Consider the following 144,179-nt stretch of genomic DNA (forward strand, 5'->3'; position numbering starts at 1 on the left):
TCCCAGTTGCATTTTAAGCTGTCTGTATCCATATAATCCATAATATTTGCATCACCTGTGGAAGTGATGAAATGTTAGTTAAGATGATTTCAACTTCAGGTAACAGCCTTAGTTAGCTGTAATAATAATTATATCATATTACATATACATACTTATATACATACATAAACACATATCTCATATAATAACAGGTCCTGAAGTGAGTTTCCAAGGTTGTTTAATTCTGCAGCTGAGCAATATCAGTGAAGAACCAGATTATCCCCTTTCTCTTTACTTTGTTGTCCTCAGCCTGTTGACATTTGTTTTCAGGACTTTCCCTTTCTAGTCATGAGGAACCCACACAGCATGCGTGGGGTCAGATAATGATCTCAGACAATTGAAAGGTAGGTGGTGAATTCATTTTTTGTGTATGTTTCTTGGAGTAAAAAAACCTGCCAAGAAACACTACCTCCACTCCAACAAAATCTCTGTCATTTCTCATCAGTCAGAATTGTGTCACATCCATTTCTATACTAATCGCCAGTAAGATAAATGGATTGACTTAGACTAAGTATGATTTACTCCTAGACTTGCTATCAGCTGGGTAGGGATGCAGCCTTTACTGAGAGGCAGGATAATCTGATACAGGAACAAACTCAACATCCTTTTGGGCAAATGACTATTAATTAGGCAACCAAGACTGTCTACTACAAAAATGGAAAAGGCTTCTAGAACTTTCTGTACAGTGCCTTTACCTACATCTTAATGAGACTCAAATCTGCTTATTTGATTATTATATCTATTCTTAATCATCCACAGGAGAAAAGTCATTATAATTTTTGGGACAATATGTCCTAAATTTCTAAACCCTTCAGTATAATAATTTTTTTTCTATTATCTCCTATTTAGGTTTAAGCAGAAGAATATTTTAGACTGTGGGTTATTTATAAAAGATCAAAACAAAAGCAATGAAACCTATATCTGGACACTTTGTGGTATATCTCAGAGAAGATATTTAAACTTCTGATTGGAAAACATGGGACAGAGGAAACAATCACAGTTTTAAAAAGATTCAGCATTTAATGTGAGTAGGATCCCATGGGAAGTCCAGGAAGAGAGACTGAACAGAAATTTAACTTTTATCTATTCATTATTCTTACCTCATTATGCTCTTAAATGGAAATATATACTATAATGCAACTGTGGGAGTTGAAGGTAGAGGAAATATGTGACAAAGAACTTGCTAAGTTTCTAGAAATAGATTTTCTATGCTTGCATGCATTTTTTGGGGAACTTATTAAGTCCCTAAGTAGCTCATAATGTTTATAGAGTGATGGAGTTTGGATGTATTGTCCCCTACAAAACTCACATGGAAATTTGATCTCTAATGTGGCAGTGTTGCAAACTGATTGAGTCATGGGGGCAGATCCCTCAGGAATGCATTAGTGCTCTCCCTAGGTGGGGAGAGTAATGAGTGAGTTCTTGCTCTATTAGTTCCCGCTAGAGCTGGTTGTTTATAGGTCCCTGGCACCATCTCTCTCTCTCTCTTGCTTCCTATCTCTTGCCTCCTCTTGCCATGTGATCTGCTCATACCCACCAGCTGCCTGCTGCTTTCCACCATGAGTAGAAGCAGCCTGAGGCCCGTGCCAGATGCAGCTATCCCAGAATCATAAGCCAAATAAACCCCTGTTCTTTGTAAATTACCCAGTCTCAGGTAATTCTGTTATAGCAACACAAAATGGACTAAGATGGAAAATTGGTACCAAGGAGCAGGGTGCTGCTATACAGATACCTGAAAATGTGGATGCAGCTTTGGAACTGGTTAATGGGCAAAGGTTAGAGGAGTTTGGAGGACTTAGAAGAAGTCAAAAAGATGAGAGAATGTTTGGAACATTTTAGAGATTGGTTAAATGGTTGTGAACAGAATGTTGATAGAAACTTGGACAGTAAAGACCATGTGGATGATGAGGTCTCAGATAGAAATGAGGAGATTATTGGGAATCGGACAAAAAATCACCCTTTCTACACCATAGCAAGGAACTTGGCTGCATTGTGTCCATGCCCTTGGACTTTGTGGAAGGTGGGATTTAAGAGTTGTGAACTGCAATGTTTGGCAGAAGAAATTTCCAAGTAGCAAAGCATTAAGGAAGCTGCATAGTTACTTTTAACAGCCTACTCTGAGTTATGGCAGCAAAGGCATGAAGTAAAGCCAAAATTTAAAACGGAAGCAAAGCATAAAGATTTGGAAAATTTGCAGCCTGGCCATGTGGTAGAGAAGCAGAGAGTAGGAGAAAAACACAAGGGTGAAGTGGATAACTGGTTACTAAAGACATTATCTTGATCTTTTCCAATCTGGATGCCCTTTATTTCCTTCTCTTCTCTGATTGCTCTGGCTAGTACTTCCAACACTATGTTGAATAGGAGTGGTGAGAGTGGGCATCCTTGTCTAGTGCCTGTTCTTAAAGGAAAAGCTTTCAGCTTTTCCCCATTCAGGATGATATTGGCAGTGGGTTTGGCATATATGGCTTTAATTATGTTGAGATACTTTCCCTCTATACCTAACTTATAGAGGGTCTTTGTCATGAATGAGTGCTGAACTTTATCAAATGCTTTTTCAGCATCTATAGAGATGATCATATGGTCCTTGTGTTTGAGTTTATTAATATGGTGTATCACATTTATTGATTTGCGTATGTTGAATCAACCTTGCATCACTGGGGTGAATCCCACTTGATCGTGATGAATAATTTTTCGTATGTGTTGCTGTATTCTGTTTGCTAGTATTTTAGTGAGGATTTTTGCATCTATATTCATCAAGGATATCGGCCTGTAGTTTTCTTTTTTGGTTATATCTTTACCTGGTTTTGGTATCAGGATGATGTTTGCTTCATAGAATGAGTTTGGGAGATTTGCGTCCGTTTCAATCTTTTGGAATAGTTTGTAAAGAATCGGTGTCAATTCCTCTTTGAATGTTTGGTAAAATTCTGCTGTGAATCCATCTGGTCCTGGGCTTTTCTTTGTTGGGAGCCTTCTGATAACAGCTTCAATCTCCTTTATTGTTATTGGTCTGTTCAAATTTTCTACGTCTTCACGGTTCAGTTTTGGGAGCTTGTGTGTGTCCAGAAATTTATCCATTTCCTCCAGATTTTCAAATTTGTTGGTGTATAGTTGTTTATAGTAGTCTCGAATGATTCCTTGTATCTCAGATGAATCAGTTGTAATATCGCCTTTTTCATTTCTAATTTTTGTTATTTGAGTCTTCTCTCTTCTTTTTTTTGTTAGCCATGCTAATGGTTTGTCAATTTTATTTATCTTTTCAAAAAACCAACTTTTTGATTCGTTGATCTTTTGAATTGTTTTTTGGTTTTCAATTTCATTCAGTTCTGCTCTGATCTTAATGATTTCTTTCCGTCTGCTAACTTTAGGATTGGATTGTTCTTGTTTTTCTAGTTCTTTAAGGTGAAGTGTTAGGTTGTTCACTTGCCATCATTCCATTCTTCTGAAGTGAGCATTTAATGCAATAAATTTTCCCCTCAATACTACTTTTGCAGTATCCCACAGGTTTTGGTATGATGTATCATTGTTTTCATTAGTTACAATAAACTTTTTGATTTCCTGCTTGATTTCTTCTTGGACCCATATGTCATTAAGTAGAATGCTGTTTAATTTCCATGTGTTTGTATAGTTTCCAGAGTTTTGTTTGTTATTAATTTCTAGTTTTAATCCATTGTGGTCTGAGAAGATACATGGGATAATTCCAATTTTTTTGAATTTATTGAGACTTGATTTGTGACCTAATATCAAACTGTCCCTGTTTGCAGATGACATGATCCTATATATCGAACAGCCTAAAACCTCTACAAAAAAACTGTTGGAATTGATAAATGATTTCAGCACAGTAGCAGGATACAAAATCAACACACAAAAATCAGTAGCATTTCTTTTCTCCAATAGTGAACATGCAGAAGGAAAAATCACGAAAGCCTGCCCATTTACAATAGCCACCAAAAAAATAAAATACTTAGGAATAGAGTTAACCAAAGAGGTGAAAAATCTCTATAATGAGAACTACAAACCACTGCTGAGAGAAATTAGAGAGGATACAAGAAGATGGAAAGATATTCCATGCTCTTGGATTGGAAAAATCAACATAGTGAAAATGTCCATACTACCCAAAGTGATATACAAATTCAATGCAATCCCCATCAAAATTCCAAAGACATTTTTCTCAGAAATGGAAAAAACTATTCAGACATTTATATGGAACAATAAAAGACCACGCATAGCCAAAGCAATGCTGAGCAAAAAAAATAAAGCTGGAGGCATAACACTACCTGACTTTAAGCTATACTACAAAGCTATAATAACCAAAACAGTATGGTACTGGCATAAAAAGAGACACACTGACCAATGGAATAGAATAGAGAATCCAGAAATCAACCCACACACTTACTGCCATCTGATCTTTGACAAAGGCACCAAGCCTATTCACTGGGGAAGGGACTGCCTCTTCAGCGAGTGGTGCTGGGATAACTGGATATCCATATGCAGGAGAATGAAACTAGATCCATACCTCTCACCGTATACTAAAATCAACTCAAAATGGATTAAGGATTTAAATATACACCCTGAGACAATAAAACTTCTTAAAGAAAACATAGGAGAAACACTTCAGGAAATAGGACTGGGCACAGACTTCATGAATATGACCCCAAAAGCACGGGCAACCAAAGGAAAAATAAACAAATGGGATTATATCAAACTAAAAAGCTTCTGCACAGCAAAAGAAACAATTAAAAGAGTTAAAAGACAACCAACAGAGTGGGAGAAAATATTTGCAAAATATACATCTGACAAAGGATTAATATCCAGAATATATAAGGAACTCAAACAACTTTACAAGAAGAAAACAAGCAACCCAATTAAAAAATGGGCAAAAGAGCTAAGTAGGCATTTCTCTAAGGAAGATATACAAATGGCCAACAGACATATGAAAAAATGCTCAACATCACTCACCATCCGGGAAATGCAAATCAAAACCACATTGAGATACCATCTAACCCCAGTTAGGATGGCTAAAATCCAAAAGACTATGAACGATAAATGCTGGCGAGGCTGCGGAGAAAAAGGAACTCTCATACATTGTTGGTGGGACTGCAAAATGGTGCAGCCTCTATGGAAAATGGTATGGAGGTTCCTTAAACAATTGCAAATAGATCTACCATACTACCCAGCCATCCCACTGTTGGGAATATACCCAGAGGAATGGAAATCATCAAGTCGAAGGTATACCTGTTCTCCAATGTTCATCGCAGCACTCTTTACAATAGCCAAGAGTTGGAACCAGCCCAAATGCCCATCATCAGATGAGTGGATACGGAAAATGTGGTACATCTACACAATGGAATACTACTCAGCTATAAAAACGAATGAAATACTGCCATTTGCAACAACATGGATGGACCTTGAGAGAATTATATTAAGTGAAACAAGTCAGGCACAGAAAGAGAAATACCACGTGTTCTCACTTATTGGAGGGAGCTAAAAATTAATATATAAATTCACACACACACACACACACACACACACACACAAACCGGGGGGGGGGGGGAAGAAGATATAACAACCACAATTATTTGAAGTTGATACGACAAGCAAACAGAAAGGACATTGTTGGGGGGGAGTGGGCGAGGGAGAAGGGAGGAAGGTTTTGGTGATGGGGAGTAATAATCAGCTACAATGTATATCGACATAATAAAATTAAAAAAAAAAAAAAAAAAGAAGAAAGAGTAAAAAACAAACAAACAACAACAACAAAAAAAATAAAGACATTATCTTGGCAGTGAGGCAGCCAGATGCCATGAGCCAGGACAACGGGAAAAAAGTCCTAAAGGCATTTGAGAAGTTTGGAAGTGTGCCCCACCCATCACAGGCCCTGAGGCCTAGAAGGACGGAATTGTCCCAGAGGACAGACCTGGGGTGCAGCTGCCCTTGGGAGCCTGCTCCCTGCATTCCAGCTGCTCTGGCTGGAGCAGCCCCAACTGTGGTTCATGCAGTAGCTCTGGAGAGTAGAAGCCTGAAACCTCGGTGGCGTCCACATTGTGTTAAGTCTGTAGGCCAGCAGGATGTGAGAGCAGTAGAAGTGTGGCAGCCTCCACCTAGATTTCAGAGGATGTATGGAAAAGCCTGGGGGACCAAGCAGAGACCTGCTGCAGGGGTGGAGCCACTGCAGAGGCCATCTACTAGAGCAATGCTGAGCAGGAAAGTGGGGTTGGAGCCCTCACAGAGAGCCCACACGAGGGAAATGTCTAGCAGAGCCAAGGCAGTGGGGCTGCCACCAGGTCCCCAGATCTGTAAGGCCACTGGCAATGTGCAAGAGCAGCCTGGGAAAGCCACAGGAACCAGCACAGCCCACTGGGCTGCACCTGGCAGAGCTGTGGGAATGAGGCTGCCTGAAGCTTTGGGGGTCCAGATGCCCACTTGTGCCCAGGATGTAGGACTTGGAGTCAAAGAAGATTATTTTGGAGCTTTAAGGCTTACTGTCTGCCCCGCAGGGTTTCAGACTTGTTTGGGACCTGCTATACACCTCTCTTTTGGCCTATTTCTCCCTTTTGGAATGGGAATGTGTACCCAATGTCTGTTCCACCATTGTATCTTGGAAGTAGATAAATTTGTTTTTGACTTTTACCGGTTCTCAGCTGGAAGAACTTTTGCTTTTGGTCTCAGATGAGACTTTGGACTTTGGGCTTTTAAGTTGGTGCAAGAACAAGCTAAGACTTTGGGGACTGTTGGGACGGAATAGTTGTATTTTGTATGTGAGAGGGACATGAGTTTTGGAGGACCAGGGGTGGAATGATGGAGTTTGGATGTGTTGTCCCCTCAAAACTCACATGGAAATATCATCCCCAATGTGGCAGTGTTGGAAACTGACTGAGTCATGGGGTCAGATCCCTCATGAATGGATTAATGCTCTCCCTATGTGGGGAGAGTAATGAGTGAGTTCTCACTCTATTAATTCCTGCTAGAGCTTGTTGTTTATAGGACCCTGGCACCTTCTCTCTCTCTCTCGCTTCCTGTCACCATGTGATCTGTTTGTACCTGCCGGCTGCCTGCCGCTTTCTGCCATGAGTAGAGGCAGCCTGAGGCCCATGCCAGATGAAGCTGTCCCAGAATCATAAGCCAAATAAGCCCCTGTTCTTTATAAATTACCCAGTTTTAGGTATTTCTGTTATAGCAACACAAAACGGACAAAGACATAGAGTAAGAGAAATATAGTGAAAGCAAACCAACATTTATGGAGTACCCAGTGCACATTGTGTACAGGACTAAGAATTTTTACGTACTTTTTAAGTGCACTCAGAATAACAGACTGGAAAAATACACATGAGTGTTGTCATGTTTTAGATGGAGAAATTATTAGTCACAGAAATTATGTTAATCAGAGAAATCTATTAATCACAGAAATTATGTGACTTGCCCTATTGTGATAGAATTGAGAATCGGTGTCTCTCTAACCACCCAAGCCACGCCAGTCCCAGGATATACAGGGTCCCGGCCATCTGTCTTAACCTACCACTTTATCCAGAATGACCAGGGGAAAATGAGATGAAACAAGTAAAAACACATAGAAATACTGTATTTTGGGTATGCAAAAACTGGTTAAGTCTATGAATTAAGAAATGGAAATGACAACGAAGTGGAAATTTGTAAAGTGTTTTTTACAAATTTCCTACATGTTTTTTACAAAGAGGCCTTTATGTAGAGACCTTGCAAAGAAATTTCTATTCTCCCTAATTGCTGTAAACAAACAGTGTGAAAGCCAGAAGCAAATATATTTCTTTAATAGCAAAAATTAGATGTAGAAATTTCCTATTTTTTAGAGCATATTCTTTCTTATATGTCTACAGTTATAAAATGTATATTAAAATAGAACATGAATTTTTGCCCCATATTTCAAATTAGAAAAGGGAAAATGTAGGAAGGTATACATTGTAAGATAGACTGTCGGGGAGAGTGATAAGTAGGCTGTCAAGGGAGGGAAGCAATAGTAGTGAGGGAAAAACACCTTGAAGGTGGCTGCATCAGGCACTATTCCCACATGTCTCACATCGCAACTCAATGTGTGAGTGCCGGGCTGTGCACACTGCACCACACAGTGGGAAGTATGAATCTGAGCACCTCTAAAAGGGGGCTTTTTCCCAGTGATGCACAATTACCAAAACACCTGCACAGCAAAATTCCCCTTATTCAAAAAAACAGTATCTGAATGTGCTCTTAATTCACAGGTTCTCAGACTTTTTGCAGCTCAATGTATAGTGCACTGTAAAAATCATACATAAATAATTTAAATATTTTTTTAAATGTAAAAGTTTATAATATAGATTATTGGAGGGTTTGGAGGGCAAAACAAATATATGAGTTAGGGTTCATTCATCTTATTACATGACTTTCTTCATTTGCTGATTCCATCAGACATAGAATATATAACCTAAAACTGATATTGGAAACTATTACATGTATGCAAAACAAGTTTCAATGAATAGAATTATAGTCAGGAATACAATATAAGTTAACCTGGAAAAAGAACATATATTTTTAACAAGAGCATGTAAAAAGTAGCACTAAAATATCAGTCATTTAGAGTTTTCCTCCACAAGTTTTAAGTTCTAATAGACTAATGTAGACAATCAAGTTCGTTTTTTTCTGCACATAATTAAACTGGCCAAAATGAAAACTTTCTTGTTTAGGAACTCGTTGCCACCATGGAAGAGATTAGGGACTGTCCTACATGTCCAAGGAGAACACAACATTAGGAGTGCAGTTGTCCTATTTCAATTCTCTTTGTGGTTCTTCACTTCAAGCTTATCACATGTACGGAAAGTGTTATAGGAAGAATAGGGTAGCAACCAACATATGGACATAAATTGAGATTGCTAGATTTGTTAATGGGAAGATGATTAAATTATCTTCTAATTGCTTCTGTCCTCCCTCCCACCCCCCTCATCCCCCACCAAGGGAAGCAAAATCAAGGTCATTAGATGAGAATAAGGAAATGATTTGGAAGATAATGGGTTTGGTAATCAGTTGGAGATAATAGCTTTACATTTTCTATTGAAGTTTACAACTGGTCAAAATTATTGTTAGAAATATACTTGGATAAGATACCAAGATCAGAGTTATGAATATTACGGAAACAGGACAAATTAAAAGACCATAATATAGTGTAGTTAACATTAAGGTCTTATGATTACCATGCTCCTTACTCTTTTCTTTATGTTTCCCCATATCTCTATTTTTTTTTTTCTTTGAATCATCATCTCTGGCACAGCATTAGCAGAAAAATATGAGAGACCATAAAGGTTAAATCATTTCATTTTCATGAGAAATTTCTGCACAAATGTTTGTCTGGACATATGACTCCCAGAGAATATTATACTCTAGACTTATTTGTGGATACAATTTTTCATGCTAACTTTTTCTCCTTTAAAAAATAGGTAATCAAAAGTTATTTGTATTCCTTTTTCATGGTAGATTTTCAATAAAGAAAACAGTAGTCAACACTCCCCTGTGATTAAATCACCTCATTGTGAAAAGTCTGGGTATACTTTATTGTAAGCACACAATATCTGTTTGATTAACTCCCTTGGGAAATTGTAGCTTTGGCAGTTGCTTATGCAGATTCTGTAGATTTGTATGATAACAATTTGGTTCTTCACATGCTTTACCTTTGAAAATGTGGCATTTAGCTCAATGCAAGAAAAAGTTAAATCTAAGACTTCTGATGACTAGGTGGAAGATAGCAGAATCCCCAGTCTTGGTACAACACAAGCTAATTCCTGCTCAGTTTTCCAAGACATGTTGGCATGCCCTGAAAAGTGTCTTGCAAAGGCAGATAATAAATTTTTTGGCATATAATTCTTACATTCTAATGGAGAGGTATACGCTAATATATTTCTAAGGTTTTTCAATGGATACAAATTTGATGAAAAGGAATTTATTCCTGTCATTTAGTTTGATACCAGTAGGTACATCAAAGCTAATGAGTATTCAGATCCTCACTACAGAGCAAGAAAAAGAGTACTTGCCTCTCTGCTGAAAGGCTTTTCGATGAGGGGGCATAACTATGAATTAACTGCTCCATAGAAGGTGTCTCCAATTTCTAATTCATACTTGAATGAACATTATGCCTGTAGCATAGTACATTCTAAGTAAAATTTTGACAAGTGAAGCATAAATGGCTATTTCCTTGTCAGACATCAGATTTCTTTACATATTTTTTCCCTCTATGATTCTCCAACAGTTTGGTGGTATTTTGTCTTTAAGAGTATCTTCTGCTGAGGAATTAGAATTGTGTTTGAATCTATTAATTTATTTCTGGCTATACAGAGAAACCCTCAGTGCACCCAGATTTGAGCACCCAAGAAAAAGGAGATGTTCATTTCATATCCAGGCTTCTTGTCAGAAGGTTTTCTCCTTGTTGGAAGATTTTTAGAACACATAGAGAGAGGTAAAACTAGAGGTTTCTGAGTTTTTGTCAATTTTATTCAAAGAAAATAAGATAGTAGTATGAGAAGGTAAGGTTTTTGAAGTTTGGTAATAATGATAATATCTCTAATTCTATACACTTCTCTCACACCAGTTCTTCTGTTAGTCTTCTATTTGCAGGATTCCTCTAAAGTTCATTTAAAGTAATGATGATGGTGCAGAAGCCAAATTGCAGAATGTTAGGGAATGAATAGAATGTGGAAAAGTGGAGGCAGAGAGTATACACAAGAGGACTATGAAGCTTAGGGGTAAATGAGGCATGTTTGAGGTTCGCATGATTCAGCGACCAGAGTCCTTCTATCAGTGACTCCACAATCTTTATTCCATGGCTGAATTTTTTTCTAATACCTTAAGAGAAGTTAAGCCACCCCCGTTTTTTTAATATGAAGGAGATTTGACCACATTAATCTAGGAAGACAACACATAAGAAGAAGGTGATGATAATATAGGACAAAGAGAAAATAGTAGCATGAAATACTTCCAGAGGCAAAAAATGACGGATTTAGGGATGAGGCAGGGAGAAAGAGTTCTTTTTTTATTGTAACAAGAAGGAAAATGGGGGCGGAGGAGTACTAGATTCTTTAAATTTGTAAGTTTTTAAAATTTGTAAATTTTTAAAAGAAAGTTAAGAATATCCCACCTGGTACATCTTGGTTTTCTCTGCTGAGTAGTGAGCAAGATAATTCTCCTGATAGTGGGGTAAGGAGGTGTGGTCTTCAGAGATCTGAGACTACTGCAGAAGGTTTAAAATAGTTGTTTTGGACATAAAAAAGTGTGCTGATAAGAAAACAAAGATGATCATAAATGTTTGAGGTGATGCACATTTTGTAGAAAATAATGAGGTATTCAGCTACCAGAATAGGAGGCTCAATAGTGCAACACTTGAAATTTAATCTTTTAGAGACAGAACACTTCTAACAATGAAAAGATCCAGAATACGGCCCTAGCACAGGGTTATTGAAATGTAAGGAAAGTCATTATGGATAAGGAGATAAAGGAACTGATAGTTTTTTGGATGGATTATTCACACTGACTTTGGAATTACCATTGGCATAGCTTTTGCAGAGTGTCCACCCACATGTATGATTTGCTGGTGTGGTAACAAACATCGAAGATGGATGTGGTGATTCTCATTTTTGAGATTCTTCTGGTATTCCTTTGTATGGTCCTCTCCCACAGTGAATAGAGTGGATCTTTGTAATCACTGCCATATTATGGAAATGAGGCAAGTAAGTCATACACAAATCTTTCAAGGAGATTATCATGAAGAGGACCAAAAACTTAGATAAAAAGTGAAGAGAGCTTGAGGTCCAAGAGATTTTGGGAATGTGACTTCTGAGGCTAGACCATAAAGACACTATGGCTCTCACCTTTTTTTCTTTGATCACTTGTGCCAAAAGAAGCTACTGTATTGTGAGGACACTCAGACAGCCCTGTAAAGATATCCACATGGCAAGGAACTGAGGCCTCCTGATAAAACTAGCACTAACTGTTCAACTATGAGATCAAGCCAACATTATTGGATTATCCAGCTGTATTAGTCTGTCTCTGTTGCTTATAACAAAGTACACAAAACTGGGTGATTTATAAAGAAATGAAATTTATTGCTTACAGTTTCTGAGGCTGGAAAGTCCAAAGTCCATCTGGTGGTGGTGACAGTGACTCAGGGGTCTCACATTGCAAGATGGTGGAAGCAGAGAGAGCAGAGAGAGAGAAAGACAGATTCTCCTCTTCTTTTATAGACGTCAGAACCATGTCCTCGACCACCATTTTTAATCCATTCACTACTGCATGGTCCTACAATCCAATCACCTCTTCCAGGACCCACATTTCAATTACCATAATAGGATTTCCTACCCTTCTAACAGTTGCAGTGGGAACTAATTTTCTAATACATAAAACTTGGGAACACAATTCAAGCTTCAATGAGTTTTGGGGGGACATGATTCAATCCACTACACCAGCACTAGCCAAACCTCCAAGTGACTGCAGTCCTGGCCTACATTTTGACTGCAACCTCACCAGAGATCCTGAGCCGGAACCACCCATCCAAGCTACTGCTGGGCTCCTGACCCACAGAAACTGTGATATAATGCATGTTTATTATTATTTTAAGCCAGTAAGCTTTGAAGAAAATTTTAATGCAGTGATAGATAACTATAATTTTTTGTTTGTTTGTTTTGTTTAGTAGATGAGAAAGAATAGAATGGATCAAGGGGATTTAAAATTCATAGAAAATTATCACTTTCTAGAATCTATGAAAATTCTGTCTTAAATGTCTAGATGAAGAGGGTTCTTGTGTCAGGAAGAGTCAGTGTTTTATAATTCTACCAACCTGGTACAATGACAAAGGAAGGCATTTAGTTACAACTACTTGAAATTTTTTACAGGTTGAAATGATTATGTGGTTATGATCTGTGATGCAGAATAGAGACCTAAGATCATCCTTTCCTATATGTGCTAGAGTTGAAAAAATTCATTTCTTCAGAGGAAGAACTTAGTTTACTGAATGGGGCACAGCGGATTGACCTTTATTGGGAATTGGAATAATTTTCTGTTTATTTATGTATCCTTGTGGGACAACATAAACTTACTAAAATAGTTAGTCAAGTTTTATATCTTGATTACTTAAATATTAAAGAACATGTCTCTGCACTCAGCGTAACAGCAAGAAAAAAATAAGAGTGTCCAAGATACTTTTCAAAGATTTTAACTTTGAGGTAACTACTAATCAGTTTTTATTAAAAAGTTTAGATTAGCATTTCCTTGATGGTTTGGAAGTCAGAAATACCTTTGAAACCTAAAAAGTATTATGCTGTTTCTCAAGAAATTATACAGATACTCATATAAAATTTTAATAGCAAATTCAGATGTCATAAACACTAAGTGATCTACTGAAACTCGATTTAAAATTTCTGCTTTTGATGGTCTAAATCTAACCTTTTATTGAGCCAGTGTTTTTCAAACATGCCAAGGGTGTTTGTTGAGAATTCAGCTTCCCATCCCTACCTCTATCACGGTAAATCAAGATCTTCAAAGAGATTCCTAGAAATTTGTGTATGTTTCTCTACCTTCTGTGATTCTTCTTATTAAGAAAGTTTTGGAAACACTAGGTCAACCAGACTGTCAAAGAACTTGGTACTTAGACCAAGACAATTCAACCTTTGATATTAATTATGTAGGCATCATGCTATCAGCCTATATCAATAGATATTATAATATAAAATTTTAAGAAAAGTTTTTTTTGTGTGTGTATATTATTGAATATAATTTTTGAGTTGTCATACCAGTTATGTTACATAAAAAAACTCAAAACTTAATGTATAAGGCAATGATCATTTCATTAGGTTTCTGATTCTGTGAGTCAGAAATCTGGATATGGCATAGTAGGGGGGCTTATCTCTACTTTTTAATATCTGATATTCTATCTGCGAAGACCTAAATAATTGAGGTGACTCAAAAAGCTGATAGCTAGAAAGATCTGGAGGCTTCTTTTCTCATATCTGTGATGCCTGCTTTCATGTGGTTCAAAGGATGATATCAGCCTGAACTTTTGACCAGAGTACCCACATGAAATATTGCCTTGTGATGTTCCTAAAAGCATGGTGGTCTCAGGGTAGTCATGCCTCATGTGATGGCTCAGGACTCCAAGAGTGAGTATACCAGGGAACAAAGCAGAAATTGCATGGCCTCTTCTGACATAGCCTTGAAAATCATGCATTATTATCTCTGCCATATGCTATTAGCTATAAGTAATTTCTAAGGCCAGTTCACATTCAATGTTAGGAGAATTAGAACTGACCTCTTACTGGGAGGAGCGTTAACAAATTTGTGGCCATCTTTAAGACTAACAGTGGTATGGTGTCTTATTTATAGAGAGCCACAGGAGACACTTTCCTATCAGGAGAAATGTTTTTTATTCTCTCAAGCAACTCAATTTTTACTTGTGAATCATGTAAGTATTAAATCTTTGCAAAGGCTAAGGAATTCATAGAGTACATCAAAGACATAGGAATTCATAAAGTACATCTTGCACAAAATTTTAGAACACGGAAGGTATGAAAAAGTGTATGAATAAATAAATAGATTTGCACATGAATAAAGGAGGCATAGGGGGTTTGGTAAAAAGACAATAAATTGGAGTTGAGCTACCAGGCAAGATGTCATATGAAACTGCTCAAGAGAGAGGTCTAATCTGGACAAACAGTGTCGAAACTCATGAGAAATTGAACACATAGGAGTAAGTTAAGGTACTCAGTGAAAAAGTTGGAGTCAAAGAATCCTTATTTGGGGGGGTGGGTGTGGAGAGGAGGGAGGATGTGTGCCATTATATAAAGATAGGCAGATGAAGAAATTCCTTTAAGGATTATTAAAGCCAGAAAACCATTAAGGTAGAAAGAGCAAAGTTAATCGAAAGAGCATAGATCCTAAACGATAAAGAAGTTTCAAGAATAAATTATTAGTTTTGTCAAATGTTGAAGTGAGATTAGGGTGAGGCTTCAAAATAATCCATTTTATTTTTTAATGAAGTAGGAGAATTTCTTCTTGTGACCAAGGTAGAGTAACAAAGATGAGATTTGCCCTTCTAACTGAAAAAAAAAAGAAAAGAAATTGGATAAAATTATATGAAACAATGGTTTTGAAGACATTGGACATCAGGCAATGAAGGGCAGTGAGCAATGAGACAGGAAACAAACATGGTGAGCTCAACGGTTGCCCCAGATTACTACTCTGAGGGGGTTTTCAGACTGTGGCACAGGGAGGAAGGAACAAGACGAGACTAGTGAACTCCTTGAGCTGAGGAGATGGAGTTAGCGTCCTGAGAGAGTACAGTGACTACAGTTTACAGGAGAGAATACAAGAGGGGAAAGTGTTGCACAGAGAGATAATTCTGGAGATCTACATCATCCTAAAGTAGTCAGTGGAGTATTTATCAGAACATGGGGAAACTATGTGAAGCAGGTAGTTAATTCTAGAAGAATTAGATGGAAAAAACCTCAGTGACCAGAGGTTTGGGAAGAGGGCCTGTTCTCACCAGCCAGTTTGGAAAATGCCATAATTTATGGGGCATTGGTATGTGGTCTTACCACATACCAATGCAGCAGGGATGAATTAGCCCTAGAGTAAACAATGCTTATGTTGGGCCTGACAAATCTAAAAACAGAAGATCAAAAGGGGTCAAACCATTTTCAAGCAACTAAACTGTTTCCCAGAACAAGGCTCAAACATATCTAGCACCCAACAAAGGAGAATTTACAATGGCTTGTATCCAATAAAAATTACCAGGTATGCAAAGAAACAGGAAAACACAAGCCAAAGTGAAGATAAAAATTGCTCATTCAAAACTAACCCAGAAATAATTCATATGTTTGAATTAGCAGACAAGGACATTAAACATTTATTATGATTAGATTCCATTTATTTAAAAAGTTTATAGAGATATGTAAGATACAAAGCAGTAAAGACTGCAATTGGATTATATAAGTATGAAAACTACAATATTGGAGATGAAACATACACCAAATGGGACTAACAGCTGGTTGGACATTGTAGAAGAAAAGATTAGTGAGCTTGAAGGTATATAGTAATAGTAACTGTCCATAATGAAAAACAGAGAAAATAAAGGGAAAATGATGAATTAAGGATGTATACTATAATCACAAAAGGAATCACTAAAATAAAAAGCAGAGAGATTGTTAATAAACCAACAATGGAGATAAGAGATAAATTGGAATTATACGCACACTCACACTCACTCACACACACACACGCACACACACACACACACACACACACACACACACTCACAAACTGAATCCAAATGAATGCAGGAAAAGAGGAAAAAAGAACAGATGCAAACAATTTTAAAATAACAGGAATACTAACAACCTAATAATATCAACAATCATATTAAATCTGATTTATATGCACAATGGAATACTACTCAGCCATAAAAAAGAATGAAATTCTGTCATTTGCAGCAGCATGGATGAGCTTGGAGACAATAATATTAAGTGGAATGAGCAAGGTACAGAAAGAGAAATACTGCACGTCCTCACTCATAAGTGGGAGCTAGAAAAATAAATAAATAAATAAATAAATAAGAAAGTAAAAAAGAGAGAGAAGGAACAATAACAATAATATGTTGAACTTTCTGAAGTAGAGAATAGAACTCTGGTTACTAGAGGTGGGAAAGGCAGAGGGGGAGAGGGAGTTAGTGAGAAATTGGTTAACAGACACAAAGTATGATTACATTTTGTATTGGTGAATATGCTAGTTACCCTGATTTGATCATCACACATTGTACACAGGTATTAATAATCAACTCTGTACCCCACAAATATGTATAATCAATTATGTTTCAATAAAAGAGAATAATTTATAAAAACTTAAATTGTCTAAACATTCCAGTTAAAATATAGAAATTGTTAGCTGGATTTAAAAGCAATATCCAAATATATGATGCTTATGAGAAACTTACTTTAAATATAAAGACATAAAACATAAATAAGTTAAAAGTGAAAGGATGGAAAAAGTTGTACCATGGTAACATTAATCTAAAGAAAAATAGAGTGGCTATATTAGTATAGGCCAAAGTATACAGAATGTCATTTCATAATTATAAAAGAGCCAGATCATCGAGATGGCATAACAATTCTAAATGTTTATGTATATAAATAAGAGAGTTTCAAAATGCATGAAAAGAAAATTAATAAAACTGAAAGGATAAATAGGTTAATTCCATGATTAAAACTGGAGTTTCAATACTCTTCTCTCAGTAATTGATATAGCACAGTAGAAAGAAAATCAGCAAGGATAAAGAAGACATGATTAATGCTATCAATAAAATTGCCCAATTGAAAATTTTAGAATATTCTATCAAAAAAATGACAGAATGAATTTCTGTAAAAATGCACATGGAATGTTTACTAACATTGACCATAAAACAAGTCCCAATAAACATAAAAAAAAATAAATAACACAGAATATATTTTCTCACCACAGTAGACTAAGTTAAAAATTAATAACAGGAAGATATCTGGAAAATTCCCACATATGTGGAAACTAAACAACATATGTCTAAATAACCTGAACTAAAGAATAAATCAAAAGGGAAATTCAAAAGATTTTGAATTGAGTGAAAATGAAGTCAGAACATATCAGAATTTGTTGGATGCCACCAAAGCAGAACATAGGGCGAAATTTATAGCACTAAATACTATGTTAGAAAACAAGAAAATCTCAAATAACATTCATTTCTGAGATAAGAGGTGCTCAGTTTCCAGGAGTTCAGATTTTAGGACACACCTCTGAGTTTCAAGCCACTCCCCGAGGTCTCAGGCCCTTCCTCTAGGCCCTCCCTTAGAGGAAAGTTACTGTTGCTTACTGGATTTGTTTTTGGCACTAACTTGGGGACATTGAGACTTCCAGGGCTGACTTATGGAAATCCAGTTGCTGGGCATGCTCAGCAGAAAGGAATTATAGAACCCTAGTAGCTGACCATGCTTGGTAAAGTGGAATTTATCCTTTGAATGACCTTCCAATAGAGCTGCTAAAGAGTGCAGAATATTCTTTAACAAGTTCAGTGCATGTGTATTTGACCAATGAACATGCTCTGAAAGGAGACCAACTGAGCATGTGCAAGACTAGATTACATAACTGGGAACCACCCCTTTAGTTGAATATTCATTGCATAGTATGAATATATACTAGATAGACAAGCTATAAAAATGGAATTCCAGTAGAAGGCGGGGTTGTTGCCCATATTTCGTGGGGCCAACCCGCACCTTGCTGGCAAGGTGTGTATGCTTTACTGCTGTGTTAAACTTATATCTAATGGGTAACTGGTCATTCTCTTGAGCCAGCCTACACTTTGTACTAAACTTAGTGTGCATTCCTTACTTTTGTATTAAACTCAGTGCAGGCCCTTCTCAGTCTCTGGAGCTGGGTTGTACTTTTCTCTGTGAAGTCTATGTTCCTTACTTTGCTACATTAAACCTACTTTAACTTTCTACTGTGACTCTGCTCTTGACTCTGTTCTTTTCTATGGCAAAGTCAAGAACCTGCTAGAGGATGTGGTGGATTGAGGCTAGCTAGCTGTTGGGCCTCCCCAGACCCTCTCCTTCAGTATCACTTCTATCTTAAGAAACTAGGGGAAAAAAGGCAAATTATATCCAATGTAGACAAAGGAAATAATAAAGATCAGCATGAAAATCAGTGAATGAGAAAACAACAGCACCCCCCACCAAAACAATCAATAAAAACAAAAGCCGGATCTTTGAGAAAGTCAATAAAATTGCTAACAGCTATCCAGACTGATCAGGAAATAAAGGAAGCAGCTGCACATTACCAAAGAAATAAGAAAGATAATATCATGACAATATATAGATATTGAAAGGATAAGAAAGGAATATTATGAACAATTTATACCAATAATTTAAACAACTTAGATGAAATGGAAAAATTCCTTGAAAAAATACTAACAAAGATTTCTTAGCAAGAAATAGATAACCTCAAAAGTTCTATCATCTAGTAAAGACATTGAATTTAAAGTTAAAAACCTTTCCATAAAGAAAACTTCAGACACATATGGCTGCATTGGTGTGTTCTACCCAACATTTAAGGAAGAAATAATATCGATGCTGTACAAACTCTTATAGATATTAAAAAAAAATCATTTGTCAATAGGGAAGTAACCAATTATGACCAAAATGAGATACCACTACATATAAAATAGAATGTTTAAAATCAGAAATACTGACCATACCAAGTGTTGGCAAAAATGTAGAGAAAGTGAAACTTTTATACTCTTTTGATTGATATGTAAAATGGCAGAGCAACTTTGGAAAACAGTTTGGCAGAGTTTCTCAAAATATTACAAATTTTATATGATTCAGATGCTCCATTCCTTGGTATTTTACCTAAGAAAAATGAAAGCGTATGTTCACAAAGACTTATACACAAATGTACAAAGCAACTATAAATAGTTATAAATTTTAATTTATTTTTTTCATTGTACATGTTTATGAGGTACAGCTTATTGTTCCAATACATGCAATGACCTAGTTAGAATAGTTAGCATATCTGTCACCTAAACTTTTATCATTTCTTTGCAGTTATAACATTCAGAATCCTCCTCTCTGGCTATCTTGAAATATACAACACAATATTATTAGCTATTGTCATCCTAGGGCAGCAGAACTTATTCTTCCTAACTGTAACTGTATAACTTTTTATCATTCTACCAACATGTCCCTGGTCCATCCCAACCCCCCAGCCCCAAAGCAGCTGTATTTGTTATAACCAAAAACTGGGAAACAATAAAATGTCCCTAAACAAGTGAATGTACAAAGAAACTGTGGTATATCCATACAGAAGACAACTCAACAATATAAATGAATGATCTATCAATACACACAACATAATCATACTGAGTTAAAGAAGACAGAAAAAGATATATATTGTATGATTCCATTTATATAAAATTTTATAAAATGAAAAGTAATCAATGGTATCAGAAAGCAGATCAGTGTTTGTCTGCAGATGGAGTACAGCAATGAGAGGCATGACTGAGGGATTAGGAAGGGACTTGAAGAAACTTCTAGGTGTTGGATATGTTCATGATTTTGGTTGTTATGAAGGCTTAACATGAATATATGCTGGTTGCTGTTCTCTTCGTGTACAGGGTCAACAATTTGTTCAAAGCTACCACATCCTGTGGAGGGTCATGGATGACCTCTTTTTCTCATCTGAAATGACAAAGCAATGATAGTTAAATTTCTCTAATTGGAAATGAATTAGCAGTGAATGTTGTTATCCATTCTCACTAATAAAAATTTTTAAAAATCAGATTTTGAATGCTATTTTGAATAGTGATTTTTTTTTCACATTTAAGAAAATTACTGTATTATAAGTCATGGATTTATATGCATATGAAGCAGCTTGAATATCTTTGGAATGGCTTAAAGCTGTTCAATAAGTAAGTCTGAACTCTGAGTTGCCCAGTGAGAAGGATTCTTTAATAGCTATTCAGTGATAATCATGTTTAAAATAATACATTAATAGACTAGTAAGTCTTATGATAATAATTTAGTGTTCATTATAAATTAAAAATTAGAAGAATCATTTGATACTTAGAAATGTATAATAATTCAGTGATAATAGCATACTGACTTTCTATAAATATAACATATCACAAAGTGCCAATAGAATTATTTGTTAACAGGCAAAAACTGATAAAAGGTAATTAGAAATGCTTTCAATTAAAAATATACAATGAGTTTTATCCATCTTGTGAATGTTTTTGTAGTTTTATTTTTTAGGTACTATAAAAAAGCATTTAGTTGATTATTTTAATTCATTTACATCTCAAGAAAAGAATATTATATAACTGCTTTCAAAATAATGTTTAACACTAACCTAATGCATTATATTCTCAAGGATGATTCAGCTGACAAGATACTTAAAGAATTAAAAATAATATACATGATCCAAGGGTAAAAACATCTAATCTTTCTTTGACTAAAAATGGAAGAAAACATGATAATTTTTGAAGAATGTTAAAATATGATTCATTATCATATATAGAAATATATTTGTGGTAATTAATAGAAAATATATGTGGTACATTCTATGAAAAAAAATTAAGATTCTATATAAGGAAATATTTCTTGGTAAAAGTCCTTCTTGTCCTGGAATTGATTACTAAGATGTTTTCTGATAAACTCAGAGCTATTGTGACAATTGATTGTCCCCTGTTTATTCTTAAAAATCTGCATTTTTATAACCAAACTCATAATTTTTAAACCATTTCCACAGTATCTCCTCATTTGAATTCATCTATTTCTGTTAATAATATTAACTTTCTTCTAGAAATCCAGTCTCAAAATACAGAGTTCTCGTTTTTGCTCATTTTGTCTTTTGTTAGTGGCACCATCACTGATTTTGCTGTTTAACTAACTTCTGGGTCACCCACATTCAGTCAGTTGTATCAGTCATACTGCAGCAGGCCACTGCTGAGCATGTGACTTCCCAGCTTTCAACCATTTAAATGAATTCCAGTATCTATGAGATATTGTCCAAAATTCTTCCTGGGATTAGGACTTTACAAGATCTTTTCTCCGGAAATCATCAAGACCCTCAAAGGGTTCAGAACCCTGGCTAATGGCAGAAAAATCCCACATTGACATCATTCTCTGTGTCTCTGGTTGTTTTTCCATTAGCTTTCAGGAGATCTGGCTTGAAGTGGAGAGTGTCTTTCCTCTTGGCAATTTTGTGAGGCCGCAAGACACCAGTGCACTGAATATCCTGATTTTTTGCTAACATGGCTCTAATCTCAGTGAATACATGACTTGAATTCCAAAAGACAGTTAGCAGAAGACTGTTTTGCTGCCACCTAACCCGGATGGCCAATATCCTAGATTTAGGGGAGTATTCTCACAGCTCCCCTCCCCAGTTCAACTCAGCTAGTTCCATATGTCAAATCATTCCTAATAATATTATCTATAAAATAAGGTCCATCATAAATATTTATTAGAGCTTACTAAATGTCAGGCAATGTCCTTAGTAATTACATAAATTACTTTATTTAATACTCTTAGTCTTCTAGTGGGTTTCAATTGTTGTCTTTAAAGAAATTGTGGTTCAAAAAGTTTAAGTAATATGTCAAAGATCACAAACCTAGGTAGTGCTGGAGCCAAGACAGGAATCTAAGTGTGTCAATCTCCAAACATCCTTCTCCACATTACTCTATATACATATTTCTTTCTTATCATTCAATTTATTCCAAATGCATCAGGTTTTATGCTGGAAAACATGTAGCAACATGGCTGCTACTATAACAATGCAAGCAATACAAAGTCTGGCTAATGGTTTGGTACCATTTGTTCTTCCAGAAAAGTTAACTCAAGAATTGCATTTTGTTTAACCACATATGATGACTAGAATATGAATATGAATAAAGAATATGAATGTTCTAATTATAATAGTTTCTCACTTTCTCTTATTCTTTCACACTCTCTCTGCTTGTATGAGCATTGGTGTGGTTGTGTATTTTCCCACTAGATATGCCTCTAGCCATGAGTCAACTGAATGCTCACACATAGATTTGGAACTAAGATTGTTTTCCCTTCATTATTGCAAAAGAAGCTTCTTTAGCTGTGAAATGGATATATAAATTCTCCTCAAGCACCAATCAGGAAAAATATAGTGCAAATCTTTCTCAAGTGAGGGATAATTGTGCTGCTTTTCTTCTTCATATTTCTTAAATCCATTTCCCTTTTTCCTTTTCCATGACCCCCACTACCAGTTTTAATTTTTGTTGTCTATTATCTAAAATATTTCACTACCTCTTAATTGGCTTTCCATCTCTAGGCTTCCTTCAGTATTTCTTATGCGTGACACCAGCCAGAACTTTTTAAAGTTTCTTGTAATACCATCCTCTCTCCCCAAACTTGGATCTTCTTCTTATCTTTTCTGGGAGGGTAAAAAGGCACTTAACATTTATTTTTCTATCCAGATTGACAAGAAACACAGGAATATTCCCAAGCTTGTTCTTGTTTACATACTTTTAAAATTAAATGATAAATAAATGAATGAGTGAAAAAACTGTCCTATATAGTAGAAATGTCATCTATCAAGTGTATGTGGTATTTAATTGCCTTTTGTGTTTTTCAGATACTTTTATGATTAATTTGAGGGAAAATACAAAATCTCTCTAGTAGATGAAATTTAAATTTGTTATGTATTTTCATGTCATGAGGACATTGTCTTAATCTGCAATTGTGAGGTCACATTCACATACATGAGCACATGTGGAAATTTTAAATTATGTCCACAAATTTTTGATAATAATCCCTTCAAAAGGTGGAGCATAATTTGCCTCCTCTTAAAGGTGGGTTGGACTTAGTGACTTGATTTTATTCTAGTGAACAGAATATGATGAAAGTGACAGTGGCGACTTCTAAGACTAGGTCATAAAAAGCATTATGGTTTCTTCTTTCCTCTCTTGGTTCACTCACCTTGGGGAAAGCCAGCTGCCATGTCAGTTAGGCAGCCCTATGGAGAGGACTTGGGGGTAAGAAACTGAGACCTTCGGGCAATGGCCTGTGAGGAACTGAGGCCATCTAACATTCTTGTGAGTGAGCTTGGAAGAAGGTTTTCCAGACTCAGTCAAGTCTTCAAATGACTGCAGTCCCAGCCAACACTTTCAATTGCAACTTCATGAGTGACCCTGAACCCAGAGCCAGCTAGATAAGCTCTTCTGCTATTCTCAACACATGGAAATGCTGAGAAAATAAATGTTCATTGTTTTAAGCCATTGCATTTTGGAGTAATTGGTCATGTAACAATAGATAACTAATACAACTCTGTGGGCAGACTTTATTTTGAAATGAATGCACAGGAGGATGTAAGGAATATAGTCAGAAATAATTGATCTTCTATCCTCTCAATTTTTTTTTACATGTGAAAATTAATAACCATTATATCAAAAATATAGCAGCACTTTCCATGGTGTATCTGGGTTGCAAAATAGAAAATACAGCTCAGACTTCATCATGGTCATTGCCATTCCTATCAAACAATATTAAAAATAAACTATTTTCAAATAATAATCTTGTAAGAACTTTATAAAGCCATTGAATAACATATCCCAACCTCTTAGAAACTCAGAAAATATAGGATTTTCTATGCCACAAGTATTCTTTCTGCATGCAACCTTTCCTTCTTTCTTTTCTTTATTTTTGTAAAATAAGCTCTATATTTGAAATATTTATTCATAGTGAATTATATTTTCACAAAGGAGCTATATATTTTGGTAGTGCATGTGAACTTGTTTAGAATGGCTGTGTGATTAACATTACAATGGGTTTGTAAAGTGTGTATTCAAGCTGAAATGCCATCCTTTTTCTCCTTTCATGTCTTTTTTAAAATTGAGCTTAAATTAGATATTATATTTTATTTCATATTATACCAAGTAATGACAAAACAATTTCTTATAATATGGAAATATTTTTTATAATGAGGACAATAACTTTGTAAAGAGTGAGTTAAACCATAAAATAAGATGGACTCTTTAGTCAACCCGCTGTTTTATGTATTTATTTATAGAAATAGATATCAATAGTGTTTTCATATTTCAAATACTTTTTGCCAGAATAATAAAACAAAATAAGTAAGCTTTTTTTAAAAAAAGAAAGGATGCAAGGAGTTTTAGTATCCCTTTTCAAATCTTATTAAATAAAGCACTGATTTTTTTATTCTAATTTTAGGCAACTGCATTTGTTTATCCTCCTCTTACAGAAGTGTGAGTCTAACCAATAATATTAAAAGAAATAAAGAAAAGGCTAATCAGCCTTACGGAGAGAGACAGATTCCATATCTACATTAATCTGGTTTTAATTTGGTAGGGTGGTTCTATTTATCCAGGAACTGAGGCTTGCTTTTTTTTTTTTTTTTTTTTTTTTACTTCTGAGGGAATTGTAAATATGATCGCATGGCAAATAATGAAGTTGGCAGTTGTATACAGCATGAAAACTCTCAACTATGGGAAACTCCGTCCAGTGTGCTGTAGGGTGACTATATACATGTTTGTTTTATTGTTTTTAATTTGCATATCTTCAGTCTGTCCTTAAATTAGATGTAGAATCTTAATAATTTCACTTGAAACTCAAAGCCCGGATTTTGCTGTGTGAGGAAGTTTCTGAATAAGACATCAAGTTTCTAGCCATCAGAGGATAATTTATTGATACTTGTCAAAAGGAAGTATCAGTCTAACAGAAATCAAGACAAAAGGAATGCCTGATGAATTTTCTTTGAAGTGCCTTTTATAAAAGTCCTTGGTAATACATATTGATGAACTCCAAATTGTCTTGCCTGAAGGGAAAAGAAAGTAGACTGCTTTACACTGTCTTATAAATATTCATCAAAAGAACAAGACTTATGTTTCTAGGCGTGAGGTGAATGATTACGGTTGTATGATTGCCTTGGAATCTGGATAATTAGTAAAGCAGCCTTTGACAGTAAGAGAATTTTAAACTTGGTATCTTGCTTTCAATTCATTTGGAGGAAGAGACAAAAGGAAAAGGGATACTAAAGGGAAGCTGTTTTAGGGAGTGATAGATGATTGATACGATCAAGTTCTAGCCATCAGTTGCTTCCATTGTTGGTTTATTTATTTGTTTAGCTCAAAGTTAAAACAAAAATAATTGGTTTTATTTTATTTCATTTTTGTTTTACTTATTTATTACTTGGTAATTCATTCTGGTCTATTAAAACAGTACCACTCTTACTGAAGATGATTTGCTAAGATCTGGGTCTTAATCAAGACTCAAAGACTGTAAAGTAAGAGAATGACTTTATCTAAATGGTCAGAGAGAGTAGTTTTGTTTGATTATCTTTTGTGAGGTGTTGTTGTCATTTTGATTATTTATTTTGGACGGGGCAATTATCTGGAAATTTCTTTTCCTTATCGAATCCATACAATTAAATATCTAAATTGATTAAATGGACATGGAATTTTTGATGTTTAGAAGATACATATGGTTCATATCCATAATCAGAAACTATCATTGTCAAACTGGCTCCACATTTCTCCTGACCTTTGTTTCATAAGCCACCCTCTAACCAATTAGGTGGAAAATAATCCATTCTCAGGAAACTTTATCTTTTAGTGTTTAGCACTTAAATGCAATTAAGCAAATATAATATCCTCTTTGAAGCAAAATAGTTACTCAGCTTAAGTAACTGAAACTAATTAACTCTGTTAAATAAAAGACATATTTGGCAAATGTTTAAAGAATGCTTTCTTCATGTTGAGTAGAAATTAGTACCTATCTTGCCATTATAGCCAGAGGAACACTCTACATTTTACATCTATCAGTTGATACCCAAATGTGTACCCAAAGGTAAGAAAATAGAACTTGATATGTATCAGAGAGTAAAATACGATAGAATGGAAAATAAACGAATTAAAAGAATAAGTAAAAAAACATGCTGAGTAAATTATTCTCCTAGAAAATATTTATGTGTTATCTAGAAAATCCCCTTTTTATAAAAAAGATTTTATTGCTTCAACGATCTTGGCAAGAAACATACAGAATTTTGAATTACCCAGCAGCATTGAGTTGTGATGAATGTGGGGCATGACAATGATAGGAGGAGGGTATTGGTGATCTTGAAAAAGTAATTGGATAGTTTGGTAAGTAAAGTTAAACTTTTCTGAAAGCAAAGGAATCATCTTGCACTTTTTTTTTTTCGATCTTATACTTTATTTAATGTGCTGTATAATTCATCTCATTCAGAATCTACACAAAAAATAGTTTGGAAAAAAGACCCTCATAAGGCATATGGTGTCAGCAGTCTGGAACACTTAAATCGATCATACAGAACATCTAGGTAAATTCAATACGGAATCGAAATAAACCAAGAACAGCCTGTGAACTGAAGTGTCAGTGTCTCTGAGGAAATCTAGTATTTCTCTTTTATTTCTGAGAAACCATCACTGAGAAACTTACCAAGTATCTATGATGTTTTTAGATCATTTTTCAAGTCTCCAGGGAACAAATCTCCACTTAAAATACAAATAGAGGACTGCAGGAAAATGAGCAGGGCAGAAAAAGAGAACTGACAGTAAAATATTTAAAACTTTGCTTTATTTGCCACATTAACCTGAAACTATGTAATGTCAAACACTGCCTCACCGTATGCAAGCAGTGGTGCATAAAAATATTATGGTTGAAATATTTCAGATGTCTAGATGCAGAGAACCATAAGAAAAAGGCTGCTATCAAAAATAATAGCTACAATTAATATTTGGAAAATATGGGGGTAACATAACACTCACTAAACCACAGCCCTGGTTGGATTTCTATTAGGATGCTGTGTTTTCCTGAGGACAGTGTCTTAAAAGTAAGACAGAATTTACAATTGTCACTGGAAGGACATATAAGGAAAGTGACTGGGGTTATTTAACTCACAAAATTTTCCCTGGTGATGGCTGAGATTACCCTTGTTATGCTGAGTTCTTCATTGAAGAAAATAATGAGCTTTAAATAGATTCAGTGAGGAGGGTAGGGAAGGGAGAGTACATATGAGGACTGCATTCACAAAAGGAAAAGTATAGATGGGCATAAAGCATGAAAAAAAGTTCACAATCCCCTCACCCAGTTCAAATTAATTTTAATAAATACAAATGTAAATGCAGTAAGGTGTCATTTGTTTATCAGGGAAGAAAGGAATAATAAAAACTTTAAGCTGCATGTCTGTAGTAAACAGGCACTTGCATTTCATTCTTGTCAGAGTGAAAATTGATGCAAATTTTGCAGTAAGCATAAAAATCCCTCATGGGAAAAAGAATGCATACTCTTTAACCAATAGAGTCCATTACTAGACGTTTATCAAAAGAAAACGAATAGGAAATTGTGTCAGGGCATATATGTAAGAAAAAATACTAGAAACTACTCAAATAATTAATAGTGGGACACTGGTTAAATACATCATGCTAAATCTTTCCAATTTTATAATTCTTAACCTTTAAAATATTTCATAGATTTTTATTTATATTTATATGAAAAAATCATATATTAAATGAGAAGAGGGATATATATGTGTGTGTGTGCATAGCTCTATCTACCATCTATCTATCAATCATCTATCATCTATCTACTGTATTATATAGATGGTGTTATGAGTTGAAATGTTTCCCCCCAAAATTTATATATTGAATTCCTAATCCTCAGTACCTCAGACTGTGTTTAGAGACCTATCTTTAAAGAGGTCTTTAAAAGGTCTTTAAAGGTTTTTTTAAAAAGAGGTCTTTAAAAAGGTAATTAAGGTAAATGACATTTAATGCACATGACTGGTATCTTTATAAGAAGAAGAGATTAGGACCCACACAAGTACTGAGGGAAGACCATATGAAGACATAGGGAAAAGACAGCCATCTGCAAACCAAGGAGAGAGGCTTCAGAAGAAACCAATCCTGTTAAGACTTCAAGCCTTTAGAACTGTGAGAAAGTAAGTTTCTGTTGTTTATGTCAGTCTGTGGTACTCCGTCTTGGCAGCCCTAGAAAACTGATATAGGTAGTTATCTCCTGATACATTTTTTTTCTCTTGGTAATCTGTATTTTCTATATTTTCTAACATAAACATTATCATTTATGTAATTTAAAAATATATACGATATAAAAAAAGAAAAAAATGCTAAAATATGTTAGTTGTAACACACTGAATACTTAAGAATCACTTTCTCTAGGAATTCTATTTTTTTAAAAATTAAGGATAAAACACTAAATTTATCCAATTGTTCACATGCAATGTTGCCCAGAAGTAAGTTTTTTGCTGTCATTTCCTACTTCAAATGGAAATAAATAACATCTGAATTCAAATAGTTTCAATCACAGTAACCACACCAGCAGTGACTAGCTGAAAATAAGTGGGGCAACATTTTTCTTGCAAAGATCCTAAGTTTCTGGTCAGTGGAGCTTCTGCGTTCTGGAACTTCCGAGTCTCTATAGCACCTAGCAGAATTCTAGACATGAAATAATCTTTCATAAATACTCTTACTGACATTTAAAAAATGAGAGTGAAGAACTTCTTTAAATAATTTACTTTGCTTCATTAACTTATTAATTGATGTACATGTCCATTGTGGTGAGATGTAACTAGAAATCTTTAGGCTGTGGATTGTAAGAAGCTACTCATCAACACAGAATCAAGGTTATATCAGTTTTTCCCTTAAAAAATGAATAAAACCCACAAAATATTGAGTCAAAGGATTTACCCTGGAAATGTCAATATCAGGAGTGTGATAAAGAAGAGGACATGGAAGTGACAGTCAAACTGTATTCGGTAAGGTCATTTATCAAAAGTTTAGATGATCTTGTGCACAGTATATCTTTGATTCTATAGAAGAATTTTAAGTAATCTCTCCTGAACCCAACACATTCTCCAAAATCTCTATATGCATGTTCAGATTTAAAAGAAATGTAGCTTTATCTATAGAATATGTAAGTATGTTTCAAATTTTAAAAATCATAAATTTTTAGGAAATGAATCATTGAAAGCTTGATACAAAATTTCAGAGGAGGAAAACAATTTTCTTGACATTTGGTTATTTCAACATAAAATTCGTAATAACACTATATAATTGTTTAGGACCTATTAGCCATCTCAAATATTGTCTAATTGCTTTAGTTAATTATATCAAATGTGGTTTTAATATTACATATACACAATTAATCCTGTGAAAGTTCTCTTCTAGAAAAAAATGAGACATTTTGCTTTATATGTAATTTGTGTCAGACTGTCCTCTCCATCGAGTACCAGACTTTTCAATCTTACTTGTTTTTCAAAAATCCAATCAACACTTAAAGTGCAATTATGAGGAAAAAGATATGAATTTGTGCTTTCTTCTGAGAAAATAAGTGTAGAGAAACTTATTTAAAAACAAAAATCACATCACAGGTAAGAGTGTATCAGCCAAAACCATATTCTTTTGACATGGTGCAGAGGGATGTTCCTCTGTATTTCCTTCTTGCTTTTTGTTTCTTAGTGATTTTACTTTGTTGCACCTCAGCCAGCCCACCTGTGTATGAGCCTTACTTCTCCCTCTTCACCTCTCACAGGCTGCACCTCTGACCCTTTTTCCCTGACTCCCTCTCCAAACAACCATTTGCACTGATTTCACCCTTCTACCTTCAGCCTAACATATTTTTAGCCGCTGAGACAGTGAATTTTCAGAAGTCATAAAAACTGAGAGCTTTTGCTGTAAGTGCCACCAAAGATGTTAGAAATATATTAAATGGAGAAGTATTTCAAGTCTGCAAAGTTTTGACCCCATCAGAAGAATGTAGGAATGCTGCCTCATCATAAATACACTGTCCCAGAAGATCTAGTACAGGTGCAGCTTTAGTAAGTTCAGATGTATAAATACTAAAATTTATATAAAACTTTGCTTGAAAGTATCGTTATTTACATTAAATAAAAAGTTATCAGGTTTTGTAATTTAATGAAATTTTTTACATTGACTTTTGGTTTTAGTCTCTCTAATTGAAGATGACAAACGTTAACTATAGCAAATATTTTAAATTAAGAACATATTCAAAATTTAAAAATCTAAAAAAGTATAATTACACCTACTTAAATTCAAATACTGATTTTAAAATAAGTATGCGATGTTAAGCTTTTGAAATTATTAAAGTGCAAAACTGCACTAAGATTGTTGGGACACTTCAAATTTCAAAACTTTTCATTAAAAAAATAGATTCCTGTATAAACCTAAACAAAGATAAATAGAGATATATTATACTTTTTCCACCTTTTATGCTCCACTTTCCTTCAGAAATTACTGAAAATTATCTTGCAGGACAATGCCACTCATCCTTAATTAGCCAGACTTTGAATACCAATGAGTTCAAGGGAGCAGCTTCAGGTCATAGAGCTGGTTCATGAAGGAAAAGATTCCCTGGGTTGTCCCTCCATTTCTGTCTACCTAAATGGAGCAAGTCAATAAGAATTATGGATTTGATATTTTCACTCTGGTTCCTGACATATCTAACATCTCCTTTGACTATAGTTGCCCAGTTCATGAAGCCCTGCTCAGACCAGGAGCATCAGACACTTCCTTTGCATAAAATCTGGCTCTTGTTTGGACTGCATGCAGTGAGAGCATGTCTCAAGGGCAGCTCTGCCCTCAGCCTGCAGAGGGAGCTCTGCAAGGGCCATGTGCTCTAGAGCTTCTGTTCTGACCCTCCTCGGCTGTGTCACTTCCCACCGGCTGAAGGATGAGCCGTGATACCACGTTTGGTACTCAACACAGAGTGGATGACTGATAAATGTTGATTTGCAAAGGAAAAAAGATTGCTCATTCTCCATGGTAGACTTTTCTATGCACTCCAAGATTTATTGGAGTCCTGATCATGTTATTTTTTTGACTTTTGTGTTTGAATGCTTTCTTGTTCTATCTATTGTGCTTGCTCTGAAAATGTTAGGTGCCATGTTTAATTCTCACAGATATTTCACCCAGTCAGTGACCTTTTCTCATCTATTCATAAACCTGTACCCTCTTTCTCATATGCTTATATAATTCCATATACCTGGTGTGTTGCCTCCTTTTGTTTATTTAGTGAAAAAGGAAGGAAATAACCTTTGCTTTTGGAAAATAAGTTGGACTTGTACTATTATATTAATAAGAACTTTGAGGGCCGAGCCTGTGGCGCACTTGGTAGAGTGCTGCGCTGGGAGCGTGGCGACGCTCCCGCCGCGGGTTTGGATCCTATGTAGGACTGACCGGTGCACTCACTGGCTGAGTGCCCGTCACGAAAAAAACGACCAAAAAAAAAAAAAAGAACTTTGAGAAGACTATCTGAAATATGTGTGGGAGGAGTAATACTGAAATATATGTATAAGACTGAAGTATAATTATATGTCAGATATAAGGAATATGAAGGTAAAATGAAGAAAATGCCTGAAAAACATGTTTTGTTAGTTCAACATAGAACATATGAACTATCCAAAACTGTGTATTACTGGTTACTGAGAAGTCTCAGATTGTTTATTTACACAAATTGGTTTTGGTTTTTCACCAGTTACTATTTAACTGTGCTACGTTGATTTTCTTTCTAAAATACTTTAAATACATATGGAAGATTTTAGAACTTTCTAATTGTTTTCAGTTATTAAACTTAGGCCAGTTCATATTAAATTATATCTCATACTCAATACAAAGTTTCCCCCCAGCACAGGCTGATGGTGCTTAGAATAGGGCGGGGAATGGGGTCTACTGTTTCCCTTCTCTTCCCACTTTAGTACCTTGTATGGTGGAGAGGTCTCAGTCAGGCTTTGTGTCATTTCCTCTTCTGGATCTAACTCTTTTAAGAATTGTGGGCAGACAATAGACATATGAAAAAATGCTCAACATCACTCAGCATCCAGGAAATGCAAATCAAAACTACACTGAGATACCATCTCACCCCAGTTAGGATGGCTAAAATCCAAAAGACTGTGAATGATAGATGCTGACGAGGTTGCAGAGAAAAAAGAACTCTCATACATTGTTGGTGGGACTGCAAAATGGTGCAGCCTCTATGGAAAATGGTATGGAGGTTCCTCAAACAATTGCAGATAGATTTAACATATGACCCAGCTATCCCATTGCTGGGAGTATACCCAGAGGAATGGAAATCATCAAGTCGAAGGTATACTTGTTTCCCAATGTTCATCGCAGCACTCTTTACAATAGCCAAGAGTTGGAACCAGCCCAAATGTCCATCATTGGATGAGTGGATACGGAAAATGTGGTACATCTACACAATGGAATACTACTCAGCTATAAAAAAGAATGAAATACTGCCATTTGCAACAACATGGATGGACCTTGAGAGAATTATATTAAGTGAAACAAGTCAGGCACAGAAAGAGAAATACCACATGTTCTCATTTATTGGTGGGAGTTAAAAATAAATAAATAAATTCACACACACACAAAAGAAAAAAGAAACGGGGGGGGGAGAAGAAGACATACCAATTATAATTCCTTGAAGTTGACATGACAAGCATACAGAAAGGACATTGTTGAGTGGGAGCGGGGAGAGGGAGGAGGGAGGGAGGTTTCGGTAATGGGCCACAATAATCAACCACATTGTATATCGACAAAATAAAATTAAGAAAAAAAAAAAAAAGAAAGAAAAATTTAAAAAAAAAAAAAAGGAATTGTGGGCAGAGATACAGGAGTGTGGAGCAGAGATCTTTTACTTAACCAGGTGTATACTGGTATAGAAACTATTTCTAATAACTACTCCAGTTTGACGGAGTTCAGTCTAATGCTAGTGGTCCTCACAGAGGAGACTATGTACAGATTCCCTGAAGAAGTGTTCATGCCTTCCCAGCTTTCCTATCATATGAAAAAATTCCATAGAGATGGGAACTTTCTTTGTCCTTTCCAGAAATCATGCAAAAAAGCCCTCTGTCCAGTTTTGAGGTTATTTTGCTTGATTTTGTAGCCCCTGAATCCTTCCCATTCTTGAAACTTAATGATCCTTCAGTTGGGTTGAAAGGGCACTATGTGGTCCTCTTCCATGTCACCTAAGAGTTGAAAAGAACTGGAAAGGAGGTTTATGAATCTTTTATTTCTCAGGCTCCCTATACCATGGTCCTCTCATGCACTTCTGGCACAGATTTCTGAGGAGCCTCGGACCTTTGAGAATTATAGACCAAAGTAAGGTATAAATGTGTACAAAACTATGCTATCTACCCTATGTAAATCATTGAGCAGTATATGCATGTACTGAAACAACATACTGTATCCTATAAATATGTATAAATAAATGTTAAAAATTTTTTTAAGTAAACAAAAAGTTTTTGATATATGTTCATTACATGTCTAAATTAAAGAGGTCTCCATAAAACTGCCTTCTTTAGAACTGGTAGAAAAGTTGCTATTACAACTTGTCTTATTTGAAACATATCCTATATATTGCCATCTATTTCAAAATAGGAGTTTTTTAGTCTAGACAATGGATTGACCTTAATCTACTTAGCTGCTGTGTGATTACTGCTTTTTAGGTAGCTAGAGTGTCATTTACCCCTGGCTCAACCAAGCACCTATTTTTTTGTTTGTTTGTTTCAAAATACTATAAAAGTAGTATCTGACATGAGCTGAACAAAGGCTACTGAAAAGAAAACAAATTAAGATTAATAGTAATGTATGGCATACTGGCGGGAACTGTGTACCTGTACCAGGAGAGCATAAAGAAAAGGTCCCAGAAATGGTCAATTTTGGGGATCATTGTTTTGCATATAGTGGGAAAGAGAAGGAGAAAATAATGCTGATAGTGGAGGATTTCTATAATCTATCTTCATTTAAGTGTTAGAGAGCCAGGTATGCTTATATCATACCTGCAGGACTGTGGTGGATTGAGTTCTGCTAGATTTCTGGAAATGGGGTATAAATGTATATATAAGCATACCATATAACCCCACATTTGAGAAAGACAATATTAAAGCTATAGGGTGGAGGTGAGAGGATGTAAACTGTCCTGAGAAGGTTGGTCCTTTTTCTTTGAAGAATGATAAACAGAAAAAAACCAAAAATATGAAGGAAACTCTGAAATAAGTTTCAGAAGAGAATAAAATTTACTTTGAAGACTGATGGGGAGAGTAAAGCTGAAAATGAAACAGGAACAGAAAGCTACAAGGGGAAAACAAGTGTAGATCAAATTCCAACATGATGAGATGGAGGAGGAGGCAGGTAAATGAAGTAAGGATTTTAAGAAATCAAAATATTTATTAGCTAATTTATCTGTCTATTAGAATCAAATAGCATAAATGAAAGAGAAAAATTATGCTAGCAACTTGGAGAATAAATTTGAGAAGCTCTATCAGAAGAGCAAAGAAAATAAATAGGTGAAGAGAACTTGAAAGAAAAAGAACAAAGATACATATTTTAAAAATATAGTTATTCCTAAGGAAGAAAGTAGGACACTTGGAATATTAATAAAAATTAAAAACATAATTTATCTTTAAAAATATATTTATGAGCCTAATTTAATGAAGTTATACAATATAATTTTAGAAACATTTCAGACAAAAGTAAATAAAATATTTCAGCATAAATATATTCTTGCATAATTCTGAAATTGAAAGGTGAATAATATAGTCACAGACTCCCATCAGCAGGACTAACCCAACCTACAAAGAAGAAAGAAATACAGGGAAGGAAGGAAGGAAGGAAAGGAAAGTAGAAAAGAGAAAGGAGAAAAATGTATAAGAGGATTGTAATCAAACTTTTCGGTAACATCATATAATCAAAGAAATTAAGAAACCATGCACAAGATCCTGGTAAAAGTTGAAACCCTTTAATTTTGTAAACAATCTAGTTTATTTTTAAGCATGACGGCAAATACAAGGGTACTTCCAAAAGTTCATAAAAATATTTGTGTTTTCTTTTTTTGTCTGAAACTTCCAGTGCACAGATACCACTTTTATTAGGTAGAATCACATGAAATAGAAAATATTAGATTGTTTTTGACCTACCAAAAAACCCAGCAATTTTATATGATTCACCCTAATATTTTATTTAATCTTTATGGGTTTTATCAGTATCTTTATCATCTTGTTGCCTACTTGGAATGCCTTTCTTTCTTTCCCTCCTTTATCCACATCCTACCCATTTTTTTAAAACTTTAATTGACATTTTAATTGTGCATACTTTGGGGGACAATATGATGTTTTGATACATATGTATGTTGTATAATGATGGGGTCAGAGTAGTTAATGTAACTGTTATCTCATGCATTTCTCATTTCTTTGAGTCAAAATACTCAAAAGCTTCTCCTCTAGATATTATGTAATATACAAAACTTAAGTTATCCATAGTTACCGTACTGTGCAATAGAACACCAGAACTGTATTATCTTTTTGCACAAACTTCGTGAAGTACCCTGGTGTTAATTTTTTAAAAATCAAGAGATTAAAAAGCATACGTGTATATGTATATACAATACAACATCCAATATTACTATCTTAGTCTTGTGTTGCCATATCCAAATACCATAGGCTGGATAGTTTAAACAACAGAAATTTGTTTCTCACGGTTCCAGAGTCTGGGAAGTACAAATATAGGTGCTGGCTGATTCAGTTCCTGGTAAGAGCCCTTTTCCTGGCTTACAGATGGCTGCCTTCTCACTGTGTCTTCACTTGGTGAAGAGAGAGAGACTGTTGGTTTCTCTTCCTCTTCTTCTAAGGTCACTAATCCCATCATGAGAGCTCCACCCTTATGATCTCATCTAAACCTAATTACCTCCCAAATGACCCCTCTTCTAATACCATCACATTGGGGCTCTGGACTTCAACATATGAATTTGGGGGAACATAAATATTCAGTCTATAGCAATTATCCTTCCAAAAAAAATCATTGAAAATAAATTTCAACTGAGTTAGGATGAATCATAATTGGAAAGAAAAGAATGAGAATATTATCATCTCAAAAAGTATAATTTAAGTATTAAAACCAGTTATAGTTAAATATGTCTCTAGATTACAATTGCAAATCTAGTTTTGACAGCAAATCAAGCAAAGTAATATGATTGAAAGATAATATATATGATACAAAAATAATATTTTAATAATTACTTAGGTCTAAAATCCCAGATTACATTAGGGAACAACTATATGATTGGATAAATCAATAAAAAGCTAATACCTTTTCTTACATAGAAGTTTTTCAAAAGCTACAGTTTTATTCTTGCTTAATTGATTTATACAGTTTTATTAAAGGGCTCTTTGAAAACTTAAACATAATCACCACTAGAGTAAAATCAAGATATATACTATCCAGATGACTGATAAGGGTATATACAAATGATATGTTGTCAGGTCCACCGCCGGCAGACCTGAACAGCCCTAGCCTCGTTCCTTTTGGTGGGCGAGCAAATGGCCCAGGATTCCTCTTTCCCTCTGGTCCCCTTGGAAGGAGACGGGGGAAGAGAGCCGTGAAGAGAGGTGAGCACACCACTGGCCCCAACCCAGCCCAGTTAAAGGACACTCAGACGCGGCGGGGGTTCTGTGGAGCAGTTCCATTTATCACACAAGCACTTGCTTTTAAAGGCAAATGGGGAAGGCAGGTTTTTTACATCCTCCAATCAGCTTAAGGGTCCTGTCTCAATGCCTATCTATTGCAATCACGCAGTGTTCACCAGTGCAGCCAATTAAGGGCTAAGGCAAGGTTCCCACAGACACTCCCACCTTACTTCCTCATAGTGCCATCTTAGGCTGCCACGTTAATCCACTTGTAATGTCACTAAAGTTGGCCTTAGTTTTTAAAGCCCAACAATATGTGATCTATATAGCCATAATAATTATTAACATAGACTATAAAATAATAGAAGTAAAATCAAATATGAAATTATAATAAATATTGTTGGTTTTACTTCCTTAATCAAAAATAAAGGTGTTCAGATTAAGTTGACCAATTTAAATCCAATCATATTCTTCTTAGAAAAAACATACTCAAACAAAATGTCACAAAAGGGTTTAATAAAGAACAGAATTAGCAATAATTTTTCAGATAGCTATAAACAATAAAATAATAAAATATCAGAGATGGCAATGCTATTTGCAGAGGCAAAAGGAAATTAAATGGGATAAAGATTATTTTATTTAAAGATGCAGTACATGTGAGGACATAAGATTGATAAACTTTGTTCATGATCTTACAGTTTCTTTCAGGTGAGAATACTGAAGAGAACATTTAGAAGTACCTACCAAAATTTCTACCCTCCTACGTTCATCATTACTTTATACTCTACCCTGTCTCATGTTGGTAAGAACATGGACATTTCATGCACGACAAGGGCAGTGCCGCATCCTGTGTGCTCGATCTCATGACTTTTCTATACATATATATTGCTAGAGCAATTCTCCTCTTGATTTCTTGCATCATCACTTTTTTCCCACTCTACATGATCCCCACTCTAGATGATTTCAGCATATAAAACAAAATAATTGAGTTCGAAATTCCCTCTACCCCTCGCAAAAATAATGCCCCCATGTCACTCCTCTTACAGCAAAACCCTTGGAAAAAATTTTCTATGTGTACTCTCTCCAGTAACCTTCCTCTCATTCTCTCCTAAACCCATTCAAAAGGTTTTCACCCACCTAAACATGTAAAAGAAAATGCTCTTCATCAATCAAATCCCACATTTCTAAATCCAGTGGTCATTTCTCAATCCTCACTGAACTATCAAGAGCACATGACACAGTTCCTCAATCTTTTCTCCTTGAAACAACACAACTCCTTATCTTGGTTTACAAGGCATGATACCCTTGATATTTAATATCCACATCTCTGGTTCCATCTTCTTAGTCTTTTGTACTGGTTATTTTTCATCTTCATAACCTCTACATGTTGTTATACCCCAACATTCTTTTCTGTACCATCTATACTTATTTAATAGGTGATTTTATCCAGACTATATGCCAATGACTCTCAAACTTATCTTAAATACTCCTCTGAATAAAACACTCATATATCCAATGCCCACTTGACATCTCTACGTGGATGTATTATAGAAGTCACAGCAATATACTCAAAACTTAGTTCTTGTTATCGTATATAACTCCCAAATCTGGATTTTCTGAAAAGTTTTTATCCCTCTATTTTCCAGTTGTTTAGACTAAAATAGTTGGAATCATTCCTGATTACTTTATCTCATATACCACATTCACTCCAGCAGCTAGTCCTATAAATTGTATCTTTATATCATATCTAGATTCTGAGTACTTCATTCCATTTGCACTGCCACCATCCTTGAACAAGCCATAATCATTTTTTATCTGGAAATAGCAATAGCAGCTTAACTGGTTTCCAAGATTCCATATTTACTTGGCTGTAGTTTATTCCAAACACAGCAGACAGTGTGATCATGGTAAAAAGTTAGGTTTTATTACCCCCTGCTACAAACCCTCCAACAGTTTTCTATCTCATTCAGAGAAAAAGCAAAAATCTTACAGTGATCTATGAAGTCCAACATTTTCTAGCCCCCTTTTAACCCTCTGACCTCATCTACTATTGAACTTGTTACCAGCTCTGCTCCAGCCATTCTGGCCTCCTCAGACACACTAGTCATGTTCTCATCTCAGAGCTCTTGCACTCAATATTCCTATTGTGTGGAAAATTTTCCCCCTAAACATCCTAGGACTAGCTCTTTCACTTCTCTCAAGTCTAACTCATTAGCTTTCTTTTCAGTGAGGCATTCCCTGATTATGCTACATAAACATCTTTTCTCCTCTCTGACATTGTATCATTCCCTTGCCTTCTTTACTTTTTTCTTCTTAACACTTAATTTTATCTAGCTTCACAAGTGTACACACAGAGAAAGACAGAAACATAGGTAGATAGAATTTTTTTGTTTTTCTTAAGGTCTACCTTGTGCCCATGTGTAGTTACCTCCTGGTTGTTTCCACTTAGTGGTGTGCAGGAGCTGGCACATGCAGGCTCACAAGAGCCTGTTGTTTAATTTTCAGGAATTTTATGAGCGTGCACAACTGCTATTAAAAACAATACTACAAACTTACTGTTAATTATTTTAAAAACAAAGATAAGGATTCAAAACTAATCACTTTCTAAGAATTCTACTACATTTTACTATTTTCTGTAATCTTGTAGTTACTTACCTCTGTTCTATCTGTATAGTGGAAATACTACAGAGTCTCATTATTCATGGTAATTATGTTCTATAAAGTTATTGTAAACAATGAATTAGTGAATACTGAACCATTGCTGTTAGGGGAAATTCAGAGTTAGGGTCCTGGGAGACTCTAGTCAGGACATGTTCATCAACTTATCAATACACAACCTTGTTTTATATGTGTTTCTGTTTAATACACCTACTTGATACAAATTGTGGACTCATTAACGTTGCATTCATGGCCAGCAGCACTGAAATAAGCTTATCTAACGCATGCATTTTTCACAAGGCACATCACAGCTTTCTTGTGCTTAGAAATACTAGACAGCACTCAGGGACCATTTTAAACAGCAAATCACCAACAAAACCCCACAAAATTATAAAAAAATGTGGCAATAAATAGTTCAAGAAAAAGGACACTTCTTTATAGTATGAGTGCTGAAATAAGAAGGAGAATGTTGCCTTGTTCAACATCAGTTGAGAACGTGAGCATCAGGCAACTCAAAATTTTGCCATTCTATGCATGTCTGTGAATGACCATGGAAGGGCTGTAAGCATTGCTTTTGGGGTTACAAATAAATTTTAATAAGTAAGCTAATTCACAAATATGGAATCAACAAATCATGAGTACCAACTGTACAATGATGAGCTACTGAGCAATGTAAAATGCTTTCTAACTCTGCATTCAGTGATGCCATATTGGTAGTTTTAAATTGGCTATGGTAGAAGTATTTACACCATAGAAACTGGCAAATATTATAAATGAAGGCTATATTTATTGCTTGACTGATTTTGTAGAGTTTAGAAAATTATGGAGAATATATTAATAATATAGATCAAAGTGTGTTGTGTTTGTAGCATCTATACTGTGAATAGTGCAAAACACTAAGACACTCCTCTTCCAGCATTTGAGAACTATTATCCAATCAGCAAAGAAGTCATTCATGTCACTGAGAACAAGTGAAGTTCCAACATATGTCTTTGTTGTTTTACTTTTGTTCACTCCTCTAGGTAGACAAATATATCAACCAATGTTCATGTCAGATCTACGTTGATTTACTCATTGCAACGATAGGTTGTCTAAAGATTCAAGGGTTCTGGAAAAATCAAAAGAAAGGGTTGTCAGGGAATGTTTTGGTTATATGGAATGAACAATATAAAATATTGCATGTTTCATGATTATTTGTAAACTGTCTCCTATATATCTTTTTAATAAATGGAATGCATCTTAAACTTTTTTGTCTAACTTGTACATGTTTTTCCTCAGAGAGCTGACTATTATACATTTATCAGCACACCACTGGTAATAGTCCACTCTCTTTAGACATCTAGTGCATTCCATGGTCTACTGAGCTGCCTCACCCTTGTCAACAAACCCTGTTTGAGGGGTCCCTTTTTAAATGAACCCAACTGGTTCTCTCCCATCTGGCCCATACATAGACCGTGGGAAACGCAGTTTCTGTTCTGCTCTCAGTGGAAAAGCAGTTCTTTCCCAGTGTATTCTCCTCTCCTCATAGACTGCTTCTGCAAGACCAGCTGTTCACCCTTTAGGTTTCCTGGCATGAGTCAGACATTAGTCACATATGTCTCCCAAACTCCAAGGGGAATAGATCATGCTTTCTGACTGGTCTCCTTAAGGCCCTCTTACCTGACCTGAAGTATGGGGGAAGCACCTTCCTCCCTTCCCTTACAGGAATGGATGGGGAAAATTGAATTTATTGAAGTTATATATAACAAATGTAGAAAGCACTTAATAGATATAAATACAACACACAATTCTAAGCTAATAAAATTTTAAAAATACTGATGGAATTAATTATTTACAGTCATGCACCATATAATGACACTTCAGTCAATGACAAACTGCATATACATGCAACAGGGGTCTCATAAGATTATAATGGAATTGAAAAATTCCTATCTCCTAGTTGTAGATGTTGTAGCTGTCGTGATGTCATAATACAATCACTTAATTTGTTAATAAATGTAGTATAGCCTGCATATAGCGTAGCTGCAATAAAGTCTACAATAGTGTACAGTAATGTCCTAGACCTTCACATTCACTCACCACTCACTCACTGACTCATCCTGAACAACTTCCAGTCCTGCAAACTCCATTCATGGTTAAGTGCCCTATACAGGTGTACCATTTTCTATCTTTTATATCATATTTTTACTGTACCTTTTCTATGTTTCTGTATGTTTAGATACACAAATACTTACCATTGTGTTACAATTGGCTAAAGTATGTAAACGTACTGTACACATGCTGTATAGGTATGTAGCCTAGGATCCATAGGCTATAGCATATAGCTTAGGTGTAGAGTAGGCTATACCATCTAGGTTTGTGTAAGTACTCCCTGGGATATTTGCACAATGACAAAATTGTCTAGCAACACATTTCTCAGAACGTATCTCCACTGTTAAGCAACGCATAACTGTATTTAAAAATATAAACATAATAAGATTGCCTTAAGAAGTTATATACAGCTTCAGGTGATGTAGAGTGATATATGATTCACTTTTGGCAAAGGCTTCAGGGCTAAATTATTTTACTGGTGAATTATCTCACTCTCAAAATAATTGCCATGTATAAATTTATGCAGAGGATAGAACATGAGAGCAAATTAGTTACTGTCTTATGAGACTAGTAAAATATTGATATTAAAATACATGAAAACTCAAAAGGTAAAATTATAGAATGATAGCACTAATGAACACAGATGGAGGAACTCTCTATAAAATATGGTAAATAAATGCAGTAATTTCTTAAAACAGGCTTTTATGAAAATAAAGTAAGTTTTAGTCAGGACACATAATAATGGTGAAGATCATTATAACAATGAAGGGCCACAAAAAACGATTACATTGTATAATGATAAACATAGCAATTATCTTGATTTGAGGATCATGTATTGCACACAGGTATTGATAGTCAATGCTGCACCACATAGATATGTAGAATCAATTATGTTTCAATTAAAAAAATAAATAAAATAATTATAATGATGCTGATGATAGCCAAAATTTATCGAGCATTTACAATATGTCATGTATTATTTTAAGCATTTTATGTACATCAAATCATTTAATCTAAACAACAATCCATGGATACTCTTATTATTTCACAGATGAGAGAACTGAGCCTCAGAGAAGCAGAGTAAATTGCTTAATTACACAGCTAGTAAATCGTGGACTTGGGATTTGAATACAGGCTCCCAAGTCACTCTTGCATATTAAGTGAATATTAAGAGGTATAAGAAAAAGTACATCATTTCAATAAAAAAGACATTTGGAAATACTTTAACATTAAATTGAAAAATGTGTTAGCCATAACTCTTAAAAATTAGACAAACATAAACCTGCTTAATATGATTAAAAACATATCAGAGTAAAAGTCATATCTTCCTTAACAGGAAAACACCAGTATGAAATGCAAGACAAAGATGTTATCTAATTTCTAAAGTTCCCTTATAAAAATATGGAATAAAAGGGAAGTAAAGAGTTATACATGTTTGAAAGAAAGAATAAAATATCATTATTTAAATGCATTGTGGTTATACACCTGGAAAACTCAAATTAACTTCCCATGACTGATGTCTAAACATAAACATTTTGCATTTATTCACAATAACAATTATGGTAACACTTCAATCACATATAGTAAATTTTAAACATTTAGAAATAATGGCCCTATCTAAAAACATCTGGGACCTATGTAAAAAAAAGCTATGATAATTTTTTGAGTTGAGAGAGAGAGAGATAAATAGTTTTTCAGATTAATTTTGAGAATAACTAACTATAAACAGCCAGTTTTTTTAAAAAAAATAAGACTTATAGTAATAAACTTTTTCTTTTTGTTAGGGAAACAGCTTATATCGCCACAGCAATTACAAGCAACTTAAACTCAACAGAAGGTTAGTGGAATGGAATAGATAACCCAGAAACATATCCCAGGAAAATTGTTCCCAAGTTTAGGGTCCCCAAGATTCACCTATCAATGTTGTATATAATATCCAGATTCTGGGGTCCTTTTCAGAGGTATTCTGACCAAGTCTGGCATTATTTACAAGTATCCAAGGTTATTCTGATGCATATGGCCTGTGTATCATTTTATTATGTGATAATGCAAATATTATATGCCAAAAGAGAGGAAACATGTTTCAATGATGTTTGTAAGTTTTGCTATTAAAGAGAAAAAATTATATTCTCAGATTACTGTAAGTAAATATAAAAAATATAGAATGACATATAAAGAAGAAAACAAAGCTAATGTAAAAATATACAACTGCATGGTTCTCAAACTTTGCACTAAGAGACCTAGGGCCCCACAGTCACCTCAGAGGTGCACCCTGGGATATTTTAGATTTCCAAGGAAACTACAGCAATACTTGACATCTGTTTGGCAAAACACCAACTATGAACACTAGGTATGCAGTTTCCTCATTAGATAGAACTACACTGGTTTCATTGACATCATATCTTTCCATCATAATAATTGCTGTGATAGAAGCAAACACAGTGTAAAATTCAATTTGTGTTGGGAAGTGAGAGTGGCAGTGTCTGATTTGTTTCCAATATTTGAGAAGTTGTACATTATCTAGTAAGCACATGCTTCCTGTTAATAACTGCAGGTATATAAGAATGAAATAATGTTTTTAATTTATGTGTATTTTTTTTTCAAACAGCTACTCAGTTGTTAGTAGGACATAAATACTTATTAAATTGTTTGGACCTAATTACTTAATAAACATTAGTAGTAGGTATTTCTTCTGGCCAGGGGCATCCCCTGAAAAAATTACTAAAACACTAAAGGAGTTGTGAATCGACAAAGTTTGTATAACTTACAAACAGAAAAATAAATTTTTAATTGATTTTTGTATGAGAAAGGCTTAAGCAATAGAAATAGCAATAATAATAACATTAATAGTAAAACTAATATTTATATATTGAGTGCTTGCTACTTAAGATCCTGTGCTTAAAGATTTATATGAATTATCCTGTTTATTTATCACAACGATCTCCTCAGAAAGGTTTTATTTTAATATCAATTAAGATTTAGAGAAATTAACTTTTGCAAGTTAATTGCTTGTTATAGTTAACTGGTATACCAACCCAAGTATTAACCTGTAGCATAACTCTATATGCAACAAAAATGATAAACTGTTAATAATATAGTGCTCTCACTAGATGTCTAGAAAAGCATCAAAAAGTAATAAAAATGACTAAAATCTGTGACTTCAACATCCGATTTTTAGCCCCGTAACAGCAGCAACCACACACTTTCACCTCTTTGTTATATATCACACATCAATAGATACTTTTTTAAAAATGAACATTTTCTTTTACTTATAAAAATTATGTATTTATTTTCTCCCCAAATTATTACTGAGTGACTCTGGGCATCTAGTCGAGTTGATTCTTAGATAGTAGAGAACACCACAGACTTTGCACTGTCCAGGGTGGAGATTCTTGTCTACGGATGCCAGCAATGCTGAGATGCACTGCGATAGGCGTTCTGACTGCCACAGGTGGAGTGCAACTGGGTACAACCTTTCTGGGAAACACTTTGACAATGTGTGATGAAAGTCCTAAGAGAGACCCACCCTCCAATTCCACTTTTGGGGATCTTTCCCAAAGAAATAATCAGAATGGCGGTGAAGATTTTGTTTTAGGAAATTTTACCACAACATTATTTATCAAAGCAAAACTTTGAGAGCAGCTATGGTCAATAGTCAATGAATGGTTAAGGGAACTATAGCAATCCATAGAATAGAATATTAGGCAGTCAATCAAAACCCTATTTTTGAAGAATATTTAATAGTGTGAAACTGTGCTTTGTGAAATAGCAAGGAAAGACAAATGTAAGAATTATTACCAATCAATTTTTAAAAACCTCTAAAACCCCAATAGGCAAAAAAAAAAAGGAGGCATGCAGTTTGAATCCAATACTAATGTCAGCACATGCACATATACTCACACAGAAACACGCAATTGAAAAAAGTTGAGAATATTCAAGATAGCTCTATGTGGAATATTACACAGCTTGGGACTATGGTGATTTAAAATTTATAATTTGATTCTACAAATTTTTTCCAATGTGCATGCATTGCTTTTATAAGAAGATAATTTGCATGTAAAATGTCATGACCAATAACAATGAGAATTTAATACAAATATAAATAAGAAATCAATGATAAAACTTTAAAAAAAATAACCCCATGGTGGTGAGTCCATTAAGTGTGGTTTAAAGAGCTTCAAAGGTTGTAAAATTGGATTTGTATAAGACAGAATCAAAGTTAAGAGATAATTATATATTCAACATTTATTAAATATTTATTATGTGTAAGACATTGTATCAACCAGGAGCTGTTTATTAGACAATTATTTCATAGTGTAATGAAATAGACTGTGTTATTATTTTATAACTATCAATATTTTATTGAAGCATATTTAATTGGGCAGAGACAATGCTCAGTTGGTCTCCAGGGGAGATAAGTAAAAGGGGAGATATGTATTTTTATATATTCTCCAAAAATAACTATTGCATATTTTCTTAAGGTATTCAGAGATTTTCAACCTTTTGGGAAAGATAAGGGCAATATCAGAATGTACATAATGGAGTTCCTGAGTAGTTTATTCAGAATTACCCTGAGTCAGACAAAACCACAGCCAAGCAGGTTGAGAATGAAAAGCCACCAGCTTAAATCAATGCTTCTGGTAGTAACACACCCTACCGGGAGGGATTGTAAAGAAAACAAATAACATCAGGAACCCTAGGCAGCTTTTCCTGTCCAGAGTTTACAATTGTCAGAGTGGAACAATTGGAGAAAGACACATTTCAAGGATGCCCTAGACACACCTTCAGACAGTGGGCTAAGGAAACTGCAGGAAGTCCACAGGGCAGAGGTGGGTCAGTCTCTTTAACAAAAGAATGGGCTAAGTCACAAATAAATCAGAGTCAAGACAAAACAATTGTAGGATGAGCTAAAAGGCATACTTTTAGGTATTTGCCACCTGGAAAATATGGCATCCCACATAAGCTTCTTTATTTGAACCACAAGAAGGGACACTTGTTTAATTTTTAATATATGAATTTAAGCAGCACAACACTGAAAATACTCCATTCCTTTTACCAAAAAATAAATTCTTAAACTCTCTTTTATATGAATTGTTATTTTAATTATTATTATTATTTTTTACTTTATAGCTAATCTCTTTATATCATCAACACATCACTATCATCATCTCCATTCTGCCCATTCTTACGACATTTTGCCATGTAAGTCTGAGCTGAAAAAAAAAAATTAAAAACTAATCATTTTGATAAGAAATTATGAAAAATATGCCTAAAGATAGAAGAAGACAATGCTATTCATTGAAGAGAAAGTTCAGGGCATATTTGATATAAATTCAACTAGGAATGGAAAACAAACAGAGAAAATGGTTGCCAAATGGAACTATCATCTCACACATCTACCCACAAATAGACTCAGGTTTTATTTTAGAAAAAAAAAAGAAATCATTGTGGCCCTCAGTCTGTCCAAATCAGCTCTCAAAACAAGCAAACAAGATACTGGAATATAGTTATAGAAGAACAGAATGAAAACAAAGAAATAGCACTTAACCCTGCTGAATAGATCTTATCTAGAATACTGTGATTCCTTTTACAGTAAGAATTGGTTCATGAATTCTGATTCCATTTTTTGCAAACACTTTTTCTGTATGTTACATTGGCTTATTAGAATTTTCTTTCTTCTTTTTCTTTTATCTAGAACTTCCTAAAAATAATTTCTTTATTGAAAAGAAAATATTTCTATCTTATATAATTCATTAAAGCACTTCTCAATGCCTCTAACCCTTTCTTGTTTTTGAATTGTTATTCTGGCTTTTTTATTATTATTATTATTTTAATATTTTAAGGGTTCTTATTTTTTCCTACTTAACTTCCTACCTGTTTTTACTTCTCCTTGTGTCTAATAGTCTATTTTTAAAATGATGGTCCATTTCTAAAAGAAATTCAACAAATTTTCTATACATAAATTCCAAAGAATACCTTAAATGAACCTTCTCTTGGGTTTAACATCTATTTTAAAACAATGAATCTCAATCAGAACAGTTTTGTGATTTAGTTCTGAAAAAATCCAGATTCTAACATTTTGTGCTGCGTTTACAGTTGTTTTTAGATCACTCTCTAACCTTTTATTTAAATGGAAATCTTCAGTGTTTACAACTCAAATGGTTTTAGGAGGAAGTTACAACAAAATGGTGATTGCACGCATTTTAAATATACTGATTTAAATGGGAAGAAAATGTTTCAGAAGAGAGAAAACAACAACAAAAAGGTTTTGAAAAACATTATTGAAAAATGTGTGTACTGCTTAAGGATTCCGTTGGCTTTTTTTGAAAATAATGTCTTAATTCAGTGGAATAAACTTTTTTTCTTTTCTTTTTAAACTAGGTACAAAGACCTTTAGTATATACTTGGGAACTTATACAAAAATAATATATTTCCTTAGGTCTCATACTTTTAAATATAAATATAGGTAGAGATTGAATAAGAAATTATCTAGTGAATAGAAATTAGATTTTCTAATATCCAAAATATGGTTTGGAAAATTACTTAGCCTCTATTTTCTTTTCATGGATATTAAGACATTAGAATGCATTGCTATTACTGAGAAATTGGTGTGTTCTTTTGTTAGATTTAACATAGTCTAAAACATATTTTCTCCAAAATTTTCCTTGTAAAAAGTTGTATTTTGCTTGCATGACTGACTATAAGAATTTTTCATGACTAAAATAATTTATATCCCAAAAGTTAACAAATAATTGTGTCAGAGGCTGTGTAACATCCTTAAGTCATCCCACAAATGCCTGTTTAACTCATATTGTTTTCAAGATAAAATTATACTTTATAAAAGAATATAGCAGAAAATAATTATAATACTATACTTAACAGAGAAAAATAATAAAACTAAAGATAAATAAAAATAAATAGCAAAAGTGGTTGCAGTTATTTAAGGAGATAAATGGAGATGCATAAAGATGACATGATCCTATACACTGAAAAAAACTAAATACTAAAAACTCTACTGAAAAATTCTTAGAGCTGATAAACAATTTTAGTAATGTTGCAGAATACAAAATCAACACCCCCAAATCAGTAGCATTTTTATTCTCCAGTAACAAACTAGCAGAAAAAGAAATCAAGAAAGTAAGCCCATTTACATTAGTCACCAAAAAAATAAAATACTTAAGAATCAATTTAACCAAGGAGATGAAAGATCTCTATATGAGTACAAATCACTACTGGAAGAAATTAAAGAGGACACAAAAAGATGGAAAGAAGGTCCATGCTCTTGTATTGGAAGAATAAACATTGTGAAAATGTCCATACTACCCAAAGTGATCTACAGAGTCAATGCAATCCCCATCAAAATATCAATGACATTCTTCACAGAAATAAAAAGAGCAATTTTAACATTCATATGCAACAACAAAAGACCCCAAATCACTAAAGCAATCCTGAGCAAAAAAATGAAGCTGGAGGTATTACACTATCTGACTTCAGATTATACTATGAAGCTATAGTAACCAAAGGAATATGGTAGAGGCATAAAAACACTTGGATCAATGGAACAAAACAAAGAATTCAAAAATCAACCTACATACTTACAGCCAACTGATCTTTGACAAAAGCAACAGGAACATACATTAGGGAAAAGACTGCCTCTTCAATAAATGGTGCTGAGAAAATGGGACATCCATATGCAGAAAAATGAAAGTAGACCTGCACCTCTCACCATATACCAAAATCAACTCAAAATGAATTAAAGACTTAAGTTAAAGATGTGAAACTATACAACTATTAAAGGAAAACATAGGTGAAACACTTTAGGAGGTAGGACTGGGCAAAGACTTTATGAATCTGAACTCAAAAACAAAAGCAACAAAAGAAAAAATAAACAAATAGGATTAAGCCAACTAAAAAGCTTCTGCATAGCAAAGGAAACAATCAACAGAGTGAAAAGACAACCTACAGAATGGGAGAAAATATTTGCAAACTATACATCCAATGAGGGATTAATATTCAGAATATACAAGGAACTCAACTTAACAGTAAAAAAACCAAATAACTCAATAAAAAATGGACAAAGTTTATGAACAGACATTTTTTGAAGGAAGACATACAAATGGCCAATATGTTCATGAAAAACTGCTCAACATCACTAATTATTAGGGAAATGCCAATCAAAACCACACTGATATATCATCTTAACCCAGTGAGACTGGCTGTAATCCAAAAGACAGAGAATAACAAATGCTGGTGAGGATGCAGAGAAAGGGGAACTCTTCTACACTGTCAGTGAGACTGTAAATTAGTGCAGCCATTACAAAAAACAGTATGGATCTTTCTCAAACAACTGCAGATAGAACTGCCATATGATCCAGCAATTCCATTACTGGGTATATATCCAAAGGAATGGAAATCATCATGTCAAAGGGATACCTGCACTCCCATATTCATTGCAGCTCTATCTACAATAGCCAAGATATGGAACCAACCTACATGTTTATCGAAAGATGACTGGATAAGGAAAATGTGGTATATATACAAAATAGAATATTACCCAGCCATTAAAAAAAAAAAAAAAAGAATGAAATTCTGCCACACACAGCAACATGGATGAGCTTGGAGAAAATAAGCAAGGCACAGGGGGAAAAAATACCACAAGTCTTCACTCATAAGTGGGAACTAAGACAGACAGAAGGAAGGAAAGACCATAGTGTTGCATTGGTCTTTCAAAGAGAGAAAATAGACCTAGGGTTATTGCTGGGGGGCTGGGGAGAGGTTGGGTGGGGGACACAGGGAATAATTGGGATTTGTGGCAGTGGGAATGATGATAGTATTGATCTGATCATCACATCTTGGGCACAGGTACTGATGGTCAGCTTTGTGACCCATGAAAATATTTAATCAATAAAAAAAAAAATTTAGAAAAGTCTGAAGAAAACTTTGGGGTAAATTTATAGGTTTGAGGAGTTGATGGCATTTATTTTTTTATCATGGTTAAATTTATTTAAAAATATTTTTTTGCAGAAGGAGAAATCAAGAAAGCCTGCCCATTTACAATAGCCACCAAAAAAATAAAATACTTAGGAATTGAGTTAACCAAGGAGGTGAAAAATCTCTATAATGAGAACTACAAACCACTGCTGAGAGAAATTAGAGAGGATACAAGAAGATGGAAAGATATTCCATGCTCTTGGATTGGAAGAATCAACATAGTGAAAATGTCCATACTACCCAAAGTGATATACAAATTCAATGCAATCCCCATCAAAATTCCAAAGACATTTTTCTCAGAAATGGAAAAAACTATTCAGACATTTATATGGAACAATAAAAGACCACGAATAGCCAAAGCAATGCTCAGCAAAAAAAATAAAGCTGGAGGCATAACACTACCTGACTTTAAGCTATACTACAAAGCTATAATAACCAAAACAGTATGGTACTGGCATAAAAACAGACACACTGACCAATGGAATAGAATAGAGAATCCAGAAATCAACCCACACACTTACTGCCATCTGATCTTTGACAAAGGCACCAAGCCTATTCACTGGGGAAGGGACTGCCTCTTCAGCAAATGGTGCTGGGATAACTGGATATTGATATGCAGGAGAATGAAACTAGATCCATACCTCTCACCGTATACTAAAATCAACTCAAAATGGATTAAGGATTTAAATATACACCCTGAGACAATAAAACTTCTTAAAGAAAACATAGGGGAAACACTTCAGGAAATAGGACTGGGCACAGACTTCATGAATACGACCCCAAAAGCACGGGCAACCAAAGGAAAAATAAACAAATGGGATTATATCAAACTAAAAAGCTTCTGCACAGCAAAAGAAACAATTAAAAGAGTTAAAAGACAACCAACAGAGTGGGAGAAAATATTTGCAAAATATATATCTGACAAAGGATTAATATCCAGAATATATAAGGAACTCAAACAACTGTACAAGAAGAAAACAAGCAACCCGATTAAAAAATGGGCAAAAGAGCTAAGTAGGCATTTCTCTAAGGAAGATATCCAAATGGCCAACAGACATATGAAAAAATGCTCAACATCACTCAGCATCCGGGAAATGCAAATCAAAACCACATTGAGATACCATCTAACCCCAGTTAGGATGGCTAAAATCCAAAAGACTATGAACGATAAATGCTGGCGAGGCTGCGGAGAAAAAGGAACTCTCATACATTGTTGGTGGGACTGCAAAATGGTGCAGCCTCTATGGAAAATGGTATGGAGGTTCCTTAAACAATTGCAAATAGATCTACCATACGACCCAGCCATCCCACTGTTGGGAATATACCCAGAGGAATGGAAATCATCAAGTCGAAGGTATACCTGTTCCCCAATGTTCATCGCAGCACTCTTTACAATAGCCAAGAGTTGGAACCAGCCCAAATGCCCATCATCAGATGAGTGGATACGGAAAATGTGGTACATCTACACAATGGAATACTACTCAGCTATAAAAACGAATGAAATACTGCCATTTGCAACAACATGGATGGACCTTGAGAGAATTATATTAAGTGAAACAAGTCAGGCACAGAAAGAGAAATACCACATGTTCTCACTTATTGGAGGGAGCTAAAAATTAATATATAAATTCACACACACACACACACAAACCAGGGGGGGGGAAGAAGATATAACAACCATAATTATTTGAAGTTGATACGACAAGCAAACAGAAAGGACATTGTTGGGGGGGGAGGGAGAAGGGAGGGAGGTTTTGGTGATGGGGAGCAATAATCAGCTACAATGTATATCGACAAAATAAAATTTAAAAAAATAAAATAAAATAAAATTAAATTAAATTAAATTAAATTTAAAAAAAAAAAAGGAGACATTATAACTGATACCACAGAAATACAGCGAATCATTATAGACTTTCATAAAAAACTACATGCCAACAACTTTGAAAATCTGGGGTAAATGGATAAATTTATGGATGCATAAAAACTACTAAGATTGAACTAAGAAGGAGTAGAAAACCTAAACAGAAAAATAACAAGCAATGAGACTGAAGAAGTAATCATCAGTCTCCCAATAAAAAAATGCCCAGGAGGAGATAGCTCCACTGCTAAATTCTACCAAGTCTTTAAGGAAGAATTAATACCAATTCTTTTCAAAGTATTCAAAAAAATTGAAACAGAGGCCGTTCTCCCAAACTCGTTCTATGTAAGGCTAGCATCACCCTGATACCAAAATCAGACAAGGACACGACAAGCAAACAGAAAGGACATTGTTGGGGGGGAGGGGGGAGGGAGAAGGGAGGGAGGTTTTGGTGATGGGGAGCATTAATCAGCTACAATGTATATCGACAAAATAAAATTAAAAAAAAATAAAAAATAAAAAAAATAAAATTTAAAAAAAAATAAAAAATAAAAAATAAAAAAATAAATAAATAAAAAATAAAATAAAAAAATAAAAATAAAAATATTTTTTTGTTTTGGTTAGTAGCTTAATTAAAAAATTCACCATTCCCCCCGCCGCCTCCCCCCGCAATCTCAGTGAATCATGACTTCTGGTACTCATACTCCTGAGTAATCCCCTAGCACACTGAATCTGGTGTGATCTTGTGTAACAAATAGAAAGCAGTAGAAATGATGCTCAACAACTTCTGAAGTTAGGTTATAAGAAGCCATGCAGTTTTTGCCTTGGTCTTTTAGAACACTTGCTCTGAGGGAATCTAGTTCCCATGTAAGAAGTCCAATCACCCTAAGGCTGACATGACTAGGCATGTTGGACAGGTCACGTAGAAGAGGAGGAAGGGATAGATGGGGAGGGAGAGGAAGAGGGAAGGTGAGGCAGAAAGCGAGGGATAACTGGCCAGTTCCCTATATTTGAACCCTTTCAGCCAAAAAGTCAATTATGTGTAATAACATGCTTACTTGAATATCTATCCCAGTTGAGCCTTCAAATAACTCTAGCCCTAGCCACCACTCTACTGATTGAGGGGCAACAAACAAGAACCACCCAGCTGAGCCCAGTCAACCCACACACCATGAGAGATAATGATGAATTGATGTTTTAAGCCACTTTGTGGTTTTGTTGTTGCATGATAGAGAACTAGAATAGTTTTCACTTGTTAAAGCCATAGCACAACACTAAATTTCTTTCATCAACAAAGGCTAAAAGGGCATAAAGAAAGAAAAATATTCTTTTGATTGGCTATGCAAAAGTGAAAAATGAAAGTGCTTGGTCAATATATGATCACTTATTTCCTGGGTGATTTAACTGCTGTCTAGACAGTTATAAGGAAGCAGTTTATGAATGTAATGTTGACAAACTGGTCTCAAAAACTTTTTAAATGTCTCTGTTTTGAAAATTAATCTTTTTGATTTATAAATAGCACTTCCAAAACTTTTTAGTAAACACCTACAGAGTCATAAGAAAGGTATAATATTATATTCTATGATACTTTCCGTATCAATGACAGGTCATAGATAACCATCTGGATATCTACATAGTCGTTCTTCAACACAAACATAATCCTGCACTCCACAGAGAATTTTAATGCAGTTCATGAAATTGGAATCAGGAGATTCAGTTTAGTCTGGCCTCCTTTTTGGGGGGGCTGTGGCTTTATCTGAAAAAATAGTTGGAATATTACATGTTATATTAGAACGTAAAATTAAATTCAGCTATCTCTGAGGACAAGTTCAGATTTAATAAAAACAAATGTGACTGCTCATTCATTCAAAGAAACACACTCATTTTCCTACAGATGCTTCAGTAAAGAGAATACTAATCTAATTACAGTATTTAAAAAAATAAATTGTCTTTGTGCTTATTATAAAATAAACAACACAGCTGCAGGGCCTGCCGAGCTTCACATATTAAAAATACCTTTTGATGATTAACAAAGACAGATTTGTCTGAAACCTGAATATGCTCACTAGAGTCTCCTCAATGGAAGAGATTTTCAAAAAGGGAGAATTTCAGTAAATTGAGGGAAATGTAAACCTAGATAATCATAGTTAGATAACTTTTGCTCCCTTTTGTTTTAGTTTGGGCTGTGGCAAAGTTTGGGTGCAAAAAAGAATAAAAAGTGAAGGAAAAAAATATTGCTTTCTTAAAAAAAATCTGTAATTATTTTTTGTCACAGAACTTTCATAATAAGACCTTGGTGCAAAAAAGAATAAAAAGTGAAGGAAAAAAATATTGCTTTCTTAAAAAAAATCTGTAATTATTTTTTGTCACAGAACTTTCATAATAAGACCTTTTTGGTAAATGTCTCAGTCACTGTAACAATTTAAAAAAGGTATTACCTAAGTAAGGAACCGGTGCTTTTGGCTTTTAACCTGGATGAGGTTTAGATACAGCTTCCTGAGCACGTAGGTGTCACCTGTGCTCAATCAGAATGGTAGTAATGAGGGGCCGAGCCCGTGGCGCACTTGGTAGAGTGCTGCGCTGGCAGCGTGGCGACGCTCCCGCCGCGGGTTCGGATCCTATATAGGACTGACTGGTGCACTCACTGGGTGAGTGCAGGTCACGAAAAAACGACAAAAAAAAAAAAAAAAAAAAAAAAGAATGGTAGTAATGAGAAGTTTCCTATCAACTAGGCATTTGTCATAAAGTCTGCTTGGATATCACCCAAACTGGAACACTTCCGAGAATGAAGGGGGCAGTATTAATAATTAATTAACAATTATGCTAGGGCAAAGCATAAATTGTCACTCTCCCAGACAAACCAAGATATATAGACACCCTATATAGCGAAAATGCTGTTAGACACTGGCATAATATTAGACACTGGTATAATATTGTAGGATCAGATGAGGATATAAAAGGGGGCTAAATTCTTTGTTTGAAGCCTCACAGGTCACTAGTGGCAGCATATAACACAGGTCTCTTAGTGTTTTCCCAGAATAACTGCAGCCAAAGATCCCTACTACTGGTCTACCTGAAGGCTTACCATTAGCAATATTTCTTTGATTTGTAGATATAAATTACAAAAGATCCTGCAAAAATATAAAGTTTATCTCTGAGTGTTTTTGTATTAAGCTGCCACCACCAAATAACTCAGTCAGGATAAAGTTACCATATTATCAACCTGTAAGTTATCTGTAAGTTATCATATTATCAACCAGGGTCTCCAGGAAATATGCCACAGAATGGGCATTTTTTGTTGAGAGTATCCACATAAAAGGAAATGCAAAGGATTGGGAGGCACCTCAGTAGCAGCAGGGTAAACATGAGGATACCCCCAAAACTTTTCTCATCTTAAAAAGTATACCAGCTACCTTTGAGTAATTCATTTCTAAACCCAAAGAGCAAAATTTCCACAGAAATTTCTTTTATTGTTATTGCTCTATAACTATCCACATTGTTTTTCTTGTCTTAATCTTGTATTTCCTTACCAGAGTTCATAGACTGCATCAAATCTCTCCTACAAATACTTGAATTTAATACAACATATATGCAAGTGTGAATTAAAGAATCTAATGAAATGGAAAATGTACACTATTTCTTCAACTATAAGGGTGGACTTGTTATGATGCTGTCAGATACTCTCTCAGACATCTTCAAATGGGAGAGTTCACTGTAGAGAAGTCTGTGGAAACACAGAAGGGAGGTGTTTTAGTCTGTTTTGCGTTGCTATAACAGAATACCTGAGACTGGGTAATTTATAAAGGAAAGAGGTTTATTTGACTTACAATTCTGGGGAAAACTGCATCAGGCACGGGCTTCAGGCTACTTCTACTCATGGCGGAACGTGGCAGGCTGCCCATCAGTACAAGCAGATCACATGGCAAGAGGAGTCAAGAGAGAGAGAGACGAGGTGCCAGGGTCCTATATACAACGAGCTCTCGCGGGAACTAATAGAGCGATAATTCACTCATTAATCCCCCTTCCCCCAGGGAGAGCATTAATCCATTCATGAGGGATCCACCCTCATGACTCAATCAGTTTTCAACACTGCCACATTGGAGATCAAATTTCTACATGAGTTTTGGAGGGGACAACACATCCAAACTCCATCATTCCACCCCTGGCCCCCCAAAACTCATGTTCCTCTCACATACAAAATACAATCATTCTATCCCAACAGTCCCAAAAGTCTTAGCTTGTTCCAGCACCAACTTAAAAGTCCAAAGTCTCATCTAAGACCAAAAGCTAAGTCCTTCCAGTCAAAACCAAATTTATCTACTGCCAAGATACAATGGTGGAACAGACATTAGGTACACATTCCCATTCCAAAAGGGAGGAATATGTTAGAAGAAAGGAAAAACAGGCCCCAAACAAGTCCGAAACCCAGCAAGGCAGACATTATGTCTTAAAGCTCCAAAATAATCTTCTTTGACTCCAAGTCCTGCACCCTGGGCACAAATAGGCATCTGGGCCCCCAAAGCATCAGGCAGCTTTGTTCCCACAGCTCTGCCAGGCGCAGCCCAGTGGGCCACACTGGTGCCTGTGGCTTTTCCAGGGCTGTGTTGCATGTTAGCAGTGGCCCTGGAGTTCTGGGGTCCTGACAGCAGCCCCGCTGCCTTGGCTCTACTAGACATTTCCCTGGTGGGGGCTCTCTGTGGAGGCTCCAACCCCACTTTTCTGCTTGGCATTTCTCCAGGAGATGACCTCTGCGGTGGCTCCGCCCCTGTGGCAGGTCTCTGCCTAGTTTTCCAGGCTTTTCCATACATCCTCTGGAATCTGAGTGGAGGCTGCCAAGCCTCCACTGGTCTCACATCCTGCTGGCCTGCAGACTTAACCCAACGTGGATGCCACTGAGGTTTTGGGCCTCTACTCTCCAGGCTGCTGCATGAACCACAGCCAGAGTACCTGGGATGCAGGGAGCAGGACAAGGGCAGCTGTGCTCCAGGTCTGTCCTCCAGGATAACTGAGTCCTTCTAGGCCTCAGGGTCTGTGATGGGTGGGGCACCCTTCCAGACTTCTGAAATGCCTTTAGGGCATTTTTTCCATTGTCCTGGTTATTAGCATCTGGCTGCCTCACCACCAAGATAATGTCTTTAGCAACCAGTTTATCTGCTTCACCCTTGCATTTTTCTCCTGCTCTCTGCTTCTCTACCACATGGCCAGGCTGCAAATTTTCCAAATCTTTACACTCTGCTTCCATTTTAAATTCTGGCTTTACATCATGCCTTTGCTGCCATAACTCAGAGTAGGCTGTTAGAAGTAGCCATACAGTGTCCTTAATGCTTTGCTGCTTAGAAATTTCTTCATCCAGATACTCTCACAACTCCTAAGTTCCAACTTCCACAAAGTCCTAGGGCATGGACACAATGCAGCCAAATTCATTGCCAGTTCATAGCAAGGGTGATCTGTGTCCTAGTTTCCCATAAACTTCTTCTGATTTCTACCTAAGACCTCCTTAGAATGGTCTTTACTGTCCATATTTCTATCAGCATTCTGCTCGCCACCACCATTTAACCAATCTCTAAAATCTTCCAAACTTTCCCTCATATTTTTGTCTTCTTCTAAGTCCTCCAAACTCCTCCAACCTTTGCTCATTACCCAGTTCCAAAGCTGCATCCACATTTTCAAGTATCTATATAGCAACACCCCACTCCTCGGTACCAATTTTCTGTTTTAGTCCGTTTTGTGTTGCTATAACAGAATATCTGAGACTGGGTAATTTATAAAGGAAAGAGGTTTATTTGGCTTATGATTCTGGGACAGTTGCATCTGGCAGGGGCCTTAGGCTGCTTCTACTCATGGCGGAAAGTGGCAGGCTGCCGGTCAGTACAAGCAGATCACATGGTGAGAGGAGTCGAGAGAGAGAGAGAGGGAGATGAGGTGCCAGGGTCCTATATACAACAACCTCTTGTGGGAACTAATAGAGTGAAAACTCACTCACTACCTCTCCTCCCCCAGGGAGAGCATTAATCCATTCATGAGGGATCTGCCCTCATGACTCAGTTTTCAACACTGCCACATTGGAGATCAAATTTCTACATGAGTTTTGGAGGGGACAACACATTCAAACTCCATCAGGAGGTATCCACATGGTTGGGTCTCACAGGAAATCTGGAAAAGGGCATGCAACCTGGTCTCAAAGGAACAAAAAACACATGTAACCAGACCTTGTTCAGGACGCTTGACAGGTGTGTCAAATGAGTTATTTTCTTTTTCCTTCCTGCGATGTTAGGGAACACTCCACAAGACCACCCTCACTGCTGACACCAATTATAAGTATGCGAGTCCTCAAGACCATCTTAGTTTCCATAATTCATGAGGAATCACAGAACCCACTGAAAGCTATTATACTGACAGTCATGTTTTATTATGATGGAAGAGTACAGATTAAAATCACCCAAAAGAAGAGGCGCTTAGGACAGTTACAGAAAAGTTCCAAACATGGAGCTTCCAGTTGTACTCTTCCTCTGGAGTCATGGACAGCATTAATTCTCCTAGCAACAGAGTGTAACAATACACATGGAGTATTGCCAACCAGGGAAACTCATCTGAGTCAGACTTTTTATTGAAGTCCCATCATGTAGACATGGTTGACTGACCAGGTGGCTGCCTGAGTCTCCAACCAGTGTGGAGGTCTAGCTGATGCCATAAATCACGTTGTTAGATTACCTGGCATGGCCCAAGGCCCACAGCTAAACAAAGACACCTTTATTAGCCAGAGCATCTAAGGGCATCCAAGGCTCTTGCCTTGCAGGAGCTGAGGGCAAAAGCCAGACCTCTGTTTGGGTAAGGTTAAGTTATTTATTGCACATTTAAGATATTTCAGAGACATTCCTGAAATCCTGCTTCTGGGCTCTGCATTGACAAAGGTCTGCTATCCTCTCTCCCACCCATTACACACACACCAACTCACTGCTTCTCCCTGTGTCTTTAGCCTTCGGTGTCTTTTCCAACTGGTAAACTTGTTCATAAACTACAGTTCTAATTTCTAAAAGGACAGATTAGTCTAGTTTATCACTACAATCTGTGTGGATATGAATATTTGCTAGTAGCCCCTTCATGGGCTCCCAAATAATATGACCCTCAGTTTGGCTGTTCTTAGATGACAGCAATCAGCTGTGACCAAGAGCAATAGATCATTGGTCTTTAACCAACACAACTCTCATAAGTATTTGTCTTAAATGCTGGCATGTGCACATTAAAACATATGCCTGTCATGAAATACCTGACTTGTTGGTGCCAGGTACAACCTAAATTTAAAAATAATAATAAAGATTAGTTTTATTTCCAAAGACTGCATGAAAAACTATATCCTTTTACTTCATAGCCACGCTATTGACCACATGGCTTTGAAACTTGTATCAGTGGTATTTACAATCCATGTTTGCCACTGAGGTTCAAAATTATGCCAATTCAGGACCAACAATTCTTTTGCCACTGAGCAGGTATAGTGTCCATCTTTTAACTGTCTTTTGTAATGAAAGGAATAGAAAAAGTTATGTCTTTTCATGAAATTGCAGAAGAAACATTCAGTTTATTTTATAATGATGAAAAGTAGGTATCTTAGTGCTGTGGACTGAATTGTGTCACCACCCCCATTCACATATTGAAGCCCTAATTCGTAATGGCTATATTTGGAGATAGGGCCTATAAGAAGTAATAAAGGTTAACGAGGTCATATGGGAGGGGCTCAACCTGATAGAACTGGTATCTTTGTAAGAAGAGCATGAGACACCAGAGCTCTCTCTCTCTCTCCCTGCCATGTGAGGCCGCAGCCAGAAGGTGTCTGCAAGCCAGGAAGCGAGCCCTCACTGAAAACCGAATCTGCCAGCACTTCAGTCTGGGACTTCTAATCTCTAGAACTGTCAGAAAATAAATGTCTGTTGTTTATATCACCCAGTCTGTTATAGTTTGTTCTATCAGCCTAAGCAAACTAATGTACCTAGAGTTATGATGAAACAAATAACTGAATAAATAAATGAAAAAGAGATTTAGTTTAAAAATAAGGATTTGAGCACATTATAATCTCATGAAAATCATCTTTAATTTCACATATAAACTCAAAAATTTCCCAATAAAGAACCCCAAAACTTGGCAAGGATTTGATTTGATTTAGGCCTATAAAATTTATATAATTTTCTATCATAGATGTAATGAGATATTTTACCGTTTGTGAAGACAATTGGGGATTTTCATTTACCATACATTCTGAATGAGACTGAAGTTATCTGAAGATCAAAAATCAGTGAAGCAGCAGAAAGCATCAGTGAGTGAGAACAATTCACCATGTGACCATCTGTCCCACATTCTGAATTCAAGAGATCTGGCAGGTCTATAAAAATGTCATGCGTAAACTTTCTTTAATGGTCATATTTTTTTTTACTGCCAGCTATATTAACTTTCAATTGTATTTCAATGGGGCATTAATAATAACCTATTAAACAAATCTAAGATTCTAATGGGTATGTATCACAGTCTTCTTTTTCATATTTAAAGATAACATCAAGTATATACCACATTGTTCAGGAATTCACTTATTTATTTTCCGTACTTTATGGGTACTGTGATGCCTCATAAAATTTCATCTTAGCTAGGATTTCCTGCTAGGAAATAATATGGAGGTTAAGTTGATTTGCATTTCTTAAGTGTGGATATTTAGCTTTGTATTTTTGTGTCACTGTATATATTTTCATCTGTTTTACAAAACCTCGCAGGAGTGAATTGGAGTGGAGAAGTCAGATTGTGACCTGGTATTTCAATATAATTTGTATACAGTTATGGAAAATAGAAGTGACTTGGAATTATTTTAGGAGCGTCTAGACAGGTGTTCTGATATAAGAAACATACCTACAGAGCAAAGCACCATTTATATCCTACCTCTCCTCTGGGCTTCCTTGACTAGAACTGATCTTAGAGGCCTGAGGTCACTGTTCAGTGGTCAGGGGAGTTGATTAAGCTGATTTCCTCCTCCACTTGCTGTGAGACTTAAGATTTACAAGGGCAGACACGGTCTCTTTTGCTCACCACTATATTCCCAGAGCCTGCATCTGCTCGACACGTATAGTGGTTACTCCAAAAAATATTTGTTGACTCATTGACTGAAAAAGAATGAACCAAAATGCCATTCCTGTTGCTCTAAGGAAAGGAAGTAAACTATACTGTTGAGACTTCCCTTCTCTAAATCAGCTCCATTCTCAGTTGGAAAGATCCCTGAGAAAAAGCTCAGAAATAAGTAGGCCACACATGAAAGTTTATCACTCTTTCTGGAATACAAAAAGAATAGATGCCTTTTCTGTAGTTTTCTACATCTTCCTACAAATAAGAAAAAATAAAAATTAAAAAAGAAGGAAGGCAATCAGGTAGAGTGTCTTGAGCAGAGCGATTGTAGCCACTTGTAGCACTCAGGTTCTACAGGGCACTTCAGGCATGGTAGTGTTGCAGTGAGGAACTAGACCTCACACTCTGCAGAGAGAGAACAAAACATTGCTGGTTCTGGGAACACTGTGGCTTCCTTGACAGAGTTTTCTCTGGAGACACCCATTTGTGCCAAAGGTGAGGCAGGAGAGGAAATTCTTCATTTCTCTGACATTTGGACACTATCTTTTCCAAGGGATCTAGTAACTGAGAGGAGAGACCTAGAACGAGAACTAGAAACCTTTCAGTTTGCTACTATAGGCTACTGTATAGGCAGGAGGTGACTCTATTGCTTTTCAGTAGATGAAAATTCATTATGAAATGGCAAACATTACTTAGGAATACTGAACATGCAAACTGGATGGTATTTCAAGTCAAATTTATGGTATTAGTGATAGTTAAAATTGCTTTGATATCTTTAACATTTCTATAGATGAAGGGCTTAGAGCACAACAATCTGAACAGACAAAGGTAACTTAAAACTGTGTTTGAATAATAATAATAGATTGTATTTTATAGATAAAAAGTAATCTACAGATGTCTTTATTGGCATGTGTAAAATATCGAGACAATATAGGTTCTCCTTTACAAAGAATGTTATTTTATTTCTTTGGTGTGGATTGAGCTGCTGCCAATGGTGCCACTGATTACTTGTAATACAACATGATGGCTGTAAACAATTAATTTTTTAAACAAAAATAAAAAGCATGGTTAGAAGCGAAACCAGAAGTGACATGTAAGGAGCCACTTCCAACTGAAATCTGTTAGAAATCAAGATTAAGCATCACTACTGTTATGGTGGAAGTCTAAGTGAAAATGAGGTTTGATTTATACACTCCTTCTTCAGGAACACAGTCATTTTATACACTGAGTTATAATGTTTAAAATGTCAATAAATAAATAAATGTACTGACAAATATTGAACACTCTGATGCATAGATATTAAGAATACAAATATAAGCTGCATAAAAATTCTTTGATTAAAATGTAGTGTGATGTATTTGTTTTAGTCTGCTTCTGTTGCTTATAACAAAATACACAGAACTGGGTATTTTTTTAAAGAAAATGAAATTTACTGTTTACAGTTTCAGAGACTGGGAAGTCCAAAGTTCAGGGAACACACCTGGTGAAGGCTTTCTTTGGTGGTGACTTCAGTGATGGCAGGGTATTACTTTGTGAAATGGCAGAGCAGAAAGAAAGATTAACCTCTCTAATTCCCTCTCCTTTTAAAGCCCTCAGAACCACGCCTCTGGTCACCATTATTAATCCATTCACTAGGCATGGTCCTACAATCTAATCACCTCTTCAAGGCCCCACCTTTCAATTACCATAATAGGATTTCCCACCCTCAACAGTTACAGTGGGGATTAAGTTTTGGGGGGATGTTTAACACAAGGTGGTATTCAATATACATTCTACTCCATTCATTTTGTTTGCATAGGCAAGTACGTTGCCTTCCCACCTGGTCTGTGGGGAGTAAATAGGCCTCTGCCTGTCTGGGGCCAAAGAGCCTGGTCATAGCCTGCCCAGGGTCATGAAGCCCTGCCAATAGCCCTCTGACACTAAAGATATAAATGCTGTGACCTTTCCTCCCTTTTCTCCTTACTGCTTGCACAGCCCTAGGCATAGATCACCGCTGCTTTGCTTTAGATAGCTGAGAAATGTTCCATTTCCTGGAAAGATTTGCCCTGTGATTTTTCCCAGAAAACATCTGCATACTTCCTTATCTGCTGATTCCCTCCTGCTGTTTATATAAGCTGTGACCTTCTGGCTAATAAACGAGACTTGATCAGAATACTGTCTTGTCTCCATTTCTTGCGTCTCTTGTCCCATCCAATTCCCACTCCCCCCTCCAGGGGGTCTGTGTTGAATATCCCGCGGGTCGGGACATCTGCCCAACTCTCCTAGACACTCTGAGACAGGATAACCAATGACATTATCCTTAAAGAATATACAACCTATCTACCTGCCAAATTTACAAAGCTCCATCTCTGGATATTTTATATATTCTATTACGCTGGTGGCCAATACATGTTTGTTGATTTGAACTGATTTCATAAATATAATATATATATATGTGAGCTCTTGGAATAGTTGAAGAGCCTGATCACTTCATTCCATTAGTCTTTACTTGTTAAAGTATTTTCTCTTTTTCAGCTCCTTATTTGTTCTCTGACCCAAACCAAAACTATCTCTGGAGTTTTGAGCAGGATCAATGTCTACTGGCTATGCTGGGGAAAATTTCTTTTACCTATCCATCCAGGCTGATGGAGACGTAGGTTATATATTTTAATCACCATTCTTAACAGCTTATATTACCTTCAAATACCAGCTGTCCTGTTTACTGATTGCAGCTAAATATTTAAAACCTGAATTTTGGATCCAGACCAAAGTTTCTTAGTAAATATTAATTAATTATTGATAATTATTATTATTGTTGCTATGTATTGAGAGTTTAGTAAGTTCTGCCAATTGATAAAATCAAGAACAAGATTGATCTTTTAGCACCTACTAAACTATTTCAAGTGAAAGGAAACATATTTGGTGTCATATTCTATTACATTTTGGACTGCTGATTCTTTAAGATTATGAAAGGATAAGTTAGGTGTGAGTATTATCATCAGAAGAGACTGGAACAAGAGAAGGCTGTGTTGCATATTCAGTTTGCTGCAAACCACTGATACAGTCAGAATACACAGGAAAGTGAGAGGATGGCATTATGTGATACTAGAGATCTGGACAATGCACAGCTAAGGAAACAGGGCTTTACCCTGTGAGGAAAGAACTGATGTTGGAAGAGTACAGCCAGGTTTGAATATTACAAAGATCACTCTCAGAAAGTATAGATAGTGCACTACTTACTATCACAAAGAAGTGAATTCTGTAGGTAATTATGATTAAACAATTGCATTGGTCTAGACAACAAATAAACTTCCGTGGTAAAAGAGAATAGAGAAAAGGAAACAGATTTGAGAGTAATTTAGTGGACAGACTGACAAAGACTTTCATGTTTCTGGCTGGTGAGATCAGCAGTAATTGATATTTACCAAAATTGGGAATTTATAGAGAAGAGAAAAGCAGACAGGGGAATGAGAAATGGCAAATGGCAAGTTCAAAGCCATTTTGAGTTTCAGTAGAGGACTCAGGTGCAGATGTCCAGATAAGAAGTCAATATGATGATATACTACAGCAAAGGCTAGTCTAGAAATAGCAGGAAACAATGCAAATGAGAAATGAGGAGAGAAGGGAGAATAGTGAAAACAGGTTGGACTTAAATGATATGTTGAAGTTGGATTCAGTAAGACTAGTGCTCAACTGATTTAATGTAAGAGACATTTATTGTTTTATTAAGCACCAGAGCAAGTGCTATTAAGGTATGTAAATCTATAGGTACAACTTCTAGCCTTTGAACAGAACTGTAATTAAAATTTAGTTCTATAGAAATTTTTTTTTTATATTGAGCTACTAAATGTAAACTGTAGGTCAAGACACAAGTAACCCGTTTTAGTGTCCAAAGCACCTAATACTATGCATATAGCCAATACATGCTTGCTGAACCAAATTGACATATCTATTGCCACAACTTTCCTGGTATCATTCATTTTTCAGCATACACTTACTGAGTATATTCTATGGGTCTGGCCCTGTGTTTATTCTTAAAAATACAAAGATAAAATATATTCTTATATTTAAAAAGTTGTTTAATATAAAGAAACATATAAGATGATAATTGCTATGATAGAAATGAGCATAGGACAATATGGAATTGCAGAAGAGGGATATATCATCCATTTGGGAGGTCCAGGGTTAGCTTTTCTTAGACAATGACCTCTGAGTCAAATCTTGAGGTTGAGTAGAAGTTAGCCAGGTTCTTTGGGGTGAGGGGATGTGAACTATTATTACAGGCATCAAAGTCATCTTATGTGAGAAGGGGACAGCAATCTGGGAGATCATAGTGTTGCTTTGCCTCCCATGGATTTGTCGCCCCTTTTCCTCTGGGTCATGGAGCCGCCAAAGATTACTCAAAGCCCATCTCTTCTGAGCAGTGAGAAGCCCCAAAAAGGGATTAATCTCCTGGAACCCTCAAGAGTGAGGCATTTCTTCTATTTGGGAAATTAACCATGAATTGGGGTTCTCTTCCCACATTTATTCTCCAGACCAGGAAGTTACAGGAAGAGAACATAGGTGGGGTTTTTGCTAAGTATAGTTTAACAAGTTTAACAATAGAAGCTGGTAACATTCAGTAAGACAGGCAAGGTGACATTCCACAATGCAATTTGCAACAAAATCTTGATTTTAGCAAACATTCTCTTCTTACAGCAATTTCCCAGTATCTTTACATATCAATCAGTAACCTGTCTGTCTTTGAGCCAGCAACCTTGCTGTGTTAACAATTCTTTATCTTACAACAGAGACTATAGCCTGGGGAAAATTTCCTGTCCTTTGCAAGGTCAATATTTGAAACTGCAAGGCTTTGGGAAACCAGGCCCTGTGAAATACATTTGCTTTACGCATACTCCACAATAGAGATCTGTGAGTAACACTGAACAATTACTGAGATGATAGAAATGGGACAGTGAGTGGGGAGGAGAGAATAATGAGTCATGAAGATGAAGTTTCAGATGGGACAATATGTCTCTATGCTATGCTTAGGAATCTGCATAAGAGAAAAATAGGAAGAGAAGCCAGTTTCAAGGAATAGGCTGTGAGTTCAACATCAGACATTGAGTTGGAGATTTGTATGTGGGTAGGCTAACTACTGTAATAAACAACCACTTTAGTGTATTAACACAATAACAAAATTCTATTTTATTAATATCACAGTCCAATGATGAGTATGTAGGGAGGGTCTATGCTCAATGTGGCCCTTCAAGTGCCAGAGCTCTTTCCATCCTGTGTCTTTGCCCACCTCTACATCTTTGGAATCTTTTCCATGGAGTTGGTGGATGAGGAAAGAGTGGAACAATAGAGTTAAGATGTTTATAGAGTGGAAGGTTATAGGTAAGATTTTTTGTGGGGGCCAGACCTGAAAGAGACATGCATCACATCAAAACACATTCCACTGGTCAGATGTCAGTTCTATAGTCATAACTGACTCTGAGTGCAGTGGGAAATTTCATCTAGCTAGATGCCCTGTAAAGAATGGAAAAAGAACTTGGTGAACAAGTTTCTGTCTGTGAAATAGTCATGTAGAAATGAAATGTAGACAGCTAGGTTTAAAATATATTAATATATTTATGAGTTGTGAATATACATCATGGTAGTTTAAATTACAGAATGAATGAAATCTTCAAAGATGGTCAAGTATATTGAAAAAATTCAAGAAAACTTCAGTATTTCATAGATACACAAAAAGGAGCATAAAAAATAGACTGAACATAAACAACAGGAAAGTAGAAGGAAGACTAGAAGAGAAAATGTCAAAGATATGAAGGGAGGAAAAAATCTCAAGAGGGAGGGAGTGGTTAAAAGCATTACAAACTCCAGGGTAGTTAAATAATATAGGAACCATTGGCCACACCCTAAAACTTTACTTCAATGTGATTTGAATTCATTATACCATTTAGATGGTTGAGTGACCTATAAGAAGGGGACTATGATTGTATCTACTGTAATAAATTGCCTTGATTTATGTCTCAACTTGTTTTAAAACTCAATATGGGGATGTTTTCTCTACAATTGGTAAGATTTCAAATTTAACAAAAACTTTACATCTAGAATTACTTTTCTCAGATAAGTTTTGTGTATGTCTTTCTCAAAAAGATAAAAAAAATCAGTAAAACACTCTTATAATTCAAGTTAATTTTCATGTTTATAATCTCCCTATTCAATACATTTTAGAAGCTCTCTTGCACATTCATAATGTATGTATGGTTTCTTCTTTACATTGACACCACCTTAGAGAGAGCACAGCTTACAAGTGCTTAAGATATTTTGAATGAATATGTGAAAATGGAATTTGAATTCAAGGTGAGAATATTTCTTGGTATATATTATTTATAGTCAAGAGGCAGAAGTTTCATTCATTTTACTTAGTATTAATCATTGCTGCTAAATACTGACTCTGCTTTAAACGTCTTGAGTTTTATTTGTTTTTTGTTTTGTTTTTGCTCTGTCTTGTTTTGTTGTCTGGGCCTCTGAGGCAAAGGTTTCCTCTCAAGCTGATCCCAAGCCTTGGGTATGTAAAATATATTTGCTTATATACTTCATATATGTATGTGTATATATATAGATATGCATGTAGCTTCTCATAGGAAAGTATAATTAAATGTAAAATAGTGACAAAAACAAATTATAAAAATACTTTGCTAAACATCTCAAAATTGTGTTTTCAATTACAAAAACCATTAATCCCACGATTTGGAAATTGTGTAGCTTTAAAACAATGAAGATGGAAAATAGGATAATGTGTTTTAATAATGATTTAAGTGTTTAAATATTAATAATAAACATCCTTAATGTATTGGTCCATATCACTTAGCATTAAGAATAATGTGAAGAAATGGTTTTCAAGTATTCTTCCAGCTATTTGTCTTTTTTCAAAGGAAGTCTTACATTCTCAAAACATGAAATAGGTATAATAGGAGCTCATATATTTGATGGTTTCTTCTGATGGTGACCCCCAAAGCAACTCTGAGAATTCATAAGTGGGAAGGAGCAGAGTTTGAAGACAACTATTGTGCTGTGCCATGTCAGGGACTGTCACAAGAAGGGAAGTGTTTATCGCAAAAAATGTGAGACTGAGATGCTCAAGTGCTCCCAGTAAGAAAGTTTGAAAGCAAGAAATTAAGAAGCTGAACAACTGTCAGGCCCTCATGAGAAAAAAATAAATAAATAAAAGAGCTGGCATAGGTTAGCGTGTTAGTGCTGAGATGGACCATAGGGCAGGCTAAGGCCTGGGAATGGCTTGAGAGGCAAGCTTTGCCTAGGCCCAGACAACAAAACAAGACAGAGCAAAAGCAAAACAAAAACCAAACAAAACTGAAGACATTTAAAGCATAGTCAAATGATATTTAGCAGCAATGATTAATACTAACTAAAATGAATGAAACTTCTGCCCCTTGACTATAAATAGCACATACCGTGAAATGTTCTCACCTTGAATTCAAATTCTGTCCACACATATTCATTCAAAATGTATTAAGCACCTATGAGCTGTGCTGTCTGTGAGGTAGTGGCAATATAAAGAAGAAATCGTGCATAATTTCTTCCAACAAGAATCCTCATAGAAGAGCAATGAGTTCATAAAAATAATGGCAGAGGGGGGATATGTCATTCTAATGGAGCACAGAGATGGGGTTTCTAGATGTGACTGATGAGTTAAAGATCATTTCCTGGCAGAGAGGATACCTGAACTAGATTAGTGATAGGCCAACAGTGGGTACTTAGGCGATTAGACTTCAGCAACAGTAACACCATCAATGATACTAAATTAACAAAATAAGGAAATACCAAAACACATGCATTGATCTCCCAGTATATGCCAGACATTGTACTATGTAGTTCATTTGGATACTCATTGAATTTATACAACTAGACTATGAACTATGACCTTATTACCATATTTTATATATAGGAAAGAGATTATATCTCAAGTATTTTGTCCAACATAATAAAACTGCTTTGGTGGCTAAGCAAGAACATGGCCTCAGGGAGTCCGACTCCAGAGCTTGTGTTTTTAACCACATTAGATTGTAAAGAAGTACATACTCTTGAAAAACAAGAAAGCTGGGGAGAACCTCTAGGGTATCTGTGAAGAAGAAAATCTTATTTTGTTCTCATTTCGTTCTGACTGATGTCAGCTTACTAGAGGGACCTCAAAAAGCCAGCAGACAAGGGTGAGTATGCAGAGTTTATGTGAGACAATACCTTTTTATAATTTAAAATATTGGACAATATTAAAAAGAAAATCCCCCAAACATTTGAGTTGATGTGGCTTTTTCTCTTGTTATTATAAGGCAGGAACAAATAAAATACAAAGACCATCAGAGGTTTTGTGTCTACTACCTTAAAGCGCAAATCATAAGGACCTTAGAAAATTATTGTCATAAGTTTTTTCTTAGTCTTTTTTCAAAGCTGTGATTTTCAATTTATGTAAATATTTCACACAGGGAAGGTATTGTAAACAATTCTGTCCTACAGTAACCCATCTCCATCAGGCCCTTATTTCTGTTTTTACTTACATAGATTTTAGGTCTATCATGACAATCTCTCCCTTGCTCAGTTCTCAACACTCACCTTCTTGCTTTATCTTCTTGCTTGTTTAAACTACATGCCTACTTAACCCAACTGCCCACCAGCTCTAAGCCTGCACCACTACAGCTGGGTGTGGCTAGAGAAAAACACCATCATGCTGACTGGTCTCACTTTAAATTCGTGATTAACTGGGCCTTTAAAGTTGCCAGGCATCATGCTATACTTTTCAAGTGTACTCATTCTCTCACTTTCCTAGAGGACTACATCACACATTTTCCTCTGATTTCCCTCACCTTTACTTTCATTCTCATTTACACATGTTGGCTTTGTTTCTCTATTTTATTTAGGAAATGCAAGCACAGAGAAGAGAGCTTCCGCATCTAACTACCTAACTGAATTGTGTCCATAAAATAATTTTGGTGTTCATGCTCCCAGTGAAGGCTACCTCTTCCCAGTGCCCTAGACCCCATCTCCTCTCATCTACCCCAAAAAATCTCTCTAGCATTTTCCCTATCTACTGCATTGTCAACTTTTCTTCTCAATTATTCTCAGTAGCATCTAGACATTGTTATTGTTTTTCCACTGTTAAAAATCTGTCCCTTAACAAAAGTTGTCAAAATGTTGAAGAAAAGGAAAGCTGGGTAATGGATGCCCATGGATACATTATACTATTCTTTCTCTGTTTGTGCACATTAAAAAAAAAGATTCTGGGAGCTTCTGGATAGCTGAACACATGGAGGTTTCTGGAGGCTGGCACACTCAGGGAGGGTGTAGCAGCTCCACACCACTTCCCCATACTTCACCCTGTGTGTCTTTTCGTATGTATCTTTTGTAATATCTTTTATAATAAACTGGTAAATGTGAAAAAAAAAATCTGTAATGCAAAAAAAAAAAAATAGCAAAAACGAAAACAAATCTGTACTGACCTTTCTATTTTCTTTTACATACCATACCGATTCTCACATTCACACTGCAACAAAACACCTCAAAAACTATCAATACTCTCCTTAACTTTGTTACTTTCATTTTCTCTTGAATTCGCTACATTCAGATTTTTGTTCAGTACTCCATAAAGTACTCTTGTCAAGGTACCTAATGGACTCCCCCTTGCTAAATCCAATGATCAGTTTTCAGTATACATGTTACTTGACCTATCAGCATTATTCAATGTGGCTGATCACACCCTTTTCTCTGATACATCATCTTTTCTTGGTTACCATAACACTATGGTCTCCTGGTGTCTTCAGCATCCCTGAGTCCTCCTTCCTTGTCTCCTTTGTTCATTCTCTAAGCATTGAACTATTTATGAACTCAGTCCTTGGACATCTTCTCTTCTCTCTCTATTCTCATTCCTTTAGTAATTTTGTTTAGGGTTATGCTGTTGAATGCTATATTAAAGCTAATGACTCCCTGTTTTATATCTCCAAGCAGAATATCTGCCTTGATTCTCGTGTCTGCCTCCTGCATGTCTCCACTTAGATTTCTAGTAAGGACTTCAAAGCTAGCATGTGCAAAACTGAGTTCCTCATACCCATCCCCCATCTGACATAGTCATTGCTGCTCAATAAAGGCCGATTCCACTTTTTAGTGGTTCAGGTTCAGGACAAAAAACCAAAGGGATCCTCAAACTCTTCTCTTTCATTCCTCAAATTTGTTCACTTAGCAAATTCTGTCATTTTTAGTTTTAAAATATAGCCAGAGTTAACACTTCTTACCACCTGCACTGTTACCACTCTGCCCTAAGTCACCAACATCTCTCCAAATTATTTCAACAACCGATTAATCAACCTTAGTCTATATCAAGAGAATAGACCACAAGATCTTTAAAAAGCAGTCAGATCATCGTTAGCCTCTGCTTCAAACGACCTAATGGCTTTTCATTCCACAACAAAGTTCTTTGTATGCTTTGCAACCTCACTACTCAAAGTGTGGTCTGTCACTCGTGAGCTTGCAAAATTCAGAACCTCATGTTCCAGCCAGAACTACTGAACCAGGATCTATATTTTAATAAGATGCCAGGATTCACCTGCACATTAAAGAGCATTGTTTGGGCAAGGCCCTTCATAATTTCCTACTGTTCTATCCTCCATTTACTCTCTTCCAGCCAAACCCTTTGCTATTATTCCTCAAACATACCAGCCATTCTCCTGCCTCAGGGCTTTTGTTTATCCTTTCTCTGATAGCTCTTTCCTAGGATATTTGCATGGCTGTGCCTTTACTCAAAAGTCAAATTCTCAGTCTTTCCCTGGCTACCCTCTGTAAAATTTCACTGCCTCACCCCCTTTACTCCTTCACTGCTTTTCTTTTTTTTTTCCCTCCCACGGCATTAATTATCACTTAACACAGTACATATTTTGTTCTGTTACCTTGTTTATGCTTGCCCTTTCTCACTAGAATGTAAGCTCTGTGAGCACTTGGGTTCTTTTCTGTTTTTATTTTTATTTATTTATTTTTTAAACAGTGTGGTTTCTCCAGACCTAAAAGATTGTCTAGCACATAATTGGTGCTTAATAACTATTTGTGGAATGTATGAATGCTCTTCTCCTTTATTTTTTCAAGTATTCCTCATGGAAATTTCTTGAAGCCTCCTTAGACCTTTACTCCATTGACCCCAACCATTTTCTCTATGCATTAGTGCTGTAATGGTCTTACTTCCACACCTTTCCCTCCCCAGGGAAATCTCTGGCAAACCTGAAGCCTCTGATGGACTCTGCACTGTCCCCACCAAGGAAGCCTAGACAGAGACAGAGAACTGCTGCCATTGTGTAAAGTAGAATCACCAACCTCAAATACTCACTCAATGCGATCTAACAATTCCATCACAATTTGCTTGTAAGACTATTCTACCACCTTCCTGTTCCCAATTAGCTGTTCATTTCCACATGCAGAGCAGTTTCTACAACACTGCTCTCACCCCACACTTAAGAGACTCTACTCATAGGAGCGCATCTGGTGACAAAACACCCATTAAATTGTGTCCTTCTATCTTCAATCTTCTACAAAAGGAATTCTGTGGTCATTCTTGAAAGTAATTCTTTTCCCTCTACTATACCTGGAGGAAAAATAGAAGTAGCAGTTTAAAGTTTCATAATTTTCTAAATAATGTAAAAAAATTATTTTCTCATCTTGTACAGTCTCAAAATGATGATGAATAATCCATGTTGTAAAATACATTTGTAAGATCAATATTCCTTTTACGAAAGCTGTGTTTAGAAAGGACACTGGAACTTCTTAAACGTGCAGAATCTATAGATCTCATTACTTCGCAGTCGCATGGAGAAAATTAATACTGGATTACATGTAAAAGCATGATTAAGTTAAAATTATGTCATTCATATGATTAGGGTAAAAATCAATTTTTTTCTCTCTTTCATGTCAAAGTTCTTTGAGGATTTTTGTTTAAACATCTCTTTTCCCCTAATTCCACATAATTTATTAAGTGATTAATTATTATTATTACCAGTATAAATAATGTAAAATGACTTTTTAAAGATAATTCCATTTAATCTTCTAAAATAGATTTATCATTTAGTAGAGATACAAGTACCATGTAAGTGATAAAATAGACTTATTTTATTGATACAATTAATCTATTAGTGACGATATAACTAACCAACTTTACAAACTGAAAAATCAATGAACCATTATATGATCAGGACTACTTTTGCTGCAACTGAGATAAATGCACCATGAACTACCTCTAGCAAACAAGGGTAATTTATTGGCTAACATAACCAGGTAAAGATAGAGTTATAATGAGGGCTCAGGGATAAGAATTTCCCTCCTAACTCTGCTTTTCTCTTTCACTGACTTTTCCCATTACAGCTGGACACAATGTTACTGGCAGTCTCTGTATTACGAATATGACCCCCAAAGCACAGACAACAAACAGAAAAAATAAACAAATGGGATTATATCAAACTAAAAACCTTCTGCACAGCAAAAGAAATAATTAATAGAGTGAAAAGACCACCTACAGAGTGGGAGAAAATATTTGCAAACTATGCATCTGACAAAGGATTACTATCCAGAATACATAAGGAACTCAAACAACTTAACAGTAAAAAAACAAAACAAAACAAAACAAATAACCTGATTAAAAAATGGGCAAAGGAGCTGAATTTCATTTCTCAAAGGAAGATATACAAGTAGCCAACGGACACATGAAAAAATGTTCAACATCACTCAGCATTAGTGAAATACAAATCAAAACCACACTGAGATGTCATCTCACCCCAGTTAGACTGGCCAGTATCAAAAAGACAGAGAATAACTGGCAAGGATGTGGAGAAAGGAGAACCCTCCTATACTGTTGGGGAGACTGTAATTGGTGCAGCCATTATGGAAAATGGTATGGAAGTTCCTCAAACAACCACAGATAGAATTGCAGTACAATCCAGCAATTCCACTACTGGGTATAAACCCAAAGGAATGGAAATCATCATTTTGAAAGGATACCTGCACCCGCATTTTTACTGCTGTTCTATTTACAAAGCCAAGAGTTGGAACCTAAATGTCCATCATCACATGACTGGATAAGGAAAGTGTAGTATGTATACACAATGGAATACTACTCTGCCACAAAAAAGAATGAAATACTGCTGTTCTCAGCAATGTGGATCAACTTGGAGAAAATCATGTTAGGTGAAATAAGCCAAGCACAGAAAGAGAAATACCACATGTCCTCACTCATAAATGGGAGCTAAAAAATAAACAAATAAATAACAACAACAAAAGAAAGATACAACAGTCACAATGATACATTGAACTTTCAAAAGGAGAGAACAGAACTGAGGTTATTAGAGGTGGGAAAGAGAGAGGAGGAAGGAGGTAAGGGAGAAATTGGTAAAGGGCCAGGAAAAATGATTACATTGTATACTGTTGAATATACTAATTATCCTGATTTGAGCATCACATATTACACACAGGTATTGATATTCAACTCTGTACCTCACAGATATGTACAATCAACTGTTACAATAAAAAAGGGGAAAAAAGAAAGGAAAAAAATAAATAAACTTTGTCTTGTATTCATCACCAAAATTGTTTATGATTTGATAGGTTTTTATATATAAATGATTGAAAATACAACTCAATTTTTAATTAAATAAACAAATAAATTTCCTGATATTTGAAACCAAAGAGGAAGTAAGAGTTTCTCCGTATTATCCCAAGTTCACATATCCCAGGGAAAGACCTGGGATTGGTTTTGCCTGAGTCAGATGCTGACTGCATTAAGAATAATCACTGTAAACAGGGTATCAGAATTTGTAAGAAAATGGCAGCTACTTTTGGAACCATCTAGTTAGTATTGGGACAAGGAAATTGCTAGAATAAATTGGTGCAAATGTGGTGTGCATCTGGCGAATTGTGGCACTGGACAGACAAAACAGCAAATTTTTTTAAACAACTGTTTGTTGTATCTCTTCCTACCTCTTAATTGGAGATCATTGTCCTAGAAGCTTAATTGTACTTAACTTTTTTTTCTTTTTCTTTGTTTTACAGCACAAAAAAAGGGCACCCATAATTTTAAGGTGGCAAACAGAATAGTTTATTGCTGAAATTACACAGACAGGGAAACTCAGATTAGTTCTAAAGGAAAACTCATCACTTAAAGCAACTTAGGAAGGTTATAAACCTTTCCAAAGATAATTACCTTGTGATTATAAACACCTAAACTAATATCATGAAAATTAATGCAGAAGTTTTTTATGTCCTTAAAATACTAACAACAACAACAACAAAAACATGTATATATGTAGTAGCCTAGAGAAAAAACACAAAGTAATGTAAATATATTGGTAAGGCTCAGAAAATATTATCTTTCAATCCTTTCAAATACTACGCTTTTCTTTTCTGCTTTGAACATATGGTAACTTTACTTTTCAACAATTAATATTATTCTTTTGTGCTTGAATTTTGTAAACTAAGTCTGTGATATTCCTGAGGTCCAGGTAGGGATTTCAGGAAGTTTTGAACCAGCTACAAAAATAATGAATTAAATTAACAGAGAAACCAGCAGTTTCTTTAACCTTCTTGCTATTATTTTGAAAATTACAAAAAATAAATTATCTTAGCATTAAGTTTGTTGATTATGTTATTTATATTTTAGTTTGCTCAAAACAAGTATAGAGTTGCATGGTTTGCACTATACATATTTAGGAAGCATAAAGTGGATATCCATTACTCTGTAAGCTTCATGATGGAAAGGGTTCTAGTCTGTTTTGTTCACTGCCTTATCCCTGATGTCCAGGGCAATACCTTGCACATAGTAGATGTGCAGCAGTTATTTTTAAATAAATTAACTTTAAAATGTATTTTTAAATACATTATTTTTTATCATATTTTAATTACATATTTTCTTTTGGTATATATTAAAATTTATTATGCCATTATGATTGCAAACATCAGATCTAGCTCAAGTTAGCAAATATAAATGCAAATGAAAGGGGAGGTCAAAGAATTTATATATCCTTTAACCTTACTTTCACATCACATTTCTGAAAATCATGGGGCAAAAAAGCCAGTGTTAAATTTAACCAAATGGAAGGAGAATCCTATACATCATAAAAACACAGCAAATGGTATGGATCAATTCTATGAGAAAAAGCCTTTATTTTTAAGGTTGCATATCTAACAGGACTTACATTTCCCCAGCAGAGAAACCACATATGAGAGCACCACATAAATGTGTCTGTTTTAATCCAATACAAAACAAGCCACCATGTTGGAGAGACTTTTGTGTAACAACATTTAGCTGTTTTGTCTTTGAGCTATCAAAGCAAATTGGTTTTGTCAACAAATGTCATCCATTCCAGAATCCTGATATGTTTTCCACTATTTTAAAGCAAGTCTTGGAAAAATTAGCAGCTATGTCATTTGCAATCTGAATGCAAGTGGACAAAAATATAGACATGCTTTAGTGAAGACAGCCCCTAGTTCACACTTACTGTGTGCACACTGTTGTCATCTAGGAAGAGGTTGTATTTTATGAAGCCATTTTGGAACATGAAAAGGATGTCAATGTCTTTAAAATGGCAAAAACTTTCTTTGCCAGGGAAAGCTTCCACTGGAAGGTAAACCATGGTGTTCTGTGCACAGGTGGAGCACCTGTGATGCTTGGCAGCAAATCTGGTTTGGCTGCTCTCTTGAAGAAAGGTGCTCCACATGTCATATTGACTCAGTGCCTCCATACTGGCATGCAATGTCATAAGAGACTGTTCCAGCAATTTTGAACAAAGCTTCGTCCACCACTATAGAAAGAGCAACTTCACCAGAGCCAAGGATTTAAATTACTCTTTTCAGTATGTTTTGCCAAGGGATGGAGGCAGAATATGAACTTTACTACATGTTCCAAAAGCAAAACTTTAAGTGCTTGACTGCATTTTGGGAAAACTTTACTTTTTTCTTTCCTTCTTTCCCTGTCTCTCTCTTATGTATTGGAGGGAGACAGGTAGAAGATAAAGTGGTAGAGAAGAAAACTCACTGAAAACTACTTGACTAGGAGGGTATCCATTCTTTAGCTAAGGAAAGGATATTTTTAACATGAATGAAGTAATTAAAACAAAGCCTTGAATTATAGATGCTGCTAAAAAGAAAACAAAACAAATATACCACCCACACCTCAAACTACCACCACAATAAACCATGAACTATTGCATCCAAGTTACCAGTTTTGAATGAAAGACTGAAATTAGGCAACTATCACAAATTTATAAATACTAAAAAATAATGTTTTTAGTCTGTATTGAGAGTGGTAGAGCTCTGCTAAATTCTTTGTGAAAAGAAAATTACAGACCCCTGGAAAAACTATAGAGTCTTCCCCAGTGTTACTTCTCCTCAAACGATTTAAGCAATGGAATCTGGATTTGTGATCATCTTCTTGGATTCTGTTGTTGCTGGCACAGAAAGCATCACTGTGGCATGCTTTGACCAAAGTGACTTCAGGACAAAGGACTTGCCATGCCAGGAATTCAAGTCAAGAATTCCTTGACTCTGGTCCCAGAGAATTCACTTGTTACTTGACAATGCATATATACCTGATATGATGGTTAATTTTAGGTGTACACTTTGCTGGATTAATAAAGCATGATTTCTGGGTGTGTCTGTGAGGGTGTTTCTGTAGGAGATTGGCATGTGATTTGGTGAATTGAGAAAGATCCACCCTCAGTGTGGGCGGGCATCATCTAATTGGCTGGGGTTTAGACAGAACAAAAAGGTAGAGAAAAGGTGAATTTGCTTGCTCTCTCTCTCTCCTGGAGCTGGTCCCTTCTTCTTCTGTTGCTGTACATCAGAACTCCAGGATCTATGGCTTTTGGACTCCAGGACTCCTACTCTACTTCCACCCCCACCCTCTGGGACCGAGAGTTACACCATCAGCTTCCCTGGTTCTGAGGCTTTTGGACATGGACTAAGCCAGGCTACTGGTATCCCTGGGTCTCCAGCTTGTAGGTGGCCTATCTTGGGACTTCTCAGCCTACATAACTGCATGAACCAATTCCCCTAATACATCCCTTTTCATCTCTTTCTCTTTATATTACACATGTGTATATATATGTATATGCATATATCTCCTATTAGTTCTGTCTTTCTGGAGAACCATACCCAACAAAGCCATTTTTGAAAATATTGATTCCTCTCATATGTCTTTGTAAACAGTGTTATTAGCACATGAAGACACCTAAATAAACCCAAAAAACCCCCATCAAAATGAGAGGTGAAAGATAACATGCTTGCATTCAAATCAAGGACAATTCCAGATTTCTTAAAGCTGAATAATAGCTTCTTGCTGACATTTCCTTTGGGGCAGAATTTATTTTGTCATATTTACAAAACTTGAATCTATTTAAATTTTTAGTAATTAAACTTTATATTTACACATAAATGTGAGCAAGAAAGACATGAGTCTTCGTAGAGATTTCGTTCATGTTATGTTTGTACCGTTTTGCAATTGCGTAGTTTGGTACAACATGTATAAAGTTACGATTTTCAAAGTTAGCTACCTGCTCCAGGACGATCAGCAATATGAACCATTCCCTTACTCTCAAAAGCTTTGCTTCTAGTTCTCCACAGAGACAGCCCTACCTGCTTTGCACATCTGACTTATAACCTTGCCATGCCCCTCCCCACCTCGATTTCAAGCAGGTGACTGATTTTCCTTCACAGAGGAAAGTTTCTTTAACTTCTACCACCAAATCTGTGAACTAAGATGCATCTGTAGGTCTGTCTACTCTTTCTCCTCCCTCTTCACTTACAATGACGATTGGTACAAATGATTGGAATCCAAAGAAGGTAGTACTCTAGCTTCAATCATGCTAATTAAGATAACTATGGGATAGCAGAGCACCCAAACATAGTGTTCCTGAAATCCTGGGTAGAGTTGAGCTATCCTACCAACGTGGTCTCTCACATTGGGACTGTTATGGGAGAGAAAACTGAACTTCTTTGTCCTCCCAGTCGAGGTATTATAAGGTCCTTTTGTCATACCAGTTTAACATTTACCCTAATTAATGCACTAAGATTCAGTTACACTTTCTGTATGATCTGTTATTCCTGTGGTTTCAAATATTTTCAAATGCTATTAATTCTGGTATCTCTCTCCGTGGCCTACAGCTACGTATCTAAGCACCTTACTGGATACTTGGATAGCCCATTGAAATTGAAATTCAACAAGCCCCCAAATTAAAATAATCTCTTATTACTCAAACTTTTCCTTCTCCTCTGATAGGTATATGAACCACCCATTGGCTTAGCATAGAAATCTTAGAGAAACTTTCAACTTTTCCATCTCATACCTGTCATATCCAAATAAATAAAATCATATCTATTCCACCTCTTACAAAAACCTCACAAATCCAACCATTACTCTTTACATCTCTTGCCAAGAGTACAGGACGCTCTCATCTTTTCCTGTTCCTGCAATTGCTCTGCTTTTCCTCATTCCTCATATGGCCCTCTCTAGTCCACTCTTTACAGTGTGAGTGAGCTTTCCACAATGCAAATTTAACTCTATTTAAAATCCTGCAAAGACTCTCCAATGTTCTTCAATAGAGTTGAGATTTCTTATTAGAGTTTACAAAAATCCTGCATGATCTGGCCCCTATCCAATTTTATCTATTATTCCTGTCTCCTTCATACTGCATATTCTAGCTTTTCGGAGCTTCTTAGATTTCTGCAACTACTCTCTCTTTCAACCACACCTTCAAATGGTCTGTTTCCTGTTCTATACAAACCAATGCTTCCTTCATCAACTGGCTAAAGCCTACTCTTTCAGGTCTTAACTCACATTCTACTTTAGGAAATCTTTCCCGATTCTTTCAAGTACAGGTCAGATTCTCCTCTTTTGTGAGAGTGTACTGTACTCCCAGGAAATAGCACCAGTCATGTTGGATTATGACATCTCTTTACTGTTCCATCTCTCACTGAGGAAGGGCAAGGTTTATTTATTTTCATATGCCTCACACTCTGAAACTCCATGTCTATTACTGTTACTAAGACATAGTAGGTATTCAATGATGATATAAAATTAGAATAAATTATGCATATAACTTTCTTGAATTTGTTTTAACACACTTTCTTGGGAAGAGCTCATAGCTTGCATTAAATTCAGAAAGCCCCTGGCCCCAAAATGGCTAAGTACATTAGTATGCTTGTAGTATGCTAACTGTTAAAACATTATCAGATACAGTTGTTTAGATTATAAGAGACTGGACAATTATGACCTCTTTTTTCCTACATATCAGTACAAATGGCCCAATGAAATAACTACAGATGGTAGTTATTTCATCCCAATCACCTCAGTACCAGATTGGTTTACTATTTTTTAAACTTTTAATTTTGTGATAGACTCATAAGAAGTTTCAAAAGTAGTACAGAGATGTTCCATTTACCCATCACCCAGCCTCTCCAATGGTAATATTTTACATGACTATAATACATTATCAAAACCAGAAAAAGAGTAACTTTTTATTAGTTTTCTTGATGGAAAATTTTCTTTTCCATAACTGAGTCTCTTATTTTTACTATGTAAAACTGTCTAAAATTGATCAGTTCAAAAGTCATTTGTATTATACTTACTGACCACTTACTGTCTGTCAGCAAGTACATTAAGTATTTTAAATTCTTCAAATTAATTCCGTGGAGTAAATATTAATATGATCCCAATTTTTAGATGATGAAACTGAGGCATATAGATAAATTGAGTAACATGCTTAAGGTCACACAAGGAATAAGTGTCGGGGCCAGATTTGTGAATTCAGTTCTCTGCAAGACACACTGCTCGAGTAATGGATCACTCCCCCAAGTGTTTTCTGTCTCTGGAAGAATTAGGGATTGATTGATCATCTCTTATTACAAATTAGATTAAACTGCTTGCATGCTTGCTTGCATTCTTCTAAAACCTGTCTGAGATCATCTCCCCTGAGGAAGGGAGGGAAGTCAGGAAAGGAGAGAAAGAAAGGAAGGAAGGAAGGAAAAAATATAAAGAAAGAAGGAAAGAAAGGATCACATTTAGCAGGCCTGGGTGGCAGGTCATGAGCACCAAGCAGAAGAAAGCCCTGAGGGTGTTTTATTTCTATGATGCCTGTGAATGATGTTCAAGGAAGAAGACAGGAAAGTGGTAGGATACCAAAGGTCAATATCAAGTATCTCAAAATATTGCCCCAAACAGGCACTGGATCCAGGAAGAGGAATTCAAATCTTCTCATGATGCTTTCTCCTCTTGCACTGCTTCTTACCCTAGGATCTGGACTCAAGGCATTCTATCAGCACTTTAATCATTAATTCCTGATTTTACGGGTCTATTGTAACTCTGATTATTCTAGCCTTATAGGTTTTAGACATAAAACATAAATATCCAGGAAAGTTCAGTATTATGCATTACCTTGACAAAATTCTCAAATTATGTTTCAATTTTTTATATCTAATTATTTCACAGCCAGTCTGACCTACATCCTAGTCTATACCCTACATCTCTACACTTTGCCCCCTCTGCTACCTTTAAGTCTGATTATTCAGATGGATTTGAAATTTCTTCTAAACATAGGGATAGCTATAACATTCTTTTTTTTTTCTGTGAAGATACATTTTGAAATCCCAACAACTGCTTTCTCCGTCACTCTCAGAGTCAAACTGTTGGGAAGGTGAGAATTGCCTGTACTCTCTGGTTTGCTTGTGAACACCTTATCCTTTAAACATCTTCTCTACAGAGTAGTTAATGCAAGGAAAACTCCATTGTTTCATTTTTAGATAGGTTATAGTATGTATCACGAGACGAACTCCTCCTTCCTCCTGTCATTGGCAGACGTTTTAATCAATATTTCATTTATATTAATGAAAGGCTAGGCTGCACCCAGCTCTTTCAAAAAAATTTCACTAAAGTTAACCTCATAGAGTTTGCAAATCTGGTATGGAATTTACAGAACAAAGCTGTGAAGAGCCACAGGCCTTCTCTAATAAAGACATCGCCTGTTTCTACTGTGTAGTTTTACTTACACAGCTTTATAGACATTCTCTGTCTCGAGGATACTAAGCCATTCAAATGTCCTATTTTCCTTCTAATTGCTTTTCTGCCACTGGCTTGTTAGCAAGTCTCACCATTTCTTTCTCTCTCTCTCTCTCTCTCTCTCTTTGTTACACACACACATGCACGCACACACACGCACGCACACACACAAGCTTCCTTCCCCCATCAGTATTTACCTCCATCCCAGCACGTCCATATGCCTCAGGATGTAGGAAACACACTGCTCCTTAAAAAGCCAGCAGCAATGTGCATATCTGAACCTTCTTGCAACATTTATAAGCTCTGTCAGTTTCTCCTTCCCTTTTTCGTGTTCTGTGATATTCAGCACTTTCTGCAAAGAATGTAATGAAAAAGAATAAGAAGATCAAAGGAGGTGCTTATCTCCAGCGACATGTCCAAACAGACACTCTGGCCCTCTCTAATATGCTCATCTAATTTGCTCCTGAGCCCAGGTCTGGAAGAAAAACATCTTGAGGAAGTTTTCTTCCAAAGGCTGAGCCATCTGCTAATACAGGCCTGTGCCAGTAATTTACAAGTAATGGTTTACAGCTGTGAACCCTGGCTTCTGAGCTGTTTTGGTCATTTAGTAATTACAACAGTTTCATTAACATTTAAAGGGAATAGTCTGCTCAATATCAATTAGGGACTATCTGCAACTGTGTAGCTTCCATTTTCATATTTGCATTTGACATTTAATATTCTGCACACATAAATTCTTGGTCTTGGAAATGCATTGCCACAGAAGGTCAAAATTAATCCACAGCCCATTTCTACCTAGCTCTCCTAAGCTTTAGGAAATATTTCTGCAGAGAGCGGGAACATGAAAGGTTATTTTGGGGTGGTTTTACACATCTGAACATTTAAGTACTTTTTCTCACCACTAAAGTTAAGGTTAAAGAGTTCTTCTCAATTCTTGTTATATCTCCTGTATTCCGGGAAACTTCTAAACTTATCTGATTCAGATTTGCATAGTATTAAGCAGAAAGATGACATCTATTACTTGCAAATCTTACATAACTGCAGTGATATTTAACTTTAGTATTTGAGGGTATTTGTGAGGGAGAGTACTGTGGATTTCAACATTTAATAAATAGATTTAGACTATGACATAAAATTCTTCCTAAAATTATTTACATGTGGAAATAGGTCTTGATTTCTAATTAAATTGTTAAACAAGGGGGTGGTTATGCTAGGGTTTATCTCAAAAGAAACAAATCTCAATAATAGTTTGAGTTTCATGTAGCTGAGAATGGTCCAAAGATTAGATCCCTGCTGGTAAGTGATTTTGGTAGAGGGCAGAGTGAGAAAGATGGAGCAAATTTTGAGCAAGTTAAAGGCCTTTAAGGGAGTAGAAAGTCAGAACCTAACATCGGAGGAGAGAGGAATGGTTTGAGATTATTAGGAGCAGATCACAGAGGATGTCACTAAGAATGGTTCGAGTGACAGAGGTTAAAAGCAGTTTGAGCTGAAGTACTAGGGCTTCTTTTGACTCTTGGTTCCCAGGATCTATGTCGCATGTACCATTTTCCTAAGGGTCAGAGAAAGGGAAGATCCCACGGAATGAAGAAAGAGTGATAAAGAGGGTGTCGGAAGAGACTCCCATGGGTCAGTACAATTGGACTCCATGCAGATATGAAACCCTGACTTACCTGATATGGCAGAGTCTGCACCTTGAGATGCTTTAACAGGCTTTCGTTTGTTTGAATTTTTAAGCTATTCACAATCTTGTGCTACTCAAGCAGATAGAGTGACCTATGAACACAGATAAGGTGAAAGTCAGGAAGAAAAAAATCTGCATGTCCTAGGGCCTTGGTGTTTGGAAACCAAACCCCCTCCTCAACCTCATCCAGGCACTTGTAAGGAGGGGGAAGGGAGTATTGACAGCCAGTAGGGAAATATCCTGATCAGGTTGTTTACATTGTCTTCAAAAATGATAGCATGTAAAGCATGTAGTCTACTAAAAATAAGGTATATTTTGTAAAACAAGTCATTCAGGGTCAGTTTCACTCAGTATACACAAATGACATTGTTATACGTGTTCCTCAGCATCTCCGAAACTTACTTACAGTGGCTTCCTATTGCTTATCAGGCCAATCCAGAAGGCTTGTTCAGTCTTGTCAAATACTTTATGATTTGCTTCATATCACTATGCCCAGTTGGTTTATGCATTTATAACTTTTCTCCTCCAAACAAGAATAGTAGCCTCAGGAAGGCACAGTCAGAATCTTCTACATTTCTGTCCTCATGGTTCCCATCAGGGACCTAGAAAATTATAACTAGCTCTCAAAGTGAGATCAGGCAGGTGAAAAGGAGGACTTATAATCAGAGAAATCAATAAAAATAAATAAGAGAAAATCCACTCTACAAGACAGTAGCTCAAGAGCACGACTTTAGTTCCTGAAAAATCTAGAGCATACAATGATGCAGAGTCCTAGACAGAGGAACTGGGGACCCAGGTTACTAGGAAAATGCAGAGCTTGGGACCAGAAGACAGGTACCCTCCTTTGCCGGGTCATCGGACTAGCAACTTATTCCGTTGGCTCATGCTTATGGAGAAGGGTACCAGTGCCTCTGCTGGGACTTTAGGCATTTGGTGCTCAGAAAGTGGCTGGAACCAGAGGCCAAATATGACATGAGGGAAAGGGAAGGGATATTTCTAAACAAGAAGAAACAAGAGGATTCCAGGGAAGGTGGACAACCAACACCATATCTGAAGTCTCTGTCTGGATCTCATAGACTTTGGTAACCAGCATGCTGGCTGGAATATCTTCCACAAAACTAGTAAAGGGTCAGAGTCAGGGTCCTGGGGAAGTTTGTGATGAACAGTAGCTAGTAAGGATTGATTCAGAAGCTTGGATTGTGAAGAACAAATATATTTCCCCTGGAAGAAACCAGGAGACTGAAAGAAGTCAAGGGCTCAGTAATGTGATGAGAGGAAGAAAAGAAAAGATCCAAGACGCAGGAAGTGGAGTTAGTTCCTGTCATTTCAGGAATAACAGTGAGACTGCTTCTGAGCCCAGACCTGCCCCTTGGCTGCACTGGTTTATTGTGTCTTAGGTTAGGATAGGGTGGAGCTGAAACTATAGGGTAGTGGCATTGGCCATGCTGAAGAGAGACCAAACTTGACTTTAATCCCTGCATAATTGATCAAATGGAAATCTTAATCACCCTTAACAAAGCAAAATTGTTACATATTATAAAACCTGTGTGTACTTGCATTTTTTTCTCTATTAATCAGTATAACTAGCTGCTGGACCATAAAAATGCCTAAATCTCAGTAGTGTAATGCAGTAGTGGCTTACGTCTTAGTCATGTGTTGTCCGGTCATGACTCCATGCAGTCATATCCAGGAACCAAGTTCCTTCCAGCTTTGCCTCCATTCTTCTCTGCATTCAAGCACTAGATGAGGAGAGAAAAGAGTATCAGTGCCCTTGATCAGGCCAGAAATCAGCCAGAACTCAATGCCTGGCCATAGCAAATACAAGCTGAGAAATGTAGCTGTTCTGGATACGTGAGAGAGAGGGAGATGGGTTTAGTAAACAACTAACACACTCTCCATCAAAACTCCCTCAGAACAGTCTTAACTAGAGAATGAAAGAGAGAGGAAAGAAACGTGTTGAGTTTTACAAATTTTATTTCAGGTTAATCACCAAAGAATTTTAAGGTAGCTATTACAATCCCTCACTCTCCAAATGGGGGGACTGAAACTCAGAAAGTTAAGTATGTTCAACATAATACAGGTAGTAATGCATATACATTAGAGCAATTAATACCACCTAAGTTAGAGCTTAATAGCTGCTGCTGTTATTACTGAAGTTGCCAGCCTGGTGACTTATACTTCCAAACATTATCTGCTCTGGAAGTCCCCATCACTACTCACTGCCTACCCACCAAGTTTCTTGTATTAGCTCATATTGTATTTTCTGCAGCAGCTTATTACCTACTTTTTACTCTGAGGATATTGAGTTTTGTCCTTTAGGTGACTTTATAACTTGAGTCTGAGCACTTAGTTGTGAGCATCAGAAATCAGGTTTAGTTCATTTAAGTAGAGAAATAGTTTATTACTGGATTAGGTGATTCAGAGTCTTTTAAAGGGAGAAGGATAGACTAAAGAAGCAGGAATTTGTCCAATATTTCTCATCTCACAATCCTACAAAGACTTTACGGTTGTTGTTGGGTCCAAACACTCCCTAGCTCCTCTGATTCCACCAAAACCGATGCCAGTTGCTGTTGGTACCTTGTATTACTTGTCCCCAAGTTACTCGTCTGTATCTCAGCTGCAAAGAAAGCTGAAGAAGTGAGACTCCTGATATCTCTGCCTCTTCTGCAACACATCAGGTGTGGAATTTCCAGAATGAGAAAGGGGATGCAGAAACTAGGTGATAAAAAGAATGAGAACGTTCACCATACCACCCCTCCTGTTGCCTGCCGCAGCCTGGAGTCAGGCTGAGGGGGTGCCCAGAACTGAGGACAGATGAAGACAGGGAAGCACAGTGAAGACAAACAGCAGGAATGTGTGTTGTAAATTTAAGAACTTAATATATGTGCTCATATAATAGATATTCAATGTTTCCTTGCTGAAAAATTTTAATGAATGAATAATTGAAGGAAGGAAGGAAGAAAAAAAGGAGAAAAGAAAAGGACAGGTTTCTTCTACAATTCCCTTGTGATTGAAATTCTACATAATACATGAGCTCAGAGGAACTGGATTCCTGCTTTAAAACCAATTCCTCACTAAATGACCACCATGATTTCCCTAATCTTCCCAGGGAAAGACCAACCATAGATTCTCCCTGACAGGAAACCTGACAGATAATTCTGGAGCCTCCTTATGCTGCCCCTGGCTTTAGTAGGCTCTGATCCTGTTTCCTCAGCATCCAGAGAATGTGGCCTCCTCTTGAACATGTTACTCAAAGACTGGGGCTGATCCATGTTTCATTCATCTATACTTATCTTCTAACCTAATGGGAGGTTTTAATCCTGCCATTGTTGCATTTAGTTGATCTCTGAAGATTATATTATGTTTTCTTCAAACTTCTGGTATCAATGGACTGACAATAAAGTGAGTCACTAAAACAAATATCCTTCACACACACAGAGAAACAGTTATTGCTGTATGTATATTTTGCATTTTTGTACCTTTTTAGTCAAATTTTTTTTTCTCCAAAATGGATGAAAAGTATGCTTCAAACTCACAGTGATACCAGTGGTATTGAATAGTTATCAAAATTTTGAACTATGTTTGGAAAGAAGTCAACAGTAAAAATAAAAGAAAGTATACCTTTATTTAGCTCTTTAAAAAGTACACAGACAGATTGCTATTCTGGAATAATAATAATAATAATAATAATAATTAATTTGGGGAATAAGTTGATTAATAATAATGAGAGAATTATTTGTCTAAGAAAATTGGTACACAGAGAAAAACTGAGCATCTCATTATCTCTTCAGTGCATTCCACCCCCCACCCCCCACCAGTTTTCTAAATGTACAAAGGGCAATGGTAGTTTAAAAATACAAAACCACCAGCCAATGACTTTGGGGAGAAAAAACTAAAAATCAGATGGCAGACAGTAAATTTTATGATCTAAATTGAAAATACAGCTTAAAGCGGTGGTGATTTTCTCTTCCAGATTAGTGATCCTTACTGCCATCAGATGAAATCCACTCTTTAATGTGAATAAGAGTGGTAAAAATTATGAGAGTTAGAAGGCTGATGTAGATATTTTTATTACCTGGAAGGTTGCATTTTAGTTATCATTCACTTTGAGTAAAGTTTTCTGAAAAGCCATAATAAAAGAGCAGCATTTTTTCCTTTATCACAATCAAAAGTACATTAACAGACCTGAAAGCACAATTTTCAACATCTCTGGTGTGTTAACATGTCAACATTTAGTTAGAATTTAATTCTGGTGTAAATTTTGATGAGGTCGACTCTTGGATATTTACAATTAGCGTTATTTTATATTTGCTATTTTATTTACCCTCATCCTCTTTGTCTATTTTCTTCATTTAATTTTATAATTTTACCTATTCATTTAAAAAATAATATCAGGATTCTGAGAAGATGGTGGATTAAACAGCACCAGAAATCTGCCTCCCTACCCAGATAAGAATTGAACTGGCAGAATCTGTCCAACATAACTATTTTGGAATTCTGGAGCTTATTGAAGACTTGCAACTTCCATGTGACATTCCAGGGGAAGGCCTCGACAATAAATTGTGGTTAAATTTGGTGAATTTCAGATCTTAGCAAAGCAGACTACCTCCCATCCCTCAGCCCCAAGGCAGGCAGCTGCACATGTGTTCCTGGAGCAGTTGGCACACAGCTTGCAGGAGCAAGAGTGGGCAGAAAGAAGCCTGTCCTGCAATGTCAAGGATCTGTGCTCTGATCACTGATTGCTGCTTCTGATCATAGAGGTACAGACAAAGTGGAAGAAGCTATTGTTTTTACACCTGCCCTAATTGTTCCAAGTCTTTCCCTGTCTGGCTGAAGTAATTTCCAGGGAATTTAAAGAGCCAGCATCCTTTTTTTTTTTCTTCAATTTTTTTCTTTTTTGAGAGCCAGGCAATGACTAGGACATTTAAAAGCAGCCACATAGAGAGAGAAAATTAGAGTCATCGCACATGCCTAGGGAAGGTGCAGTTTTAGAAAAGACCTGAGAAGACCTTAAGTTTATATTTCAAGCTGATGTGCAGTACAAACACAACCTACAATAATCAAAGAAATAAAACCAAAATACAAAAACAAAAACTACCAAACTCTGAGAAGGGAGAATATCGTACCACAATACTAGTTTAAAATGTTCAGTTTTAAATTTAAAAAATCACAAGGTGTACAAAGAAACAGCAAAATATAGCCCACTTAAAGGGGAAAAAAAAATGCCAACAGAAACTATCCCTGAAAAAAACCTGATGACAGATATACTAGACAAATACTTTAAAACAGTTGTCTTAAGGATGCTTAAAGAACTAAAGAAAGATGTTAAGAAAGTCAAGAAAATGATGTATGAACCAAATGGAAAAATCAATGAGACAGAAAATCTAAAAGGAACCCAAAGAGAAATTTTGCAACTGAAAAGTGCAGATTTAATCAGGTAGAAAAAAGAATCAGCAAATGTAAAGACAGTACAATGGAAATTATTGAGCCTGAGGAACAGAGAAAAAGAAGACTGAGAAAAGTTAAACAGAACCTGTGGGACACCATCAAGTCGACTAATGTATGCATTATGGTACTTCCACAAGAGGAGAGAGAGGGGGAGGAGAGAATATTTAAGGAAGTCAAAAACTTCCCAAATTTATGAAAGACATGAATACCAACATACAAGAAGCTCAATAAATTCCAAGTAGGATGAACTCAAAGAGTCTCACCAAGACACATTATAATTAAACTGTTGAAAGCCAAAGACAGAGATCATTTTGAAAGCAGCAGGAACAATGTGATTTGTTACATATAAGACATTCTTAATAAGATTATCAGCAGATTTCATCAGAAACTTTGGAGGCCAGAAGATGCCAAAGAAAAAACAAAAAAACAAAAGCCAAAAAATCTGTCAACCAAGAATTCTATATCCAGCCAAAATATTCTTCAAAAGTGAGGAATAAATTAAGACATTCCAAAATAAACAAAAGCTTAGGAAATTTGTTACTACTAGACTGCCTTATAAGAAGTGCTAAAGGTAGTCCTGCAGGTTGAAAGGACAGGACACTAGACAGTAACATGAAGCTGCACGAAGAAATAAAGATGTCAGTAAAGGCAAATACAGGGACAGTTATGAAGCTAGTATTATTGTAACAACAGTGTAACTCAACTTTATTTTTTTTGGCGTGATTTAAGAGACTAGTACATTTTTAAAAAGCAATTAGTCTAAAAGATAATATTGTCATAACTTTGTTTTGTAACTTTATATTTTGTTTTCTATGTAACTTAAGAAACTAATGAATTAAAAGAATAGTTAAAATTTTGGGACAAAGAATGTGGAAAGATAATTTTGTGACATCAACAACTAAAGAAGTGAAGATGGAGGTGTTGAGGGGGCAGTTTTGTATGTTATTGAAGTTAAGGGGGTATTCATTCAAGTTAGAGTTTTATATCTTTAGAATGTTAAATGTTATCTCTATGTTAACCAGAAAGACAATAGCTAAAGAAAAAATGAGAAAGGAATTTAAATGTTTCATTATGAAAATCATTAGACACTAAAGAAGAAAGTAATGCTGAAAATGAGGGACAAAAGCTAAATGGCATATAAAAAACTAGTCACAAAATGACAGAAACAAGTTCTTCTATATCAGTAATCACTTTAAAAGTAAATTGATAAAACTCTTCAATCAAAAGACAGAGATTGGGCCGAGCCCGTGGCGCACTTGGTAGAGTGCTGCGCTGGCAGCGCGGCGACGCTCCCGCCGTGGGTTCGGATCCTATATAGGACTGACTGGTGCACTCACTGGCTGAGTGCCGGTCACGAAAAAACGACAAAAAAAAAAAAAAGACAGAGATTGGCAGAATGGAGAAAAAAACTGTGTTGTAGCTATATGCTGTCTATTAAAGACTCACTTTATATTCAAAGACACAAATATGTTGAAAGTGAAAGGATAGAAAAAGATATTGCATACAAATATTATCCAAAAGAGAGTGATAGTGGCTATACTAATATCAGACAAAACAGACTTTAAATCAAAACAGTTTATAAGAGATAAAGAAAGATATTATCTATTAATAAAAGGCTTAATACAGTGAGAAGACATAACAGTTATAAACATTTGTGCAACTAATAGAAGACCATAAAAACATACAAAGCAAAAATGGACAGACTTGAAGGAAGAAATAGACAGTTCTTTAATAAGAGTCAAAGATAAATTGTAACTCCACAAATTGATTTGTCCACCTCAAATGAAACAGACAAATTCCTAGAAACACATAACTTAGCAAGACTGACTCAAGAAGAAACAGAAAATCTGAGGAGCCTATAACTAGAAAGGCAATTGAATTAGTAATCAAAAATCTCCCCAAAAAGAAAAGCCCTGGATCTTTTGGCTTCCCTGGTAAATTCTGCTAAATATTTAAGAAGAGAAAATTACAGGCCAATATCCCTTATGAACATTGATGCAAAAATACTCAACAAAATACTAGCAAACTGAATTCATCAGCATATTATAAAGATTATACACCATAGCCAAGTGGGATATATTCCTGCAATGCAAGGATGTTTTCACCTACAAATATCAGTCAATATCATACACCACATTAATACAACAAAGGGGGAGGGGAACCACAAAATTACCTCAATTGATTCAGAAAAAGCATTTGACATAATTCAACACCCTTTCATGATAAAAACATTCAACAAATTGCTGTTATAAGGAAACTACCTCAACATCATAACAGCCATATATGAAAAACCCACAATGAACATCATACGCAATAGTGGAAGAGTGAAAGCTTTTCCTCTAAGATCAGAAACAAGGCAAGAATGCCCACGTTCACCACTTCTATTCAAAATAATATTGGAAATTCTAGCTAGAGCAATTAGATAAGAAAAGGAAATAAAATGCATTCAAATTGGAAAGGGAAAAGTAAAGTTATTTTCGTTCACAGAGGACATAATTTTTATATGTAGAAAATCCTAAAAATTACACAGAAATCTATTAGAACTAAAAACAAATTAAGCAAAGTAGCAAGATATAAAATCAACATGCAAAATTCAGTTCTGTTTCTATACAGTAACAATAAGTAATCCAAAAAGAAAATTAAGAAAACAATTCCATTTACAATAGCATCAAAAAGAAATAAATACTAAGAATTAACTTAACCAAGGAGGCTGCTGTGGATTGATTGAATTGTGTCTCCCAAAGTTCATATATTAGAAGCTTAATTCCTACTGTAACTGTTGAGGGTGGGAAATCCTATTATAATTGAAAGGTGGGCCCTTGAAGAGGTGGTTAAGTTGATGGTTTAATGGTGATTGTGGGCATGGTTCTGAGAGATTTATAAGGAGAGGGTGTGAGGAGCTGTCTCTTTCTCTCTCTGTTCCTCCATTTTCTGTCATGTGAGACTCCTGCATTGCTGTAAAGCCACCACCAAAGGAGACTGCCTTGGATGGAGTGTCCCTCCAAAACTTGACCCCCACTGTGACAGTATTAAGAGGGTGTGAAATCCTATTACAGTAATTGAAAGGTGGGGCATTAACAAGGTGATTAGATTGTAGAACCATGCTGTAGTGAATTGATTAATAATGGTGGTCAGGGGTATACTTCTGACAGCTTTAAAAGGGGAGCATGAAGAGCCTTCCCTTCTCTCTGCTCTGCCATTTTCTGCCATGTGAGACCCCTGGGTCACTGTTACCACCACCAAGGCCGCCACCAAATGTGTTCCCTGGACTTCAGACTTCCCAGCTTTTGAAACTATAAGCAATAAATTTCTTTTTCTTTATAAGTCACACAGTTCCAAGCATTTTATTATAAGCAACAGAAATGGACTAATACAGAAAATTGGTGCCAGAGAAGTGGGGCATTGCTTTTAACAAATACTTGGAAATGTGGAAACAGTTTTGAAAGTGGGTGTTGAGAAGAGACTGGAAGAATTTGGAGGTGTAGGCTAGGAAAAGCCTAGATGCTGGTAAGGAAAGTTTGGAACTTCTTCAAGACTGGTTAAATGGTGGTGGGCAGAATGCAGATAGAAATATGGACCATAAAGACCATATTGAGGATATCTCAGATGTAAATGAGAAGGACTTATTGGAAACTGGGGCAAAGATCCCCCTTGCTTTGAATTTGTAAGGAACTTGGCTGCATTCTGTTCATATTCCAAAGTTTATGGAATGTGGAATTTGAAGGTGCTGATCCAGTGTATTTGGCAGAAGAAATTTCTAAGCAGCAAAGCATTAAGTGAGCTGTATGGCTACTTGTAACAGCCTAAGCTGAGTTACGGCAGCAGATGCATGATGTAAGCCAGAATTTAGAAGGGAAGCAGAGCATAAAGATTTAGAAAATTTGCAGCCTCGCCATGTGGTAGAGAAGTAGAGAGCATTTGTGGAGGATAATGCAGTGGTGCATCCCAGAGACCGTTTGCTACAGAGTACAGAAAAAAAGGAATTATCAAGAGAAAGGAAAAAAGACTTTGAAGGCATTTCAGAGAACTTGGAGACTGTGTCTTCCATTACAGGCCCTGAGGCTTAGGGAGAGAGAATGGTCTTGGGGAACAGGTCTGAGGTGCCATCCATGTGCTCATCGCCCAGGGTCACCTCGGGAAGCTGCTTCCACCCTGGCTGCTTTGGCTTTTCTAGCAATGGCTAAATTGGCCCCAAGTGTGGCTGGACCTGCAATTTTGGAAAAAAACAAGCTGGAAGCATTGGAGGTGTCCACATGGTATTAGGTCTGCAGGCTCGCAGAATGCCAGAGCTGTGAAGACTTGGGAGCCTCCACCCCAATTTCAAAGGACATATGGAAAAGCCTGGGGGCCCAGGAAGAGATCCGCCACAGGGGCAGATTAACTGCATAGAATCTTCACTAGAGCAATACCAAGTGGAAATGAGGGGTTGTAGTTGCAGTAGAAAAACCCCATAGTGCCATGCCTAGTGGAGCTGTGAGAGCAGGACCGCCATGGAGAATCCAGATTTGTTGAGCTACCAGCAGGCACTGCCAGCCTGGGAGGGATAAGCATGGTTGGAAACCATGAAAGCTACAGGAGCAGAGCTGCCAAGGGACTTGGAGTCCCAATCCCCACACCAGCATGCAGACAATGTCGAACATGGAGTCAAGGTACATGATTTGTCAGCTTTGAGATTTAATGCCTGCCCTGCTGGGTTTTGGACTTGTTTGAGACCTGTTACCCCCTTTTTTGGGCCTATTTCTCCCTTTTTGAATGGGAATATGTACCCTATGTTTGTCTCACCATTATATCTTGGAAGTAGATAACTCGTTTTATATATTTATTTATTTTACATTTCAATTTTTTCTTTAAAAGTAGTGAGTTGTGTACAAGGGGGTTAAATGCTTTATAAACAAGGAAAAAAAAAACTGCCCTAGAACCAACTTATTCATCATCATCCTCTTCCTCTTCCTCCTCATCCTGTTCATCCTCCTCTTCTTTTTCTTGCTTTTTTCTGCCTTAACAACTCCCTTTTTTGCTGTATCAGGCTTTCCTTTAGCTTGGTGTGCAGCAATATCCTTTTGTGTCTTTCCTTCAACTTAGGAGCCTTCTTTGCATAAAGCTGTTTGTCCTCTGCAGCAGTGTTGTTCTACATCGCTCCCAGTTTCTTTGCAACATTGCCAATGGATAGGCCGGGATGTTCTCCTTTGATTTTTGGGTGATACTCAGAAAAGAACAAGAAAAAGGCTGAAGGAGGCCTCTTGAGTGCATTGGGATCCTTGAACTTCTTTTTTGTTTCCCCTTTAGGAGGGATATAGGTTTTCATTTCTTTTTCATAATGGACCTTGTCTGCCTTTGCCATGTCATCAAATTTTCCTTTCTCTTTAGCAGACATGGTCTTCCACCTCTCTGAGCACTTCTTAAAAAACTCTAAGAAGTTGACTGAAGCATCTTGGTGCATCTTCTTGTGCTCTCCCAACAATTTTGTACAAAGAATGCGTATTATGACATTTTGCCTCTCAGCTTCTTAGGATCTCCTTTGCCCATGTTTAGTTATTTTTCCTCAGCGAGGTACAGAGTTGCCCAGTGCTCATTTGACTCTTAGTTGCCCCAGCGCTGTCTCTGTGGAGTTCAATGTACTCTAAATAACTTGTTTTGATTTCACAGATGGCAATTTGTTCTTCAGACTTTTGAGTTGAAACAAGTTAAGAGTTTGGGGAAGGAATGACTATATTTTACCTGTGAGAAGGAGATGAACTTTGGGGGCCCGGGGTGGAATGCTGTGGATTGATTGAATTGTGTCCCCCAAGGTTCATATATTAGAAGCTTAGTTCCCACTGTAACTGATGAGATTGGGAAATCCTATTATGAAAATTGAAAGGTGGGGCCTTGAAGAGGTGATTAAGTTGATGGTTTAATGGAGGTTGTGGGTATGGTCTTAAGGCTTTAAAAGGAGAGGGCATGAGGAGCTATATCTCTCTCTTTCTGTTCCACTATTTTCTGCCATGTGAGAACCCCTGAATTGGCTGGTGAAGCCACCACCAAAGAAGAGCCTCATCAGATGTGTTCCCTTGACTTTGGACTTCCTAGCCTCTTAAAGTGTAAGCAATAAATTTCATCTTCTTTACAAAGTGTCCAATTCCAGTTACTTCATTATAAGCAACAGAAATGGACTAATACACAGGTGAAAGACATAATTAAAACTACAAAACAGTGCTGAAAAAAAAATTAAAAGACATTCCATGTTCATGGAGTGAAAGACTTAATATTGTTAAGATATCAGTACTACCCAAAGTGATCTATAGATTTAATGCAACCCCTATCAAAATTTTAGAATGTCTTTTGCAGAAATACACAAACCTATTCTAAAATTCATGTGGAATCTCAAGGGACCCTGAATACCCAAAACAATCCTGAGAAAGAACAATGTGTAGGACTCACATTTCCTGATTTCAAAACTTACCATAAAGCTACACTAATCAAAAGAATGTGGTACTGGCATAAAGACAGACATATAAACCAATGGAGTAAAATAGACAGCCCAGAAATAAACTTTCACATATATGTCCAAATGATTTTTGACAGGGATGTCAAGACCATTCAATGGAGGTATGACAGTCTTTTCAACAAATGGTGTAAAAGTATGAAGTTGGAACCTAACCTAATACCATATACAAGATTAAAATCAAAATGGATTAAAGGCATAAATGTAACACCAAAAACTAAACAAAAAAAATGGGGCAAAGGCTTCACATCATTGAATTTGGCAGTGATTTCTTGAATATGACACCAAAGAGACAGGAAACAAAAGAAAAACATAGACAAATTGGACTTCATAAAAATTTTTTAAATTATGCATCCAAAGACAATTTCAACAATGAGAAGAGGCAACACATAGAATGGGAAAATATTTGCAAATTACATATTTAATAAGAGATTAATAACCACAACATATAAAGAACTTCTATGATGTAGAAACAACAAAAAACAACTTGATCCAAAAATGGGCAAAAATTTTAATAGACATTTCTCCAAAGAAGATATAAAGTGGCCAATAAGCACACAAAAAAATGCTTATTGTGTGCTTATCACTAATGACTAAATGCAGATCAAAACTATGATGAGTTACCACTTCACACTCATGAGGATGGCTATAATCAAAAACACAAAAAATAGCAAGCGTTGGCAGGGATGTGGAGAAATTGGAACCATTGCAGATTATTGGTGAGTAGTAAAATGGTACAGCTGTTATGGAAAACAGTATGTTGGCTCCTCAAAAAATTAAAAATAAAATTACCATATGATACATCAATTTTGTTTCTGAGTATACACTAAAAACATTGAAAGCAGGGTCTTGAAGAGATATTTATACATCCATCCTCATAGCAGCTTTATTCACAATAGCTAAAGCATGGAAGCAACCCATGTGTCTATCAACAGATGAATGGATAAACAAAATGTAGTATATGCAAACAATGAGATATTCAGCTTTAAAAAGGAAGGAAATTCGGACACATGCTGCAACATGGAAGAGCCTTAAGGCAGTCTCAAAAAGAAAAGTACTGTATGATTCCACTTCTATGAGGTACTTGGAGTAGTTGAAGTCATAGAGACAGACAGTAGAATGGTGGTTGCCAAGGCCTGGGGGAAGAGGGAATGGAGAGTTACTGTTTACGGGGTATAGAGTTTCAGTTTTACAAGATGAGAAGAGTTCCAGAAGCTGGTGATGGTTGCACAACAATGTGAATGTAGTTAGTGCCATTGAACCGTACATTTAAAAATGGTTAAGATAGTAAATTTTAAGTTATGTGTATTTTATCACAGTAAAAGATTTTGGGGAAAAAAGTGGTGAGAAGAGGAAAGTGGTTGATACTACTGAGTAGTATGCAAAGGTCAGGATATTTTCTCAAAGTAGGTTGTATCAGGGCCCTGGACAAACAGATGGCAGGGCCCAATGAGATAAACAGGGAGAGCTTAATAAAGACATATTTTCAAAGATATGAGAAGGTTTAGGGAAATCAACAGGAATGGTGAATCCTCCTAAGGCCAACAAACTGGGGAGCCATTACCACCCTTCTATCTAAGTAGCAACGGGTTAGAGCAGTTACCAGGATCCAGAGACAATAGCTGGAGCTAAATATGCTGTGGTTTTTGCTTAGAAAAAACATCCAATTCAAGACCTGGCCAAGAGGGAACCAGGGGAATAGAAACATGGTCTCAATCTGCTCCTTCTCTCCACTTCCTGCCGGTGTCACCCATTGGTCAAACCTAATCAGAAGTTAGAAGGCAAAGGAACTCAGTTTATGCACTCCATAGATTTCAGCCTCTTGGGCACATAGCTGGTGGAGATTGGATCTCTAGGGACAAACGGGACATATCTGGGGAAGGATTGTGGGAGGCCTCTAGGGACTGAGGATGACCTCTGGCCAACAGCCAGCAAGAAGCCAAGGCCCTCAGTCCAATAGCCCACACGAAATTGAAGCAGCCAAATGGGCTTGAAAGCAGATCCTTCCCCAGTCAAGTCTCAGGTGAAAACATAGTCCTGGCTGACACTTTGACTAAATCATTGTGAGATCCTGAAGTAGAGGATCCCGCTAAACTGTGCCAAGACTCTGACCCAAAGAAACTGAGCTAATAAATGCATATTGTTTTAAGTTAAAAAAAAATAACATAAATTATAAAAAATACATTAACTGGAATAATGACAAAAATAATTCAGTGTTCTTCTACTCTAACAGACTATTTTCTTAAAAAAATTTATTTTCCTTTGAATCCTTTCCCCCGTACATCTTTTAAAATTATTTAAGCATAGTATTGAATAATTTTATATCATTGAGCTTCTTTTCATCCATTTTCTTTTGTTCACTAGAAACTGTTAGAGATGATAGGCTGAGAATGTGTAATAGCAATTTTCCATTCTACTGACTCTTGGCTTATTACCTTTGAAAAAAGATTAATTTAGATAGGATGCAATATTATTGGCTACACTGTATGTCATTAATTCTGGTTGTCCCCCATTCCAATCACAGACTGTATTAGTCTGTTTCTGTTGCTTATAACAAAATACTTGGAACTAGGTAATTTATAAAGAAAACAAAATTTATTGCTCACGGTTTCAGAGGCAAGGAAGTCCAAAGTCCAGGGAACATGCAGGGTATCACATTGTGAAACAGCAGAGCAGAAAGAGAGCAGAGAGAGACAGACAGACTCTTCTCTACTTTTGAATTACCATAATAGGATTTCCCACCCTCTTCACAGGCACAGTGGGGGCCAAGTTTCTAATACATAAAACTTCAGGAACACAATTCAAGATTCAGTGAGTTTTGGGGGGACATAATTCAATCTACTACACATATATAGACAGAAGTTGGCCACATTTTAATGTAGTGAAGGGCCTTTGGGTATTTTTCCCCCCACCTTGCAGGGAGTTTGTTTTTAATAGAAGAACCAACTTTAACATTTTAAGGCTGTGTCAATTAGTCAGGATGGGTTTGGTTAAGTTGTGGTAACAACCTCCCAAATCTCAGTGGCTTAACAAAATAAAGATGTAGTTTTCAACCACTCATGGCCATCTGCTTGTCCAGGGCAGCTACCCTTAATAGGTGACGGAGGCTCCTTCAGTCTTTTCCCCCAATATATCAATATAAAACTTCTTTCACAATCAACGTCAAAGGGAAAGAAAGAGATAGAGCTCTAACCCTGATAATTAAATACCTCAGATTGAAGTACTATTCACTTTTGCTAACACTTGAATAAACACATCAAGTTCCATGGCTACCTCTGACTACAAGGGGGTGTATGCCCAGAAGAAAAGGAGTCCTAGAAATATTGGCAAGCAGCTGTAATGTTGACCACAGCTTCTCATAGATATTTGTGGATGTCTATTGTTAGCAGTGAGGTAAAATAAAACATTAAGATAAAAAAATATTTTTAGATTCTTATGCCTGTATTCTTTTATTGAAATTGAAAAAGTCTGTTCTATAAATCCAGGGTTTTAATTTTATTTTTTTAACCATAAAAATACAGTTTTTTTTTCCATTTAGGAAGTCAAGTGTTATTATTTCAGGAAAGGAATGAACACTTGATTTATTTCTCATAGTATCAATGGGAATGACTAAATATTTACTGATGATTTTGAAAGTTAACAGTCACTTTCACCCTCATCAAGATCAATACTGATGACACTGGGAAGCCAATTTTTCATTAAGTAAAGTCAATAAGAATGATACAGATCTATATAAAATGGGAAAACAAGAGCTGCTGCACATTATTTGGAAACTTACAATACACATAAACAAGATTTATGAGAACATAGCTGATCAAAAGGCCTAGATATAAATAGAACTTTAAAAAAATCTCCAAGGTTAAAAACATTTTTCATTTGATTTGTTTCTGTGTTAGAAAGTTCTATGACTTGGTTTTCCCACACTTCTGGAAGCAGCACCCTTTACACCATGCTTTACCCCAGGCTGTGGCTGATTAGACCCTACATGGGCCTCAACCACTGGATGACCAAAAACCAACCAGAATATTTTTTGAAAATATGAATATTGAGATGTTGATGGTGGTATCTGGATTTGAAACTCCCAGTAAGGAATCATGGGCAGTGGGAATGTTGAGCCGTGTACAAGAGGAGGAAGACGAGGAAGCTGGCTAGGAAATTGAGAAGCCAAGACAATGGAGATTGCTGGGTGCTGAAGGACTGGTATTTAATAAGCTTTAGACCCAGCTGTATTGTGTTGCTTGTGCTTAGATAGCTATGAGAATTATAATAATCCCTCTTATACAAGCTAGCTTTAAGGTTTCTGGTTTTTGCAAGCAAGAATTTTCAATTAAGCCCTCACTAAAGACCCAGTTAGCTACCATACACCATTTTAGGGTAACTGTTCTAAAAGCCTTCTTACAGAAAACAACGTTAAAAAAAAAAAAAAAAAGAAAAAAGAAAACAACGTTAAAAATCACCTTCTGTTTGTACATATTTGATTATCCTGAGATCACTGCATGGCTGTCATGTGGCTAATGGTAACAATATCAATAATAAAATCCGAAGCTATCTTGAACATTTACTAGAACAGGTGTTCTAAGCATGTTGCATGAACAACCTTATATGATTTTTACTTTAGCTCTAGGAAATAGAAATGATCCTTAGCCTTGTATTCAAATATGAAGATGAGGCACAGAGAGATTTATAGACCCGTCAAGTTCATGAGAGTAGCAAGTGGTGGAACCAAGACTTGAAAACATATGCTGAGGTACAGGGCATCTCATATATTAGGACGTGGAACACCTGCTGCTGAAACGTTCACTTTTTTGCTCAGATCCAGATTTGTAAGGCTTTATGATATTTTTAAAAGACTATTGTTGGGCTGGCCCCATGGCTCACTCCGGAGAGTGCGGCACCAGCGCCGAGGCAGCGGGTTCGGATCCTATATAGGGATGGCCAGTGCGCTCACTGGTTGAGCATGGTGCAGACCACACCGTGCTGAGGGTTGAGATCCCCTTTCCGGTCAAAAAATAAATAAATAAATAAATAAAATAAAAGACTATTGTTAATTACTAATTGTATGTGAACTACAATGCTTGTCTTTAAGTTACCATATTTATCGAGTACCTTTTTGTATTTGTTTAATTTTTACTTATAAAAAGAATATTTTTGAAGGTTATCTAATGCTGATTTTCCTTTATAGAATGGGATATATTTTACTGAATGCCACAAACTTTAATGGGATAAATCAGAATTATGCATGATTTTTGGTTTAAAAAAACATAATTGTTTAGTCTACATTTTAAAAGACAACTTATGGAATAACTGATTTCATTGAATGACTATAGTAATGTTTGAATGACTTTACTGTAAAATTTAACAGCAAGAAAAAGTAAAATAAAACAAACTATGAGCAGAGAAGTGTTATGTGGAGCAAGCAGTTTCTTAAAAAGGGAGAGATTTGAGCAACTCAGAAAAGTTCCTCAGCTAAGACAAAATGTTACCTTTTTCATATCCTAGTTTCTCCTTGCCTCTTCAGTTACGATGCTTAAATTCTGCCATTAGTGACTCATTCTTTTTTTATATTATACATTGAGGTCTGCTCTTCAAGAATCTTCTTTAAAATTACAAATTCTGTAGGGTGTGGCGTGTTCTGAAAATATTATCAATTTAGAACTGTGGGAGTGGTAACTTTCCTGCAGTAAAAATCAGATGGTAGGAACCCACCTTGCATATCTGTCCTCCAGGATAATATTAGGGGATGAATTACCATGAGGAAATGTGGATGGAGAAAGTGAGAAGAACTTGAAAATTTTCATGAAGCTGCTTTATATTTCTTTGCTTTTTGTTCATGCTAATTATACCTACAGCAAAGAGGCCTATGTTGTTAGTGGCAGAGCTTGGTGATTTAAAGAGTCTGCAGGTAGAGAGACAAGCTGAGATCAGAATATTGAATTGATTCCGACTTGATCAATAACCATGTGAGCAGGACAAGCCATGTTAACCTATCTACGCTTTTTCCTCTTGGACAAGATGAGAACAGTAATATCTACTGCAATGGAGTAAATTCATTATAGGGAGTATCCATTCTATCAATGGGCCGTGCTGCTTGCCTTATGTATGCCCTTTGTACGCATGTGTACAGATATACTTTTAATAACAATTGTCAAGTGTTTAGTATGTGTTAGGACCTGTGCTGAGTGCTTTACCTACATTATCACATTTACTCCTCAGAACTACCCTATAATGTAGGTTTGTTTTCATTCTATTCTACACAAGAGGAAGCCAAAGACTTAAATGAAGGAAATTCCCCAAAATCACGCAGCTAAGAATCTTGGTAAGAGAACCTACACTCATAATCACCCTATTATGTTGCAGCTCAGATTTGCTATTTTTGGAAATATAAATCTTTTATGTAAGTGTATGTCCTGAATAGATTTAGTGAAAACCTAATTGTCCATTGTGCAGAGAACCCTATCTATTTTGTACAGATGAATACAGTAGTCCCCCATTATCTGTGGGGGATAAGACCTTCTATAGATGCCTAAAAATACAAATAGTACCGAACTGTATACATACTATGCTTTTTGCTATATGTGCATACTACAACAAAATTTAATTAAAAAATTAGGCACAACAAGAGATCAACAACAACTAATAAAATAGAGTAATTACAGCAATACTTAGAATGACGCACAATTTAAAACTTATAAATTGTTTATTTCTGGAAATTTCCATTTAGTATTTTTGAACCAAGGTTGACTGTGGGTTACTAAATCCACAGAAAGGGAAACCAGGGGTAAGGGGAAACTACTGTATGTATAAAATGGTGAAGGGTTCCTCTTAAGCAAACTAGATAAAGATAAACCTATAATGGACAAAGTGACCAGTCCGATATAATCATCCCGCCACTGCTCACATGCTAGACAAGGATTTGAGTTTTCCTGGACTGTTCCTCATCAGCAGATGCCTTACAAAACTGGGCTCAGTAATTATTGCCACAAGTATTTCTGCACTATTTCAGAAACACTAGAAAAACCTAATTCTGCACATCTGGGCCTACCACAATCATTAAGTGAATCATCCTAAAGTAGTACAATATCTAGGCCTTGTCTGATATGAGCATCAAATGAACCTCAAGCCCACTGGCTAAAGGCTCTTAGAAGTATTCCATCTCTAAGACTACAGTGTATGTCAGAGAAGGAAGCTGGAGCCCTTAGAGTAGGTTAGGGATGGAGGGAGATGATCTACTCCTGCTTATAGCAAGGTGTCTGTCAACCTGTGAATGGGTACCTCATGATGCCTGAAGACTCTGTACTTGAGTCTGATAGAAAAATTACAAATGTGAGGAGGCAGATCCAATGTCCCTGGAGATAGCTGTATTAACAAAAAATTGATTGAAAGCCGAGCAAGACTAAGAAATGGCAGATAGAAAGAGAAGCCCATTTTTTGATTTCCTATGAATTGCTTAAAGACTTCAAACAGGGCCTCTGGAGCTATGTGATCTGACCCCAGAATTAGAAACTCCATCGCTCTCATCTTTAGCTACATATGCAGGTTATTCTGAGCCACCTATTCTGCGGGGCTCTTGTGATGTTTAGAAATACCCTTTGTAAAGTTCCTAGAGTTTTCATACAAGTAGGTATTCAACAAATGTTTCATTCACATGGCTTTTATAACTTTCTGTGAAACATAAAATCATTAATGTAGCACTTTAATGAAAAGTAAACTTCCCTCTTGTATGCTCTCACTTGCCCTCTCCAGAAGGGACTGTCTTTCTTATTACGCGTGGGAGAAACTGAGGTACAAAGAGATTGCTCAGTGTGACACTCTCAGTGTGTAAGGCTCGTGTGTAGCCAAATTCTGCCAATTCCTGTTGCAAGGATGAATGCCTGCACCACTTTGTCCTCAACATATTAATGTATATGGCAGTCTAGCAATGTGGCAGATACTTTAGCCAAGAATAATACCCGGATTCTGAGATTTGAGCACCAATTATCACGAGGTTCAAAGTGCAGATTTATCCCAGTCCCTGCTCGCCCTCAAGCTGTGTTCAAAGCTCTAATGATGAGCAATTGAGGAGCAGCACTCTCCTCATGTTCATTACTCTCCAACAAGATCTTAACTTGATAAGGCCACCCTGAAAAGGCGAGATCAGCTTCAGACAGGGTAGCAGGTGCATTTATCAACTGCGTATGCTTGCTGAGTCAGGGATTACTGTGGTTTTAAACTTTTTTTTTCTTGCTAAAGAAGTTACTTTCTTGTTTTTTTATATTTAGGGGATTGCTATCTATTCATGACAGCATTTTCCATTATGGTACCTGAAGAAAGTGTTTAACCTTTTCTCCCAGTTTCTAAAATCATATCTTTTCAAGAAATTATATATATATTATGCAATGAAATGCTAGAGAATTGTCTTATTGCCTCTCCATCCAAAATATAAGCACATGCCTAATTAATACAGGGATATTCCATAAATCATAGGTGCCAAGGAAAAACCATGTAACTGGGGAAAACTTTACAGAGAATATCAATCAGATGCTGGTATTTGTCATTTAAATAGAGCACAATTCTTTCAAGGCTTCCCAGCCTCTCTCACAGCAACAGCGACAGCATTTAGAAACATTAACCCCTTGCACTCTCAATCCGCAGAATAAATGAACTCTAGCTCACTCTCCATTTTATTATTCCTCGTTTTTTGGGGGGTGGGGGCTGGAGGAAGGTTATTTTTATAATGTTTTGCAAGCCAAATATATAAGTTCAAAAGAGAGGAAATGCCGGGGGGAAAAAATAATGCAATGTCCTTATTTGGCAGCACTTAGTTTGGCTAATTACAGGGTACAGGTAGGAAACACGGCTAATGGGGCTTAGCAACAGATGGGGGAGCCAGTACAAAGCTGTAGGTTCTTCCTCTGCCTTGGCTGTGACTTCCTGCCGTGTTGAACAAGTCATTCAACCTGTTTTTGATTCACTTCCCTTTCACTAAATTATAGATAATAATGCCTACTAGCTATGTCATACATTGTTGAGAAGAATAGCTCATAGGAAGATCACAAAGCACTTTCAAAAGAGTTGAAATGCTCTATAGGCACAGGCTCACTAAATCAAGCTGAACGGGAGGCGATGCCCCTTTCAGTCAGGTCCTCTGTTCCCCCTTTAAAACTGAAATGAATGCAAATCTGAAAGTGACTTTGCATTTGCCACGCATCCCCTCTGCCTCTGAGGCATTCTATCACTAACTGATTGTAACTATGCAAATGATACTGTTATCTGTGGCACACACTAGCGTTTGTACTGCAGCACCAGCAGTTTAAAATGCTTGATGAATCCTGGGTTGATTGGCAGCTCCAAACTTATCTGTGACCTAATTTGGGGTCAGGAAGTACATACAGATTTGGATAAGGGCAAAACCAATGACAACAGGCTTTCCTTGATGTTTTAAAAGACCTGAAGTTTGGTTGCCGGGGATTTAAAAAATAAATATATAAAGGTTTGCATCTGTGATCTGGACTAAAAGCAAAATTCATCAAATGCACCAAGAATGTTGAAGCTCTAGAGAGGTTCACAGAGCAAAAATAATCCTGTGATAAAGAATGGGAAGGATTTCTGCTGCAGCTGAAATGATTGCGGCAGGATGATGGGTGGTGATGATTTCGCCATTGTTACGGAGAAAGGAAATCAGCTCCTGTGCCAAAGAAGCAGTGATTTACCAGAGTAATTCCCAGGTGCTTTAAGCACTGGGTCCTGTTCTAAAATCAAAAACATATAAATAAATATACCAAATGTTAGATAAGGTGGGGATGGAAAGGGAATCAGGGAACAAAACTAACATTGATTGCTTGCTGGGTCGGCAATGTGATGGCATTTTACAGACCATGCTACTGAGCGATGGAGGTCAAGTGACTTGCCCAAGTTCACCGAGCTGGTAGGTGGTGGAGCCGTGAGAAAAAAACACACAGCCTCTGCTCTTTTCACTCTCCAAGGTGGTCTTTAGGAGATGTTGTCTGGATCTATATACCAACTGCAGAGAGAGAGGAGACCTCCTGACTTGTGCAGTACCCCAGGCCAGAGTACAAGGGGAAATCCTTCAGTTGACTTGCCCAGCCTCCTGCTGTCTGGAACTCAGCAAATCTGCCTCCTGGGAAGCTCTGTTGTCTCCCTGCCCCTGAGCCACCTCTTCTCTGACTGGTCCCTGCCAGCACTGCCTGTTTGCTGTTACTGCTTCCCAGTGATCAACAGCTATTTTATGTTTCCTCCCATTGTGTTCACTGCACCTTTGTAGCCCTTCTGCCCACCTGCATGCAGCTCACCTTCATGTTATTGAAGGGCGGTTGTGCTTGTGGCCTGGTATTATGTTCTTGAACAGCCCTATGAAGTGGAACTTAAAGGGGCCGGATAGTAAAGAAACGTACATTAGCCATCACTTCTCTCCATATTTCTCACTTTCACTAGGGCCTTTATGCTTGTTGTATATTGGGAAGTTCAAACCAAATTCTGGCCTTTTTTTGTGCTTTTTGTTTTGTTTTGTTTTGCTTTTTAAGTTACTGGTTAAAATACCTTTTAGGTAATGTTGATTAAACGTTTATTATAATCAAAGCACTACGGTAAATGAGTTACATAATTACCTCATTTAAACCTCAAAATGACCCAAGGAGACAGGTTTTGGTGTTAATTTCATTTTATAGACCAAGAAATTGATATTTATGATGATGACATAGCCTGCCTGAGGACACAGAGGTAGTGACCTGCAGAAACAGGTCAGATGTCAACCTCTGATCTGGCTCACAGCAAAGTCCTAAATCAAACAAAGTCTTAACTCCATCAAATTCTTGACTCCATAAACTTTGTGCATCTCCATATGTTAATGTAATTCTTGGAGACTTAGTTCCATCTTTATATCCACAGTTTCATTGGATACCCGGTATAGACTGAGATAAAATTAGCACACCCATACTGTGATAGAATTATTGAGCATCAAAACAAAAATTTACATTTACCATCACAAATCTGATACTCATTTGTTGTGCCAATTTATAGAATGTGGACCAAATTCTATTTGTTTTTATATGCCTGTTGAACTACTAACAAAAATCCTTCTGTAATCCGACAAACCTGGTTATCTAATAGACTCAGATCCTTGCTGTATAGACACAGTTCACACCCGCCCAATGGTAGCTTGGGTCAACAGAGGGAAGTCTGCAGAGGTACTGATGTGTGTGTGTGAACCAGAATGTGTTTCTTAGTGCAGAGCTGTCAGATTAGTAATAGTGCATCAAGATGCATGTTCTGGACAACTTTAATGATGTTCCCATGGGCATTCTTGGTGCTATGTCAAACATGACACTTATAAAACCCCTCGCAATGGCACTTGTAGCTTCTGGAAAATAGTTGAATGCTTTCTATAGCTAGGATTATGGGTCTCAGTTAACGCTTGAAGGTAAATAAGAGATGAATAGCTACACTTCTAATTACCCAATTTTTGACTGTTAAATTTCCATATTTACGGAAGAGATAGAATTTCCTACATATGAGATTGGACTATTATATTCGAGTGAGCTGTTTTTCTGCAATTACTTGAATTCAGCCGCCAGCTCTGAAACTTACTTTTACAGTTTTAATCAGTAAAAAAGCCTTTTATTTATCGAAAACTTGAAGCCTAAGCAATAATCTATCTACTGGTAGTAGAGAAGCACTGCTGAGTAATGTTGTATCTTACAAATATATCTTATTGTTCTGAGCCATTAAATGCTGATAGATATAGTAGTTGCCTACAGTATGCTTAAGCGATAAGCCATATAGAAAGGGACTCTACTACTCTGGGATGCCTGAGGTACATTATCGTTCTCACTTGCTCCTGATTGCGCAGTTTCGTGTTCTGAATCCTGCACCTACCCCTTCAAGGTGGGACCTCCTGACAGAACAACTGCCATTTTGCAAGCGATAACTTCAGAGTTCGCTCAGTTCTCCGGTACCTAGTCCCTATCGCACCTTCAGTCCCTGGGGATCTTAGGTATTCTTATGTCCTCCACTCCATCCTCTGCCAAATCACTGCGTGCTGGGGCTTATCGAGTACCTAAATTATCATGAACAGAATACGGAGTGACACAGAGCTCATCGGGGAGAGTTTTCTAATCACTCAAGAAGTAGCAACTCCTAAATATACTACACTAACTGGCAATTTTTTTTTTTTACAGCATGACAATCACCTAGGTTGTTTATTATATATCTGTCTTAAAAATTAGTATGTATGTTAAGTCAAGCACAACCACATTAAATATTTGCAGCCCTAAACAATTAAAAGAAAGAGCAAGGATCCTGATGTGCTTATTCTGCTCTGGTATTTCAAATCTTTGTTTCATTATTCCATGTCTTCAGCTCCCTCTCTTCAGCGATATTGTCCCTCTTGCATCAAGGTGTCTTTCACCTCCATTCTGTGATAACACTTCCTTCTTTTATTTTAGATTTTTAAAAAGCTGTCTCAGGAATTTTGGTGGAGCTCCTGATTCAGCTGTATTGACGGTAATTGAGAGGGGAATACAAACGGAACTCAAGTGAAACTCCACTTAAATTTACTTCCCCTGAGAGAAGGATTTCCAAAGCTGCCAGTCCAAACGATTCTATAAAATATGTGTTTGTAAGAGCAGTCCTTCATTATATTTTACTCTTTTTGAAACGATCTAGAGTACCATGAAAATTATCACAGCTCGCAGAGGGGGTGGGTGAAGTTTGCCTATCTTTAAGAGAAAACTAATGGGTCTTGAGAGCTTTCCCTTTTGTATGAAAATAAACACTGATATCTCTGAATAAAATATCTATCGTGACTGAGCTGTCATTCTGTTTATAAACTTCTCCATGGAGACATTCTTCTGCATTGAGAAAATCTGTGAAGATCATCGCTTTCGGATTTAAAGATGATGGGTAGCTCCTGCTCCTTTTATATCTTTATTTCTCTATCTGTAGGTATAGATGTACACATTGTAGAGATAGAGAGAGTTATAGATCTTCATACTGGTAGATATAGATATACATATTGTATTGGTACCAGACAATTGTCAGGTTAGGGCAATTGTTGGACTCCTGCTGTCAAAGCCAACTGTATTGTTAAAGTAACTCGTAACTAAAGCCAAAATGTTTCATTATTTTAGTTATGCTAAGTTTCCATTTGTATTGTCAGGGTTAGGGCCCACAGACCCTTCTAACCTATTGCACAGACTGGGTCACAGACCCCTCATATAAAAGCTGGGTCACCTGACCCCTCACATGCCTGGCTGGGTCACCAGACCCCTCACATGCAGGTTTATACTAGGTAATTGGGAAAGATCCTGGGAGCCATTGGCAGATGACATGAACTCAGTCCTCAGCTTCCTCAGCAGCAGAGTGGTGGAGGTCTCCCCGTGGTCCCCCTGGGAGCATCCTGGGTGCAGGGGGAGCTGTGGATCAGAGCCACTCATCCTTTATACTGAAGTCCATAACCCAGGACACCTGGGTGTCCACGCGCATCTACATCAGACAATAACCAAGGAACACCCGGGCACACGTGCATATTTACATCAAATGCTTGGCAAGATTCTGAACATCTGAGGGGCCCTGACCATTTTCCTATATTTTCCCTGCACATATGAATGAACTCAACCAAAAAGTCTGAGGGATGACTAGCGGCCCTTTACAGGGATATCTTACTTTTGTATAGTATGTACTCTTTTGAATGAAATAGGTCACAATGACATTTAAAATAAAGGTCATTTTGAATGACAAACTGCCATTCTTACCACTTTTTTATTTTGCAGTAATATATCAACATCGAAGTTGCCTGTGAAGTTGTAGGCTTGGTGAGTTGGATGAGGAAAACTAGGGAACAGATTTCGACACAAACATGGCTGCATAACTCATAGGGCACATATTTAGGGTATATGAAATCAGGACAGAGATAAGCAAGAGCATCACTGTATTTGCATATTAAGATTAGATAGAACTGCAAAAAAATTTCTTATGTAAGACTTATGATGGTAGTTAATTTCAATAGTAATTTAAATGAGAGGAGAATTTATGAGTTGGAAAACTCCTGCATTTGATTTAAGTAAAAGGTCAAAAAACAGAAATGTTACCCAGCAATTTTGGAAAGTATGCTGTTTTAAGTATTAGATTTTTATGGGAAGTATTAGTACTGCACTTAATCACACTCTTTCTATCCCTGACCAACAGTTGCATTAATGTGAAGTTGTATAAACCTGAGGAGAACTGGGAACGCTCTTTAAGGTGTATGCTATCCATGATCTTTGCTTAGCCCTAAAGGTAACAGAAGTCATTCCATCTGCCCTTTTGATCAGTTTAGCTCCTTCTTTCTTATTCTCTCTTGTTTCCCAGAAGTATCCATTAAAAATATTTTAACATTTTCTTGAACACCTTTTCCCCACCACAGTTTCCTTTCTTCACTTTGGTTCAATTCTAATCTCTTGATTCTTTGACCACTTATTCTCAGTCATTAAGCCATTCTTTAACTTACTAAGTAATTAAAAATATTAACTTATCTCTGTCCTCTTCTTTTGTAGGCCCTCTGCCTCCTCAGGGGCACTTGGGTCCATGTTGGAATTCTCTTTTTTATGTCTTTTTTTTTTTGTTTCTATCTTCAATTGGCAGAGGTTACTATACAGAAAACTATATGTATCATCTTCCTCTTCAGTAGTGGTTTTTCTCTGTTTCCCTTAGTTAGTGCTATAAGCAGTTTGGGTTGATGTTGAACAGAAAAAAGGAGGCTCTACTATTCTCTTGAAGAGTGGTGTCCTCTCAGTGCTCATGATATTTATGAGGAGAGGTGGGAGAACCCAGACAATTAAGTTAGCTCTGGAGAAATCAAGGGTGAAATTGAGACCGAGTCAAGACCAGACCAGGGAAGCACCCCCAGGTAAAGTAACAGGGGATCTAATACCTGGAATAGTGCAAAGCTGGGACTGAGTAAAAGGTGATGCTGTGATGTGTCATCATGATCCTCATTCAGGACTGTGCTACCTACTCTTCAAGATTCTGGTAAGAGTTGGCTGATGACAGTTCATAACCAGGTCTCTCTCCAGGAATTGTCCTGGGCAGAAAAAAATCTTCCTGGCCCCATGTTATGCCCTTTTTATGGGAACAGCTCATGTCTAATAACCAGTTGATGCAAACCTCAGTGTCTCAGAATCTGTTTTCTAAGAAACTTGAACTCAGGCATGTATGATCCAAAATTAAGGTGTGATCATATGTTATATGTATATGTAGCAGCCTGTGGTGCATCATTTTCACATAGTCTGTAAAACAGTATTTAGAGAATAGAAACACATAATGACTTAGCCTCTGAGACACTGGACATGAACTTATAAAGGAGTATTACCCTGCCCTTTGAGTGTATGGAGTTAAGTATTATAGTGTCGAAACAGAGTGTTCCCATCAGTATTCAAATAAAGTGAAGGGATGTCTATTTGAAGTTCTAGCCCTAAGCAAGAAGTGGCTCTTCCAGCTGAGAAGGGTTTCAATCGTCTCAGAGAGCATGCTGATCCCAGTGAGAGCTGATACAAAGCACATGAGTCTAACACAGAGTACTTAGTCTAGAGTCAATGAACCATGGCTTCACAGACACACTCAACACAGGGCAGGGCTTGTGGGAGGAAGAGAAGTCTTCCACAGAGACCAGTGAGTAATTACCTCACAGAAACTGAAACCTGATCAAGGACACATTTAGAAGATTAAGATACTGTGTTACAAAATGACCTAAGAAAACTTAGTTTTGCACAACTGGTAGGGTATTTTAGGTAGCAATGTAGCTACTGCTTTCCATACTTCCCAACCAGGTGATAATGAAAGCAAGCGTCAGATCAACTTCTACCGCCCACACAGCCATATAGTAAACAACCATTTATTAATAAAAAGGCATACGACATTTCAAACAAATCACCCTGCAAGATCAATAAAACCCCAGTCTTCTATCTTTGTCAGTGCTACTATTGTGCTGTGCACATGGGGGTCACTTGAAGCACAGATGACAATATTCCAGAGACCAATGGCTGGATGCAAGACCATTGAGGGACCATGCCTCAGGCACCATCCCACAGGTAAAGGTAAAGCCTTAAAGGGCTTGCTAGAGCTTTATACTCTGATCATGAGAGAAGAGAGATTATCTCTGAAATAATTGAGCCAATTCACATATCTGAATAGCACTAATTTTACCAGAGAAAGCTAATTTCTAAAATGCATTAACATACATATCAAGTCACTAATTTTACCAATAAAAACACTATTTCAAAACTGTATTAAACTAAATAGCAAAGGCTTTATGTTGATCAGAGTTACTAATTGCTGAAGTTATATTAATTTCAACCATAGAAATTGACAATATTTAACCATGTTTGATCAACAAAAATGGCATCTGGGAGTGTATCCTTTCTAGTTAGATATTTCTCACCTTTGAAGTGAATGTATAATTAGGGCAACTGACCACCTCTAAAATAGTTGTCACCTAAATGGTTTATGATATTTTTTAAGTTATTAATTAATTAACTGTAATTGGCACATTGTAATAGTACATATTTATGGAGTGAAATTTGATGTTTTGATACATATATATGTTGTATAATGATCAAATCAGAGTATTTACTGTATCCATCACCAATGAGGTATTTCTAAATAAATTCTAGTCATCATATGCAGTGGTGATAAGGACATTGGAACACAGAGCATGTATTCTTGATAGTACATTTCTTGTGGGAAAAAAGAAAGTGAGAGAACCAGAAGAGGAGTAAAACTGAACCACAGCAATTTACCTTGCTGGCCATGCTACCGATGACTATCACCAATCAGAAATCACCATCCACTCTTTAGTGTACATTGTATATAGGCATGGTTCTCATTAGAGGTTGTGGGATGAATAAACCTCAATGAATCCTTTGATTATCCCCACAATCAAAAGTAAAAATAGTCTCTCTAGGTACTTCTCTGTGTAGATGAATGGACCTATCTGACTAGTACAATCAAGAGCCTACACTGAGGCTTCTGCACCTCACAGAAAACTGTCTTATGTAGACTTATTTATTTAGTTTTTATTTTTGATGTGGAATAGTTAAACTATCGAATAACAGAAAAGAGAAACAAGTCAAGGCCATGTGGGTTAAGAGGATTTCAGAGTTAATACTTTTTTTTAAGATGGTCAAATTGTATTTTTGAACTGTAATTACAGATATAGTAAAAAGTCAGTAAAATAGACGTAACAATACTCGTAAGACCACCATTCATTGCTTTTGCAAGCATTACACTAGTATATTTGATGTGTATGTTATCTCCAAGTGTTACTGATTCAAGAATCTGTTGAAGGTTGGAGAAATGCTAAGTCAATCCTGAGGATGGTGACATTTGTACAGAGTGATTGGCCTTTGAACATTTATCTCAGAGAGAAAATATATTTTAGTACTAATAGCTAAGAGTTGTATAGGTATGTAGCTATATAAAAACAATTCTCAGAAAAAGCAAGCTAAAGGAACATCAAAATCATCTTAAAGTTTGAAAGGGAGTAACTTCTAAAGGAATAACATCACTTTTCTATTATCTCTTATCTTTATTGTTTATTTTTGGTATTTAGTAAGCCCAGTAAGAAATATGACTATGTCATAATAGTAAAAGTACCTGGCTTTTTCAACATTTTTTCTCAAACTCTGTGAGTAATGATCTCTGAATAAAGATCATAAAATTATTATTCTTATATTTTGTTCTATAATTTCTTTCAGGGGATATAGTTTTCTCTGAAAGATGTTGAAACTAAGACTCAGAGATGTTAAGTGAATTGGTGAAGGAAACATAGTTCCCTAGTGTTTGGTTTCAACATACCATGGTTAATAAGCAGTCTTTCATGCCTAAACCCCTTTTTGCTGCATGAAACTATTCAAAAAAGGAAAAAAAAATTTTTTTTGAGCACCATCTATGTGTTAGGTACATTTTTGTATAGTTATAAACTCCCTATTATTCTCATTTTGTAAACATTGTTTTTTTTTGTTCAGTGTAACTAAATTAACTTGCCTAAGGTCATAGAACAGCTGGGGACCCCGCACCGAAACCTAGTTATGTCTGACTATAAAGCCCATGTCCTTTCCGTGGATTGAAAGGTTTCCTGGCCAAAAAAAAAAAAATCTGTGTCGCTAATTAGCTATATGTGTAAATAAGTCATCCTGTTTTTCAAACCATCAGCACCCAGCAAAAGAAATATCTTCCATACCTTTGGAATCTCCTGCTCTAATTCTTTAATAATGAAATATAAAAGATGGAAACAAGGAAGAGCACTGGATAGTTTGCAAATGGCAATGGTCTATTTGTGGACTGTGGCCTCATTTAAGGCTGCCTTCTCTAGAACTCTGGTTATGCTGTACAACCTTTAGAGCTACATGAAATTAGAGCTGGTAGAAGCCCCATCAGCACCTCTGACCAGAGCACACAGCTTTCATCCTCACCTTGTCAAGCTGCTCTCGAGACCTGAAGTGCCATGACCAGTTTTGGAGCCATTTGAGAGCATAAGTTGCCTTTAGATTCCCACAATAAGGGACTTAATCTTTGTTCATGTTGCCCATGATGGAGGTCCATTTGGTGGCCATTCCATGTGACTGCACTACCAAGACTTTGCCTAACTTCATGGAGGTAAGGATGATATTCACCTACTGTAACAGGCATTTTCTTGTCACCTGGTGCTGCCCATCCAGGCAGATCCAAATTAGACAACCCCCTTGTGGTCTTCCTTCCTCTTGTCCTCTTTTTTTTTTTTTTTTTAAATGTCACGGAAGATTTCTTCTTTCACAAGTTTCTTATTAATTTTTTTTATACTTCTTCCTATAACTGACATATTTATTTATTTTTCTGACTTGGAAATTTTGGATGAGGTTTTGTTTTAAAAGTGCTATGGAGGCTAAGGGGAGAAATAAAATGTGTTATCTTTCTTCTAAACAAAAATAGAACACACCCTCGAACATTTTCTCTTTGACAAATGTAATGAAAAGAAAGTGGACTTTAAAGTTAGATAAGACTGAAGTTTGAATGCTGGCTCTGCCACCTGAAATTCATCTCTCAGACCCACAAAGTTTATTATTTCTATAATGGGAGAAGCTATCTGCCTTGCAGAGTTAATAAAAGCATTAGACATCATAAGGTGTCTATCACAGATACCTAGCCTGTGGACAGCATTTAGTTAATTATAGATACTATTATTTATCTATTATTAGTGGTATTGTTTTCTACACTGGCCCATTAAAAAAGCTGTTCAATCGGAGATATATAAAACCCAAAGCCATAAGCCATGGTACATGGCCGAAATGGAGCAGGCTGTCTGTGTCTGCTATACTCCAGGAAGCCCTCAGATACAGAGCCCATTCTGGAGGGCATGTCAGAGCTACTCTCCCTGGATTCCTTTCTCTCTTACAGGTTTGCAGTCCCCAGATAATTCACTTGGGTGAGTGAATGCTTTTGGATTTAAAACTGAAGTCTCCTGGCTGTAAATATTCTGTGTACTGCACGGTTAGGCAGCCATTAGCAGGAAGGTACAGGGACTAGACTCTGGTGTTCCTGCTACCATTCAGAGTCATCCCATTCTCATACTGTGGCTACCGTGAGATATTCAAAAAGTTAGTTCATGACATTTCTTGCTTAAATACATCTCTACTTGGTATAAAATCCCAATAGCCTAGAAGTCTTCACATAACCTAGCAACTGCTATATGTGACACCTTGTTCATCCTGCTCTAGCCAATCTCTTGCCTTCCCTTAGGGTCTTTTCGCTTCCTGTTTCGTGTGCACAAGATGTTCTGAACTCTGTGCTTCAAATGGCTGGCTCTGTCTCAAACTGCATATCTTGGCTCAAATACCTCTCATTTGAAGAGACCTTCCCAAGACCCTTTTACTGGAAGGCATACCACCCTTTCACTTCACTATTTCCTGTCTATTATACTGCCATTTAATTTTGCTGAGTAGCTCTCTTGAAAATATAAAATTATAATTTATTTACTGTCTTTCCCTCTAGAATGAATGCATTTTGAGGGCAAGAACCACTATCTACCCAGCCTAGCACATAACAAGCACTCAGCAAAACAGTTGTTGAATAATTCCATATGCCTGGAATGTGGGTTTGTGAGGGTTTGTGAGGGTTTGTGATGGGAGAGATGAAATGAGAGAGAGACACAGGAGCTAGATCACAGCAGGTTTTATTCTATACAGCAGGCTGGGGCTAGAGATTTCTTTACATTATTTTTTTGTCATGAATTGTTGATTATTTACAGAATACTGTTTATTCCCATAATTGATCTAAAAATTAAGCTTTAGTGACTGATCATCTCTTTAAAAGTCATAATTCTTCATCAATCCAGATATAAGCTTTTTATATTTTATTGAATGTCAATAAGATATTATCACAACTAAAGCTGATTTTAAGAATATATAGGAATTCACATATATATTTTTAACTCATCTAGTATCGTAATATCATTTCAAAAAAATCCCACAAACTCAGCTTGATCCACAGTTCATATCCATCCCTTCATACTGATTTAATATTCTATTATTTCCCTTCTAAGGAAAACTATTTCAGTAATTCATTACCAAGTCCTGAGGCCAATGGTACTCTTCAGAGGTCTCTATGTACAATGAAGTCTACAATGACAGTAATATTTTACAAATGTTATGCTGCTTATTGCTTGTTTCAGTTCTTTATCTAATATCTTTTTCTCCATATTGTAAGAAAACATGCTTTAGAAAAACAATCAAACACACAAAACAAAAAATGAACTTCCAAGATGGAAGAGCTGCACAACCCCCATTGCCTTGATACTCCCTTTGACTCTTTTTCTCTTTCTGGATTTTCCTTTTCTTGGTTTCACTGGTTTTTCTCTTAGAGGTGATTGCGGGCTAGCTTCATACATGAGTCTAGTAGGCAGTGAAGTACGATCCTAGAGCATCACAGTGTTCTGCTACGGCAAAGAGACTTTAGATGCAAGCCCAGGAGCTTTGTCTGAGTTCACATACTTATGTGTTACATGGATGCTCATTGTTTAACTTAGGCTTGAACAGGGATTAGATTTATTTGAATATTGTTGAACTTATTACCAGTTCTTTGAATTGCTATCTTTTATATTATGTTTCCCCTTCTTTTGATTCCATTCTTTCTTCTAACCTAAAAAATTTTCTCCCACTCTGTTGGTTGTCTTTTAACTCTTTTAATTGTTTCTTTTGCTGTGCAGAAGCTTTTTAGTTTGATATAATCCCATTTGTTTATTTTTCCTTTGGTTGCCCGTGCTTTTGGGGTCGTATTCATGAAGTCTGTGCCCAGTCCTATTTCCTGAAGTGTTTCCCCTATGTTTTCTTTAAGAAGTTTTATTGTCTCAGGGTGTATATTTAAATCCTTAATCCATTTTGAGTTGATTTTAGTATACGGTGAGAGGTATGGATCTAGTTTCATTCTCCTGCATATCGATATCCAGTTATCCCAGCACCACTTGCTGAAGAGGCAGTCCCTTCCCCAGTGAATAGGCTTGGTGCCTTTGTCAAAGATCAGATGGCAGTAAGTGTGTGGGTTGATTTCTGGATTCTCTATTCTATTCCATTGGTCAGTGTGTCTGTTTTTATGCCAGTACCATACTGTTTTGGTTATTATAGCTTTGTAGTATAGCTTAAAGTCAGGTAGTGTTATGCCTCCAGCTTTATTTTTTTTGCTGAGCATTGCTTTGGCTATTCGTGGTCTTTTATTGTTCCATATAAATGTCTGAATAGTTTTTTCCATTTCTGAGAAAAATGTCTTTGGAATTTTGATGGGGATTGCATTGAATTTGTATATCACTTTGGGTAGTATGGACATTTTCACTATGTTGATTCTTCCAATCCAAGAGCATGGAATATCTTTCCATCTTCTTGTATCCTCTCTAATTTCTCTCAGCAGTGGTTTGTAGTTCTCATTATAGAGATTTTTCACCTCCTTGGTTAACTCAATTCCTAAGTATTTTATTTTTTTGGTGGCTATTGTAAATGGGCAGGCTTTCTTGATTTCTCCTTCTGCATGTTCACTATTGGAGAAAAGAAATGCTACTGATTTTTGTGTGTTGATTTTGTATCCTGCTACTGTGCTGAAATCATTTATCAATTCCAACAGTTTTTTTGTAGAGGTTTTAGGCTGTTCGATATATAGGATCATGTCATCTGCAAACAGGGACAGTTTGACTTCATCTTTTCCAATCTGGATGCCCTTTATTTCCTTCTCTTCTCTGATTGCTCTGGCTAGTACTTCCAACACTATGTTGAATAGGAGTGGTGAGAGTGGGCATCCTTGTCTAGTTCCTGTTCTTAAAGGAAAAGCTTTCAGCTTTTCCCCATTCAGGATGATATTGGCAGTGGGTTTGTCATATATGGCTTTAATTATGTTGAGATACTTTCCCTCTATACCTAACTTATAGAGGGTCTTTGTCATGAATGAGTGCTGAACTTTATCAAATGCTTTTTCAGCATCTATAGAGATGATCATATGGTCCTTGTGTTTGAGTTTATTAATATGGTGTATCACATTTATTGATTTGCGTATGTTGAACCAACCTTGCATCCCTGGGATGAATCCCACTTGATCGTGATGAATAATTTTTCATATGTGTTGCTGTATTCTGTTTGCTAGTATTTTAGTGAGGATTTTTGCATCTATATTCATCAAGGATATCGGCCTGTAGTTTTCTTTTTTGGTTATATCTTTACCTGGTTTTGGTATCAGGATGATGTTTGCTTCATAGAATGAGTTTGGGAGATTTGCGTCCGTTTCAATCTTTTGGAATAGTTTGTAAAGAATCGGTGTCAATTCCTCTTTGAATGTTTGGTAAAATTCTGCTGTGAATCCATCTGGTCCAAATATACATCTGACAAAGGATTAATATCCAGAATATATAAGGAACTCAAACAACTTTACAAGAAGAAAACAAGCAACCCAATTAAAAAATGGGCAAAAGAGCTAAGTAGGCATTTCTCTAAGGAAGATATCCAAATGGCCAACAGACATATGAAAAAATGCTCAACATCACTCAGCATCCGGGAAATGCAAATCAAAACCACATTGAGATACCATCTAACCCCAGTTAGGATGGCTAAAATCCAAAAGACTATGAACGATAAATGCTGGCGAGGCTGCGGAGAAAAAGGAACTCTCATACATTGTTGGTGGGACTGCAAAATGGTGCAGCCTCTATGGAAAATGGTATGGAGGTTCCTTAAACAATTGCAAATAGATCTACCATACGACCCAGCCATCCCACTGTTGGGAATATACCCAGAGGAATGGAAATCATCAAGTCGAAGGTATACCTGTTCCCCAATGTTCATCGCAGCACTCTTTACAATAGCCAAGAGTTGGAACCAGCCCAAATGCCCATCATCAGATGAGTGGATACGGAAAATGTGGTACATCTACACAATGGAATACTACTCAGCTATAAAAACGAATGAAATACTGCCATTTGCAACAACATGGATGGACCTCGAGAGAATTATATTAAGTGAAACAAGTCAGGCACAGAAAGAGAAATACCACATGTTCTCACTTATTGGAGGGAGCTAAAAATTAATATATAAATTCACACACACACATACACACATACACACACAAACCGGGGGGGGGGGGGGAAGAAGATATAACAACCACAATTATTTGAAGTTGATACAACAAACAAACAGAAAAGACATTGTTGGGGGGAGGGGGGAGGGAGAAGGGAGGGAGGTTTTGGTGATGGGGAGCATTAATCAGCTACAATGTATATCGACAAAATAAAATTAAATAAATAAATAAATAAATAAATAAATAAATAAATAAATAAATAAATAAATTAAAAAAAAACAGGAAGAAAATAAGAAAAAAAAAAATTTTCTGTTTTGGTTAGTAGAAAACTCAGTTTTTTCTTAAATCAAAAGTTTATGCCTACGAAGAACTCCAATACATTCATATTTGTGATTTGGGGCAGTGCTTGGTTTTGCCTTTACAGATTAGATAAGTCTGGCCTACCTACAGATGAGTGACATTCAGTGCGACCAACTTATGCCACTTTCCCAGGTACCCCTGATGACGAATCCAATCTCATCTCCCTCGTCTCCTCTATAAGGGGTAAGTCCATGGATAGAAAATGACTTTCAATTTAGGGTCATAATCACATTCAATTTAGACTCTTATAGCAATCTTCCTTTTCAATGATTTACTTTAGCCCCTCTTCTAAATCTGACTTAAAACATATATTCACCAAAAAGGTATTTTTTTCTCTCTATAGTTTTAAATAACATTTCTCATCATACAGTATAGGTGATACTTTATATTGGCATATTTGGAAAATACAGGTAAAGAGAAAAAAATCATTATACGTGTCTTTCTGGCTCTTAGAGTAAAATCGAGCTAATTGTCAAATCTTGTGACAGTCCTTTACATGACCTTCCACCTCATTGGCCCATCCTGTCCCAGCTTTTGCAATTTTCCAGAAGTTGTAGCTTCTTGTTCTTTCTGCTTTGAATGCTCTTTCCCAAGAACTGCACAAGCCTGGTTAATTCTCATACTTCAGATTTTAATCTTAAGATAATTTAATCAGTACAACTTTTCCAACTATCCCATTTGACTATTCTATCTGATGTTTTGTTAAATTTCTCAATTTTCAGCAAAAGTCAGAAATTTGGATTTTTAAGTGACAATTTCCAAATCTTAAATGTTATCTAATATCTAATTTACATTTAAAAACAAATACTGTGCAGGCCAAACAAAACTGGCCTTCTGCTGGCCGTATTTGCCCACTGGTGACCAATTTGACACTTCTGACTTACCACAGTCAATATCTATCAAGCTTATTTGCTGCTTTTTTAGAAGTTACCTGCCTCTGGAAAATAAGCTCCAGGAGAGCAGAAGCCTTATTTGTCTTGTTCTGTGCTATTTCCTCAGCACCTGGCTCACAGTAGGTATTCAATTACTATTGGTGGAACAAATGCATCTCGAAAACTGAAAATAACATTTTAGTATCTATACATTATCTTTTCCTATAGATAAATATTAACAAGAGCAACCATAACAAATATATAATTGTTGCAGTATACATTTTCTGATAATTTGATTTCTCGCAGTTGTTCAACTACATTTTCAATATTACTGAATACTCTCCTGCATTGTAGACTCTATAGAATCAGGTTTTTAGCTGCTGTATAGAATTTTTAGATTTTATTAATTTCTTTCTACCCTTATATTCTACACATTCTCAGCCCATATATGTACCATGAATATTGTCATTTGGTTCGTGTTTAATTTGTAGCTTTTTTTGAGTCTTTTTCATGTATCCACATTTCCCTGTTAGGCAGGGCATTCTTCAGAGGGTCAGAGCCATGATCTCAAAATACGTATGTTGTACAAATAAGATAAGTCAAGGAATAGTTGTAGTCTGGTAGACTGCATTGCTGACTGTGATTTACAAAACAAAACATAACCTGTGCCACATTTGGAAGCCTGACTTTAGGTTGTTGACCAAGATACCTGGGTTCTTATTCCAGCTCTGCTACTAATCATGCAGATAGAAAAAACATTTTTGCCCCAATTTCTTTGGATTTGCAAAATAAAGAAGTTAGAGTTAATTGTATCTGACACACCTCACACCCATTAGGATGTCTACTATTAAAAAAAACAAAAGAAACAAAAAAAACAAAATAACAACTGTTGGCAAGAACGTGAAGGAATTGAAACTTTTGTACATGGCTGGTGGTATAGTATAAAATGGTAGAGTCAATATGGGAAACTGTGGTGGTTCCTCAAAAATTAAAAAAAATTATCAAATTAGGATATTGAAGAGGTATTTGTACACCTGTGTTCATAGCAGCATTATTCACAATAGTGAAAATGTGGAAGCAACCCAAGCATTCATCAACAGATGAATGAATGAACAAAATGTGATGCACATAAAATGAAATATTCAGCCTTAAAAAAGAAGAAAATTCTGACACGTGCTACAACATGAATGAACCTTGAGGACATTACGCTAAGTGACATAAGCCAGTCACACACACACAAAAGTACTATATAGTATCACTTATATGAGGTACCTAGAGTTGTCAAATTCATAGAGACAGAAAGTGTAATGGTGTTTGCCAGGTGCTGAGGGGAGGGGGGGAATGGAGAGTTAGTGTTTAATGGGCACAGAGTTTCAGTTTTGCAAGATGAAAAGTTCTGGAGATGGATAGTGGTGATGGTTGCACACAGTCAGGTACCCGTGAACTGTATACTTATGAATGAAAAGGATGGTAAATTTTGAGTTACACATATTTTGCCAAGTAAAATTAATAAAAAAAATAACTGAGGATTCTTCTTGCTAGAATTTTTTTATAATCTAGAAGCTCTCACAGAGACTACACAAAGAGTAACTTGCAAGCTCTTTCTCAGCCAGGTAATCTCTTCCCTGAAGGAAAGCCTGGCTCTTGGCAAGTCTTCAGCCTCAGTCATCTCTGTTGCCCAGTTCTAGGTCCCAGAAGACAAAATAGACTTCTAATTCTCTCCACTGTAATTACATTTTTCCATAGGGGAAAAAAAAAAAAATCAAGTTCTTGTATTGTAAATGGTCCTTTCTTCTACTTTTAAACTGGAGTTTGATTTGCCCTTTCCTACTTGACTAACACATTTCCTGGCCTTCAGCCTGGTCACCCACCCCACAGGGTCATGGCTATTTTCATAGGCATTTCATCCTTGCATCTCAAAGAATCAATCTACCCTTTTCTTTCTGCTCCTCTTGCACATTCAGTTCCCCTGAGCTGTGTTCAGCTGTCAGCCTCAGCGATGAGCGGCACCGATTCCCCGAGTTATTAGGAAGCACTTGGAGCGACTCTGCAGCACTGATACTGACAGTTGAACACACAGGACAGCTGGCTCAGTGGGGAAAGACAGGGGAGGGGTGAGAGCTGTTCATTGCAGTGTATTTATAACTTGGCCCGGAAAGCAGGGATGGCGATATTCAAATAGGAGAGGGTGAAAAGACATTTTATCCTAATTAAAAAGGTAATTAAGTAACACACCGAAGAATTTAAATCAGTGCTCTTGGTTTTTATGACAGGTCTGATGGTATAACTACCCAGAAACCTTTTTGGAACAACAAATGCTGCTTCTTAAGCCTCGTAGTTTGCTGAGTGGCCAACTATAGATGAAAAATTACAGTAGAAATCGTAGGCAAGAGTGTATGACATAAGTACAGGTTTTTCTCAGAAAAACACATTGTATGCTGGAATGAAATCTCCAGCTAGCCAAGATTAAAACCCTGTGCTCAAATCAGCACCTCCCCCACTCCTTGCCCCGGCTCACAGTTCAAACTGGCCAGATCAATCTAAGCCTCACCTAGAAGATCTTCCAGTTTTTCCATATTCCATTTCTTTTTCTGCTGCCTATTTTAATTTATGACCTTTCCTCTTATGGTCTTCAGTGCACATTTGTTTCTAAATCTATTCAAATTAAATGTAGCTTTATATGTGTGTGTATCTTACCATTTGGTGCTGTATATCTTAATGAGGTATTCATTAAAGAGTGAGGACACAGGCCACTGATGTCAGCATCAAGTCCAAATGTATGGTCATTCCCAACCAATTGGCCAAATTTTGAAGATTTCAGAAGTCTCTGCACCTTGGATTAGAGTCCTAAAACAATTTTATCATATCTTATGTGTTATTTTAATCAGATTCACTTGTAGACTGCTAATTGTTACAAAGCATCATAAATAATTTTTCACCCATTCAATTTTTAACTCAATTCTGAGTACTAGTTATGCTAGCAGCATTGAAATAGTTGTTTTCTTTAGATTACTTCTGTAACAAATTGGTAATTATCTTCAAATCTATCTGAGATATTGTACTATTATATATGTGATAGTCGTAATATGTACGTATATATGTGTGCATATACGACTATTTTGTTTCTACAGATAAAAATACGAGACATAAAGGCCATACCTTATATACAGTGCCCTATTCAGTATAGTTTTATATATAAAAAATAGTTTATCTTATGATATTTAAAATGAAAAAATATGGAAGAATACAATAGGTTAGGATTATATGACAACCACAACTTAATGTTACTTGCCAAAACAAAATATAATCAAAATAGTCAGAAAAGAGCCATTCTTATAAAATGATAGTCCTAATTAATTTGCATGTTCATTCTTCGGAATACTTGGGCAATCAAAGGAAAGTTGAAAGTATGCTTATAATACTGCATTTGCTTCCTATAAGAAATGTCATATCGTAGCATAGAAATACTTTATGTTGTGATAAATACTGAATCTGGAATGTCAACATTTCCAATCTCACCTAAGAGGATTTATCAAAAATATAGTATACATGGTCAGTTCTTATTGTTCATGGTACTTGTGTTCTGTAAAGTCTCTGTGAACGTTGAATTAGTGAATATTGAATCATTGTTTCTAGGGAAAATACAAAGTTAGGTTCCTGCCAGCCTGTGGTCACAACATTTTCATCAACCTATCAATGCATAACCTTGTTTGGTATCTGTTTTTGTTTAAAAACACCTTGTTTAATATGAATTGTTGTTTCATTAACATTGAACGTAGCCAAAAGCACTGTAACTCATAATGAACAAAGCTTATCTAACACAGTATTTTCTCCCTAAGACGCACCACAGTCCTCTTGTGCCTAGGAACACGAGACAGCACTTCAGCACTGTGCTTCTGAGCCATTTTTAAATAGCAAAATCACCAATAAAAAGCAAAAAAATGTATGAAACATGGCATTAAATAGACTGAAAAAAAAGACACTTGTTTCCAGTGGGAGAGCTGAAATAAAAAGACAGAGAGTTGCCTTGTTCAACCTTAGCTGGGAACGTGCGCATTGAGTGACTCAAAATTTTCTCCGCTGTGTATATGAATGCAAATGACTACAGGATCACTGTGAATATTAATTTTGGGGTTACAAATAAATTTTGGAATTTGCAAATGTGGAATCCATAGATAATGAGGAACGACTACACGTCCCTTTAAGTTTTTAGAAAGCTATTGAATTATCATAACAAGCATTATTTTTGTTAATACAATAACCTGTTTAATCCGCTACTTACATTTTATTTTGATTTTATTATAAATGCCAAAATTAAAAATAAGAAAAGATAAAAAATATTAATATTTGGCAAATGAAGATTACTAATCCTAATAAGAATGGAAGTTCTCTTGGATGAAGCTCTGCACAAACTGAATTGATTCCAACTTTTTGTCGGTGACTACATTGGTTTTCCATTTTCATGATAGATATTCTTCTGGGAAACATAAATGGATTCTTATTTTTACAGTCTGGACCAAATGTCTGAATAGCCTCAGTGGATACACTATCAGAATGTGGAGGTTTCAGGATATTTAGGTTACTGAATCTCCCCATGTAAGTAACCTTACTAAGTTCATATGTTTGATAGAGAACTTTTTATGATTTCAAGGAGAAATTAGGAATGCTTTATCAAGTGCTAGAAGAAATTAACATAAAAAATTTGAAATGATAAAATATAAGTAGTTACAAAGTTATTATTTTATGATTAGGCTTTTAAATCTCCATAACGCTCAGGTAAAGATAATAAGATATGGTTACATATTCTGCCTGTACAAATATTACCTATATATTGAAATATTCTTTATCTACAATTTTTATGGACATCAAAAAAAAAAACATTTTGTACTTTCTGCAAAAGCTATTTAATTTGAAGTGTCCAAAGACGTATATACCTAAGATCCCTAAGATCATGTTAATTTGGGGACTTTGCCTTAATCCAGTTATTGAATATTTCTATGGGTTATTGTACATGCATCATATCTAAATGTGTGTTCACTGCTCCTGCTTTATAGACTACCATTTTAGAGAAAATGTCATTTGAGGAAAAAATACGTTTATATGTTTCTATGGTTTTTCTCAATAATATGTGTGCCTTTCATGGCCTCTTATTTTTTTAAACCTGAGGAACTAGTTAGAAAGTTGTTTTGGGTTTTTTTTCATATCAACTGTGTTTTCTCTTTTCTCTGAACATAATCTAAATGTAACACCATTATTTTCCAAAGGGAAAAAAGCAGAACTTTCACATGGCATTTCTTTCACTCTTGTCCACCAATCTCCATAACAAAAACCAAAAAACATGATTAAAAAAAAGACGTTAGATTCTCTAAATTCTAAAGTACAAATATTGGCAGTTTTCAGTATTTTTTTGTCTGCATCTCAAGCCTAATGAGGGTGAACTGTAGCGAGTTCATGAGCTTCTCCAAGTGAGCCTAGAGGACTGAGCTTATCCCTGATGAGCTTTTCTTGGAAGCTCTGGTGTTTACCAAATGTGTCAGATGGATAATGTTCATTAATGAACCTGAATATCTCGAAGCAGAGCGATTCCTCCAAATATTATGATGCTTTAATGACACTTGTAATAGGACCGCCAAGGACTACCAGCAGCTAACAAATACACATTTCCAAATGTAACATTTAGTAAATGTTTGAACGCAGCAAAACCTTAAAGCTGATGTGTGAAAGTCTGCTTACTTTGCCTCCTGAGGACCTAGGAATTGAATAAGTGATGAGCGGGGCGACACCACGTGTGGCATCGTGACTGTGAGAAATGGGGCAGCAATGGCATTTCCAGCAATTTGCATGTAATATGTAGAAAAGGAATAAAAATCACGCTTAGACATAGAAGTGTAGAGGGAAGCAGAGACACTAAAAAGGGATGTAGAGTATATCAAATTATATTCTTTTGTGAGAAAGAAAATGAATTCCTGTAGGGCCTCATAAGAATCATTGGGAGAATGTTATTGAAATGCTGCTGTCCACTCCAGCTTTCTAGTGACCTCCTTAAATCAAAGCATTGTCCTGGGGCTGCCTGTCTGCTTGTGACATCGCTTTCTTCTTCCTACTCCACTTGAAGGTTTTGTTAAGCACTGAGTATTTGCTAGTCTTTTCCTAACTTCATGGAGAGAAAGAAATGCATTCGACTTTTCAACGAATCTCTGTGGAATTCATGGGCTGCTTTCATAGTCCTGTGCCTGTGTTTTCATACATCAGTTGGATATGGTAGTTTCTTTTATTATTAAGTAACTGTGATGATATTACTTGGAATCCATGTCTGTTCTAATTGTTTTTTCCCCACGATAACTCTTATTGTAAAAATACTAAAAACTAATAAATCTAATTTCTACTTCCCCATAGAAAGATTAGTGAAACATTTTCTGAAGGGTAAGAAAAGGCATGACCATTAATAAAGTGCCTGGTAGATTTTATAGTCTTGTTGCTATTTTATTTATCCTCTTTGAAGTAAAACCTACTTTTACCTATCATTCATTCATTCAATGAATATTTATTGAGTGCCTATTTGACATAGAGTGATATGTGGATGATCTGTAAGTTATTTACAATAAACATTTATTATAGGCTACAAAAAGCCATGAAATAACCATTGTACACTCTCAAATTCACCTTGTTTTGGAAAGTCAAATTGCAGTCACCAAACAGTGAGGTTTTCACGGAGTCGTTTGTGTGTAGTGTTTTTTTAAAATGTGACAAACTTTGTGTTTCTTATAAATGTGACATCTTTTTTCTTCCCTCCCTTCCTGTTTCTTACTTTCTTCTTTCTTTGTAATCTTTAAGGATCTTTCTTATACACAGATACTAGAAAAGATTTCTCTTTTCTTTTTATGTTATGTCAATTGGAGTTCTATTCTTTACTTCAATGTATGTGTTTATCTAGACAGTTACTGATTTAAATACACTCATTATCCAAATAATACCTTCAGAATATGGTAGATCCAAACTCTTCAACCTCTGCCACTCACTATTCTACTCCCACCAAACTTTGTGCTTATCCAGGAGAGCGTCTCTGAGCCTTTCATCAGCTATCACCAAAAACTATAATTATACATTTAAAGTCTACAGAAACAAGATAAATTAGCCAAATAATTTATTATACTGCTCCACATACTTCTAATCTTAAAGGTAGCTAAAAATAACTAACAGAGATGTTTTAATTTTGCCTTTAGTAAATAAAAATAAGTTTGCATTTTGCTCATGATAATTTCGCAGTAGGTAATTACATTCAACAAACATTTATTATTTAGCAAAGACTACCAACCAAGGTTATGTTTTGGGACCAGATTTAAAGAAAAAACACTGCTCATGATTTTATATTTTGTTTTTTACTTGCTATCCTTGTCTCTAAATATAATGCCATCCCAATTAAGAAGACACCATTTTTTTGCACTCTCAGATAAATGAGTTAAGGCATGGTATCTTATATCTACCTTAAAATATTTGTCCTGTAGTTTTATAGATTTATTTACTACCTCAGTCAACAGAAATATGACCTGAGTCCTAAACTCCATTGTCAAAGATTCTAAATTCCACTTCTATTTTTAGAAATGTGGCAAAATGCTGCCTCTGACAAGACTTCATTCCTCACAACTATCTCCATTGGGGGAGATTCCTTTTCAAACCCAAAATCAAAAAGTGGGGTTGAATTTTTTCTTGTTCCTCACTGCCAAGCTGGTGGTACTAATTTCTCCTAGAGGGTCCATTCTTTACATCACCAGTAGGACCTTCCATGTTTATACTGATGCCTCTCAACTTCCTGCCCTCCCACGTTCTTAGTGTCACCTCTTCCAATGATCTCTATCTCAATTCAGTTACTCAGTGGGAAACCACATCTCACAACTGCCATCAATAAAAATGACTTTTCTCCCAATATCTTGTTTTGGAATTAGTTTTCTGTGAATATGATGATCAATTTTACGTGTCAACTTGACTGGACTAAGAGGTGCCCAGACAGCTGAGAAAACATTTTTTCTGGGCGTGCCTGTGGGGGTGTTCTCAGAAAAGGTTAGGATTTGAATTGGTGAACTGGATAATGTATATGGCCCTCTCCTTGTGGGGGCATCATCCAATATCAACCTGAACAGAACAAAAAGTTAAGGAAGGGTGAATTCACTCTCTCTGCTTGAGCTGAGACATTCATCTTCTCCTGCCTTTAGACATTAGTGCTCCTGGTTCTCTAGCTTTTGGACTTAGACTGGGTCTTATAATATCAGCCTCTCAATTCTCAGGCCTTCAAACTCAGACTGAATCACACCATCAGCTTCCCTGGTTCTCCAACTTGCAAACAGCAGACCATGGACTTCTCAGCCTCTATAACTGAACTGAGCTAATTTCTGTCATAACTATCTTTATATCCTATTGTTTCTATTTCTCTGGAGAAGCCTGACTGGTACAGATTTTGGTATCCAGAGTGGGGTGCTGCTAAAATAAATATCTAAAAAGGTAGAAATGGCCTTGGAAATGGATAATGGATAAAGGGTGGAAGAATTTGGAGGTGCATGCTACAAAAAGCCTACATTGCCATTAACAGGCTGTTCAGAGTGATTCTGGTGAGGAAATACCTCTCAGGCATATTAGTTATTTATTTATGACCACTAGGGACTGACTCATGCCTTTTTTCTCTGCGATTCATACCCAGACAACTGAACATTGGATATTCCCCACTTTCTTCTTTTCCCTAATACTCACTTCCCAAATGTGTCTAATAATATTATGTATCACACTTTATTTGTACTATTATAACATTCATATTTCAACTCCAGGTCTGCTCTTATGGAATATATCTTATTTTCTTATTCAGAGGGTACTGAAAGGTGACCCAGAAGAATTTTCTATTTTCACAATATTTTAACCATAAATGGAAGCACTAGCAAGCTCTTCACTGAAATTCATTTTCTTCTCTCTATAGGTCACAACTAGGATCTATTTCCTACCTTCTCTTGCAGTTAGTTGTGTCCTTGCTATTGAGTTCTAATCAATGGTATGTGAGTGGGAGCGGTATGTGCTATTTTTGTTCCTATGCTTTAAGAAGCAGGGATGCACCATGCACCTTCCCTTTCTCCTTTTGCAGGACAGATGCAAATGACAGTGAGGCCTTAAGAGATTATGGACCCATAAGATGAAAACATACTGGATTTCTGAATCTGTACATGTAAGGTATTCACCTGTTTTGAATTCTTATGTGAATGAGAAATTATCTTTTATTATGCTTGTACCATTATATTTTTCTGGCTATTTTCTGACTATAAGCAGAACCCTAAGTAATACCTCATTAATTAACAGCATACTGAGCAGGGAACATGATGTCTCAACATTTAAAAAAATTTTATTTTGACGTTGGTCATTTGTAAATTTGTTCTTGTAAAATTTTCTCCTATTAGAATTTAAGTTTCTTGGTAAACTTAAATTTACTGTATGCATTTTATCCCTAATACATGATTATATGTGTATAGCATTCAATTAGAAAGAAATAATACTGTCTATAAAAAAGTGTATGTTCCTTAGGATTATATATTAAGAACTGCACATAAGAACATTTATCTTAAACATTCAATAAAAAATGTATGATAAATTATTTTAGCACAAGGTAGTATCAGCAAAAAGTATCAGCCAGGAACTATACACCTGGAAAGAGCTTTATTCTGTCGTTTACTCTCTGTCACCTATTTGAATTATCATTGTTCTAATAGTTACCTACCATTCTTAAAATCATCAGAGAAAATGAATCTAAAAATCTGCATTGGTTAGGTTTCTAACTATCCATAGCACCAATCTACTTAGAGAGTAAGAAGGGCTCCAGCAGGCTATTTTACTTCTCAGAAATTCTGCAGCAAGGCACCTGGGTTTTGGGTTTATAAACAACCTTGCACTGTATTTTTTTGCTAAATGAATTCACTTGGGCTATATATCATTAAGGATTTTGTTTATGAGAGCTTCAGAAAGAAATAGCCAACATAAAGTAGCAGTGACAGATAATGAAACAAGTCGTGAAGCATATGACAGCACAGGTTTGAGAGTCTGCTTATGGATGATCTGCTGTCTGTGAACCTTTTCATCTAATATTTGTAAGCGCACAGCTGGCAAAGCTTTCTGTATTTTTCAGAGCCTTTACTGATTTATGTAGGAATAATAAATAGGATCCAAAGCAGACATTCTCTTAAAATAGTATCAATGTCATAAGGGAGTAAAAAGTATCTCTTGTTTGTTCTGATTTGGGGCACAATCCCCTTAGTGTGTAAAGCATTAAGTGCCTCCAGAACAAGCCTCTTACTGATCACGCTGGAAATTGGAGGAAGACTCCTGGTAACAAAATCATTCTGGAAAATTTGAGATTTAACAGCCCATTAACCTGCTATTAGAGACCACTGATGGGAATTTCTTAGAGAAATGAAGTTGCGTTGTGTGAGAAGTTAGCAATGACACCACAAAGGGAACTTGGCAATGGGAGGAGGAGGGAAGGGAAGATTCTTATCAAAACCCATGCTATTAAAGAAATGAAATTGGAGCTGCACAAAGCCGAAGACACAGATTACGGGTAATGGTGCAGAACCGGGTTACATCAGCATTGAGTTTCAGGCAGTTCCCATTCTGTTTTACCTGCATTTGCAAAAAGTTGAGCTAGTGTCAACTTCCACTTAGAATGTGGTTGATCGCAGTGCTACGGAAAGTCCAACTGACAGTTAAGAAGAAGCAAAAGGTTCAGGGTCATGTCTCAGCTGGGTTTTAATTTATTCTCATTAGGCACATGGATATAGCAGAGCGTACAGTGGTGGGTTTTTTTTTCTTCTTCTTCTTCTTCTTTTTCTTCCTTTTTTTCCCCTACTGACCACAAATCATGAATATTAATGCAATTCTATTCAGGTTGCCACAGAGTTTACAGGATGGTAGTGGAGGGGGAGGTAGGCTGCCACATGATCCTCTTTCTGGATTTGTTTAAAGAAAGGTTCCCAAATGTGGCCGAGTGAGCAGCCCTGCTCTCTTTGTGTTACATGACGTCCCATCTGTGCTTACGGACTGTGGCTTGATGAGGATGCCATCAGGTGATGCGTCTGACTTAATGGTATTCTTTCAGAGCTGTAGCAATAAACATTAAGGGGCCTTAATTGCATTCTTTGCAGAGGGAGCAATAAACATTAGGGGCCCTTTTGTACCCTTTCCCAAAATGTCCCCCAAGCCCAATTTGGGGAGTGTTGTGATAGCCAGCTCGAATTTCAAATCCTCCCTCCTAATCCATGTGTTTTGAAATTGATGGACTGGACAAAAACAAAGAAACTGAATTAATAGGCATATCTCCACATATCTAGTTTCTAGAGAGATGCAGCAGCTCTCTTTATCTATGTGACCCGTCAGAGCCCTAATAGAACAAAATAAGACGTGCTGAGTGATCTGACTTATTTTTCTATGGTGACAGCTTTTGATAAACGGCAGCTACTAGCCACAGACCCTCAGGGGTAAAATTTTTACTTGGTATGTAGAGGAGATTCATGGGACAAAGGATTAAGGTGCTTTGCAGATTGAGAAGATTCTGGGGTTTTAAAATGAATCAAGCATAAGGTGATAACTCATGATAATCCCCAACTCTATTTTACCTACATATTTCTGCCTTTGCGTTTTTTTTTTTTAAGTGAAACTATACACTAAAATAACAAATTTCTTGTGAAATTACAGGAGTCCCACTTTGTCATTTGTAACATCAGATGTTCTACATGCTATCAAGGAAGAAATAACGTTTAAAAAGTATTTTTTTAAGATCTGCACCTGTCACATTCATATCAGTGAGGCATTAAATTCTAGTGATTTTGCGTGAATTAATGGCACACATTTTACCAATTTTGTTGCTCTAATTTTGCTCTTTTCTCTTTGCTTCAATTTGGTGTGTCTCAGGTATGGGCCCATGAACTGGTGCATGATTGCATGTCACTTAAACTGATTATCCCATCATTTCCTCTATAGTATATTTTGTCATAATTTATCATAGATGATATATTTAGCTAAGGTAAATGCACATGGAAAGTTTAGAGGAGTCATCAGGATCAAATATTATGTATCATGCAAACATTTTTGGTTTGGAGTTCTAAACAAGCAAAATTAAATGGACATAAGTGGAATTGGATGATATACTATAAAGAATTTAATGCTATGCTAGTTTAAATTCTAGCCTTTATTCTAGGTTGGAAAGTTCTGAGTTCCTTTCATTTTGACAGAATTTTAACTTCCTACTAAAATAGAAAATAAGCATGTGAGTAGATCTGAGAAAAGAAAGTAGAAATAAATTCCTGTTGATTATTTTATTTAACACTGTGGTTTCTCACACAAAGACATTCAATTTGAAAGTACTTTGACTTGGCCACAGCCATAATTGTGTATAATATCCATTATCTTTTAATTGGAATTATCTTTTATCTTTGCCTACATTTATCTGAGGATCCCTTCAGAAAGCCCACCAGAAGCTCAAATTCCAATTTGTTCTCTCAGCTTGACTAATGATGAAAAGTATCAAAAATGACTATTATGTGTTTATAAATTACCTCTTTTATCCTGATGCGGTTCTGGGATTTTATGCTGTTAAGTATCATTGCTCTGTAGAATGTAAATGCAAAAACAACAACAACAAATTCAGCATAAACAATGGCACAAAATAGAAGGAACAAAAAGTCTTCAAAGGAAGCATCACAAAGCAAAGTATGAAAAGAGAAATGCATAAAATATCAATGAGAAAATATATTTCCTCAAAGATTTTTTTTTTTAAAAAGTATAAGTCAAAAATAGTCCCCATTCCCTCAGCATCTAACAATTCTACTTGGAAAAGCATAGAATCTGTGGCACAAAAGCAAGTATATCTTAATTGGGCTCACTTTCATCCACCTGCTACAGTTCCTCTTTAGTCATGTTGAATTTGTCTAACAATACTTGTTTATATTCCCTTGCTAGCACATTAGCATTTATTTCATTTTATAAAATAAAAAATATTGCCAGTTAAAAATGTTGAAGATATAGTGGCCAGGAAACTTTAAGTCAGCTTGTGGAACACAGCAATAAACATATATATCTCATTGTGAAATATTACTCTTAGATCACAATATGCTACCAACCATCTTCCATTAATTGAATTATTCATCCAACTATTATTTATTGAACATCTGCTGTGTGCAAGATAATCTGCTAGGAACTCAGGATAGAAAGTGCCCAGGGCATGGGGGCAGCTCCCTTTTCCCCAGGCCTTGTCTATCTGCACTCCTCACCACTACCTCCCTGACCTCCCCCTGCCCAGGTTTTCCCACCACAGCCTCTTGTCCTTTTGCCAGAGCTCTGAGTTTACATAATTGAGGCCAATATGTTTCCCCACACACCATCAACACCAAGTCAGCCATGGCCTCCAAAGCTAAATATTTAATCTTACTCAGTGGTTTATTGATGTTGGTGGGGCTCCTGCGTAGTTTTCTCTATCCCCTTTATTGTCAACTAGACACAATATCTACTACTGTCAGTAAAGAATATGGGCACTTGTAATAACTGCTGAGGCTCCTAGATCAGCAATTGGCCTGAACCTCTGGATCTGACAGACAGGACTAGGGTTGAAGTCATGGGATTTTGCCTTTTTGTGAGAACAGAGGCAGTCTCCTCTGTTGCCAAGAGATGAACTCAAGTCTAGGACTGGTGTCTTTCATTCAGTCTCTTCATTTCCTCCCAGTCACCTACCTTCTGATATATTCAGATATGGTCAAACAAGGAGCCACTGCCTCTTCTCCTCATATTTTTTGCATCCTATATCTCTCATCCCCAGCACAACATGGCACTGCAAAGTCTATATCCCAATCACAGCCCTGGTAAATATCTCCTCACTCTTCTCATGTATTGATCTTTATCCCTCCTTCAAAACATGTGTGATATCCCAGCATAATTTAGCTTCCACATATTATATCCATGATTTCTACTCATCCTTCCTATTCCATTTCTAAGACACATGACAACTTGTTTTGCCCCAGATAATAAGTCATATACTTTTATCTTTCCAAATTGGCTGAGTGCATAGTTCCAACCCAGAAGTTTCACCTGGTTACTCTACCCAATGTGGATTCCCCTATGTGGACTCCTCTATGTGGACTTCAAGACTTCCCTGAGCCTCTGGTTGGATAACTGAGGCCTTGATTCTTGTGAACTGAGGTCTCAGATGGCAAGCATCTGCCTACTTTCCCTTTCTACTAAGTGTCACTTGCACATGAACATACCCTTATGATCTTCTTACCTATTGGTACCTCATTATCTCACCTTGGCATCCCCGGTGCTAAACATGGACTCAAGTTTGACAGACTAATGTTCTCTCTTGACACTGTGATTTGCTGCTCAGCTCTACCTCTAGATGAAGACTTGCTTTTAATCAGTCCACTAAGTCCTTTTTTGAACTAATGTGTGGGGCTTGTTCATAGTCTGAACTACTTCCCTTTTTCTGTTTTCTTGACAGCAGATTACCCTCACTATGTCCAAATCCTAAGACATAAATTTTTGAGCTGCAAAATGTTTTCACTTTCTTCACTTATAGTTGGATTGGTTAAGATGCTTTTATCAGCTAACAACGAACCTTGACTCAGGTGGCTTAAATAAAGGAAATTTTTTTTTTTAATGCATAAGATGAGTCTGGAGATAGGGTAGTTCCAAGTTTGGTTAATTCACCTGTTCAATGATATCAAGAAACCACAAATTTTTCATCTTTCTACAGCATGTGGACTTGTCCTCATGGATTGGTTCCTTATGGTTACAAATTGACTATCTCATTTTCAGGGATCACAATGACATCAAAGCCAGAAAAATAAGAATGTCAGTTTTATTGCATGCAGTTTTATCCATGAGGAAAACTTTTCCCAGCACTTTCTCAAAATATATCTGTTATTGAATCATTGGTTAGATTCTCCCCCTATGCCCATGCTTAAATCAGTTATTGATAAAGGAAATGAAATTATAGTGATTGGCTTTGATCAATTATAATTCAGTCAGTAGGTTTGGGGAGGAAACTAGCTTTCTATTAAGCACGTGGAGGTGCAATGAAGAACTAAACTACCCTAATTAAGAAAGGAGAGTCATGCTTATTGGGTAGGTAGCCAAACAAGTCTGCCACGATTGTTATCCATGTATGCTGTGGAGCAGAAACTAAAGCTCCATTTACTTACTCTCCAACTACACAGGCACACTCAGTCCATCTGGGACTTGCTCACATGGCTTTTGTTTGACACCAGTCCATGTCACACTAGTGGTCTTTCTTTGCAGTCCTCTCTTAGAGCCTGGAGAATAAGGCACAGGCTGTTATTCTTGGTTGGAGCAGCAACAGTTTATCTGCTTTCTTATAATTTTATTATTTAACACAGCAAAGAAATTCTTCCATTTCTTAAAGTATTTCATTCCTATAACAGTGATAAAGGAAGAAAGAGGCTTAAAATTAGGCTGGAGAGACATGTTACTCTGGCAGGTCAATGTATAGTCTGGGAAGTAAAGCAGAGGAGGAGAAGAATGGTAAGTAGATAACTCATAAATAACTCAGTATTTTGGTTTGCTATTCAATTCTTAATACCATGCTCGAGATAGTGAGTGCTATAGTGGAGCAGGAAGAAAACAAGGAGGAAAGGGAAGGTGTTTCACCAGAATTCTACAATACGTTCTCAAATATAATCAATTTAATCAGGTAATTCATATTTGATTGAGTTTTAAGGACTAAAGTTACACAAATACATAGTCTTGTAAATAGGGTTTGTTGGTTTTAAATAGGGGTATATTACTTCTGTGTGATTTGAACAACTATGTTCAATCCATAGCCATTGTTTTCCCTTTAGAAGGAAACCAGGGAATCAGAAAATTTTGAGATGTGTGGAATCAAATGATTCTGAAAGCTGATTTGCTGCATTGTACTATAGGAAGTATTGATTAACTAGATAAACTATCCTATCCATATTTTAAAGGGAGACGAAAATGAGTGGGACCATCTCAGCACAGGGAACAATATCAACATCAGAGCAAGGAGAGAAGATGGAGGCAGTGAAACTGGGAAACTGGGGCACTTAATAACATGGCTATAGAGTCAAGGTTGACACCTCACACACAGATTGTTACAGTTTTTTAAAATATTTTTTAAAAATAAAAGTATATTATTGGTTCAATTTACTAATATTTTTGAAATAAATATCATTACCTTTATATGTGTACATATATGTATATATAGTACTTGTTTCTAAACATGTATTATAAAAATCTTCAAACACAAAGCTAAGTTTAAAAAATAGCACAAAAATACATGTATATTCTCTATTTAGGTTCATCAATAGTTATCATTTTGGAAAATATACATTCATAATTATACACACACACACACATATGCTGTACATAAGTATTTGCAGACTTATAATACTCCTTGTCTTAGTCTGTTTCTGCTGCTATAACAAAATACCTGATACTGGGTAATTTATAAAGAAGAGAAATTCATATCTCACAGTTCTAGGAGCTGAAAGTTCAAGATCAAGGGGCTGACAGGTTTGGAGTCAGGTCAGAGCCAGATCTCTGCTTCCAAGCTGGTGCTTTGTCGGTGTGTACTCCAGAGAGGGTGAACACTGTGTCCTCACATGGCCGAAGAGACGGAAGGGCCAAAAGGGCCTAGCTAGTTCCCTCAAGCCCTTTTATAAGGATACTATTCCATTCATGAAAGTGGAGCCCTCATGATTTTATCGCATCTAAAGGCCCTATCTCTTAATACTATCACATTGGGTCTTAGATTCCAATGTATGAATATTGGAGGGAACGCATACATTCAAATCATAGCACTCCTGAATACTCCAGCATTCATCTCCTAAGGGTAAGTACATTTTCCTACATAATCAAAATGCCATTATCAAATTTATAAAAATTAACAGTGATTCCTTAATGTCATCTAATATCCAATCACATACAAATTTCCCATTTAGCCCACATATTTTTTATAGCATCTCCCCCCCTGAACATGGATAGGTTTACACATTGCATTTGATTGTCATGTCTCCTAAGCCCCTTTTAATTTCTCCTTCCCAACCATCAATTTTTTTTTTTCATAATATTGTCTTTTGAAGAGCCTGACCTGTTTTGTAGAATGTCCCACATTTGGGTTATATCTGATTATTTCTTCATTGTGTTGTTTAATTTGTTTCTTCATCCCCTATAGATCTTGTTAACCAGAAGTTAAGTCAAAAGGCTTAATTAGATTCAGATTTAACATCATTGTGTATATATTATATTGCATTACTTTACAAACTGCATAATTTCCAGTTGTCCCACTATTAGTTGGGCTAAATTTGAACATTTGGCTAAGGCCTAGTTTTTGAATTTTCCTATTGCAAAAAAAAGTTTTAAAAATTATTTCAAGTACCTATTTTTTTCCATTACTAGATTTGCTTTTTTCAAAAAATTAACCTCTCCCATTCCATAGTTCATTATCATAAATTGGTTTTTACATTTATAGCAAGAGCATTTGAAGTTCTACCTAAATATGGCTATTTTTAAAATGGTTTAAAAAAGTTATTTGTATTTTTATTCTCTTACATATTTAGTGTAGTAATTTTATTCTTTAAAATAGCTCTCTTGCATTCCTGAGATTAATTTTCTTGTGTCAGAGAAAGCATTAGTAGTTTTAACAGTTTTTCATTGATTTGTGGTTATCATTTTATTCTAACAGGGTGAGCTGGGTGAAGTAATGGTTGGTGCACTGCTGGGCTCTCTCAGCAGGAATCTCACTCTTCCCAGTGGGAGGGCTGCTCTGAACAGTTTCCACACCAATTGCTCAATCTGCTGAAATATAAATTATAAGGAAAAAAATGAAAAAGTGAGTCAGTATTTTAGTTGAGGAAATATATATGATTTGGATTCTGAGGGAAATTAGTTTTAACCAAGAGAAAAATATGAACCTCAATTTCTATATATGAAAGTCAAAACAAAAAACCCGTGGGGTTCTTCCTGTGAGATTTCTTCATAATATAAGCAATGTGGACACTTCCATAGGAAACTACCGAAGAAATAAATAAATGCTCAAACATTTTTACCTGTATAGCCATTCACAATTCAGTTTACATAATAGGATTTTGCCTTTGGGTTTTATTATTATTATTATTATACCATTTGATGGGGTTTAGTTTTCTTCTTTGGCAAATGTATTATGGGCAATATTACTACAAAGTCAGTTTACTCAAGAATACAGAATTATGATGCTGACATCAAATATTCTTGACGTGCCTGGGAGACCTGATTTGAGGATGAAAATATCTTATTCAGAGATACCCGCTTCTTTTAACTTTTTGGCCTCATAATTCAGACTTTGCATTAATTTTTCATCAAGTATGTTTGTTGTCTCTGGTATTGTGAATACTGTATGAAGTATAAAGTATGAAAACATGGGTGGGAAGTTTCTCCTTCCATTTTTGTCTGTACATAGATTTTTAAAGCTATCTTGATTCTTGCATAAGGCCTGGCAAGACATGAATACATTTCTTCAATTGTAATAATGCACTCCTGCTTGATATACTTTATCCTGAGGTATGCCAGCTACTCTTCAAAATATCTCTTGTTGTGTTAGCTGTTATTAACATTGAGCTTGATCCAGTTCTTTCCATATGATTTTCCAAAGCTTCAAGCACAGACATGCTAATATCAGCTCCATGTCAGTGGACTTTATGAGGGCAGAACTTTCTTCATTTCTGAAATTGAGGAAAAAATGAGTTAATTAACTTTGCAATTATGTTTGCTATCCATGTCTTTTTGTTTCTGTTTTATAAACATTAGAAATTGTAGGACAAAAATTAAAATTTGGCAATCAAGTTTAATATGGTGTTAAAATGGTATCTAAGACAGCTTGTACATTTAATAAACAGCTGACCAGTTAGTACAAAAAAAGCATCAGATTAGTTTATTTTCATTATTCTTAGGATGGCTTACTCACCATAAACCTTCATCTCTTGAAGCTTTCCTTCTGCACACCCATGGTGATATACTCCAACCACATACGTTTACTTTAAATAGAGGATTTTGAAGTTATTAGTCTTTAGAGCAAGGAACCAAATGTTAATGATGATGTTTCCAACTGGTCAAAAACTTTAAAACATGTACTATGTTCCATGCTTCATTAACATTTAAGTTATCTATAAGTACCCTTAGAATCTTTCCAATTGGGTATGAATCACTTCCATAAATCTTATTGTAGAGAAGAGAGGGGGCCTTATTTTTTCAGTGACATCATTCCTACGGGGCTATAGGTAGAAACACCCAGGTTGTATAAAATGAGTACTGTAAAAAAAAAAGTACTCTGTATCAGAATAATGACCACAGTACCAACACTTAGTGTGAAAAACAACCATCAAGTTTTGAGTTTGTGGTTGTATGGATTGGCAATCTAGACTGGACTTAACTGGGTGATTCTGCTAATCTCAGTTAAGGCACACCTCTGTGTACTGGGCAGATGCCGGGTCAGCAGAGGTCTGGCTGACAGTTGGCTTGGACGTCTTTGTCCTCCACATGGCCTCCTATCTTCTAGCAGGCTATCTTAGGTTTGTACACATGGAAAGGTTAAGATGCCCCAAGAGTGCAATGAACGCAAAGCTTCTCAGCAACCAGGTTCAGAACTTGTACTTTATTCCCACCAGAGCAATGCATAAGGCCAGCTTGGATTCAAAGAGTGGAGAAATAGATTTTACCTCTTGATGGGAGGAATTCAAAGAATTGTGTCATTTTGCAAACTACCACATACCAAAGAAAGTGGAGGAATTTAAAGGATTCTCTATGTGAGCATTTTATAAATTAATTACTTGATATAAATGGGTTACCATGCCCTTTTCATCAATTTTTAGTTCTGTAAACTAAATGTTTATATATTAGAATTCTGAGTATAAAAATATCTGTTACTTTCATAGTAGTTTGCTTTGCAAAGTTTTCTCACTAACTTATTATTTACTTAAATTTTTATTTACAAAACTCATGAGATAACTGAGATCATTATTATTGAAAGTTCTAAATGGCATAATAAAATAGCTAAACAACATTCCACCTACTTTTCCTCTATGCTTATCAAAATTATAGCTATTTAAGAAAACATTCCTGTAAGTTTTTCCCTTACATTTGACCTTAAAGCATTTTTTCCTACCTTAGAAAGAAGTAGCATCTTTAATAGAGTGAAAAAAAAGTCATTAAAAAGTACATAGCTAGCATCTAATTCAAACCACTAGTGAACTGAATTTTAATATTTATATGCGAAATCATTAAGTTTAACTATTATGAGCAATAATATGATTTGCTTTGTATAGCTGAAAAAAGTTAGGAGACATATTTATGTAAAATTTGATAACTTTATGTACAGTTCTTCTAACTGCATTATTCTAATTCAGAAATTATTGCTTAAATATTTATTTTTGCTAATAGACACAAAAAGGCTGTGAAAACAAGTATGTGGCCTATCAAATTCAACATAATGTCCTTACTTTGTTGCCTGACATATAACAGATGATCAACAAATGCTTTAAAAAAAATGAGTTCTTTTAATATTAAACCACATAAATTATTAATGGTATTATACATGTGTATCAACTAGTTATTTTATATCAAATTTTCTGGTGTTTGAGAATATATCAGATTTATTTTTTATAGGTCAATCTGTCATGGAAAACACATATATATTTGTTAGATTTTAAGTAACTGAGCAAATCAGCCAGATTAATGTAGGCAAAATGTATAGTTTTAAATTTAAATCATTTTTTTTACTATGTATGTAGTGTATTTACTGTTTAAAGTAAACTTTATAAAAATAATTTTGTTATGGAGATTGAAACATTTAGAAAATATTAATATTCTATTTAAAAAATGGAGCTACCCAATGATGTTATAAAAGTAAGATGGGAACTCTATGATTTCAATACTTGATAGTAAAATAACCTCTGCGAGAGTATAAATAATCAACCATTTATTACTCATTGATATTCATTTCTAGATAATCATTCTCTAAGTTTAAGTGTGTTTTATGGAAAAAAGAGTTTCAAGATCAAAATGTTTGGAGCATGCTGCATACTATAGTACTTTTGGGGCATTCAGTTCTCACTAATGTATCAAAGTTTGCACAGTTTAATGCAGTGTTCCATGCATTTTTGGACTATGGTACTCTAATAGTAGATGGTTATCATAGTTCCGCTAAACACATTTTTGGAAAATAGAATTACAGAAAAGAAGAATTTCAGAGTTATAAAATATGTTAGACATTAGACTAAATAGATTCAATATAGTCTGAAAATTTGTGGGTTACAAATATCAACTACAAATTTGCTTTGAATAATTTTATAGATATATATGTTCTCTTAATTTTTGAAAGGCTTTGCCTCATTTCCTTTATTAAAAATTTGTATAAAGAATTTGTGAAAATGCTTCTTACCACTGGTTTGTAAGCCATCTAAAATGTTAGGGCATGTCCTTATAGTATATTTTCAATGTGATTTAAATGAAAACTGAAGTGGTTGTTAAGTTTGCTGAAACCAAACTCTTCCTCTAGAAGTGGTTTGTGTTTTGAGAAACAGGTCTAAAAGATCTTATGAAGATATATTTTGCTGAGATCTCAGATATGCTTCCAAGAGAGAACCACAAACACTTATTCCTACTGTTTCAGAAGTTACTGTTGGAAGTATTTTAGTGTATTGTGCAAAGATACAAATAAAAATGTTAGTACACATTTTAAAGTTGTGGATGTTATTTACATTGTCAGATATGTGAAAAATACTGTTATCATGAGTGGATTTCAATTTCAACAGCATGGTGATTTAACAAATATAAATCACATCTGTATGTATTGTTAGAAACAATCCCACTTTTTGTGTGTGTCTTAGTTATTAGTAAATCCAATATCCTCCTCCAGCTATTTACAATGACCTGAAAGATTGGCAGAGGCCCCAATTATTGTTATGCTTGATTCAAAGTTATGATTAGAATAATTGTGTGAAGTCTTCTATTCGTATAGCTATAGAATTAGATTTCTCTCTATTCCTCATGCCAGTACTGACTGATTGCATCCCTCGAGCAGGCAACTTTTCTTTATTATTTTCATTCGTAATGACATTTCCAATGAAACCAACCTGTATCAATTGAGTATTGCTGGGATTGATGAAAGAACTATCAAAAAACATTTTAATAAACTTGATTAAAAAGAAAAACAATAATTAGAAAGGCTGATATGTAGATTTATATGTTATCTACTTTCCATATATTTTAGAAAATGCAGTATATTTATAAAAAGTTCAAGTGATGCTCCAAACATTAAAAACAATTGTTTTGCAAATGCTAGAGTTCTGTGCAATTACAGTGTTACATTGACCTTTGGGGTTACAATAACAAAGGGCAGTGAAACATGAAATACAGTTTTTATTTTTGAGAGTTCTTACATATTCTGGATACATATATTGTGCCATACATGAAATTTGCAGATTTTCTCCCCTTTGTGGTCTTTTTCACACACCTTCTCAAGTATAGGCTGTTTTTTAAAAAAATCATTCCCCTGCTCAAATAGTTCGCCACAGCCTTTCATATCAGGTATGGCATTATAATGAACACTTTGAAGGAGATAAATATAGTGACATGATAAAGATAGGGTTGATATTTAAACTGTGATCCAAATGATAAGAAGCCAGAGAGAAGAATATCCGGGCAGAGAGAAGAGCAAAACATGAGCCATCAGGTGAAAAAATCTTGGCAAGTTCAGGAAAGAGAAGGTAAGCCACCATGGCCAGAGCTCAGTGAGGGAGGCAGAATGAGGTATGGAAGAGGATGAAGGAGCAGAGGCAGGGACCAAGCCATTTAAAGTCTGACAGGCCTTGGAGGAGTTTGGAGGTGAGATACCATTGAAGAGTTTTAATTGAAGACAATAACTTGACCTTCCTTAACATTAAGAAGATTTGCCT

At 36.1% G+C, this 144,179-nt stretch overlaps 1 pseudogene; it reads right to left on the reverse strand.

Annotated features, from left to right (window-relative positions):
• Positions 1 to 94,845: 94,845 nt before the first annotated feature.
• On the reverse strand, positions 94,846 to 95,448 carry LOC134379208 (high mobility group protein B1-like; annotated as a pseudogene).
• Between the last annotated feature and the right edge of the window lie 48,731 nt (positions 95,449 to 144,179).

This window comes from Cynocephalus volans, chromosome 5 (assembly GCF_027409185.1).
Source record: "Cynocephalus volans isolate mCynVol1 chromosome 5, mCynVol1.pri, whole genome shotgun sequence".
NCBI classification, from domain to species: domain Eukaryota; kingdom Metazoa; phylum Chordata; class Mammalia; order Dermoptera; family Cynocephalidae; genus Cynocephalus; species Cynocephalus volans.